Here is a 144179-nt window from a genome sequence, read left to right as displayed (position 1 = left end):
CAAAAAAGATCCAAGAAACGCAAACACTCCATTGCTCCCTCCCTTGTCTCTCCATTCACTTTTGACCCTGGACATTATTCATCCCCGGTCCTCTGATTGGACCCCCACGATGGCTGAATACATGCAGTTGAACCTGCGCAAAAGCTTTGACAAATAGGTCAGATCCAGACTACGCTCTGAATGCCCAGGCCCAGACCTTCCCCATAAGACTGTCCTTACACCTGATATTGTTTCCTCAATGCAGACTTTCCTCAAGAAATATCATAAGGACCCAAAAAAGGGTATTGGCAGAGCACTTCGTGCTTGCCAGGATAAACTCCTTGATGTCTCTGGCCCCTTAGTAAAAATCTTATAACTGGCCCTCCAAGCTCAAGAGATGGGACTTCTGTTCACCCTGAGGTCCTGGTGGGCTGGACTCAGAGAGCTATTTGTTGATTAGGCAATGCAAATTGTGCGTTAGCCTCAGAACGGTGCAAGTCCGTTCTCCTTCAGATTAACCCACAATTGGTCACCTTCCTGGATAAATTCCAAACCTCTCTCAAAAGAGTTTTCAACCCCCTAACTGGCAGGGCCGGTCGTGGCAGAAGATGCTTGACCACCCGCTTCAACCAGCAAGGTCCTCAACGTGGATTTAACCCCAGATTTAGAGGGTACACTCAAGACCCGGCCCAAGCAGGTTTCTACCCTTCAAGGTCCAGAGTCTTCAGATGTCGTTTGAATCGAGGAGCCAACAGAGGTTTCCGTAATGACAGCAACCAATCTGCAGGTAATGGCTCCTTTGCCCCTTCCTCATATTCCCCTAGTGGGCAGGCTGAAATATGTTCTCAACAATTGGCCACAGATTACTTCTGATTCATGGGTTGTGAATACTGTTCAAGTTCAAGGGTACCAAATAGAATTCTTCCTCACTTCCTTCAAGACTCATCCCCTCCGCTCCGTTTTTCCCAACTAGACGAGTCTTTTAGAGACTACGAGCTTCAGGAACTTTTATCAAAGCAGACAATTGCACAAACTACTCCCCATCCTGAAGGTTTTTGCAGGAATGTTTTCCTAGTGCAAACTAAAGATGGGGGTCAAAGGTTAGTTCTCGACCTTTGTGATATATCGTCACTTCAAGATAGAGGGCATCCATCTGTTAAGAGATCTTCCTCAGGAATGAGACTGGATGGTTTGCATCGATCTCAAGGATGCCTACCTGTCTGTTCCTGTTTGCCCCTCCCATAACCAATATCTGCAATTCCAATGGAAGAGTCAAGGGTATCATTATCAATCCTTCCTTTCGGCCTCTCCTCAGCCCCGTGGGTGTTCACCAAACTTTTGAAGCTGGTGGTGCTCCGCTTGAGACAGATGGGAGTTTGCATGATCATTTACCTCGAAGACATGCTCATCCTAGCTCAAGACAGCTCCCTGCTGTTGCTTCATCTGTCCTGGACAATGTCCCTCTTGCAAAATATGGGTTTCGTAATAAACTCCACGAAATCCCTGATGATTCCTTCCCATCAGGTGGATTTCCCAGGTTTTCATGTAGATTCCTTTAAAGCACAATTACTTCTTCCTCCCTTAAAAGTGAAATCCATGAAGAGAGAACTGATATCTAATCTGTCAAAACAGATGGTCTCTTTGAGGTCCCTGGCCAGGATTGTGGGATTGCTAGCGTCATCGATTCAAGCAATCTTCCTGGGCCCCCTTCACTACAGGGCTCTTCAGCACCTAAAAACTCTCCACTGGCAACAGGGATTTTGTTACGATCACCTGATTCTTCTGTCTTTCGAAGCTCAAGAAGAACTCCAATGGTGGCTGCTTCACATGGAAGCATGGAATGGAAGAGCCATTATCGGAGTCTCCCCAGACGTGGTCATTGAGTCCGATGCCAGTCACTGGGACTGGGGAGCCAGATGCGGACACTTCTCTACTGGCAGTCATTGGTCGGCAGAAGAATTACAACTTCACATCAATTGTCTAGAACTTATAGCAGGTTCCTTTGCCAAAAAGTCAATCCCTCCCATCAAGAGCAACTGTTGCATCCTTCTGCTGATGGACGTTTTAGCAGTTCATTATTTCAACAGCTTGGGGGTTACAAAGTCATACATACTGGCACACATCGCCCGATAATTTTGACACTTTTGTCTATCTCAGAAGATCATAGTGATGGCAGAATACCTCACGGGCAAGGACCACCTGATAGCTGAGTGTAACTCCAGATTCCTGAAGGATTACAGTGATTGGAAACTCCATCCCCAGATTTCTCAGGAGCTGAACGAGAGGTCCGTGCCATGTGGACCTGTTTGCGTCCCGGCTCAACACTCACTCAAGATCCTCAATTCTACAGTTGGAGACCGGACCCAATGGCAATGGGGATGGTGCCTTCCAGTTCTGGGGAGCTCAGACATAATATGCTTTTCCTCCTTTTGCCATGATCCCAAGGGTAGTGGCCCAGGGCCGACAGCAGATGGCAACGCTGGTTTTAGTTATTCCTCTGTGGAAGCCACTATTGTGGTTTCCGACTCTCTTGGAATTGTTTTTTAATGAAGCTGTAACTCCATCCTCAGCATTATGGTGGCCAACTGATTTAGGATCCCCCCCACCCCTAAGGAGTCAGTTAAGAATCTAGGAGTTAGGTGGGACAAAGACCTATCCCTTGCCACCCATGTCCAACAGGTAGCCGCGGCCTGCTTTGGCAAGATAAAACTCATTATAAAATGTATTGATTTCTTGCCTGAGTCAGCACGCAAAATCATGGTGCATGCCTTAAACACATCCCATCTTGATTATGCTAACGGTCTCTACATGGGTCTGCCAATTGGACTGATCCATAGGCTTCAGATAGTGCAGAATTCAGCTGCCAGATCGGTCTGCAAGGTCCCTCTTCGCAAACGTATTTCCCCTTAGACAGTTGCATTGCCTACCTGTGGCCAAGCGCCTCGAATTTAAGGCCCTAACACATGCTTTTCAGGCATTTCAAGGAACGGGGGCTAACTACCTGAGGAAGAGACTTTGTCCCTACCACCAGAATAGATCTCTTAGGTTTAATCACAAATGATACCTAACCACCCCCTGATTCGCGAAAGCCAGAATGGGGGGGAAGGACATTCGAGGTGGAGACCACTAAATGCTGGAAAAACCTTCCTCCTCAATTGCGCACATTGCAGCCCAAACAGGATTTTAGTAAGGTCCTGAAAACTTGGCTCTTTAGTCGTAATGACTAAGGTATATTGACCACTATCTCTAATGTTGTCCGCACTAGCGCCAGGATACCCTATTTGGGGTAGCTGCGCGCTATACAAGTATCTATATTATTATTATTATTATTGGAATTGACTACAGCTCTTCCCATTCTCCTCCCTGTGTTTCCTCAGCTACTCCTGGACCCAGTGAGCTTGCCTCACCCTCTAATTCTTCAATACCAGTTGACCCTTATGGTCTGGAAAGTTTCAGGAGACAAGACTAAATTGATGGAATTTTGGCCACAGCTGCTAAATTTATACACCAAGCTTGGGCTCCTTCCCCACGCAAACAATTTTCTTCTGCATGGAAACGCTGGGAGGGTTGGTGCCTTCAACGGGAGGTGGATCCCCTGGGATTCGAACTAAAGGATGCCCTGAATGCGCTGAATCGGGATTATGTTACAGGTCGGTAAATAATTTCAGATCAGAATTGTCAGCTGGACATAACCCTATAGATGGGAAGTCTGTGGGTGCTCACTCTGGTATGCAAATTACTGAAAGGCTTTAGAGTGGCTCGTCCTCTGAAGCCTAACTACACTCAATTATGGAATGTTACAAACGTTTTATACTTGTTAGAATCCTGGCCGGATAATAAAGATTTGACTTTGAAACAAATTTTTGCCAAATTGACTATGTTGTTATGTTTGATTTCATGCCGACGAGTGTCAGATGTTCATGCTTTGGACCTTGCAGGTAGGTTGTTTTCACTTGTATGTGTTTCTTTTATTATTTCTAAATGAACTAAAGCCATGTTACGATCAATTGATTATCCTGCTTTCCCTCACAATTCAAAATTATGTGTGGTAAAATGTCTAAAGGTCCACGAAGAACGCACTTTGGTTCATAGGACTGATCCTCTGGGTCCATTCTTGCTAGCTATTCAGAAGACTTTTCGTCTGGTTTCAGCGGCAACTTTTGGCCCGTTGGGTTTGTTGGGTCATGTCTGAAGCAAGGATTGATATTTCTGTGTATTGTGCTCATTCTACTAGAGGGGCCTTGGGTTCTAAAGCTTTTTCAATGGGTTCTAGACTAGAAGATATCCTTAATGCTGGTCTTCCGATTTCATGTTTTAGATATTTTATTATAAATCTATTGTGTATGTTTCCTCTGTTGTGGTTGGTGAGCTTTTAACCAACGTAATCGGAGCCTCCGGTCCTGCCAGAGAATAGACAATTTTCCAGCACTTGCAACAAGAATTTTAGATTCTATTAAGGATACGGAGGTGAGGATTATTAGAAATCTCACTGCTGTCATCATGTTGTATGGTTGAAGCATGATATATGTTATCCCTCCCCCTTGTTCTTTCTAGTTTTGAGGGGACTCAATCTATGTTCTCTGTTCAGGATCGGATTCAGAACAGATTTAACAACGGAGGCTGGGATTTTCCAGAAATCAATATTCTAATTTGTTGTTTCTCCTGAAGTAGTTTGCTGATTGGACTTCTTGGATATATTAACTCTCTGTTGAGAGTTTTTGGAATTGTGCTTTCGTCCCGTTGGGACTATGTTTTCATTCTAAGGACTGTTTACCTGCAAAGAAAGAAGCAAGAAGATGGTGCCTCACTATTTTGTAGACTATATACTCTGTTTATTGGTGGTTTTGATGGAGGCGTGGTTCAAAGTCTCATGGGGAATGTAGTGTTTGTGTATACTGTTTTTATGAGTAGTAAAGATCGAGAAGCATAATCCTTGCCTACGGGTCTTTAATAGAATCTAACATTTTTGTCGCAAGTGCTGGAAAATGTTCTATCCTGAGCTAACACTACTGCACATTATTAAAATTCCTTTGTTAGTTATCCTGCCTTTTTGCTTTGCGCCAAACTATTGTTTATAAAACGTAAATTGCCTACCGTCTACTTGGTCCACCACAGCTAGATAGTAGCCGCTTACTGTGGAGGGAAAGCAGTCCTTGTGCTGAGAGCACTTAATGTATGTTTTAAAAAAATTCCTCTGTTAGGCAGTTAGTTACTTTTGCTTTACGTTGCAATTTTGATTTAAACTTAAGCGCCTCCCTGGTCTGCCCCGGCTGGATAGTAGCCACTTGTGGCAGAGGAAGAGTTGGTGCAAGTGCTGCCACTTCCTGGTCATTTCTTTACGGACACCATTTGAAAGTCTGCGGACTAATCGTTGTTTCCAATTACAAAGGACTACTTATGTCACATGAGTGCGCGGACACGCAGCGGGCATGCCGCTGGCAAGTCTCTCTGCGCCTATCCATGCCTATACTGCGCCTTGCACCAGGACCCCAGACCCTTTAACATCAGAAAGGTCTTCTCACTTGGCTTACTCCAAAGAATGTCTCTGGAGCCTCTACCGTAGGGGTAAACTACCTCTATGTGAGCCATTTGATTTCAAGGACCTTGATCAAAATACAAACTATATTTGCCATTTGCGTGGTTTCAGGGACCCTCATCCTCCTTTCTGGGAGGGGATATCTAACAGTGCGAACAACTTCGGAGCAGATAAGTCAGTTAATAAGGGGGCAACCACATGCAAAGGGAGCCTGGAGGGTTCCCTAATTAAGGCCAGGTCTTTGAGAAAACATAATACTGAGTTTGTGGAATTTATGCTAACACAAGACCCTTACACAGTTTTTGTCACGGAGACATGGTCGAATGTGTCATCGGGTTCCGACTGGATTCATGCAATTCCTACAGGATATACTATTCTTAGACTGGATAGGGTGCGCAGACCTGGAGGTGGTCTAGCCATTGTGTATAAACTTAAATATCAATGTCACATGGAGCCTTTTAAGTGCACTAGTCTGTGTGAGGCTTTTCACTTCTCCATACAAATCTCACACACTGATTAATTTGCCAGCATTTTATTATACAGACCTCCAAGCCCTATGTCTTTGTTCCCTACTGCACTTGCAAACTTAATTGAACCATACACAGATACAAACAAAATCACTCTTATGGATGACTTTAACTTTCAACTAGTGGAGACCAGAAATAGTGATTCTAGAGCATTGATTGATACCATGGCCTATCTTGGACTCCTACAACTGGTTACAGTCCCCACACATACAGCTGGTCACAACCTAGGCAGGATTTTTTCTAATGATTCCTGGCTGTCTCTGCAAGAGGTTTCATCACTACATTGGTCTGATCACCAGGCAGTAGCCTTTAGTTTAGAGATTTCTTGCATTCAGACCAAAGACACTCCTGACACCACCATGACACTTATAAGGAACTGGAATGGTGTATCGGTGGAATCCTTCTCTAGTTCCCTTAGAAGCAAGCATTGCACTGATGAGTTTGAGGATGCGGACATGGGAGCTGCTGAATTTGAAGCTTGGCAGAGCATGGCCTCAGATATAGTCACTCCCATTAGGCAAATTAGAACTCGCAGGAAGATGCCTACATCACCATTGCTATAAGCATTGTTCATAAAGCACTGTACAGCACCAGCCAGGGTGGAATCAAAACCCTGTTCCAATGGTATTCCCCTAGTAGACATCTTTGCTCGCCAGCCTACAATTTAGTTGTTTTTCCCAGAGTTTGGAGAAAGCGATGGGGAGGTAGAGTCTTTTCGGTTGCAGTTGCCAGGCTCTGGAACACCCTTTCCCTCTATTTGACCTGCATAAAGCTGCATACTCCTTTCAGGAAGGCCTTAAAAACCTGTCTCTTCTCTGTAAGAAGATTAAATACTTTGTTATAGGGTCTCTCCTATGGCCCAGTCTACTCTCAGGATTAGCGATTAGCACCTTGATGCCTTTGGGCATTTGTTGTGCTATATAAATTTACATAATTTCATTTTATTTCGAAAGTTAAACATAGATTTATGGGACTCTCTAGCCTCCTTTTAATGGAAAAGTATAGAGCCAGGACGAATCAGGCCAACAGTATACACCCAGTGTGGCATAAAATCACGGCAAGCAGAAGCGATATTAAGGGGCAGATATTCAGCTTAAAATCAGAATTAAATAAAGCCCTCAAAGCCCAGAGACTGGACAAGGATAGAAACCTCTAGCTGTGGAGCAAGATATCTTGGATAAGATCAAGATATAAGAAAGCTGTATATGCCAGAAAAAAGTAGGAGGAAGCAAACAAGTGGGTCAAATCCCATGAGGTAATGAACTCAAAAGAATATTAGGAAATTGTGGATATAGATAAACAGTATCTCATTACTAAAGCGCCAGCAAGAAGCATCCAATATCTCCCCTGCAGAATGGAAGATTTATATCGGAAGTCTATATGTGGACCCGGTAAACAGTCATAATATCGATTCCAAAATATAGAATGGACATAATATCGAAGTAAAAATATAGAATGGACAAAATATCGAATGGACACATATAGTGGTTAAAAATATCGAATTTAAGGTAAGTAATATCGATTTTCAAAATATAGAAGTCAAAATATCGAAGTATACAATATAGGCATTAAATATATCGATTTTTTAATAATATAAATTTTTTTAAAGTGTTTTGTATGATAGAGCGCGCGAGGTTACCCAACCAATAATTTCGCCGCTTCCGGCTTCGGGCCCATATATTTCAATTCACCATATACATTGACCGGGTGACTCCACGGGCTGCTACCAATTTGTGTGAATTCCCTACTGTTAATATTCAGCGTACCCGACTTACCCTCCACCGACACGGGTACCTATGACCACAACGGATCAGGGAGCTAGCTGTAAAAGGAAAGGCAGCAAAATACAACTCAAAATAACATTCAATACCTTTGTAAAATGACCACGGACAACTGGAAGTTTTAAAGTCTTTATCTAAAGTTCGTTCTCGGTAAGCATTAGATTTACAAGAATAAGGCAATCAATAATCAAGATAACGAAAAGTACATAACTATAGAGAAATAAAGTCAGGGTAATCATGGAAATGCTAATATGGGAAGCAACAGGAAACGCTATGCACTTAGGGCAAAAGTTCTTTAGACAGTTTAAGTAAGGACGTTCTAGACCATATCAGAAAATGACAAACTGCAATGCAAAATATGATTTCTAATAGATAGGGCAACATGGGAACACGTTATGAAAAATGCAAATGACTTTATGATTCAATAGTTTGCGGCAAAGCATGGAAAAATCAACATGTGCAAAGGTGTGTCTTTATTGAAGCAAAAGACAGAAATTAGAAAGGTGCAAGTTCAAAGAATTTAGAGCAATATTTACCTAGACTGGTGTGAAAACCAAACCCTGGCCACGGGTCAGTTAAGGACAGGAAACCCTCAAGGAAGGATACCCCTCAATGAACAGCAGGTGCAGAATGGACACCCAAGACAGGACAGGGAACCCTCAGATTAGGAATCAGGACAGGACCTCAGGACAGGACAGGAAACCCTCAGGACAGGACCGGCACCCGCAGTTTGGAAGCAACGCCTGCGCTCCACCCTCTCTGCAGCTATCGATCAAGACCCCGATTGGGTCAGCGAACTCCCAGCAAAGTGCTTCACCAGCACTTTAAGGTTCAGCAGAACCTTAGTCTATGGTCAATTTCGGACAGAGTGCTCCGCAGCTCTCTGTATCTTCAGTCACCTATTGAGTGCGATGGGTCAGTGACAGGTCAGCTAAACCAGACAAGTCGGACAATTTCCCTAGGTGAACCCAGGGTAGATATACAGTTTGGGGACAGTGTACCACCCCCCAATGTTGCAAAGTGTCAAAATCCCTCAATTTGGATTGGTCCTAAGGTAGGTTTTGGGTAACACACCAATCAGAACACACTATTATGATGCCTACTTTGCATCTCTGGGTACCGCCTAGCGAGATTGGGGTTCCCATGAGAAAATTGCGCAGAATACAGGGAAAGAATACATTTTAGCAACATAATAGAACAATATCGTGATGCTGCGGGGCGAAGGTGCTGCTTCCCAGGGTGGCTTCTGGTATCAACCTTCTTTGGCAGCAATTCAATGCCAAGATGGCTTCTGGCGAGTCTGCGCACAAGTACCCTCCAAGATGGCTTTCGGCTCAGTCAGACCCCCATTCCCCGCGTTACATGAAAAGTAAGCGAGAACAAATTAATACATAGAAATAACATTATGAAAACACATCACAGGGTTTGTACTTCTAACTTATCACTAAGAAATATACTTATGCAGTCTAAATGTTAGCTACATATATACGAGCACAAGAGCAGTGGCACGAGCAGTACCACGTTACTGGCAAAGCTATGTATTACGCATGCGCAACTATTTCCCTCCAAACCTGCAAACACGTCAGGACACGTGAGTGTGACTGACGCATGCGCAGACACTATTTCAAAGCAGCGGCCATTTTTAGGACTCAAGTTAATTGTATTAGGAATACACATAGGCAAGCTTCATGGACTTCGTTTAAACATGAAATAAACGTTAGTAAGACGTACAAATTATTATTTGGTTATACATGGACGAGGTTCATGACAACAGCAAGTCGCGAATGCGAAGCTTTGCTTCATCAATCCCCTCTTTGATGATATTTACTATCATCACAAAATAAATGGAACCAGATGCCAACTTGTCACACTTTATACATCTCTATCTCTTCCAGCAAGCTATCCAGCTTTTCTCTCTCATTTTTGGTAGGGTGAGAATTCTTCACCCTTTTGTATATCTGATTATTCATTTCCTCTAATTCAAGTTCATCCACACTTCGTTTCACTCCTCTCGCATTCACTTGATGCTTTCCGGTGTGCTTGCGACATTTGCAACAGGCAAATATGAAAAATAGGATAAGACCTATAATTCCAATTGGCATCAGTATCTTAAACAATAAGCTTTTACCTAAGCTAGCAAACCAATGACCTACATTTGAGAGACCATCTACCAGTCTCTTCCAGGCACTGTCAACCTCGAGTGGTTTGAGTTCCCTTTCCAAATTAGTAATGTTTTTCACATATCTTTTGAGCTGCACACTTTTGTCCGGAATATAAGTGCAACAATGTTGCGCCTTCAACATCCGGCAGACTCCGCCCTCTTTTGCTAATAAGGTATCAAGAGCAAGTCTGTTCTGCAAAACCATTGATCTGATCGCAACCATTTCGGTATTGACCAGCAGAAATCCATGAGCTGTGTCAGTAGACAACACATCCACTATAGTGGACAATTTGCAAATTCTGTGAGTGTTCAGAACCACTCCCACTCCAGGTATCAGTGCACTGAAAATACTACCCATTATTTCACCTATGCTTTCTCTTTTACTACGCACTAAGCCATTAGTATTTTCACTGCTTCCAGCAACTTTGTTCACATGGTATATTTTCGGGAAGACAATGCCAAAATAGCAGCTTCCATACCAGTGATCCGGCAATTTGAAATAAGCCTTGTCCCCACATATATAATAAATTCCAGGAAACACAGGCTCTGACCCATTTTTGAAACCCCAACCTCCAATTACCTTGTAATTATGTTCGCATTCACTGGAACCAATGAAAATGTTATTATAATAGCTAGTCTTCTCGCGGTGAAGACATAGCTTGCCTTTCTTTTCAAAATCCAGCAACAGAGCAGGACCCGCTCCACTATTAGAGGTGCCTTCCATGTTCTCAGCCCATTTTGGCCTTTTCTGTGTTTCGTCATCTGCCTTTCTTTTTATTTTTATTCTCCTTTTCTCTGCCATGTTCAGGAACATCTTTTCCTGCTCACGCAAAGAACAGGTCAAGTTATCTCTGTGTGCGTCACCTAGGTCTATATTACCTATAGTCAGAAAGTATTCGCCCATATAGCGAGTAACGTCACTTTTGGTATGTACAGGATTCAAGTTCCCACGTATAGGGAGTTCAGAAAAGATCACGTCACTGTTTGAGTAATAGTACTGTAACGGTCCTCTTTTGTAAAATAAACTAGCTAAAATGCTACAGGAAATTCCATATGTCAAGGGCAGGTGATGGTATGTCACGCCTTCAGCCACAGAGGTAGGTAGCTTCATGCAGACATAGCAATCTTCAATTTCCATAGTCTCTACATAGTGTATTAACAAGTTTGCGAAAACATTTAAATGTGTCTTATTCTTAACTCCATGATAATGTAGTTCTCCCTCATCTGATGCTTCTAAGTCTCGATTTGTTTGTCTAAGTGCTCTCTCATGTCTTGCTACACTCTGTGTTGTCAGCTCCTCACTGTCAGTATTTACAATTTCAGTAGGGACAATATTAGTATTTTTGCTCACCGCAAAAGGAATGAAAACTGTTAGTCCTATCCAGAGTAATATCAGTATAACTATACTACATACACATACCTTGCAGCATGTTTTGCAACGACTGCAACTAGGTCTACCATTCACGTTTGAATCAGACATTTTGGCTCAGAAGAAGTTTCTCGACCCCTCTTTGTGTCTTTACACCAGTAGCTTACTTTGTGCAAATTCACAGTGGCTCGTCTTCTTCTTCAGCAGAGTACTCAGGGACGGGTTCTCCGTCGCTTTCGTCAGTTAGATCAAGATCTTCAAATTCTTCCAAAACAAGCGTCCATTCAGGAGACTTGTACTTTTTGTTTTGTCTCTTTATTCGATCACTCCTTCTTTTGGAGGTATCTTCTGGTTGTTCTGCTATGCGAGCACTTCTTCTTTCTTCTGCACGTTTTTCTTCTACTGTTTTTATTCTCAGTCTCAATTTCTTTATGTATCCAGGCTCAATATGCTTTCTTTTCTTAAGTCTTTTGGTTGGTACTGAAACCTCGTTCTCTTCTCTTGTCCTCTTGTTTTCATTAGTCTGTGGCAATTCTGTTTCAGTTTCTTCCTCCTCTATCTGACTATTTCCAGAGCTAGCATCTATTTCTTCTGCCTGGTTACTAATCTGGCCTTGTTCAGGAGAATTTTGTTTTTGCTTTTCAAATGTCTCTGTTTCTGTTTCCTGAACACGTTCTTCTAATCCTATCTGATCCTGTTCAAGCACTTCGATCTCTTGATTTTCTTCTGCTCGAACTATTACGCTATGTCTAGTCTGTCCCTTCCCGACATCAGGAGTCAGTGGAGGAGTATCAATCACCTGTTCTGTATCAACCACTTGTTCTGTATCAATCACTTGTTCTGTATCAATCACTTGTTCTGTATCAATCACTTGTTCTGTATCAATCACTTGTTCTGTCCCTGTCTTACCTTCTCCTTCCTCAGTTTTGATGTGAATCTCAAGATCCTGAGGTTCTTCGCCTGTGCCTTGCTTTTCCTCTCTACTCCACTCTCTACCTTCCCAAAGTCGCTCACTTGTTCGAATGGGGTCTTCAGTGAGATCAATCAATGGTATCCACTCCTCTGGCCATATGCTCGGCAGCTCGTCTTCAGCTACTTCTGGCTCAGCTTCTTGGACCCCTTCAGCAGGCTGGTCTCTTGGCAGTTTGTCATCAACTACTCCTGGGCCAACGTCTGCTGATTCTGCAGCTCGACTGGTACTGGGCTGTACGTCGTCAGCTACTTCTGGTCTGGCTCCTGCAGTGCCCTCTGCTGGACGCCCTTCTTCTTCAGGCTCTCCGTCTGGTAATACCTTCTGGGTGTGGCTGGCGTGTACCCAATGTGGAACCCCTGCACTCTTTACTGCTGTGGTTGTTACCAGGATCACCTGACGCTTCTCTCCCCACCTTGGCTCCAGACAGTTCTTCCGAGTATGCTTCTTTATTTTTACCCAGTCTCCGGGAACCAGTTTGTGGAGAGGAGTCGTTGGATTGAGGATGGCGTCTTCTCCGATCTGGCGAGAGATAGAACGCACTTGGTCACCTAATCTCTTGCAGTATTCAAGCACCAAATCATCAGTAATACTCAACAGTTTGCTTCCTGGTACCCATGCTTGTCTCATCACTCTTCCCATCAAGATTTCATGGGGACTTAGGCCTGTCTTGCGGTCAGGAACACTTCGGAGTCCCATCAGGACCAAGGGCAGGGCCTTCACCCAGGTCATACCAGATGCATCACACAGTTTTGCTAGTCTGTTTTTGATAGTTCCATTTACTTGTTCCACTATTCCAGAAGCCTCTGGACGGTAGGCACAGTGAAGCTTTTGTGAGATTCAAAAGGCCTTACAGAGTTCGTCGATCACCTCATTCTGAAAATGTCGGCCTCTATCTGATTCAATAGTGACTGGAACCCCGAACCTAGGTATCAGTTCTTTTAGTAAACACTTGGCTACTGTCATTGCGTCATTTTGGGGAGTAGGGAAAGCTTCCACCCACTTCGAAAATAAACAGACCATGACAAGGACATATCGTTTCCCTTCACAACGTGGCATGGTGATGAAATCAACCTGTATTCTCACAAAGGGACCCCCTGACCTCCCAATTTTCCCCAGTTCCACCGAAGTTCTTTTGCCAGCGTTCATCCTTTGACATGGCAGGCACCTCTGGCAGAGGGACTCTGCTACTTTCCTGAACCTTTTACTGTACCAAGTCTGTTGGAACACTAGAATCATGGCGTCCCTACCAATGTGTGATCCTTCATGTATCAATCTCGCCATTGTGCTAAGTAAGTGTCTAGGTAACACAGGCATACCAGTTGGGCCCAAGATGACACCATCCACACGTCTTGGTCTACACCCATCTTCCTTCCACTTCTCTCTCTTGCCAAGGTGCCGCCTGCTGCCACTCTTTCACTTCATCCCATGTAGGCACTTCTTCAAACACTTGAAGTTGGCAGCTGGTTCCTGGCCCCCCTCGTTTTGGATTTATGATATACCGATCTCTGGCACACCATTGGGCCACTCGATCAGCGAAATCATTTCCCAGTGATACAGTGTCCATGTCCTTTTTATGAGCGACACACTTTACCACTGCCAGTTCCTTTGGTAACTGGATTGCCTCTAAAAGGTCTTGAACAACCTTTCCATTTCGAATAGGGGTACCTGATGAAGTCAGGAACTCCCTCTGTAGCCATAACTGGCCAAAGTCATGCACAACCCCATAACAGTACTGACTGTCAGTATACACTGTTATGCGTAGGTTTTTCCCAATTTTGCAAGCTTTTATCATAGCTATCAATTCGGCTACTTGTGCAGACTTTACGTCAAATAGATAACCTGCTTCTTCAATTTTGGTTAAGGAGACTACCGCATAGGCAGCACTCAGACCTCCTTGTTCATGTCTTAGACATGAACCATCCACAAATAATTCCTTGTCATGCACAGGCAATGGTGTTTCTCTAATGTCTGGGTTGTGGCTTGGTGTTGAATTCTGTTAAATCAATGCAATCATGCTCATCATCCACCCCACCTTCCATATCCATTGGGTCTGGGAGCAAAGTAGCGGGGTTCAGAATACTGCACCTAACAATGTTTACATTTGCAGCACCCACAAGAATCCTCTCGTATTTAGTCAGCCGACTAGGGGTGAGATACTGAGTCTTCGTTCTGGTCAGTAAAATTACCACTCCATGTGGAACATACACAGTTACAGGATGTCCCATGACAATGGACTCACTCTGCTCTAAACTTGCACAGGTAGCAGCTACTGCTTTCAGACAACCTGGTAATCCAGCAGCCACTGGATCCAGGGTGGCAGAGAAATATGCCACAGGCCTTCTCGTTGTGCCATGATCTTGTGTCAGGACTGACAACGCGCAATTATCGCGAGTGTCACAGAATAGGGCAAATTCCTTGGAATAGTCTGGCATTCCCAACGCAGGGGCTGTACACAGACAATCTCGCAATTTTGTGAAGGCTGTTAAGCTTTCATCATCCCATTCTACAATTTCTGGTGTTCCTCTCTTGGTCATTTGTATCAAAGGCCTAGCCAGGACTGCAAATCCCAGAATCCACTGCCTGCAGGGTCCTATCACTCCCAGGAACATTCTGATCTCTTTCTGAGTACGGGGTAACTGCATCTTTTGAATTATTCTCACTCTTTCTGATGTCACTTTCCTGACACCTTTCTCTATCTGGTGCCCCAGATATTTTACTGATTTTGCACAGAACTGTAATTTGTCAGGGGCCACTTTATGTCCCTTCTCACTCAGGTGATTCAGTAGGGCAATGGTGTTGTCAATCACACACTCCCTATGACTTTTAGACGCCACCAAGAGGTCGTCTATGTATTGCACTAGGACAGAGTTCCCAGGTAAGACCAAAGTTTCCAAACATTTTTTCAAGATCTGATTAAAGATAGAGGGGCTCTCTGTGTACCCTTGAGGGACCCGGTTCCAGACATACACGTGACCATTGAAGGCAAATGAGAAAATAAATTTGCTATCTGGATGCAAGGGAATGGAAAAGAATGCATGACACAGGTCTATCACAGTGAACCACTCAGCATCTCAGGGAATCTGATACAGAATCACTGCTGGGTTCGGGACAATAGGGCAGCAGGGGACTACTATCTTGTTGACTTTTCGTAGGTCCTGCACTACTCTGTACTTGCCACTAGGCTTCTTGATACCCATAATCGGTGAGTTACATGGGCTACTCATTACTTCCTGTATGATGTTTCCTTCTAGCAATTTCTGTATTTCCAGAGTGACACCTGCTCTCACTTCTGCATTCATCCTGTAGGGTTTAGTATTGGGGTATACTGCATTGTCCTTGATGGCTATCTGTATGGGGTCCACGTTTTTCATTAACCCTACATCTTTCCCAGTAAAGTCCCATACCTCTGGCTTCACTGCTTCTTGGAGTTCTTTGGGCAAATCCTGCATAGTCATTCATTTAATTTCTGAGTCAGGTCTGATTAACATTAATTTATAAATGCCATCTTCATCTGGGGTCTGAATTTCAACACCTTTTGGTGTGCAAAAGATGGTACAGTTCATTTTGCACAGCAAATCACGTCCCAGTAAGTTCACTGGACTGGTGTCGCAAACGACAAATCTATGCATTTCCTTAAAGTTTCCAATTGAGATCTCCATGGGCTTGGTAACAGGAGTACTAATCAATTGATTAGATACACCTACTACTTGGATGGCTTCTCCCGAGAGGGGTAGGTTTGGAACGTCCACTGTTCTCACAGTAGAACGGGTAGCACCAGTGTCCAACAGAAAAGTGACATCATTTCCGTCAACCTTTCCTTCAATGTATGGTCCGGACTGGTCTACCGGCAAGGAGGCGCCAAGTACGCACTCCTCGTCCTCCCCTCTCAGGCCCCGTCAGTACTGGTCATCACAAAGGAAGGTATCGTTCAACAAATACTGCGAAGTTGCTGCATTTCTGTTCTCATTGCTTTCCCAGACTTCTATCTCATCACCCTCTGTGACTTTTCCCCTATGTGCTTGCTTTGGAGCTCGGGGCACCTGAATCGTTTTTACCTGTGGTTGAGTCTTTCTTGGTCTTTCTTTCTGCGTCTGTGGAGTTAAATCAGGTGTTTTGGGGTTATCGTCAGGCAAATAAGGACACTCGTTTCGCCAGTGTCCAATTTCTCCGCACTGGTGACAGGGAAATTTCTTCATAGCCTCTTCTCTGCTCATTTTGGGCCGGGGCTTACCTCCTCCCCCACCCCCAGGACCTTGGTTCTGAGTGTTTTTGGCCATATTACTCAACTGTTTTTCCTGCTGTTCTGCGAGCTTCACTTGAGCCCACATGACCTTTTCTTTGAGGGCCTTTTTCTTTTCTGCCATCTCGTCCTCGCAGTACTTCGCGTACCGCAGGACCTCGTCTACCTTTTTGGAGTGCCAACAAATTTTGTTATCTTTTATCCACTGACAAATTTCAGGCCTTAAACCGTTTACAAACCTGTAAATGAAATGCGTCATATCCTTCATCTCGATGTTATCTATACCACTGTATGTTTTGAACACCTGCAGCAGCCTTTCATAATAGGAGTGCACTGTCTCGTCTCTCTCCTGCGTGGTTCTATCTATCCTGGTCCAATCAGTTTCCTTTGCGGGCACCTTATTTTTCAAATGCAGAATTACCTGTTCATATTTTTTCATCACTTCAATCGACGGCTCCCCTGTGTTAGAGTCCCTCGGGTACTCCTCACTAGGCCAGGCTATGGCTATTTTACACTCGGTCCATAGATCTACCGGGACCACAATATCGAAAAATCCATCCAGGTCTTTCCACAGGCATTTTTGCACCTTGACGAACCTTTCCACCTGCCGGTACCAGTCAACTGGCTTTTCGCGCAATTTCGGGAAATCGTTAGTAAAGGACACAATATCCTGTCTGGACCATGGAACGTGCACATACCTCCCACCTGGCACTTCACGCATGGGGCATAACGTTTCGGGCTTGTCTACCTCTCTCAAAGGGAACTCAGGGGTCGCTTGTCGAGCCTCATCTTTCTTTCGTGCCCACCTGCTTTTCCATTTTTCCACGTCTCCCCATTTTTGCAAAATTGCTAGCAGCTCTTTAATCTGCAACTTTTTCCCGGACACATTCAAGTTCTCTATATCTTTGTCTGAGAATTCAGCTCTGTAAGGTTTTTGCAAGGGCTTGGATCTTGAAATATCTACCCCCATACTAGCTGCAGTGTCTGTCAACTTTTCGTGGAGCACCCTGGTACTTCTGGTAAGGCTTTTACACATAAACAGCAACTCTTCTTCGGAGTAGGTATTTAATCTGTCCAATCCCACATTTCCTGCCATTAATTCTTCTATTTCTACCCTCAGTTTGTAGAGGTCTAAAGGTTTCGTTTGCGGAGTCTGTTTTTCTAATTCACGACTCCAATTTTCAATTTCTTCCGGAGTTACCAGAGAGACACTCCTAGTACCTGACGTTGATTCTAATTTAATTTCTTTCGCATTAAAAGGATTATGCCTCTTCTGCACTCCCTTCCCTGTCTGTTTGTTTGGCAGGTCCAAAAACACAACTTCGGACTCGCACTCTCTGGACTGATCGTCTATCAGTAGGGGTTCCTGCCTTGGTGGGGCCATGATTGGGTTCATAACTGGAGGGTTTGAACTTCCCTGATTATTCCCATACAATGGAACCACTGGTCCAATTGTTACCGGAATAGTCAAAGCCTCAGGACTGGTATTTAACTGGGAGATTTTCTGAATTATTTCTGTTCTCTGTCTAGCTAGGGCCTCTTGCTCCCTTTCATCTAGTACTCTTCCTAATGTCCGGTCAGGTATCATCTGTGGGGTCAGGTGAGGGGTAAGACTCGGGGCAGTAGGATGCGTTTCACTTGGTCCTCCACCATAATTTGGTTTTGGGAACAAAGTTCCTGTGCCAAATGACCTGCGCTCTTCTCCATAGGGAGGCTGTAAAAAGGGCATTCCTGAACTTAATGGTTTCTCTTCGTTTTCATAAAGAGGTCCGGGGAAAAAGGCTCTTTCACGGGAATATTTTTCCTCCGGGCTCACGGGCACTCTAGGATATATATCTCGTACCTCCGCGGGTCCGGGATTCTCAAAATAGGGCAGTACCTGACCACCTCCCCCCCTACTTAGGGATCTGTCCTCTTCCTTAATAGATGGACGCTAGGGATTTCCTCCTGTACGGGAAAGTCGGGCTCCCTCATTATAAGGGGGCGGACTTCTCGTAAAGATGTCATCTAATAATTCATCGTCTGACTCCCCAAGAGCTCCCCAATGCTTGCACTTTTCTGTCTTTTTCTCTTCCCCTGAAGGGGTACATGCTGGCATCATGGGAAACAGACCCTCAACAATCATGCTCTGTCTCCACTGTTTCATCTTTTTATCCCTGGTCTCTTGTTTCAGCCTTGGGTACCACTTGGTCAGACCTTTGTCCATTCGGGGTTTCTCTCTTTCAAAAGCCTCAATCTCCCATTCCTCCAATGCCTCATACTGCGTGAGTCTCGGTCTGGGATGCAATTCATTCATTCGGGTTCTCAAATTAAATAAAATCCTGCCATTAAAAGTACCGTCTAACGGAAAAGCCAATATTCCGTCATCTTTTGTGTACTTTACCCAGTTTTCCAACCACACACAGGTATTGTACCCTCGGTCAAACATCATGAACGAGGCGGGAGTATTGGGTGGTGGAACAATCACGCCCTCTCTGGATTTAATCGGTTTGTCCGTTTTTAAGTAATTCTTTACCCTATTTACAAGGGACATTTTTCTCTTAGTTCCGTACATAATATCGTATCTATTGGCTTTCCACTGATCCCTTTTAAACCCTTGGCTTCTTGGATCGGGTCTAGTCTCTGGACAATACGAGTGCCACATACGATTTCTACGCTTAACTTTGTTTACACAGTTACCTCCAATCAGAACGCGTCTTGCAATTCCGCGCGACCAATGGGTGCACGCGTTCAAAATAGTTTCGACCAATGGGTGCGCGGCCCCTTCGTGAGACAGTTCTCACTCTTCGGCGCTTCACCCCTCCTTTACAATTCCAGCCCCGCTACCCGCCCGCTGTTTCTACCAATCCCAGCGCGGCACGGAGTGACGTCAGAGACGCTTCGCGGCTGACTCCCTCCCTTCACAAGGTAACAGAAACTTTCTTTCTTTCTAAAGTGCTAGTGCTTGGTTATTTTACAACGAATACACATTCGCCACAGTGCTCAAGTGTCTAGACAGAGAAAGAGTTATTTTACTGCAAGTAAACTACTTCCATTTACTTTTCACACGCTGCGGAAAAATCTCTTCCGCCTACCCTTCACTCTAGCATCGGTGAACCTGTTATTCCCCTAAACTCATCCACTTCTCCGGGATATATCTGAGTCTAAGGTTTCCCAGCGGACCCCTCTGCTTTCACCCAAGCTCCGATGAACCTGCTACTCTTCCGATGTGACCCTTACTAGGTTACGCCACTATGGGAATTTTGCCAATGAACCTCGTTACTGACATTTATTCACACACGTATTCAGAAAACCCTAGTTAGTGCTTCCCGGTTGTACCTAACCTGCACCTAACTTTCCTTAAGCCTGCGACCTCAAGGCAATGGATTCTATTCACCACTTGCCTTTTCAATTCCCCGGGGGGGGGGGGGTTTACAAATGCATGGATTAATACATATAACAATATAAGAACAAGAATAACAATGATAAAACAATTCATGAATTTCAAAGCAGCGTATTCACAAGAGAATGATCAGGTCCCTCGGAACGGCCGCTCTTATAGCAGCATTAATATACTAGCAGCTACCGACTTAACTAGTCTAACTAATCCTGCCTAACCTTTAACTAGTCCCTAACCATCCTCTGCTAGCCAGAAAAACTGATAGAGCGCGCGAGGTTACCCAACCAATAATTTCGCCGCTTCCGGCCCATATATTTCAATTCACCATATACATTGACCGGGTGACTCCACGGGCTGCTACCAATTTGTGTGAATTCCCTACTGTTATTATTCAGCGTACCCGACTTACCCTCCACCGACACGGGTACCTATGACCACAACGGATCAGGGAGCTAGCTGTAAAAGGAAAGGCAGCAAAATACAACTCAAAATAACATTCAATACCTTTGTAAAATGACCACGGACAACTGGAAGTTTTAAAGTCTTTATCTAAAGTTCGTTTTCGGTAAGCATTAGATTTACAAGAATAAGGCAATCAATAATCAAGATAACGAAAAGTACATAACTATAGAGAAATAAAGTCAGGGTAATCATGGAAATGCTAATATGGGATGCAACAGGAAACGCTATGCACTTAGGGCAAAAGTTCTTTAGACAGTTTAAGTAAGGACGTTCTAGAACATATCAGAAAATGACAAACTGCAATGCAAAATATGATTTCTAATAGATAGGGCAACATGGGAACACGTTATGAAAAATGCAAATGACTTTATGATTCAATAGTTTGCGGCAAAGCATGGAAAAATCAACATGTGCAAAGGTGTGTCTTTATTGAAGCAAAAGACAGAAATTAGAAAGGTGCAAGTTCAAAGAATTTAGAGCAATATTTACCTAGACTGGTGTGAAAACCAAACCCTGGCCACGGGTCAGTTAAGGACAGGAAACCCTCAAGGAAGGATACCCCTCAATGAACAGCAGGTGCAGAATGGACACCCAAGACAGGACAGGGAACCCTCAGATTAGGAATCAGGACAGGACCTCAGGACAGGACAGGAAACCCTCAGGACAGGACCGGCACCCGCAGTTTGGAAGCAACGCCTGCGCTCCACCCTCTCTGCAGCTATCGATCAAGACCCCGATTGGGTCAGCGAACTCCCAGCAAAGTGCTTCACCAGCACTTTAAGGTTCAGCAGAACCTTAGTCTATGGTCAATTTCGGACAGAGTGCTCCGCAGCTCTCTGTATCTTCAGTCACCTATTGAGTGCGATGGGTCAGTGACAGGTCAGCTAAACCAGACAAGTCGGACAATTTCCCTAGGTGAACCCAGGGTAGATATACAATTTGGGGACAGTGTACCACCCCCCAATGTTGCAAAGTGTCAAAATCCCTCAATTTGGATTGGTCCTAAGGTAGGTTTTGGGTAACACACCAATCAGAACACACTATTATGATGCCTACTTTGCATCTCTGGGTACCGCCTAGCGAGATTGGGGTTCCCATGAGAAAATTGCGCAGAATACAGGGAAAGAATACATTTTAGCAACATAATAGAACAATATCGTGATGCTGCGGGGCGAAGGTGCTGCTTCCCAGGGTGGCTTCTGGTATCAACCTTCTTTGGCAGCAATTCAATGCCAAGATGGCTTCTGGCGAGTCTGCGCACAAGTACCCTCCAAGATGGCTTTCGGCTCAGTCAGACCCCCATTCCCCGCGTTACATGAAAAGTAAGCGAGAACAAATTAATACATAGAAATAACATTATGAAAACACATCACAGGGTTTGTACTTCTAACTTATCACTAAGAAATATACTTATGCAGTCTAAATGTTAGCTACATATATACGAGCACAAGAGCAGTGGCACGAGCAGTACCACGTTACTGGCAAAGCTATGTATTACGCATGCGCAAGTATTTCCCTCCAAACCTGCAAACACGTCAGGACACGTGAGTGTGACTGACGCATGCGCAGACACTATTTCAAAGCAGCGGCCATTTTTAGGACTCAAGTTAATTGTATTAGGAATACACATAGGCAAGCTTCATGGACTTCGTTTAAACATGAAATAAACGTTAGTAAGACGTACAAATTGTTATTTGGTTATACATGGACGAGGTTCATGACAACAGCAAGTCGCGAATGAGAAGCTTTGCTTCATCAGTATGTTAGTATATGTGTGAAAAGTGTATATTAATTTTTGTAATGTTTGTTTAATGTATTTTAAGTAATGAATTTTATGTTATTTAATTTTTGCGTAATTTAATTCTGTAGCGGGTTGTGGGTTTATAGGGGAATAGGGTGGGAAGTAATTTAATTATATTAAATTAAATATAAATTTTTAGCAATTATTATTAATTTTTAATTACATTTTGCTTTTTAGTTCTGTAGCGGGTTGTGGGTTTATAGGGGAATAGGGTGGGAAGTAATTTAATTGTAATTAATTAAATATTTTTATTTATTTATTGGTATTCATTTTGAATTTATTGTTATTTTTTAATTGGTAATTAATTTTTATTAATTGCCAATTAATTTGTATTAATTGATTAATTGTTAATTATGTTAATTTTCTAAATTTATTTTCTGTAGCGGGTTGTGGGTTTATAGGGGAATAGGGTGGGAAGTAATTTAATTGTAATTAAGTAAATATTTTTTTTCATTTATTGGTATTGATTTTTAATTTATTGTAATTAATTTTTAATTGGTAATTAATTTCTATTAATTGGCAATACATTTTTATTAATTGGGAATTATTTTGTATTAATTAAATATTTGATAATTATGATAATTGTATTAATGTATTTTCTGTAGTGGGATGTGGGTTTATAGGGGAATAGGGTGGGAAGTAATGTAATTGTAATTAATTAAATATTAAAAATACTTTTTGTGTATTGATAATTAATTTACTGTTAATTTTTAATTGGTATTAATTTTTATTATTAATAGGTTTTTGTTATTGAAAATTAATTAGTTGGTAAATAAATATGAATAGGTTATTAATTTTTAATAACTAATATGTAGTTGTATTTCTAATTAATTATTGCATAATATTATATTGGTTATTAATTTCAATTAATGTTTTATTGGTATTGATATTTAATTTATGTTTAATAATATATTAAATCATTACTTTCCCTACTGTTAAACTCACTGGAGTGGGAATAGTAATTTTCACCCTCCCGCTATCCAACGCTTTCCCTACTGTTGCACTCTCTGGAGTGGGAATAGTAATTTTTACCCCTACGCTATCCAAAGCTTTCCCTACTGTTGCACTATCTGGAGTGGGAATAGTAATTTTCACACTCCCGCTATCCAACGCTTTCCCTACTTTTGCACTCTCTGGAGTGGGAATAGTATTTTTTACCCCTACGCTATCCAACGCTTTCCCTACTGTTGCACTCTCTGGAGTGGGAATAGTAATTTTTACCCCTACGCTATCCAATGCTTTCCCTACTGTTGTACTCTCTGGAGTGGAAATAGTAATTTTTACCCTTCCAATATCCAACGCTTTCCCTACTGTTGCACTCTCTGGAGTGGGAATAGTAATTTTTACCCCTACGCTATCCAACGCTTTCCCTACTGTTGCACGCTCTGGAGTTGGAATAGTAATTTTTACCCTCCCGCTATCCAACGCTTTCCCTACTGTTGCACTCACTGGAGTGGGAATAGTATTTTTTACCCCTACGCTATCCAACACTTTCCCTACTGTTGCACTCTCTGGAGTGGGAATAGTAATTTTTACCCCTACGCTATCCAACGCTTTCCCTACTGTTGCACTCTCTGGAGTGGGAATAGTATTTTTTATGTGCGTATCAAGAGAGAGAGAGAGGACTAGATAGCTAGTCCGAGTCCCCGTAGTTTATATGTGTTATCAAAAGAGACTAGCTTAAATATGACCAATATTGTTAGGACTCTGATTAGATTTGTCATGGGCACCTCGTTGGTGAGTTCATGAAGCCCTCACCCACCAACCTGGTTGGTGGCATGCTTCATCATCGGGCCCACCCAGTGACACCTAATGTGTCCCGGGTGTGCTGTGACGCCTGATTACAGCAGAGCTGGTATTTTACTGAGAGTGCAGTGTGAGGTGGAAAATGCAGTGTGAGTTAAAACGGCTTGGCGAGGGTCCCAGTACCCGAGGGTAAATTAAATTTTAATAACTGGGCCCCCGTCAGCGGTTAAAATAAGGCTTGGGGATGTTTAAGGGAGGCGAGTTACTACCTCCTACATCCATCAGTTGGTCGACATGTTTCAGTCAGTGCCTTAAACTAAATCTGGCTTTCCTCAGGACCTTTTTAAAATAGAGTGTAGTGCAGGTTAAAAATGAGTGTAATCCAGGCTATGTGTTACACTCACTAAGGTGTTTCTCTAAGTGTGAGAGGGGGGATTCCCTTCTCATATATGCGCTTAGGTTTTGCAGCCAATGCTTCCAGGAGTGAAGCGGTAAGGGGTTGACCAGCTTTTCTGGTCAGAGCCTGCCTTGTACCTGTTGCACCGTCCTCGTACTCTGGAGTGGGAATAGTAATTTTTACCCTTATGTTATCCAACACTTTCCCTACTGTTGCACTCACTGGAGTGGGAATAGTATTTTTTACCCCTACGCTATCCAACACTTTCCCTACTGTTGCACTCTCTGGAGTGGGAATAGTCATTTTTACCCCTACGCTATCCAACGCTTTCCCTACTGTTGCACTCTCTGGAGTGGGAATAGTATTTTTTACCCCTACGCTATCCAACGCTTTCCCTACTGTTGCACTCACTGGAGTGGGAATAGTATTTTTTACCCTCCCGCTATCCAACGCTTTCCCTACTGTTGCACTCACTGGAGTGGTAATATTAAATGTTACCCTCCTGCTATCCTACGGTAAAATATTGTACATTTTTTATTAATAACTTAAATTGATTATATCTTAATTTTAAGGTTATTTGAGTATTTTTAAGTATGTTTTAGTTAGGGGAGGAGCTTCGCGCGATTCCAAGATGGACGCGTGAGCTAAGGACTCCCGAGACCCCTTCCGCCTCCCGCGACTATCCTGTGAATGATCCTGATTATGACGACGGGTACTTTTTATTGATGCCCTGCTGATGCCAGCGTTCTTTTCAAAAATCGATTTGGCCGTCGGATACTGGACTTACTGCACCCTGGACTTTGAGGCCTACATCGTATGCCAGCCGGGGGCTTGCGTCCCCGAGGTACCCAGGTGGCAATCGAACAACAACGGCCGATAAGCCACGCCTTCTGCCCCCTGGTGTACTTTCGGTTTCGTTTCTGATCCTTGTTGTGAACGCCCAGTTCCAGATCGGAGTTCCGATTCTGCTATCGCTGCCAGCTTGTTGCTAGCGCTGTGTCCCTATCCACTCGCAATTCCGAGCCTGCCACGACGAAGATCGTTTTGACTGGATTCTACGATTCCCGTTGGGGCTCCTTATACGTCATGACGGGCAGAACAGTCGTTGAGAGACGCGGCACTAGAGGTTCGTCCCGAGGGGGGGTCGCCCAATCTCAGAACATTGATCGATTTACTCGACCAAGGGGCTCCCCGGGCGGATCGAGTGGTGCCCTGGAGGAAGCTGGGGACGGTACTCCTGATGACGAGGAGCCAACGTTGAAAGACGTTATGGGCGCTATTGCGAGTGTCCAATCCGTCATGGGCCAGCAATATGAAACTCTGGCGGCTAAGATAGATACGGTGGCGATTGATGTCACCCTCATCAGAGCGGACCTTGGGAAAACAAACGAGCGTGTCAAATCTCTCGACCTCAAGACTGCTAGTTTGACCACGGATGTCTCGGAACTCCAGACCACGGTCCGCCATCTTCGGTCTACTTGTGACCTGTTTGCCAATCGGTTGGAAGATTTTGAAGGCCGGGCCAGACGCAATAACGTCCGCATTGTGGGTGTCCCGGAGAATTCTGCCGACCTGCCTGTTGATGTCCTGGTGGAGGACCTCGTGCTGAAGCATCTGGTACCGAAAGGCTAAGGAAATTCTTCGCTGTGGAACGGGCCCACCGTGTCCCGGGTGGCAAGCCAAAGTTGGGAGCCGCTCCGCGGCCCATAATTGCTAGACTCTTCAATTTTCGTGATAGAGACGCTATCCTGCAAGCTTCGCGAACCAATGGGCCCACTAAATTTGAGAACGTTTCAATTAGTTTTTACCCGGACTTCACCCAGGCAGTACAGAAACAAAGGATGGGCTTTACGGGTGTGAAAAAACGACTCAGAGACCTGGGACTGAAATATGCTATGCTTTTCCCGGCCCGCCTGAGAATCGAGCATGCTGATCGTGCGTTCTTCTTTGACCGCCCTGAGGTGGTTAGTGACTGGTTGGACACTTTATCGTCGCGTCATGAGGGCCCAGAGGACTCGAGAGGCGCTGAGGGAGGCGTGGAGGGCCAGGAGCAGTGAGTCTATGTCGGCGAGCCAGAATCCGTTGCAGTGGCTTAGAGACTATGTTTCAAGCATGGTGTGAATGCCCGGGGGTGGGGGGGGTTCAGGGGATCTTCCTCCTCTGGGGACTTTTCTCTCTTTCTGTAGGTTAGTTCAATGGGGCGTCAGGCACACTGCAAGTTGGGGTGGCTCTTAGGTCTACCGCAGGGGTGCAGGGAGGGGGGTTTGAATTTGAGGGGTTCACTGGGGGTGGTGGGGGGGTTCTTTTCTTTTTGCTTGTTCCGAGGCTGTGCTTTGCTATACATTTGCCTTCATGTGACTGTTTCGAGATGGGGAGGGCGGTCAGTCTCCTTCCGGGATGGGGGGTGGGGGGCTTAGGGTGTTGAGCTGGAATGTTAACGGTCTTTGGGACAGAATAAAACGTGGGATTGTGTTACAATACTTGAAGAGATGTTCCCCGGATGTGGTCTTGCTCCAGGAGACCCATTTGGTGGGCAATACCTGTCATGCACTGAACAGAAGGGGCTATCGTTTGGTAGCGCATTCCGGCTTTACCTCGGGATCAAGAGGGGCTGGTATCCTGGTCAGGAATTCCCTTCCCCTGGAATTGGATAGTACAGTGTTGGATGACAGAGGCCGCTATGCCGGCATTACGGGGAGATGGGAGGGGAAATTGATTTCCATACTGTCTATTTATGTTCCGCCTGGGCTGCAATCTACCACATTCGCCGACTTGGGTGAGGTCATTCTGGGTTTACCCGATGGCTTGCTGGTGTTGGGTGGAGACTTTAACTCTGTGGCGAATGGAGAGAGTGATCGTAGCCCCCCCAGGCTCCTCCCTACATCGCAGTTATGGTTGGGGAAATTCTTGGATGCCTTTGGGTTGGCCGACTGTTGGAGACAACTGCACCCTGGCCGGCTTCAGTACACTTTCCACTCGGGAGCCCATGGAAGTCTCTCGAGACTTGACTATATCCTCGTGCCGATGGTGCAGTTGATCTCTGTGCGTGAAATTAAACACTTGGCTAGAGGGATCTCAGACCACTCCCCGATATGGCTCCACTTAGATATCTGTTTGGGGACTGGGGGCCGAATTGCCCCGATCAACCCATGGCACTTTCAGAATCCCAAAATCAGATCTGAGGTGGTCAAATGCATGAATTTTTATTTTGCCGAAAATGAGGGGTCGGTATCTTCCCCAGTCTCCCTATGGGAGGCCTATAAAACTGTGATCCGTGGTCAGACTTTGTCCCTGGTTGCTGATGAGAAGCGGCGTAAACAAGAAGAGGTGGTACGCTTGGAGTCTGAGATTACTGGGTTGGAAGAACGGTTGGAGGCTGGGGTTACGCCTGAGACGCTGCATGTTTTGGCTCTTAAGCAATCCGATTACAGAGCTTTGGTGACTGCCTCGGCTGAGGCAATGCATCGTATGCAGCAGGGGCGTCTCTATGATGTGGGTGATAAAGCGGGGAAGTTGCTTGCTTGGCTGGATAGGCGAGATAGATTGAATCGTGTGGTGCCTGTGGTTGAGAGTGTTGATGGAGTGCAAGTCGTGGACCCGGTTGAGATAGTCGAGGTGAATGCCCAGCACTTTCGGGTCGTGTACGCGCCGGTTTCGGGCTTGCCGGAGGAGGACTCGCGTTTGCTACTTCGTGATCTTGAGTTGCCCAGTCTCTCGGAATCGGATGGGGTGTTGATGGAGGCTGATTTCTCCATCGATGAGGTTGCGCTCGCTATTCGCTCTCTTCGTTCAGGGAAGGCTTCGGGCCCTAACGGTATACCGGTTGAGCTCTACAAGTTATGCCCAGACAAAATGGCGCCGTATCTGCTGCGTATGTTTGCGGCGTCGCGGGACCTTGGATTTCTCCCCAGGGACCAGAGGCTGGCCTCTATTGTAGTCATTCATAAAAGCGGCAAGCCCCGCGAGCGCTGCTCATCGTATCGCCCGATTTCCCTTTTAAACGCTGAACCCAAGATATTGGCGAAAATACTGGCGAATCGACTGGCCACGGTGATTAGCGGACTGGTTCACCCTGTTCAGTCCGGTTTTATCCCCCAGCGCAATACTGCGCTCAATCTTCGTCGTCTGCATGGCGTCATCGCGAGGGCGGGATCTCTTCGTGAACCGGCCATCTTGGTTTCTCTTGATGCTTCGATGGCCTTTGATACGGTCGAGTGGCCATATTTGTGGGCCACTCTCGCCAAGTTCGGCTTCGGTCCAAAATTTATTGCATGGGTTAAACTCCTGTATGAACAGCCGTTGGCGCAGGTGGTGGTAAATGGTAGAGCTTCGGAGCCCTTCGCTCTTGGGCGAGGCACGAGGCAGGGATGTCCTTTGTCGCCGCTGTTGTTCGCACTTGCGCTCGAGCCGCTAGCCGCCTGGCTTCGATGGGAACCCTCCCTAAAGGGTATTCGGTGGTCCCCTGATTTCGAAGACCGTGTATCGTTATATGCCGATGACATATTGTTGTATTTGACGTCCCCCCGTACGTCACTGGGAGTTCTCTTTGATGTTCTGCGCTCCTTTGGACGTAACTCCGGGTTGGTTATCAATTGGTCCAAATCCTGTATCTTCCCGCTCACCGGTGACCCTCTTTCTTTGCCCCGAGTATGCCCGATCCCGGTTCGTACTGAAGGTTTTAAGTATTTGGGGATTTATGTTTCACTTGACCCTGTGTTGCGATATGACCAGAACTTGTTGCCTCCGCTCGCCCGGCTTCGGTCGGACGTCGCGGCTTGGTGTAATCTGCCCTTATCCCCCCTGGGACGGGCAGCCTTGTTTAAGATGATGTCTCTTCCCCGGTTCTTGTATGCCGTGCAAAACACTCTTGATCTAGTGCCGGCTAGCTACTTTCGCGAAATCGAGTGCCTCCAGAGGAAGCTAGTGTGGGCTGGCCGACCCCGTATTGCATTGGCTAAGCTCACGTTACCCTGGTACGATGGGGGCATTGCGTTACCTGATATACCACGATATTATTGGGCATCTCAATTGAGTGCTGTAAACCATGCTATGTACGGTCCAGTTCCTAATCCTGCTTTCGAAATGGACCGGCTGCTCTTACCCGGGAGGGACTACTACAGGGCATTCTATTCTCGAGGTGCTAGGAAGAATTTGACGGGACCCACTGGAGTGGCGGTGCGGGTGTGGGGCAGCGCGACCGCGGCTACTGGATGGACAGATAGGCTGACCAGAGCGACCCCTCTGTTTGCCGCGGAGAGGCTGGGTGAACTATGGACTTCAAAAGGGTTTGATAGATGGGACCTCATCGGGATCAGTAAGTTGGGTGACTTCTGGGTCAAGGATAGAGTTAAGACCTTTGCTGAACTACAACAGGAATATGGATTGAATGATTCGGAATTTTTTCGATACCTTCAGGTTCGTCATGCCATTGGGTCGGTTTTTCCGGCCGGTTCTGACATCCCGGAGAGCTCCCCCCTGGAAGACAGGGTGCTGGACGGTCATGTTCCGGACAGCACTATCTCCCTTATTTATAAGAAGCTTATTAATACTCGATCAGACTTGCTTGTTCACCTACGTAGTACCTGGACTAACGATGGGCTGGAGCTGGATGATGAGGATTGGCAGGTCGCGATATCCTCTCCTAAAGAGGTTGCGATTCCGGCGCGTTTGCGACTCGTTCAGCTGAAAATTCTGCACCGGGTCTATGTCACGGGTCCCCGATTGATGCATATGGGTTTCTCTGAGGATGGACTGTGTCGGCGGGGCTGTGGTATGCTTGCTACCTTCCTCCACATAGTATGGGAGTGTCCGGAGGTTGTGTCCTTTTGGAATGGAATACATGCGGTGATGAGTGAAGTTACGAATGTTCAGCTGCTACCTGAAGCCAGGCGCTGTCTATTGAATGTATGGGAACCGAATGATTGCAATGTTGCGCAGACTCAATGGGTGACACTGGGGAACATGGTTGCGAAGAGGGACATTGCACAACTGTGGGGATCTCAGAGGGCTCCATCAATCTCCAGGTGGGAAGACAATATGGACTGGTGCATGTTCAGGGAGAAGATTGTTTATATTTCCCGTGGCAGGCCCAAAAAATGGGGTAGGGTATGGGACCAATGGAACTCATTCCGTGGGGATATATGCGACCCCCCTTTCGTTGATCCTCCTGACACTCCTTGTTCCCCTTGACTGTACGTTTCGACTCCTTCCTGTACTGTGTTATCGATAGTTCACTGGCTCTGGGTCCCCCTCCTCCCCCTCCCCTTTTTTATTCTCCTGAAGGTTCTCCTGTTTTTTCATATTGTCTTTGGACTGTCTCTCCCCGCATCATATGGAACAGACATAATAACTAGGGCATGGCCTTGTTTTTCTTTATTTCGTTTTTTCTTTGTTTGGTTGTTTAAAAATGAAGCCTTTCTATATCCTGTCGTTCTGGAACTGATCGATATCGTGCATCATGGCTGCCGGACCCCTGGTTGTCGGCTGATGAGCTGTGTAACATTACATTGTTTTGCGATACTGCACTAGCCGGCCCAGTGGGTTGTAGGCATATATCTGTATTTTATTTCTTGCAAAAAAAGGTTTCTAATAAAAAAAAAATTTAAAAAAAGTATGTTTTTGTTAATTATATTTATTATTTCATTAATTTTAAATTACTTTTAAGACATTTAAAAAAATTCGATATTTTGACTGACTATATTTTTTACAGACTATATTTTGGATTCAATATTTTTGTACTTACCTGTTTGTAGATAGGAATTCGATATTTTGGCATTCTATATTTTGGTAAGTCTATATTTTGTCATTCTATATTATGTCAGTGATCCTGTGGACCCATCTACAGTAAGCCCGCAGGCCGTAGTATCACAGTCTGAAAGATGCATGCGTACAACAGGAATAACACAGGCCCAGTGGAAAAGGTCATCAACAATATGCGCAAAAACTGCGGCTCAGGGCCAAGTGGCATTCCTGGCAGAATATTTGAATGTGCTTCCAAGAAATACGCTGCAGTTATGACCCCAATATTCCAATCATATATGCTAAGGGCTTCTATACCGGATACATGGAGAGGTTTGCTCCTGGTACCTATACACAAGAAAGGGGACTGCCCCTGCTTGGGGAATTACCAGTTGATTGAAAGCATCCTCAATATGGAACTGCCGAAATGGGCGATGTAGGAGAAATTGATTCCTCTTAGTCAAACAGTATTCTAAAAGGGTTGCCATATTGAGGATAATCTATTTTGCATTACCCACTTGACTGAAGAGACAACGGTGACCAAGAATAAGCCCCTATACATCAAGTACATTGACTTTAAAACAGCTTTTGATAGTGTACCAAAAGAGAACTAATTTAAACGATGGGGAATTCCACCTCACTTACTAAGGGCAAGAATAATAGCTCTGCCCTCCAGTACCTGGGTAAAGATAAAAGTGAGCTCTGGATGACCCACAACCACAAAAATCATAACCAACAAAGGCCTAAAGCAAAGCTGCACACTGGTCCCACTATTATTTAATTTACATCTGTCTGATTTAAAAGAACATCTTAAAAGGCAAGAGAGTTCCTGCCAAGGGCAGCCGGCCTCAGAATCTAGACGCTCCAATATGCAGACGATACAGTGCTCCTTGATCAGACGCAGATAGGTTTACAGAGGATCTTCAATTCGCTTGCTACTTACTGTGATGTCAATAAACTAAAGATCAAGCAAAGACAAAGTTCATGATCATTACCCACAGCCTTATAAAAAAAAGGGGAGCGTGGTTAATCCAGGGGTGCGCAATTGAGACAGTGGAGTCCTACAAGTATCAGGTGGTATTGTTGGACAGTAAGGGTCACAATACATCGCATATTCTTCCTCACAGGTTGCAGCAAATTCATTGATGGGGGCTGTTAGAAATTGGGTACGCTGTCCAAGCAGGAACCACAATCCTAGTCAGGGTAAGTGTAGTACACACTAAGGGGTCCATTAGGATATCGGCCGGATTGCCTCCGCCAGGGTGGCGGTGGCCACCGCCAACCAGGCGGAGGCAATCCGCCCGACAACCACTCTCGTTTTCCCCTCCGCCTGATTAGGATGGCGGAGGGGACAATGGCGGACGGAAAGACCGTCCGCCGCTTTACCGCCGCGGTCGCCCTGCGACCGCGGCAGTAATAGATTAATATGGTGGCGGTGTCGAATGGACACCGCCAGCCATATTACGATGGCTTACATTAGGGGCCTTTCCGCGGCGGCAATGCCGCCACGGAAAGGCAGGCGGTGATTGCTGCGGGGGCCCCCTGTGGGCCCCCAGAATGACGGCCAGATGGGGGTGGCACACGGGGGGGGTACCTGTGGTACCCCCCTGCATTTGCATAATCGCAGCGGCAGGCACCGCGTGGTGCCTGCCGCTTCGATTATGCAAATGCGTGCATTTGTTTTTCACATTGTGGCGGGCGGTGCAGTGAGCACCGCCCGCCACAATGTAAACTTGAGGAATGCGCCCGCCACTGTGGCGGGCGCATCCTAATGCCAATGTCGGGACCCCCGCCCTTTAGGCGGGCGGTCCCGATCTCCGTTAGGGTGGCGGGCGGCCTAAGTGCACCCGCCATCCTAATGGACCCCCTAAAAGTTTACCTATGCTCACCCTCTGGTAGCTTGGCACAGATCAGTCAGGCTAAACTAAAGAGGCAATGTGTAAAGTATTTGTGCACGGACACACAGTATCACAGTGAAAACACCACAAACGTACTCCACACCAGTTTAGAAAAATAGTCGATATTTATTTGAGTAAAAAAATACCAAAATGACAAAAATCCAACAGACATATGTCAAGATATGAATTTTCCAAGATTAAAAAAAAAAAATGCTGTGCTTAGAAGTCAGTAGCTCCAACTGGGGCCATCTGATCGTGCTAGACCGGGACAAATCCAAAAGTACAGTCCGACCGCGATGGAGCACGGGCCAGATACAGGAGTCACGCAGACACCTCCGACCGTACCTTGGATGCGTCAGGGACCTAAGACGATGCGTGGAGCAGAGGAGGCTAGGCATCATGGATGCTGGTCATGCGTCTGTTCCTTAAGGTGATGCTGTGTTGTTGAGACTTTAACCCTCTGAGACGATGTAGTGCGCAGAGAAGGTGATGCATCTGCTGCTGGTGCGAGACCTCGGTTCTTGAAGGTGACGAGGTGTCAGTGATGTGTCAATGTCGAGAGTGTGATGCATCGATTATTTGGTGTCAATGTCATACCACTGGGCTCCAGGCACTCCTTTGGTTGTAAACCACGCAATGCAGTGAGTGCGTCGGAGTCTGTATGGTGCATCACAGACTTCAGTGAGGCAGTGTTCAAAACTCACGCAGTGGCAGTTCTTTGGAGGTGCCGCGGCATAGTTGGGCTGCGTTGTAAGTTGTGGGTGATACTCCACTCACTTGGCAAGCAGGGACCACAGCTTTGGTGCAGGCAGCGTTGACGCGTCGATTTCACAGGGATGCGCTGATTCCGAAAGGACGATTGGAGCTGATGCGTTGGTTTCTTGGTTTCAGCACAAAAACTCACTTCCAAGAACCTAGAACTGGATTTGCCATCACTTGGTAGAGCAGGACTCAGCAGAGGAACCCAGGTGCTGGTAGCAAGATTCAGATGAAGTCTTTGTTGTCCCTGAGATTTCAGCAACAGGCGGCAAGCTTAGTGAATGCCTTGGAGAAACGTTAGATGCAGACTGCAGAGAGTAAAGTTCAGTCCTCTCACTTCCAGGCAAGAAGCAGCAGACCAAGAAGCAAAGCAAGCAGCAAAGTGGAAGGCCGTCCTGGTAGCACAACAGCTCTTCCTCCTGGCAGAAAGTCCTCATTGCAGAAGTGTCCTGCTTATATGGTGTCAGAGGTCCAGTACTTATACCCATTTTAGCCTTTGAAGTAGGGAGACTTCAAAGAAAGTTCTTTGTAGTGCAATAGACCTTGCCCTTCCTGGCCCTGACTCCAGAGACACTACAGGGGCGTGTGGAGCTCTTTGTGTGGGGACAGGCACAGCCCTATTCAGGGGCAAGTGTCAGCTTCTTCCACCACTGTAGCTCAGGAAGGCTTATCAGCCGGGTGATGGGCCATCAGGATATGCTGGGCACACCTCAGCTCCCTTTGTGTGTGATTTTCTAGAGTGAATTCACAAAGCGCAACTGTCATCCATGTGTATTGTAGGGATAGGCATAGGCACAGAATGGTTAAGTAAGAACATACCAACTTTCTAAAAGTGCCATTTTCAGTCCTGCAATGTAAAACCCACCTTAACTAAAATATGAGTTTTTATATTCTGAGTCCAGAGACACCAAACTCTAATTTTCTATCAGCTCCTAATTAGAAGATACACTTGTAAGATGTTACAAGACTGCTCCAAAGCTAACCTGTAGGAGAGATAAGCCTTGCTGTAGTGAAAAACAAATTTAATAGTTTTTCACCACCATGAAATGTAAAACACCAAAGTACTTGTCCTGCCTTTTAAATACACTGGGCCCTACCCATGGGGCTACCTAGCGCCTTCCTTAGAGGTGACTTATATGTAACAAAAGGGAAGGCTTTGGCCTGGCAAGTAGGTGAACTTGCAAGGTCGAAACAGCAGTTTAAAACTGCACATACAGGCCCTGCAGTGGCAGGCCTGTGACAGGTTTAAAGGGCTACTCATGTGGGTGGTACAATCAGTGCTGCAGGCCCACTAGTAGCACTTGATTTACATGGTCTTGGCATACACAGTGCACTTTACTAGGGACTTATCAGTAAATCAAATATGCCAATTATGTAGAAACCAATCTTACCATGTTTAGAGGAGAGAGCATATGTCCTTTAGCACTGATTAGCAGTGGTAAAGTACCCAGAGTCCTAAAGCCAACAAAAAGAAGGTCAGAAAAATAGACAGAGGAAGGCAAACAGTTTTGGCATAACCCTGCAAAAAGTGCCAGGTCTAACAAAGGCATTCTACAAACTTCAAAAATCATTGGTGAATCCCGATCTCCGGCCCCTCTTAAAGGAGATGGCAAGTAAGCTACTACCAATAATCTCGTACGGGACACCGGTATTTAGAGGCAAGATGGCAAACTGGCTGGATAGAGCACAAGCCTTCTGTTATAGAAGAATATTATACCTACCGGATTGTACAACACATGTCCAAATATGTCTACAATTTTACTTGACCGTGCAACATCTGATACTAAAATGCTAAACTCTTAGTCTATTGCTTAAAAGCCAAGCAAGCAAAGAATGACACATTAACATATACAACATGAAGAGAATACGTTCTCCACATTCAGGGTGGTATAGGTATTTCAATATCCTATCAACTGATCTGTGGGCACAAGATATCTGTGCAAGTTACCTCCCAGCAGCCTTAACGTCGAAGCTGCTCCCAAAACAAGCAAAATTCAATCTATGGAGTGGGTTGCGCTGGTACTGAAGGAAACAGCTCATGGCAACTGGGCAGCGATGCTTTTTGAACCAGGTTCTCTTCCAACCTACCGTTCCCAACCACTTGGCAAGGAAATGAAAAAGCAGCTGATGAAATTAAGACCTGAATTAATCCCCTTAAAAGCCTGTTGATATCGCCGGAGGGAACTCAACCATAACAGGCAATGCAGACTTTGTGAAAGGGTAGATGAATCCTTGTCTCACATTCTCTGCATCTGTGAAATCCTAATTCTGCAAAACAAATTCTGGTTGTGTCCAATATTTTGTTAAAAATCCAGATTTGCCATCATGCCATACAATCATGCTTAAAAGGCGAATCCACACAGTTATCTGCTTGCTTTCTGAAATACCTTAACCTTTTAAGTGCAGCCAATGGCCGACAGCCGCACCACCTCCCTCTGGTGCTCTGCACCAGAGGGGACATCAAGTCCCCTCTGGTGCAGATCATCAGAGGGATTCCTTTATTATTTTTTAAATTCGGGCAGCTCAGGAAGAGCGTCTCGAGCAGTCCGAGTCTAATTTTTGTTTCTTTTAGTATAATGGGCATTTGTATGTCCACAGAGATAGGGGTAATTACAATAGCCCACTAAACTCCAGCGAAATGTTGGGGTGCGGGCTGTCTACAATTGTTATGGCTATGTCCCCACACCAACTAAATCAGACAACAGTCTTAGCGGGGCAGATTGGGGCAGTAGCCCCCAATCTGGCCCCTAGGGAGGTAGAAAGCCCACTAGATGCTAGGGAATGTTTTTTATTTTTAAAATATGGGGGTGGGTGTTACCCGACAGGGGCATGGCCATTATCCCCCCCCACCCCCAAGTAAATGGAGCAACAGTCTTTTCGCCCCCCTCTGGGGGAAAATGGGGGTAATTACCAGATCTGCCCCTTGGGGAACAGAATGAATACCCACTGTATGGCATAAATATATATTCAATACAATATTAGGTGGGGTCTTTGCAATCCTAATATCAGGCCCCACCCTCACCCCTAGAACCTCAACAGTCTTTCAGTTCCCCGAATGACTAAAGCGTCCCATCCTAATGTCAAGCGAGAGGACATTTGATTCCTTTGTGTGTTGTTTGTACATATGAACCAGGAGAGTGTGGCTAACTCAGAATATCGTCCCACTTGCAATGGTGAAGGGCTGTATTTTTTGGGCTTGGGCAGGTTGCCACCTGGAAAACCCTGCTAGATCCAGACAGTCCTGAAAAATAACTTCTGGGGGAGTCCATGGTGCTGTACGTCGCATGCATCCCACATCATCTTCTTACCCACAATGTCCTGCAAATCTCAAACATTGACTAAAAACACAAGTTTTACTCACATTTCTGTCAGGAAAACTTTTGGAATTAGCGGGGAGCCACACATTTCCTACCACTCAGCATTCCTCCAAGTGTCCCTATAAAAATGGTACTACACTAGTGTGAGTGGGCCAAAAGACCTTGACACAAAAGGCCCTAAAGTGCTACGTGAAGAGATCAGCAAAAGGGGTAGCTGTGGCATTTGGGGCCGTACTCAGCTGTTGCCCAAGGAAACCTACAAACCACAGACATTTTTGAAAAGTAGACAGACGGGATTCCAGGGTGGTGTGCCTTGTGTGAATCCCACAAGGTTTTCCTACCCACAATGCCCTGTAAACCTCAAACTTAGCCTGAAATTATGTATTTTCCCTACATTTCTATGATGGAAACTACTGGAATCCACAACACAAAATTGCTAACACCCAGCATTGCCCCACTTGTGCCAATAAAAACATAGCACCACTTGTGTGGTTGTGCCTAGTGCCCCCGACAGGAACAGATCAAACAAGGGTCAATAGGAGTCCCCCGTTCCTGTCGCGGGCACTAGGACCAGCCACAAAAGCGGGGCAGCATTTTTATCTGCACAAGTGGGGTAATGCTGGGTGGTAGGAATTTTGTGGATTCCAATTGCATTTTGTTTTTAAAATGCACAGCAGGTATTAAATATTTTGTCATTCTTTCTGATGCTAAATTGCCTGAAGTCCCTTTCGTCTCGCTTAGAGACGAGTGCAGGTGTGAATATCACGATGGTCACTATGGTCTGACACCCCTTCCTCTGCAGATACCTCTGTTGTTGCCTCGTCCCTGTTCTTACTTTTCTGAGGGATGACGGCCCCTACAGACAAGTGCTCACTTGTAGAATTCTTAAAACCTCCTTGTGCAGCATGGACTCTTTTCTCACACGTGGCCCGGCTTGCCCAATTTCCATGCCATAAAGAGTGATCTCTCTCTCCAAATACACCCTTTTTTCTGTCAGTTCTTGGCTCTTGGCCTTCTAGGATCTATTTAGAACTTTAGCAGACATTGAGTAGCAGTGTCGTTCTCTGTGTGGCAGCAGCCGGGGTATCATAACCTGGCGTAAGATCTGCGCTGAGGTGCTAAGTGAGCAGTATGTGGGGTTCATACAAAAGTAGAAATTAATATGAACAGAAGTAGTTCTCTGCTACATATGTCTCTGGGAAGCACGTGGTTATGGCGGTTTTAAAAAGTTTTCTTTCATGTTTCAACGGATCACTGACATAATATCGAGGGACATAATATCGAGTAGCAAAAATATCGTTGACAAAATATCGACAGACAGAATATCGAGTTTGTATCTACAAACAGGTAAGTACAAAAATATCGACTACAAAATATCGTTTACAAAAATATAGTTTACTAAAATATCGACTTTATTAAAAACAGTGTTACATTAAATTAATATTAAAAATTAATTACTTAAATATACTTAAAAATACTTAAATTACCTTATAATAATTAAATAATTAATGAAAGTTATAAAAATATTTTTACAATCATATTTGTTAAAACATATATATATAGTAACATAATATAATTAAATAATAATCAATATTATTACCATAGGATAGCGGAAGTGTAAAAATTACTATTCCCACTCCAGAGAGTGCAACAGTAGGGAAAGCGTTGGATAGCGTAGGGGTAAAAATTACTATTCCCACTCCAGTAAGTGCAACAGTAGGGAAAGCGTTGGATAGCGTAGGGGTAAAAATTACTATTCCCACTCCAAAGAGTGCAACAGTAGGGAAAGCGTTGGATAGCGTAGGGGTAAAAATTACTATTCCCACTCCAGTGAGTGCAACAGTAGGGAAAGCATTGGATAGCGTAGGGGTAAAAATTACTATTCCCACTCCAGTGGGTGCAACAGTAGGGAAAGCGTTGGATAGCGTAGAGGTAAAAATTACTATTCCCACTCCAGTGGGTGCAACAGTAGGGAAAGCGTTGGATAGCGTAGAGGTAAAAATTACTATTCCCACTCCAGTGGGTGCAACAGTAGGGAAAGCATTGGATAGCTTAGGGGTAAAAATTACTATTCCCACTCCAGTGAGTGCAACAGTAGGGAAAGCGTTGGATAGCGTAGGGGTAAAAATTACTATTCCTACTCCAGTGAGTGCAACAGTAGGTAAAGCGTTGGATAGCGTAGAGGTAAAAATTACTATTCCCACTCCAGTGGGTGCAACAGTAGGGAAAGCGTTGGATAGCGTAGGGGTAAACATTACTATTCCCACTCCTGTGAGTGCAACAGTAGGGAAAGCGTTGGATAGCGTAGAGGTAAAAATTACTATTCCCACTCCAGTGGGTGCAACAGTAGGGAAAGTGTTGGATAGCGTAAGGGTTAAAATTACTATTCCCACTCCAGTGGGTGCAACAGTAGGGAAAGCGTTGGATAGCGTAGGGGTTAAAATTACTATTCCCACTCCAGTGAGTGCAACAGTAGGGAAAGTGTTGGATAGCGTAGGGGTAAAAATGACTATTCGCACTCCAGTGAGTGCAACAGTAGGGAAAGGGTTGGATAGCGTAGGGGTAAAAATTACTATTCCCACTCCAGTGAGTGCAACAGTAGGGAAAGCGTTGGATAGCGTAGGGGTAAAAATTACTATTCCCACTCCAAAGAGTGCAACAGTAGGGAAAGCGTTGGATAGCGTAGGGGTTAAAATTACTATTCCCACTCCAAAGAGTGCAACAGTAGGGAAAGCATTGGATAGCGTAGGGGTTAAAATTACTATTCCCACTCCAAAGAGTGCAACAATAGGGAAAGCGTTGGATAGCGTAGGGGTAAAAATTACTATTCCCACTCCAGAGAGTGCAACAGTAGGGAAAGTAAATACTTCATATATTATTAAAAAAAATATCAATTAATATCTATAAAAAAATTAATTTAAAGTAATTACCAATTTAATATAATATAACAATTAATCAATTAAAATTACAAATTAAAATTAATTATTACTATTAGTTACCTATTAATCCAAATTAATTAAAAATTAAAAATTAATTAATTAACAATTAGAACTTATTTAACAATTATTTCAAATTAAATACAATTAAATAAATTGAAATATTTAATTAATTATAAATAAATTACTTCCCACCCTTTTCCCCTATAAACCCACAACCCGCTACAGAAAATAAATTTGTAAAATTAACATAATTAGCAATTAATCAATTAAATAGAATTAATTGCCAATTAGAATTTAATTATTAACCCATAAAAAATTAATTAACAATTAATTCTAAAAAAAAACAATAAATATTTTACATATTTAAATAATTATAATTAAATTACTTCCCACCCAATTCCCCTATAAACCCACAACCCGCTACAGAAAATAAATTAGTAAAATTAACATAATTAGCAATTAATCAATTAATTAAAATTAATTGCCAATTAAAATTTAATTAATTACCAAATATAAATTAATTAACAATTAATTAAAAATGAATACCAATAAATAAATGTACATATTTAATTAATTATAATTAAATTACTTCCCACCCTATTCCCCTATAAACCCGCAACCCGCTACAGAATTTAATTACGCAAATATTAAAAAAACAAATTTCATTATTTAAAATTAATTATAACATAAAAAACACTATAAAAAATTCGATACTATTAAAAATTCGATAATTTTAATAACCTATATTATATACTTCTATAATTTAACTTTCTATATTTTTAACATTCGATATTACATTACTTACCTTAAAAACGATATTTTTGATGTCTATATTCTGTCCATTCAATATTTTGTCCAGTCTATATTTTGAACTCGATATTATGTCCATTCGATATTTTGTAGTCGATATTATGTCTGTTTACCATTTCAACGAGGCAGAATGTAGATGTATCCAGCTGCTTCCTGCAGAGTAGTCCATTTCTTTAAAAATATAGTCAGTACTTGGGCCCCAGTGGTGCTAGCAGGACCAGCTTTAGCGCTGGTGGCATCTGGTGCGACAACCTTTTTCAGTGCCCCCCTCCTCATGACATCTTCCACAGATATCCTCACTACCACCCAGCAAAAGTGCCCCATATCTCTTCCCTATCCACTCTCTAAAATGCATTAAATTTGTTTTAAAGCACTGGTAAACAATGGCTTTACTAATCCACCCAGCTATCCACATAAAATACAGATCTGTTCTTTTGCTCTGCACTACTTTATGGTGAGCCAAACCCGCCCCTAGACAAAACCCCAATCTCACTCTGTAGCAGGAACATTAATCACAAGAGTTATCTTGACATTTTTATAGCTGCCTGAAAACTGGAGCACAAGGAACTCTGCAGCAAGTGATTTTAAACCGTACGTTATTGCTAAGCACAGCGACCCCTTCAGGTCAGTGGCTCCCCTCAAGGTCAGCACCCAGTGTGGCTGCACCAGTAGCACCGCCCTAAAGCCAGCCCTGGGTGCTAGAATGCAATTGTGCGAAAACCGAATGGCCATGTTCCTGTCAAGCTACTTGAGGTTCACTGGGGTACCTTTTCCTAAAGTTGGGACTACTGACAAGGTGCTGGTCACGCGCTTACAGCGTATATTTATCTATCTCAGGGTTAGAATGTTTCCCCATCTCTCTTTAAGGGAAGAAGGATGTTGAAGAAGTATTCATATCAACCTCATATGATATTCTGTAAATATGGTTGTACATTCTGACATTGGAGAATCTCTTGAAAGCGGCAAACATAGCAGCTATGTCTAAGTCTTAAGTCACCAAACCCTTAACCATCCATCTTCAGATGCAGTTCCTTGTGAAGACATAACCGAATCTCATTTACTGGTATGAATTTATTCCACTTTGTTTATACTTTAACACAGAGATCCACTGCAGAGCTCTTGATAACCATGTTTAGCTGATATAATTTACCTTGCTGGAACATTCCATTCCCCCTCCTGTCCAGACCCAATTTGAATGTTCCCCTAGAACTGTCACCTGAAGGTTCTACAGCTGACTCCAGGTGACTGGAACCTGTGGTGGTGTATTGATGTGAATAAAGACTCTGACAACTTCTCTTCTGTGTCTTCTCTTTATAACATTAGCCTTCACAATGGTTGTTGCCACTTTGTGGTATGCTCTGTCCTTATCTCTTAGGCCAACTGAAAATCACTTTGGGTTTACGACACGATTGAACATTTGAGCGTTTCTGTGTGTTCATATGCGCTTGTAGGAACGCCTTACTTACAGGTATGTGAGAGAGTGCACATTGGGGCGTGAACACTGCAGCAGATACCTTGCTGGCCATCGAGCTGAGGACCAGGTCATCAATTTGTTTCAAATCATGGGGGGAAGCTAAAAATCTATTTCATACAAGAAGCAAGGCACAAGGGGTAATTAGTCCTTGAAGGACTGTGGGTTGTGGTGATGTCTGATTGGATGACTGCATGTGCATGGGCGTGCACACTTAAGGCCAGATTTAGATCTTGGCGGAGAGCTTACTTCGTCACAACGATGACGGATATCCTATCCGCCGAAATATAAATCCCATTATATCCCATGGGAATAATATTTAGGCGCAAGGGATATCAGTCACCGTTGTGACTGAGTAACCCGTCCCTGGATATCATTCACCTTTGTGACGGAGTAACCGTCCGCCGAGATCCAAATCAGACCCTTAATCATTCTAGGTGTTGGAGTTGCTCAGCCTACAGCTGCTGTCCAAGACCCCTTTTGTATCGCTTTGTTCGCCCTAACTGTGGCAGGGTATGCTCAGACGTGAGTTCCTTGCTCACTTGGCCACTGGATTCAAGATAGCCTGGCTGATGAGGATTATGAATCCGAAACCGGTCCCAGGATGCTTGTTTCCGGTCCATGGAAGACATGGCTTGGCAGTTCAGGCTGGACTGTTCCCATGAGGCACAGGGTCAGACTGATTTGCAAATAGCCATGTCTGAAATGGGGTGGCTGAGTGGGCTAAAGAATGGTGATGGATTAAACCCAGATCAGTTGACTGGGAGTGAGTGTTTGATTTGCTCAAGCACTCCGTCCATCATCCCCTTTTGCATCGCTTTGTTCGCCCTAACTGTGGCAGGGTATGCTCAGACGTGAGTCCCTTGCTCACTTGGCCACTGGATTCAAGATAGCCTGGTTGATGAGGATTATAAATCCGAAACCGGTCCCAGGATGCTTGTTTCCGGTCCATGGAAGACATGGCTTGGCAGTTCGGGCTGGACTGTTCCCATGAGGCACAGGGTCAGACTGATTTGCAAATAGCCATGTCTGAAATGGGGTGGCTGAGTGGGCTAAAGAATGGTGATGGATTAAACCCAGATCAGTTGACTGGGAGTGAGTGTTTGATTTGCTCAAGCACTCCGTCCATCATCCCCTTTTGTATCGCTTTGTTCGCCCTAAGTATGGCAGGGTATGCTCAGACGTGAGTCCCTTGCTCACTTGGCCACTGGATTCAAGATAGCCTGGCTGATGAGGATTATGAATCCAAAACCGGTCCCAGGATGCTTGTTTCCGGTCCATGGAAGACATGGCTTGGCAGTTCGGGCTGGACTGTTCCCATGAGGCACAGGGTCAGACTGATTTGCAAATAGCCATGTCTGAAATGGGGTGGCTGAGTGGGCTAAAGAATGGTGATGGATTAAACCCAGATCAGTTGACTGGGAGTGAGTGTTTGATTTGCTCAAGCACTCCGTCCATCATCCCCTTTTGTATCGCGCTGTCCAAGACAAGCGGAAGCCTGGTTATGGACGATGCCCATGGGGCAGACCTGCAAGCTGTCTGCTCTGCCGAGCTCGTCTGGGTGGCAGGGACCTATCATCACACCCAAGGCTGAATATGCTGCCACTATGTCACGCCAAGCAATGGCAGCCACATCTCCTTATGATGTCCACACCATGCAGTCAATCTTTACATGGCACCAAGAAAAGAGAAGTTGCTGGGCCCGTAGTTGATAGAGAGGCAGTAAGTGGGTGGCATGCAAAGAATTGCCATCAAGTACTTCCAATCCTGTGGGTGATTTGCTGGATATCCGGTGGGAGTTTAGATACATAATGGGCTCCTTATCACTGATTTTGACTCATGTTCATTGCCACAAGCCTCACACATCTAAGTTGAGGGAACAATAACATAGGGTGGCCATTACCTTGATTGGACCCAGGATCAACATTAGAGTCAACCATCCCCATACTTACTTTAAAAATTAGCCGTTTACCTCACCGTTTTGTTTTCCAATACAAAGAGGTGGTGTAATGCACTTATGGGGAACTTTACCAATGCTCAAGGAGGTTTTAGGTGTCTTTACAAGGCAGGAAGCGGAAAGCGAGATGGTACCTCAGTATCGTGTGAATGTCAGTAGGACTGAGTTTGCGAGGGGCAGAAAATACATATTGCCCTGATTGAATGTTTTTGCCTGGCTTTCCAGAGAGTTGCATGTAACTTTTCTTGGATGTTGCCCTGCTGCATTATGGGCTGTAAATAAACTTTTGGAGTATACTACCAGTCAGCTGGTGTGTCTTTGGGAGATGTATAAAGGAGCATTTTTGAGACCTAAAACCCAGAATGGTTGCTAGAGGTTTTGCTAAGATAAGTCGCATTCATATACTATATATAGGGCCACCAGGTTTTTGGGGTAAGGCGTCTTTGGTATTTTCTGCATAATTCTGGATTTGTCACACTTGCAACATAATCCCCCAACTGCTGCATCATTTGCAGATTTTAAGAAAAAAAATCTGTGTTTAGGTCAAATGGATCAAAAGTTACAATAAACGCTGCCATGCATGTTCCAGCTCAGTAGAAGACAGACCCTTTGCAAAGGTTAACTGGTCACCTTCCAGATGGTGATTGCTCTAGGTAGGTGTTAACCGGATACAAATAAGGTCTTTATTATGCCCAGGCAGTGTTAAAATGCATTTAGGGGACAAAAGTGAATACACGCTGCCATAATTGTGCTGCACTATGCTGCATAATTTGTCTTTTCTTTATATATTATTTAGTCAACCCTGCCTCATAATTTGGTCCTCACTTGTTGCATAATTCCAGTATCACTGACTATACCTGACACATAGACCACAATGTGCACAGGGATGTTCATAGTGTCCAAGTAGGGAAAAAAAGGGTTACAAATGGACTGGAGTGCTGTATTTTTTTTTAGCAATCAATCTGGAGTAACAATAATTAGTCATAGGAGAGCTCTTCAAGTGAGCTACCCAGAGATAGGGCACCAGGTGGTTGTACTACTGGTGGATGACGTGTTTCTTGAAAAGAGGAGTTTTCGGCTCCTTTCTGAAGTGAAGGAGTGAACAGGCATGAGTCAATTCAGTCTTGGAATGTTATCCGTCGCCTTAAATGCCTAGCAGCAAAAGCCTTGGTTTCTTTTATTGCCATTCATTCTTTTCCCCTCATATTGGAGTAATGCAGGCACCTCACATTGACCATCCTGTCACCCAGATCAACCTCATGAGGCCAGTAACACTTAGTAAAAAATTAAAAAAATAAAAAATAACATAACTTGACAGAACTAACTCATTGGCATTAAACACTGGCATTTAGTTGAGAAGCATTAGGAGCATCAGCCTTTACCTGAAATTTACTATGAAGAGTGAACCTGGGTGGCCATTTTGCACAGCTGCCATTTTTAATAAAAAAAGTAATAGTCATACAATGCGAATAAAGGCATTAGGGGAAGAGAGAATGAGTGGCTGATGAGGCACGGGGTCTCTTCAAACATCTCTGACTTCCGGTCCAATATCGGTCACGCGCTCACAGCGTGTCTGAAAGCTCGCCTTGATTCTGCTGCATCTGCTGCTGCATCTTCTGCAGCATTTCCTGCATGCGTCGGAGCTGCAGGAGGTAAGTGGGAGTACTGTTAGGCGATCCACCCTCACACATCAGAAGTCCTCTAGACTTATGCACAACTTCTCTCTCACACACATACTATCAGTGGCGGCTCCTCCACTAAGGCGGAGAAACGTCGCCCACTGCTTTGCAGCAGTGTAAATAAAGGAAACATAAAATGATAATAACTGGATGTTATTATCATTTTATTTTTTTCTGCTGTGACAGCTTTGTGGGGCAGGGCTGCCCTGCTCGCAGAGCAGGGGGAGGAGTGGTGGGCACTCTGTACATGCACATGAATGTTTGGCTGGTCGTCTTGGGCTGGCCAAATAGTCATGCGCACTTTGCATGTTCACCACTCAGGCTGTATTACAGCCTGTGTGGAGAAAATGCCCAGGCTCCCATTCCCCGTCAGAGCACCGGACCATGGCGCACAGACCAATCACAAAGCTGCATTGCAACGTTATGACCGGCTTAGGGGAGCCTGTGCGTTTCCTGTTCTTGCCCAATGAGGAGGAGAGATGGAGCCGAGACGCGGCAATCAGGTATGTTTATTTTTTGTTTTTTACACCCCTTACACCCGCCCCCTGCACTGCCACCCCAGATTCACACCGGACGGCACTGCATACTATCCTTGGTAATTTTTGCATACAGACTTTTCTATTTCTCTCTTGAAATACTTTCCCTGCCCAACATCTGCTCTCAAACTTGATGTCTGTGATAATGACTTCTTAACATCCAAGCCATTCATGCCATGTTGCACAGTCAAGACAAACACGTTTGCTATATAAACAAGAAAATACTTCTATGTTTCCCTGGGGTTTTGAGTGGAATTAGGGGGAAATGATCAGTTCTGGAGCATGTAGGGCTATTCTCTCACGGCCCCTATTCTGTCTGCAGGGAGGGAACTGACAGTGTAAGGCTGGATCCTGCTCTCACTCCAGGGGCAGATTTATGAAGCCTTTGGGCCGGTGCAGTGTAACAAAAAGTGACGATAACCGGCACAAATGCTTGTATTGGAATTTCCTGCAAAGAAACCCTAAAATAATGCGAATTAACACTCTGCGTTAATCGGGCGTCCCATACTGGTAAATAAGCTTTCCCATGCAGCCACCCATGGTTGTTGATGGAAGGACTTGTCAACTAAAAACGGTAGACAAGACTTTGCACCAAAAAACTACACCTCCTTGAGGCAGGCGCAACATTTGAGAAAACATCTCTTTTCTCAAACGTTCTAAGTTTGTGTGCTGTAATGTACAGTAACCTACAAAGTTAGACATTTTTTAAACTATGTCTAAGTGTAGTATTTTGTACCGAAAGGGGAGCCTTTCAATATAAAACCTATGCTAGACATCACTTACACACCATTGCACTATTGTGAAAGGCAACCGAAAGTGCACTTGTGTGGGGAGAGAGAGAGAGAGCAATAATGCCATATCTTTGTAGATATATCACTGTCCTGCTCTCTTCCTGTCACACAACACAGGGCAGGAATGATGCTTGCTGTACTGCGTTTTGTGAGATCTTAGCAAATTTGCTCCTAAGTGTTTTCAGTTCCACTCCAACTCACCTCCTCGTCCTTCTCACGGATTAGCTTCTCGGTGTCGGCAAGAGGTAACAGGGGCAGAGAGAACTCCGTGGCACTTTGGCGGGAGAGTTTACTGGCACAAGAGAAGAAAAGAAAAGATTAGAAGTAAACTTCAAGAATCTGTAAGCATTGATTTGACAAGAAACAGTTTAGGTTCCAAGAAAGATTTTCTCTTGTTTGGACAGGCCCAGACGAAAAATGATCTAGGTGGGCTTTAATTGAGTTGGAGGGAAGAAGTAAACAATCTGGAGGCTCTTAGCCTTTGGAGATGGCAGTTCCCTACCAAACTGCCCAGGTTTCTAAATGTCTGTCCCTAGACTTAGGACCCACTGAAACTTTCTAAAGAAGTGACTGAAACCCACAGAAGCTGACTTTCATTGGTATGGAGACCTACAGAAGCTTTCTGTAGCTGGGTCTGGTGACCTCAGACAAGGCCTATGGCTTAGTAGAGAGCGTGTGGAAGCTGTTAATGGTTAAATGCAGTGGCTGCCTCAACTACCCATGTAAATGCACCTCAAATTGGATAAAGTAGTGCCGATGGGTCTGGAGCGCTCCAGTGCTCTCCTTAGCAAGGCCTGCATCCTGTAGAAGCTGCTTGTATTTCAGGGTTAAGCTCCCATAAGCCCACATAGCTAGGCCTTGCTGCATTGAAGCTGTTCACAATTGAGCCTCAAGTCCATCTGTACAGCCCGTGGTGGGCGGCACTCACTTTCTGCTGCTGCGCTCCTTGGCCCCAATGCGAGTCATGCTCTGGATGCACTTCGCCCGGTAGTTCTCGTAGTGCACCTCTTGGGTCACATCCTTCAGGTCCTGCATATGCGTCTGGATCAACATGTTCCGCAGCTTCTGGAAGTCACAGTGTTCTTCGTTCTCCACTGTGGGTTAGAAAGCAGGAGCGACAATTGGAGGGGGCGGTGGCATGGTCTTTAGAAACAGCCCATTCCCTGGCATTAGTAAAATGGCATTACAACTGGTTCTTTTGAAGAAACGTCCAAATCCTATTTATTATGAGTAGTTCTATCAAGGTACAATATGGTTCTGTTCTTGTAAGCCACTGAGGCCCAAATTATGAAAATATCATCAGTATAGCATTCCAAACTTTGATAAAATTATGATAAGGATTCGTATGAAGATAAATGTGCAAACATCCAGCATGGTACATGTAGAGATTAGCCATGCTTGTGGCAAAGTGCTTACCATAGAAGTGCCCATAATCTGTAGCAATAGTTGGTCTTTGAACTGGAAGGAATTCTCTGTTATAGCTAAGGTAGCACAATACATTATGAAATTTACTGGAGAGATAAGAATCCTGTGGGGCCTTTTGTAAAAGAAATTCTAGTGCATTAAGGGTCTCCTTCTGTGCAATGCTAGTATAGAGGGCCTCCACGTGTAAACCAATCAGGATATTGTTACTGGAGTCAAAAGTACATCTTCCAACAGATTTAGGACATATTTTGTGTCCTGTAAAAAGGATGGCATGGATTTTACACCTGGTCTCAAAAAGAAGTCTATAAACTGGGAAAGTGGTTCTAGGACAGCCCTAATGCCTAGTACTATAGGTCTGCCTGGTGGAGTTATTCTCTGTTAATGAATTGTATGTATAGTATAAAAGTACGGGTAGTGGGATTGTTCCTCAGGAGGAATTCTGCTTCATGTTTAGTTATCATGTTTTTTGAAGGCCTTTCTCTACCAGATGCTTAATTCTGGATTTTATTGTGTTAATAGTCACATACAGTTTGGGGCCCCCTCTAACTGAAGACAACCGCCATTTCATACACTACAGAATATTGATGTTTAAAACTCGTTTACATTCGTCAGAAGCCAAAGTTATATAAAGCATAACAACGTGAACGTTTTGAACCCAAGCCCTTTGTACTGCTCCACATCTACATTTCTTCTCACATAGATTACCTTGCCAAACCTCAATTGAGTCATATTCAGTCCACCCACCCCCTACGCTACCCGGTAACCCCCATTAGCAACAATGACACAAGTTTTCCCTTCCCTTAATTCTGGATTTTGATCGTGTAGTAGGGTCTGGCAATTCTGTCCATCATTATGTAATCTCAAACATTCTGTCCAGTAGTCTGTTGAGCACAGACACACAATAGCTTCCCTTTGTTAGCTGGTTTTATCACTCTGTCTGAATCTGTCGCTAGTGATTTTATAACCGCCATGTCTTTATAAGGTAAGTTATGGAATGGGTGTTTCTAATCCTGTATGGAGGCTGTCAGGTCCTTAATCACTGCCTGTTCAAATGTGCTTACTGCTGGTGGAATCATGCGAAGAGGAGAATTAAAAGTCAACATTGAAAGCAATACGTTTGATATACGAACTTTCTTCCAAAAGCTAAGGCTGAAATTGTTTCTAATACAAAAATTGAGAACGCAAATTTGGAATATAAAACAGGCCTCAAGAAAAGTTTGACTTTTCTTCCTCCTCCTCAAATAATTTCACCAGACGTGAGCACAATTGAACAGGCAGTGATTACGGACTTGCCAGCCTTCTTATTTATTTTTTATTGTGTCTTTTGTTAGGCCCAATCTGTTGAGCTGGGATCACCTGGCCAAACATCTTCTTCCCCCGATGGAGAAGGATCTGAAAAGGGTTGATTGAATAAGCACTTGGTCACCCAGTGAAGAGGTATTACATGATACTTTTGGAGGTCTGAGATGTATTTGAGAGCCTTCTTGGATAGTGATATGTGAGTCAGCATTAGGATTGTAAATTAGCATCCCTCCTAAACAGATAACCAGTGAGTGTTGTGAGGGATGCTGACTTGTCACCTTGATGACCTGCTTTAGAAAATTAGATGAACCTCCACATTGACTTAAGACTGGATGTTTTTGTGTTGGGAGAAGTTTGTGGATTGAAAAGGAGGACCACAGTAATCTAGCTTTGACATGATTAGGGAATGTTTTGTATTGCGGTATACTATCAGGAGTTCATTGTCAAAATATAGCCTGTGATAAATTTTGTGGTTTAAATACTGACTATAAATATTTCCCCCGGTATTCACTCAAAATATCGAGTCATTAATATCGATTTGCCTAAATATCGAATTAAAAATATAGAATGAACACAATATCGAATGGACAAAATATAGACTACAAAAATATCAAATAGAATAGCAGTAATATCGAATCCAAAATATAGAATGGACAAAATATCGAATGGACAGAATATAGACAACAAAAATATAGAATGGACAGAATATCGACAACAAAAATATTGAATTTGAGGTAAGTAAGTTAATATTTATTTTTTTATACTATGTAAGTGTTTTTTATGTTAGTATATGTGTTAAAAGTGTATTTTTATTTTATAATTTATTTTAAATAATTAATGTTATGGTATTTAATTTTTGCGTAATATATTTTCGGAGCAGATTGTGGGTTTATAGGGGAATAGGGTGGGAAGTAATTTAAATATAATTAATTAAATATTTCAATTTATTTATTGGTATTTATTTTGAATTAATTGTTAATTAATTTTTAATTGGTAATTAATTAAAATATAATTGGTTATTAAATGTAATTAATTTATTAATTGATAATTATGTTAATATTATTAATTTATTTTCCGGAGAGGGTTGTGAGTTTATAGGGGAATAGGGTGGGAAGTAATTTAAATATAATTAATTAAATATTTTAATTTATTGATTGGTATTTTTTTTAATTAATTGTTAATTAATTTTTAACTGGTAATTCATTAAAATTGAATTGGTAATTAATTGTATTTCATTTATTAATTGATAATTATGTTAATTTTATTAATTTATTTTCAGTAGCGGGTTGTGGTTCATAGGGGAATAGGGTGGGAAGTAATTTAATTATAATAATTAAATATTTTAATTTATTGATTGGTATTTATTTTGAATTAATTGTTAATTAATTTTTAATTGGCAATTAATTAAAATATAATTGGTAATTCATTTTAATTAATTGATTAATTGATAATTATGTTAATTTTATAAATGTATTTTCTGTTGCGGGTTGTGGGTTTATAGGGGAATAGGGTGGGAAGTAATTTAATTATAATTAATTACATATTTTAATTTGTTTATTGGTTTTTTGTTGTCGTAATTTTTAATTATTTTTTAATTGTTAATTAATTAATTGTTAATTGGTAAATAATTTGTTTTAATAGGTATTACTTTTTAACAATTAATTTTATTTGTATGTTTATTTGATTATTATTAAATTATATAAAATTGTTAATTACTTTTAATTAATTTGTAATTTTTATTCATATATGAAGTATTTACTTTCCCTACTGTTGCACTCACTGGATTGTGAATAGTAATTTTTACCCTCCGCTATCCAACGCTTTCCCTACTGTTGCACTCATTGGAGTGGGAATAGTAATTTTTACCCCTATGCTATCCAACGCTTTCCCTACTGTTGCACTCTCTGGAGTGGGAATGGTAATTTTTACCCCTACGCTATCCAATGTTTTTCCTACTGTTGCACTCACTGGAGTGGGAATAGTAATTTCTACCCTCTTGCTATCCAACGCCTTCCCTACTGTTGCACTCTCTGGAGTGGGGATAGTAATTTTTACCCCTAGGCTATCCAACGCTTTCCCTACTGTTGCACTCATTGGAGTGGGAATAGCAATTTTTACCCCTACGCTATCCAACGCTTTCTCTACTGTTGCACTCTCTGGAGTGGGAATAGTAATTTTTACCCCTACGCTATCCAACGCTTTCCCTACTGTTGCACTCTCTGGAGTGGGAATAGTAATTTTTACCCCTACGCTATCCAACGCTTTCCCTACTGTTGCACTCTCTGGAGTGGGAATAGTAATTTTTACCCTTTTGCTATCCAACGCCTTCCCTACTGTTGCAATCACTGGAGTGGGAATAGTAATTTTTACCCCTAAGCTATCCAACGCTTTCCCTACTGTTGCACTCTCTGGAGTGGGAATAGTAATTTTTACCCCTACGCTATCCAACGCTTTCCCTACTGTTGCACTCTCTGGAGTGGGGATAGTAATTTTTACCCCTAGGCTATCCAACGCTTTCTCTACTGTTGCACTCTCTGGAGTGGGAATAGTAATTTTTACTTATCCGCTATCCAACGCGTTCCCTACTGTTGCACTCACTGGAGTGAGAATAGTAATTTTCATCCCTACGCTCTCCAACGCTTTCCCTACTGTTGCAATCCTTGGAGTGGGAATAGTAATTTTTACCTTCCCGCTATCCAACGCTTTCCCTACTGTTGCACTCACTGGAGTGGGAATAGTAATTTTTACACCTACGCTATCTAACGCTTTCTCTACAGTTGCACTCAGTGGAGTGGTAATAGTAAATTTTATTGTCCTGCTAACCTACGGTAAAAATATTGTATATTTTTTATTAATATTATGTTTATATATATGTATGTATTTAAAAATGAAATTGTATGTTTATTTATTTTTAACTTAAATTAATTATTTATTAATTTTAAGGTTATTAGTATTTTAAGTATGTTTAAGTTAATTATATTTCATATTTTATTATTTTTTAAATTAATTATAATACATTTAAAAAATTCGATATTTTGACTATCTATATTTGTTACAAGGATTTTTTTGATTCGATATTTTTGCACTTACCTGTTTGGAGATAGGAGTTCGATATTTTTGTATTCTATATTTTTTCCTCGATATTTTGCTAATTCTCTATTATTGAATACGATATTTTGTCAGTGACCCATTTCCCCTCATTGAACTAAATACCAGAATTTGTATATAAACAGGACACAATAATGTCCGAGGATATATGTAAATACAATTTTCTGACCCACAACGAGTGCAGGAATAGTAATTTTTACCCCTAAGCTATCCAACGCTTTCTCTACTGTTGCACTCTCTGGAGTGGGAATAGTAATTTTTATCCCTACGCTATCCAACGCTTTCCCTACTGTTGCACTCTCTGGAGTGGAAATAGTAATTTTTACCCCTATGCTATCCAACGCTTTCCCTACTCTTGCACTCTCTGGAGTGGGAATAGTAATTTTTACCCTTTTGCTATCCAACGCCTTCCCTACTGTTGCACTCTCTGGAGTGGGAATAGTAATTTTTACCCCTACGCTATCCAACGCTTTCCCTACTGTTGCACTCTCTGGAGTGGGAATAGTAATTTTTAGCCCTATGCTATCCAACGCTTTCCTTACTGTTGCACTCTCTGGAGTGGGAATAGTAATTTTGACCTCTACGCTATCCAACGCTTTCCCTACTGTTGCACTCTCTGGAGTGGGAATAGTAATTTTTACCCCTACGCTATCCAATGCTTTCCCTACTGTTGTACTTACTGGAGTGAGAATAGTAATTTTTACCCTTCTGCTATCCAACGCCTTCCCTACTGTTGCACTCTCTGGAGTGGGAATAGTAATTTCTACCCCTACGCTATCCAACGCTTTCCCTACTGTTGCACTCTCTGGAGTGGGAATAGTAATTTTTCCCCTACGCTATCCAACGCTTTCTCTATTATTGCACTCTCTGGAGTGGGAATAGTACTTTTTACCCCTAGGCTATCCAATGCTTTCCCTACTGTTGCACTCACTGGAGTGGGAATAGTAATTTTCACCCCTATGCTATCCAATGCTTTCCCTACTGTTGCACTCTCTGGAGTGGGAATAGTAATTTTTACCTTCCCGCTATCCAACGCTTTCCCTACTGTTGCAATCACTGGAGTGGGAATAGTAATTTTTACCCCTAAGCTATCCAACGCTTTCCCTACTGTTGCACTCTCTGGAGTGGGAATAGTAATTTTTACCCCTACTCTATCCAACGCTTTCCCTACTGTTGCACTCTCTGGAGTGGGGATAGTAATTTTTACCCCTAGGCTATCCAACGCTTTCTCTACTGTTGCACTCACTGGAGTGGGAATAGTAATTTTTACCCTCCCGCTATCCAACGCTTTCCCTACTGTTGCACTCACTGGAGTGGGAATAGTAGTTTTTACCCTTTTGCTATCCAACGCCTTCCCTACTGTTGCACTCTCTGGAGTGGGAATAGTAATTTTTACCCCTACGCTATCCAACGCTTTCCCTACTGTTGCACTCTCTGGAGTGGGAATAGTAATTTTTACCCCTATGCTATCCAACGCTTTCCTTACTGTTGCACTCTCTGGAGTGGGAATAGTAATTTTGACCTCTACGCTATCCAACGCTTTCCCTACTGTTGCACTCTCTGGAGTGGGAATAGTAATTTTTACCCCTACGCTATCCAATGCTTTCCCTACTGTTGTACTTACTGGAGTGAGAATAGTAATTTTTACCCTTCTGCTATCCAACGCCTTCCCTACTGTTGCACTCTCTGGAGTGGGAATAGTAATTTCTACCCCTACGCTATCCAACGCTTTCCCTACTGTTGCACTCTCTGGAGTGGGAATAGTAATTTTTACCCTTTTGCTATCCAACGCCTTCCCTACTGTTGCACTCTCTGGAGTGGGAATAGTAATTTTTACCCCTACGCTATCCAACGCTTTCCCTACTGTTGCACTCTCTGGAGTGGGAATAGTAATTTTTACACCTACGCTATCTAACGCTTTCTCTACAGTTGCACTCAGTGGAGTGGTAATAGTAAATTTTATTGTCCTGCTAACCTACGGTAAAAATATTGTATATTTTTTATTAATATTATGTTTATATATATGTATGTATTTAAAAATGAAATTGTATGTTTATTTATTTTTAACTTAAATTAATTATTTATTAATTTTAAGGTTATTAGTATTTTAAGTATGTTTAAGTTAATTATATTTCATATTTTATTATTTTTTAAATTAATTATAATACATTTAAAAAATTCGATATTTTGACTATCTATATTTTTTACAAGGATTTTTTTGATTCGATATTTTTGCACTTACCTGTTTGGAGATAGGAGTTCGATATTTTTGAATTCTATATTTTTTCCTCGATATTTTGGTAATTCTCTATTATTGAATACGATATTTTGTCAGTGACCCATTTCCCCTCATTGAACTAAATACCAGAATTTGTATATAAACAGGACACAATATTTATGTCCGAGGATATATGTAAATACAATTTTCTGACCCACGAGTGCAGATGCAAGTAACTTAACATAGCATGTGTTTTTGCAAAGCTCATGTTCACCCAGAAGGCTATCTTAGCGTGGAATAACAGATGTTTATTGTTACCCATCTCAATGGTACTCAAGTAAAAGTGTAAATCAAGCTCAGTTTTGATTCAGTGGCCTCATATGTGGTCTCCACGAGAAATCCCTTAGTTCTCTGCTGTCTCCTTCCAGAAGAGTGGTTCAGTGGGCGGGTACTTGTGTAGGGACAGCTGGCCTCGGATGTTTCAGCTTGTAACACAGGAGAGGTCTATTGGGATTTGTGATGTCCTTTAATGCTTACAGAGCTGCCTTTGTTATCTGCACCAGGCTGAGTGTGGGCTAATCACACAAAGAGCCTAAGTGCCTGTTGATCCCCAAATCAGCTCTCCTTTTTCGGCTCTAAGATACTCATTCAGAGCCATTGCGTACTTTGCAGCTCAGTAATGACATTATCGCGCTTAGGATGGCTCGTGCCCCACTCCACAATAGCTTTTTTTTCTACAACCACAACTTAGTTATCTTTTGCTACATATTTTATGTAAAAGAAAAATAATGCATTAAAAGAATTGATAGCTATAATAAAAATACGAGTATAGAAAGAAAGCGGGAAACAGCAAAATCAATGATAAGATTAGAAAAAAAAAGAAATATTTAACAGTTAGATCCAGGAGTATACAGTACATGAATGAAAAAACAAAACAAAAAAAAGAATGGGATTCTTGGTTTGGGGAATGTATGAACGGAAATTGAAAGAAAAGATCTGTTTCAAAGTCTATATCTGTAATTCACCCATATAAGTAGTACCTGTAACATCTTTAGCTCGAACTACCCGTACAAGTAACCTGAAAGGAGCAGAGGAAAGCCCAACATACGACCACAAGAAACAGGGGCATGTGTATAAGAAAGTGGCAGAGCGTGGTGTAGCTCTAAAATTGCTAACGCCGCACTCCGTCACTTTAGAAACACAGGGGTGCACCGTATTCACAATAATATGGTGCAGCCCTGCGTATCTCTCTCTGCTGGTGCTAAATTCAGCTGCCTAGCGCCAATGCAGGCACCCTTGCACCTTCCTGCACATAAACAATCCTTCATGGCAATTTGTGCAGCACACATAGAAAGAGCCAAAAGTAGGAGAAATAAAGCATTTCTCCTCGTTTCACCACGTTAAGACCAGGTTTTTCCTGGTCTTAATTTTGGCACTGCCTCCTATTTACGCCACTCTTGTAAATAGGGGGCAGAGTCAAAATCATTGGGTGTTGCGGCAGAATGCCCACCACAGCACCCATTGCCTGCCCCTTTCATGCTAAAGGTAGCGTGAAAGGGAACCTTATTTACGGGCGGTGTTAAGCCACGTTAAGTGGCTTAACGCCACCTTGTAAATAAGGCGAAGTGTTTATCGCCACAGAAAGGCCACTAAAAGTGACATTCCTGTGGCGATAGGGGCTTGTAAGTATGCCCCACAGTCTTTTCCCCAAAAAACCTTCCTACTTTTTTAGGTATTTGTATTTTTGATGCAGCTAACACAATTGATATTTTAAGCCTCAAGGAAAGCATTGAAAGCTTTGCACAAGTTCAAATGAAGAGTGCCAGGGTTGTACTTTTCTTGTAACTAATCAACTGTTAGAGGATGTGTTCAGCAAAATCTCACAGGAATCATCCATGCCTTTATCCTAATTTAAGCCTCCCCTATGAAGAATAGAGCCCCCTGCACACCTATCCTACTTTCATTAACACCATCTAGCTGGCATCCAATCCTACCTTCTATTATACCCCATGGGTAGAGGCGCCCTTTCAAAGCTGTTCCTTTCACCTCCTTGACAACGGTGTTACTGCCGATGACAGCGAAGGGGATGCTGTTCTGGAAAGAGAAGGAAAGCAGTCAATAAGTGGGAGATTAATCACGATTCCGTACTTCAGTTAGCAATATGAATTGATGATCAGATAGCCGATTGCACCTTTAGGTCAGTAGCTGTTTGGGAGTGTAACTTCCCTCTAGTACTTAATTTGAGCCGGTGGTTTCCGATGCTCGACACTGGCACTTAATTGGCAACACCGGCACCTATGGCAGTCTGCCACATGGTGGCGCCATTTATCTTATTTACAAATGAGCACAACAACAGCTGTTTATAAATTCAATATACATTGACAACTACTAATACTCGCCACCCAAGCCATTCTAATAGCTTTGGGGGCCTGGAGTAGTCTGAATTCTCACACTTGTGGAATGTGATGGTTAGTAGGTGTGTTTGTAATGTCAGTGGCAGCGCTGGCAGGGGCAATGGCTGGTGTGAGCTGAGGTGGCCCTTTACGAGAGCCCTGGCACTGCTCGGGAATACAATTGTAGCTTGCAACACAGAAGCTTCTAGTTTGGATCCCGAGCTGGTTGGTGAAGGGGTCAGTAATGTGCAGGGGGTAGTGAAGCAGGAGTTGGGGCACAGCCTGATCATGCTGCAGTGCCAGTGACAGTGGAGTATTGTACTGTAGTATTTATTATTTGATTCATACCCCTCTGTGGGACCATAGAGTGCATGTTCAGATGGGTACAAAAAATACGACAGGGGGACCCTGTAAACCTAAACTGTTTTAGGTAAGGGGAGCAACCCACCAGGGAAGATAAATACTAGAACAACATGAGAGGGAGCTTGCCCAAAGGATGAAAGACCAAGCAATAAAAATGAAAATACACCAAAACCACCCACAGAACAGCTGGAATGTTGTAAAAAAAGTTTTTTTATTTTAAACAATCATTTTTGAAAAAATTCCCAAGACCATATTTGATTTAGGTCAGTTTCTTGAACACACAAGTCCATTACATTATACAGTGATAGGTAAACATCAGCCCAAACACAAATAAGACAATAAAAACATGACACCCAGTTCAGTCATTCTATCAATCATCCACAGACTCTCTATCACACAACCCATATATTCGCATTCAATACAGACATCAAAACATCATACAGTAAAGGAAAAGCGCCGACGCGCGTTTCTGAGAAAGAAAGTTATTAGAAAATCCTTCATCAGGGCGCATAATATTCAATCCTTAGGTCTGCGCGGTCTTGTTAGATCCAATTTCATAGAACAAAGTCGATATGAGTAGATTCACAACCCGGGCTGTGGACGTATGCGGAGGCTGCTCGCGATTGGACTGGTGATACCTATGCGTCATTTCATCTAAAAGGATAAAGCACCCCTGTGAACGGGAACCTCTTGGCTAGTCGTGTTCATTTTTTAAAAAAAACAACTACACCTATCCTTACACGTCTCCAGGAGGAAACTCTTTGAACCATTGCAGCTCGAGAATCTGATTCTAATTATTGGGAGAATAGCGTGTCCAAGCCGCAAACCAAACTGAAATCTTCGAAACTGTAGCTACATTTACTACAGATAGACGGAACACTGTTGTCTACTTATTATCACTTCCAGAATCCTATATTTTGTGGAAACATCTCCCGGAATAATGTTCTAACTTTACATCTCAATATGGTCAGTTACATCAGACGTAGAGATATGCTTTGCCAGCCCTTTATGAGATTGTGAATCTACTCATATCGACTTTGTTCTATGAAATTGGATCTACCAAGACCGCGCAGACCTAAGGATTGAATATTACGCGCCCTGATGAAGGATTTTCTAATAACTTTCTTTCTCCGGAACGCGCGTCGGCGCTTTTCCTTTACTGTATGATGTTTTGATGTCTGTATTGAATGCGAATATATGGGTTGTGTGATAGAGAGTCTGTGGATGATTGACAGAATGACTGAACTGAGTGTCATGTTTTTATTGTCTTATTAGTGTTTGGGCTGATGTTTACCCATCACTGTATAATGTAATGGACTTGTGTGTTCAAGAAACTGACCTAAATCAAATATGGTCTTGGGAATTTTTTCAAAAATGATTATTTAAAATAAAAAAACTTTTTTTATAACAATCCAGCTGTTCTGTGGGTGGTTTTGGTGTATTTTCATTTTTATTGCTTGGTCTTTCATCCTTTGGGGAAGCTCCCTCTCATGTTGTTCTAGCATGTTCAGATGGGTAGCATGAAGATTCATCAATAATCTAAGCAACCTGCTCCTCATCCTATATTTAGCTTGTACTGTGCAATACTTGGTCATCTTAGATGATATAGCTGATTTGTCTAATGTGATAACATTTGCAAATTGTTAAGGAAACAAAAAAAGTTCCCTCTGTATAATCTTTTAGTTTAAATCCAGTACAGTCTTGGGGGACATTAATACTTACCTATCAATATCTGAAGGATCAGTAAATGTTGATGGTACTTTGAGGTATGGATACATGGTTGCTTAGATGAATGAAAGTAGTAAGCGTGAATTCTTTTTGTTTAGGTTTTTAATAAAATTGCGAATATTATATAGTAAACAACAGTGGGAGGGAAAGAGAGTTTCGGACCCTTGGTGTCATGCTTCATCATTGGGGTCTTCGCACCCCTCTACGGGATGCGGCGTGCTACGACCTACGACTACGCAGGAGCACCTATAATGATAGACTATTTATGGTGCATGTGAGGGTATTTATACAGTGCAGTGAGTGAGTGGTGGGATGGGTGAGATTAAAAAGTGCCTGGCTCGTGGGACTCTAGAAAAAACTTTAATTCGGTCCCCGGGCTGGTACTAATAAAAGAAGTGAAGTGCGAGGTGTATTGTCTTAATTATGGACAAAACCTCATGTGTGCGTCGAAATGTTTTGGAGACAGAGCTCCTTCTTCAGGACAGGGTGCACAACTTCCCCACCCACCTTACTCACGTATTCCAAATGTAAAAACAGTGATATGTATTTACAAAAGTGAAAATAGAATCTATATATATATGTGCCTGCAGTATAGGTTACAATGTACCTACAGCGGTATGTCTCAGAAAGAATGCCATTTGCATTATCTGGAAAAATGGAGGAAAAAGCAGTAGTCAACCTCAAAGAAACACTTTTAGCAGTTGCAATCACCTAGGAAAAATGTATAAGGGGTTAAAATATTCATTGAAGATTTTACCCTGTAAAAAAGAGGACGAAAACCAGGCATACAGAACATATAACAGAAAACACACACTGTAAATGGCCGTGGTGTGATTAATGAGGGAGATAAGGGGGTTGTGTTCTATGGCAAACGATCATACTTGTCTTAATTAGGTTCCTAGCTTCATGAGCCTTTTGAACGACTGGGGTATTTATTGCCAATCCGCAATCTGAAAAGAGATGGTGACCGTAAACATCTTGCTCACTTACTTCAGGTTGAAAAAGCTCTATTCAGTTGAATACTCACAAACTCAATGGGAGTTCTCCTACTCCATGTCTACTTATTCCTCGAGTTACTTGGCCTTAATACATTACCATTTTTGATATAACTAATTCGGTTGCCTGTAGAGTTTTGTACACAACAGGTGGGTAGCGTGCTGCCCAATGAGGGAGTGCTTGGGTGGCAGAGTGTTGTAGTTATCATGATCCTGTGTGAGAAGCATTTGGTGTTGTGAGTGAGTGACAACGGAGTTCCTCTTATTTTGTCTTTGAGGAGGACGTGTGATATATAGGCACCTAAAATATATCTGGGATAAGTTGTCAGTTATAATTTACACTGCAGATTATGTGATAGGAAGGAAACAAAATTCTTTCGATGTCTCCTGGGGGAGCAGATGTGAGGCTTATTTACCTGTTCTTATCCACAGGACAACTCATTCTTGTATGGCAATATCATAAGCACACTTGGGGTCTAGATGGCCCTCGCTCGCTTCAGCTTCCCAGTAGCGGATAGGAACGTGTTCAGAGAAGCATTACCACTGTACAAATCTCTTAGTAGATATTGACAGGCCAGCCGCCAATCAGAATGTACTATTCTTATATTGACTAATTCACTGACTTACTATGTCTTTATTTCCTTCTCTGTGGATCTCTGTTCCCTTCCGTCCATGTTTTTTAGTGCCTCCTCTAGAAGTCCCTCATCCAAACTGTCTTGATTTGCCTTCCTACCCTCTCACTTCAATGGTGGACTGCAGTTTTCAGTTTTTTCAAATACAACCTGCTAAAATACACATACACAGCCTTAAAGAAACCCTGTTTCCCTGATTCCTGGCTTCTGTACTCAGACAAGTTGGTGTACAAAACATATATGTGTCTTATATGTGTCTTTCAAAAGCCTGTAACACATAGATCTCGATCACAAGCACCTCCTTCTATTGTGCCTCCCTCGACAAACACATCTTTGTACAAATGTTGCCATTAAAAGTGATTTGCACGCTCCAGATTTTTCTCCCTTAAAATGTTGGCAGGTCAACCCTGCTTGAATAAATAGGGAAAAATGACTGGATAAACACAAAGAAAAGCAGTTTTTGTAAAATGGAAAGCACTAAAATATCAATGCTCTACCTCATTTTTCGGGGCAAACACGCAACTGATGGTATTTATCACACCTGGTGAATTCTAAGCCCTTGTATATCAAATTTTACTGGGTGTGCTAGATAGTACCAATTCCACCATGAACTCATTATCAATGCTGTAGGAAACCCACTTTTCTGCAGGGTCACTCCTTATTTTTAGCCTTTTGCTGGACCCTATAATTTTGCTGGCTTTAGAACTCTGTGCACTTTAACCCAGCTAACCAGTGGTAAAGTACCTCTGCTCTTCCTTTAAAAATAGTCGAAATTGGCATATTCCCATTTGGGAAATTTAACTTACCTATTAGTCCCTAGTATATGGTATGAAATGTACTCAGGGCCTGTAAGTTAAATGTTACTAAATAACTGTAGCACCTATTGTGGCATTCCCTACAGAGACAGTCTAAAACATAACTTCAGCCCTACCATTGTAGCCTGACTATGACAGTTTAACCAGGAAAAATTCAACCTGTCAAAATAGACCTTTTTGACAGGTCAAAACCTCCCTTTTAAATATTAATAACTCAACCTGTGTAAGCCATGTAGTTCACAAGGCAGGGTGCATTAGATTTAAAAGGAAGATATGTAGAAATGTAATATTAACATGTCCTTACAGTGACTTACAGACAATAGCTATTTTACACTGTGTTACACCTTGTTGTCCTATGTAGACACCCAGAGTACAGATTAGAATCCTAATAATGTATCTTGGAAGTGGGACTAGCTAGAAAACAATGAAAGAACTATTTTTAATAGTTATTAAAAAGCCAATGAAATGGTGAGGTTGGATTTGTAATCAATTTTAAGGAAAAATTACTTTTCAAGATTTACCTTTCCCCTGCTTGAAGTTCATGGAGGGTAATTTACATTTGCTCTCCCACTTCTGCCAGCCAGTAATTTGCAATTGAATAGGTGTGAAAAAGGAGTGAAGTGCCTCCTAGGAGCAAGCAATCGGCTGACATGAATGGGCAGAGTTGACTCATCTGAACCTCCCAGAATATGGTGGATATGAGCATCCTCTTTTGCATTACAGTGCTCGAATGTCAAGTACTATTTGACAAGTCTGTTAAATTTTTATTTATATTACTGGGGCTGCACGTGAAAGGAAAGAAAACGGGATGCCAAAACAATTCTTCTCTATCTATTATCTGGTTGCTGGAAACCCCTGTTTTGTTCTACCAGGCTTCTGTCTCTGGGTTTATTGGGGGTACCCTGGCTGCTCCAAACTGAATTTTGGTCTTGGTTATAGGAGTACACTAGGATTACAATAGTACACTTCCTACACACACTCCCGGCCCTCAGAGCCCCAGTTTAGTGTGGCCAAAGATTTTTGCCATTTTGGAGATGGACAGAGTTGGTAGGGTTGGCCCTGGGAACTTGCACCTCATTGGTTAGGGCATGCCTAGGAGTCATTTCACCCACCTTAGAACACTGCTGGACTTGAGAAAAAACAGAAAAGAACAGGACCTGCTATCTGCGATGTGAGAAGAGGTCCGAAGGACTGGAGCGGCTCTCTCTTGTACCCAAGACAAAGAAGTGCACTACAGTGTCATACAGTAGACCTCCTGTTCAAACTACTGGGATACAATAATCTAGAAGAGGCCTTTCCTGCAACTGGTCAGCTGATCAGTGGCAGCTGGACCTGTTCTGGACCCTACTGTTGTCTGCTACCTGACACCCAATGTGTCTCTAGATGTCTCCCCTAATGTTCTGGTGGCTTAAGACATATACTCCTGTGGCGGATTGGGACTCAAAGGTCTAAAGTTCAAAGGTAACATTTTGGAGCAGGACCAACCTCGTTGGTGTATGTGACACATGCTCCATTGAGGCAGAGTCTTAAATTGTGCCTAGGTCCTGGTTGACCGCAATCATTGACCATCATCTGTAGTTTTTGCTTCTTGCTGCTATTCCTGCTTAAAAGTTTTTTTTTATTTACATCTCTGGTTCCCCTTTTTGAATGTTTGTTATGTTGTTTGTTACATTTTGCTTTATTTTGCTTATTCGGTTTGGGATGTTTGTTGTTTTGCCTTTAGACTTTATTACTGTTTTGGTACTGCATAAACACTTTAAACTTTGCCCTGTCTACTCCGTGCCATAGCTGCGATGGGGTTAAGCTTGAGTTAATTTTATGACTTTAAGGGTTCACCCTGACAAGGGTTGTGATTATTCCTTGAGGGTAGGTAGTCACCCTCCCCAAATCATAATCCAGTTTCTTACAGAGGCCATAGATGTTAGAGACCGTGATCAGTTACACGTGGAAAGTGCTCTTTAAAGAAGTTTAATTGATCTTAATCGGTAAACGTGTATTTTTTTTAAAGATGTTTTTACAGTGTAGCAACTACTCCAGGTTTACGGGGTTGGTGTGGTACTGAAACCGAGTTGGGAGCTAAAAGGAGTCAGACCCAGCAGGCAATTGACTTTCCCATGCAGGCTGGGAAGTAATTTAAATCTGATCTGATGTGGCTTCTTTTGCCCACAGTCAGATGCTGTATAGCTGCTACTGGCCCTACAAAGTGAAGCAACCAAGTCACTGTGGATCTCAGTATGCACGGGCATAGACTAAAGAAGACACCTCTCTCTCAAATAGAACAGGGATCACCTTACCCATGTGGTGGAGTGGCCCGGGGACTCTGTGTTGTCAGCAAGCCATGTTTATAGTCCATGGTATTCCTTTACCAAGAAGTATCTGGGAATTGTACTCTTTGTGTGCTTTAATTGAACAAATGAGACTAATACACTGATAAGAATGATAATGAATATTACAAGGTAATGCCTAGAATGAAATGTGGTGTTCTTCTGACAAGTAGCTATCTTATAGTCTTACCTCATTCCAAGATAGGGAGTTAGCACACTAGTAGCTGTGTTTAGGCAAAAACACCCACTCAAATAGAAAAATCTGGACTCAATTCATCAGAAGATTATTTGAGTGCATCGTACATTGAATGGCCAGGGGGGGACTCACCCAGCCAAGACAGCATAGAAAAGGGCGCTGATCTAACTAACACCCCGGAAAACTAAACTATATGGTTTGCAAGGGTGCACTCATTTTCTTCCTTGGTTGAAGCAAAGCAACAAGAAACAACTTCTCCTAAGCAGCCTCTGGACTGCTGCATGAAAGGTTCTTCAATACTGCGATTCCAATCGAGCTGTTATCCTTAAAGTAAAATGGTAAAGTTAGGACTGTGATTCTCTCCATCCCTGGATCTTGGCTTTGTCATTTTGGTACTTGCCCTGCAAAGGCTCTCCCTTACCTTGAGCTGCATGTCTTGCTTCTTGAACTCTTCATCCTCATCAGAGTCGCATTCCGGGAACTGGTAGATGCTGATCTCGAATTCCTCAATCTCGTCACGGATCTAGGATGGGGAGGGAATAAATGTTACAGTTAGAATTCCTGCTAGAACCTTCACCGTATAGCTCCACAAACCACCTATCATGCTTTGGAAAGCCCCATTTGGTTCTTCCAGCCCTCCGTCTCCATCACCATATCCTACAGGAATACTTGGGATTGTCAGGCTGATGATCCTGCAAATCTTATAGGGCTGGGTTAGTGCCAGCTTTGTGTCCTGCCTTGGAGAACTGTGGAAATAAACAGAGTTTAGGGAAGCTAAGGAGGTGACCTTGATGTTACCTCCAGGGGCGGCTCTAGGCTCATGGTGGCCCTGGGCAGGGAGCGTAGGTAGGGGGCCCCGAAGAGGGGGCCTGGGCGGGGCGGAGCGCGGAGGCCAGTGAAGAGGGGGTATTAGGGTGTTTGGAAGTGGAACAGAGCCGGGGGCCGCCAAATCCCTGCCAGGGGCCGCCACGCAAATATGTATCCATCCTCAGAGGATTATTATATTAAGGATATATTGGCGTGGTGGCCCCTGGGGTTTGGTGGCCCTGTGCAGGTGCACAGCTTGGACATGCCTAAGGCCGCCCTTGTGACCTCTTCCCAAACCTGAATGCTTTGGAGCAGTCACTAAAAGCCAACACATCAGAAAGACAGGTTTGTTTCAGTGTTTGCTTTATTGGTTCAATTTAATTGCAGTCAGTTTCATGCACCTCAGATGCTCCCTTCCACCTCACCTTCTGTTTCTTTTCCTGCACTTCAGCTGGGGTCAAGGTGTCTGCTTTTCCAATAACGGGGACAATGTTCACCTTGTTGTGGAGGGCTTTCATGAACTCAATGTCCAGAGGGCGCAGTCTGTGGAAAAGAGACAAAGGGGTGGTGTGGATGAGCCCTTGTATAATCCCTGATGCACCCAAACCTTTCCAAAGGGCCTCGAAACAAAACGAATAACCAAGGCACTGTTTTACCTAGATCCCAAACCCATCCCGAACCTAAAACTAATTTCTTGCTCTTCCTTTGATGCTGATAACTTCCCAGGATCTTTTTTTCTTTTAGGGAACCCACTCAGTCCTTGAGGATGCAATGATGGACTCACTCCTTTCCCTTCTTGTTGCTGAGGCAGGTGGATAGAGAGGCGCGCACCAATTCCTTCACCCCATGTAAGCCTTACAGGGAGCATCTCACCCCACCATACATGGCCTTGGTCAGATCACAGCCACACATACCCAAGACTTGGTGGGTAGATCCGATGATGGATCTGTAAATAGGATCTCATTTAATGTGGGGTTCTGTGAATCAGTGTATTATCGATTGATACGTATTACTAAAAAAAAAAAATTCCCAAAGATTGTATTTTAGTTGTAGATCATTTCATTTAGAGTTCTAATATCTCCAGTACTTTCATCCTCCCAGTTGCTTTTCTAAATATTCAGATAAGAAATAATTACGTTGAGTGTTTTCTCCCTCTTATGTCAAATAATATCATCACGTGCATGAGACCTCTTCCTATCGGATGGAACTGGAATCAGGGCTCTACCTCCTTCAGGGCTTGTACGTTGAAACATGCCCCGTACATATGTATATCCATTAATCAGGGCACCTTCCATCCTCCCACCTTACCTATTTTCTGCAGTGTTGCTTCTCTAAAAAGAATGAGCCAGCCACAAAACGTTTAAGCACCTTACATAAAAAGTGAGCTTGCCATCATCTCTACAAATCACATTCCTTCATTTCTTGAATGAACCAGAATTATTGTAGATTACTACTGAATGACTCATTGAGGCTGCACTATAATGATGCATCACCCCAGTCAACACTGTAGTCTGCCATCTTAGAACAACTTACTAGATAGGCTGGCACTACCACTAAGGAAAGCACTCTAACTCTCTCTACCCCCTTCAAAATGGCCGCCACCACTGCTCTTGCAAACTACCTGTCAAGGTTTGGAATTGCAAATGTTTAAATCAACCATTACCTCTGCCTCGTAGAAAAATGTAAAACATGTTTTAAAACAGACACAATCACATACTACCCAGAAAATTAGGCATGTAGCTAGCACATCTTAGATCATGCTGAGAGACAACATTCCCCCATCCTTGTGCTCAGGTATTATCATGGCTACTCGGATTATCCAGTAGGGAGGGCCAAATTATGTGGTATGGTTGACTAAATTATGCAGCAAGGAAAGACAAACTATTTTGTCTTTTTTTACGAATTTTAACACTCAGGAAAGATTTCATCTCACTGGCATTAGTTAAACACCTAAATACAGCAATCATCAGCTAAAAGGTGATCTGCCACTGTGCTGAACAGGTGTGATAGCATTTTGTGTAACTTTTAATCCGTATGAGCTAAAAACTCATTTTTTTGTTAAAATCTGCAAGTTATGCAGAAAATGATAGATTATTTGGCAAGTGTAGTTAGTCCATCATTATGCAGAACACGCCATAGCAGAATATTCACATAATTGCAGTGGGTCTAGGTATTAGCCTGGCATTTGAATCAGTACCTTATATGTTGAGAAATCCTGATCTCGTGTGGAATAGTTACTCTTTTAAATTTCAATTTCCTGGTGCAGATACTTAGCTCTTCCTAAAAGTGTATTTACAAGTCACTCCAATGTGATGCTTCAGCGTCGACTCTTTGTACAGTACAACTCATCCATTCCACTTTATTTTATTTTCATTCCAGCTTTCTCATTCCCATCCGCGAATCCGCAAGACCACGGCTGGAGGAAGATCCTTCTCCTACCTCGCTGCGAAAACCTGGCCTCTACATCTCAGGCAATCACTGTCGCTGCCTCAATTCAGGAAGAACCTCAAGACCTGGATCTTTGACTGAAACGTAGATCCAACCCCCGCCCCCAGTGTCTTGAGACCCTAACGAGGTTATAGTTGCGCTGTACAAGAAACCTAATTGATTGGTTTTATTTATTCTTCTTTGCTGTTCACTCTGACGAAAGCATGGAATATTGTGATTTGAAGTAATTTCTGTAAGTGACCATTTGATCATTCCCTGAGCTATGCTTGCTCTGAGTGCATGAATGAACGTTAACTCCTGTTACGTGCATTTCTGTGTCTTTGTTAAACACTGTAAATGAACAAATGAAGGGTTATCTCCAAACGTTACTAGATTTGTCACTTTCCGTTCCCTATCAGCAAATGACCAAGTCAACACACCTCTCAAGTGCACTTTCACTGTTCATCATAGAATAGTTTGTCACAATATCTTAGTAAGAAATATCTTCTAATATGAATATTGTGTCCTAAATTTGTTTACAAAAATATTGTTCCATTGAGTGTAGGTTTTATAATATCTCGATTGTGGTGATATTTTTGTAGACAATATTTAGGGCACAGTCAGACCATATTCTGCCTGCGATATTCTGATATCACACCACAGAATAACAGTACGAATGCCTTTCAATTATAGCATGAAACGCTGTGCATCCTTTCCATTTTTTAGCAAAACACTACCCATTCTTAGTCATTTTAAGGTATATTGAATTGATAACCAGCTGTTGTGCTTGTTGCTATATTAGACAAACAGCGCCACCATATGGCAGACTGTCATAAGCGCTGGTGCTGACAATTAAGTGCTATTTAACAACAAGGGGGGGTGGTGATGGACAGAGTTTCTGAATTAAGCAGAATACTCTCACCCAGTCAAGAGATCAGGGCTAGATCCAACACCGTTTTTTAGCTCACTGCACCATCCCAGTTCAGAACCTGGCTATATGCAAATTAGTCTGTTCCTGTCCCAGTGCATGATGGGAACAGGGCAAACCAAACTACCAAGCCAATTCTTACACTGGGAAGGAAACAAGCTTCCGCGGACCGGTTTCTGGCATTTCAGCCGTCGTCGGCCCGGCTTGCTTGAATCCTGATGGTGCAATGAGCAAGGGACTCACATCTGAGTATACCCTTCCACGCTTAGGGTGGACAAAATATTTAACAACAAGGGGGGGTGGTGATGGACAGAGTTTCTGAATTAAGCAGAATACTCTCACCCAGTCAAGAGATCAGGGCTAGATCCAACACCGTTTTTTAGCTCACTGCACCATCCCAGTTCAGAACCTGGCTATATGCAAATTAGTCTGTTCCTGTCCCAGTGCATGATGGGAACAGGGCAAACCAAACTACCAAGCCAATTCTTACACTGGGAAGGAAACAAGCTTCCGGGGACCGGTTTCTGGCATTTCAGCCGTCGTCGGCCCGGCTTGCTTGAATCCTGATGGTGCTGTAATGCCAGAAACCGGTCCCCGGAAGCTTGTTTCCTTTCCAGTGAAGAATTGGCTTGGTAGTTTGGTCTGCCCTGTTCCCATGATGCACTGGGCCAGGGACAGACTAATTTGCATATAGCCAGGTTCTGAACTGGGATGGTGCAGTGAGCTAAAAAACGGTGATGGATCAAGCCCTGATCTGTTGACTGGGTAGGAGTGTTCTGATTAACTCAGATACTCTGTCCATCACCACCCCCTTTTTGTAATTATTTTGGCCACCATGAGTGTGGAAGGGTATGCTCAGACATGAGTCCCTTGCTCATTGCACCATCAGGATTCAAGCAAGCCGGGCCGAAGACGGCTGTAATGCCAGAAACCGGTCCCCGGAAGCTTGTTTCCTTTCCAGTGAAGAATTGGCTTGGTAGTTTGGTCTGCCCTGTTCCCATGATGCACTGGGCCAGGGACAGACTAATTTGCATATAGCCAGGTTCTGAACTGGGATGGTGCAGTGAGCTAAAAAACGGTGATGGATCAAGCCCTGATCTGTTGACTGGGTAGGAGTGTTCTGATTAACTCAGATACTCTGTCCATCACCACCCCCCTTTTTGTAATTATTTTGGCCACCATGAGTGTGGAAGGGTATGCTCAGACATGAGTCCCTTGCTCATTGCACCATCAGGATTCAAGCAAGCCGGGCCGAAGACGGCTGTAATGCCAGAAACCGGTCCCCGGAAGCTTGTTTCCTTTCCAGTGAAGAATTGGCTTGGTAGTTTGGTCTGCCCTGTTCCCATGATGCACTGGGCCAGGGACAGACTAATTTGTATATAGCCAGGTTCTGAACTGGGATGGTGCAGTGAGCTAAAAAACGGTGATGGATCAAGCCCTGATCTGTTGACTGGGTAGGAGTGTTCTGATTTACTCAGTTACTCTGTCCATCACCACCCCCTTTTTGTAATTATTTTGGCCACCATGAGTGTGGAAGGGTATGCTCAGACATGAGTCCCTTGCTCATTGCACCATCAGGATTCAAGCAAGCCGGGCCGAAGACGGCTGTAATGCCAGAAACCGGTCCCCGGAAGCTTGTTTCCTTTCCAGTGAAGAATTGGCTTGGTAGTTTGGTCTGCCCTGTTCCCATGATGCACTGGGCCAGGGACAGACTAATTTGCATATAGCCAGGTTCTGAACTGGGATGGTGCAGTGAGCTAAAAAACGGTGATGGATCAAGCCCTGATCTGTTGACTGGGTAGGAGTGTTCTGATTAACTCAGATACTTTGTCCATCACCACCCCCTTTTTGTGACAATTAAGTGCTGGCGCCGAGTACCTGAAATCACTGGCTTAAATTAAGCACTGTTCTTCAGCAAATTGCAGGTTTCCTAGAGCAGCACATGCTCTCTTCTATACACACCTTTCTAGAACTGAATATGTGTGATTATTTGCAACTAGAATATCCACTATAGCTACACCACAGCTCTTACCCATGGCTGAAGGGCGAGATGACGTACAGGCAGCAGTGTACACGGTTGTCCTGGATGTTCTTACGGTTCAGTCCACTTTCGTCGTGGAAGTACTGCTCAAATTGCTGGTCGATGTAATTCAGTACAGGTTGCCAGCTGCAGGGGATATAAGAAACAGGATGAGCCCAGCAGTACACCGGCCATAAGACAAAAACATGGCTATGCAAAACATGCAACAGAGCTAAGCTTCCAAAATGTATAGGTCTTCAATGCAAGTAAGACCTCACAATTTCTATACTGCTCTTCCCTTCTGATCTATCATGCTTTATTACCCGTAGACCACTTTTACCACAACTCATCCTATGTCGCACCATTCTGAATTATCCAGTGCATCCCCGAAGCCTGGGGTGTCCACGACGGTCAGCTTCATCTTCACGCCTTGCTCCTCAATCTCCACGGCATGCTTCTGGATCTCAAGGGTCTGCTGGATGCGGTCTGCGGGGCGAAGACAGAGGGAGCAGGGCAATTAGAGGTAAGACTGACTGTGTGTTGGCATCCCTACCTGGGGTATCCACCCATGTAAACTCTCAGAGTATACATGTGTGGAATGTCATTAGAAAGGGATTTTTTGTAAAAACTCATACTATCTGATGATATCACATGTGACAAAAGGGTTACCTGCCTCCACTAAAATGGTGCTCAGCGCCTACCTGCACTAAGATGGCGTCATGGGACAGTAAAAGGGGGGTTGGGGTGAGTTCAGAGCTGCTATGGCTATTCTGGATGGCATCCCAGAAGCCAATCAGAATGGTCTAACTGATCGTAAGTAACTGGTGATGTTTTCGCATCTCCAGATCAGTATGATATGAACAAAACACTGCATTTTAAATACCTGCAGTTGAAACATGTTTGGCGGACACAACATATTGACATGGAGGGTCTCCCTGAGTATGACCCATTAGAAATACGGTTACTGATGGATGAAATTGGGGAAAAGGCAGTGTCCTGGACATATAGGACAATTATGAACAACACACCAGACCCTTTACGAAAGCTCAGGTCAAGATGGGAGGCGGATCTGGGGAACATAGACTATTTAGATTGAGAAATGGCTTTGATGCATCCCAGGGACGTAGCTATTAGATCACGACTTTCGACTGATCCAATTCAAGTAGTTACACAGAATATATTGTGATAGAGACTGACTACATAGGATAGGTAGAGCAGAGTCACCCAACTGCCTGAAATGTAAGACCATGGAAGGGACCTTTTTTACACGATCTGGGGGTGTACACAGGTACAGATATTTTTTTTGTTGTTTAAATTTGTTTATTGGGTTTTAGGTTGCATTATATAAACAACATGACAGTAATCATAAAGTAAGACGAACATTGCAATGTAGGACCATAGAAACACAGTTCTAGAAATAGTCACTTTGCGGCTCCTCTCAGTTCGGGGTCTTTTGTCTGTCGACCGCCATTATCCATGCAACCAGTAGCGTGTACCACGTGGCCTCCCACCAGATCGCGTGTACCTCCCTGGGGGGAGCCGTGCCGTCCACGTGAAACTGTCAACCGGTGCCAGTGAGGGGGTGAACTCGTGGTATGTCAGTTACTATGAGGGTGTCGCAGGAGGCGCTGACTGTGTGGGTATGGTTCGCAGCGGCATGTGACATCGTGACGTCGTTATCTATGGGTCTTTCCAGTGAACCATATGCGAGGGGAGTACCCTGTCAAATTTGAGCTTCCTAACTTTCCCAAGAACTGAGGGGTGAACTGAATAACATGGGGGGGGGGGGAATTAGGGGATAGCGGGAGATTGGGTGTTGGGTCTCCTTACCAGAGCATAGTATCGGTGCTCCCGGGTCGCCTGGCGCAAGTATGTGGTGGGAGTAGTTGGTGTGCGTCCGGATGCTAAAGGGTCGCTGGGTGCGGCCACTTATGATGCTCATGCAGTACTTATGGCAATGTCATGGAGGTGTGGGGGCTGGTGTGGCCGGTCGTGTTTGGGATTGGGAGGCGGTGGGCGACTCTTGGGGACGTGTCACCTGTGTGAATTTATACAGTAGCTGAGCCCACTCCAGGGATATGGGCTGCTTGCGATGGCCACGTACTTCCTCCTCCCTGAGTATCTCCTCCTCCGCCTTGCCCCATTTATGTACCGCGCCGATCCACGCCGCCTCCGGTGGTCCCGTGGGGGCCCTCCAGTGCATGGCGATTCCGCGCTTTGCCAGGAGGATGGCCAGTGATAGAAAGCGGTATTGTGTTTTCTCGGCTTTCCGTCTACGGAAAATTCCGAGCACGCATGCCTCCCATGTGTTCATGGTTGTGATGGCCGTGACCTCCTCAAGGGTTCGATGGACCGTGTCCCAGAAACGTCGGAGGGTGGGACAATCCCAGAACATATGCCTGAAATCCGCTCCCAGAGATCGACAGCAGGGACACTCGAAGTGGGTGTCTGGAAAGAACCTCTGTAGGCGGCCCGGTGTGAGATAGGCTCTATAGAGGACGTTGAATTGTATATTTTGGAATCTGGCGTTTCTGGAGACTTTTTTAGGAAATTCCATGGCTGTGCTCCATTCCATATCATGGACCACTCTGCCGAAGTCTGTCTCCCACTTCTGGCGTAGAGATTGGAGAGATGGAAGGAGTAACGAGCGCACCGCTTTGTAGAGCCACGTTACCAAGTGTCTCCCCACACCCATGTGCATAATCGTGTGGATCACTGGGTGCGTCGTGGGTTCACCGGCATCTGGGTTCCAGTGTTTGCGGCTGCGGTTTATTAATTGCCTATGGAGCAAGAACTGCCCGGGGGGGAGGTCATATTGGTCCATCATCTGCGCGAACGTTTTTAACTGTCCGTCTTCAAAAAAGGATTCGATCTCCGTGACTGGCAATTCTGTCCAGACCTGAAGTGCACCTGGGGAGTAATATGAGTCTCTGCGTGGGAAGCCCACCAGTGGCAGCAGGGGCGAATATGGCTGCTGCGCATTGGACATGCGGTGGATGCGCATCATGCAAGTGCGGGCTATGGACACTTGCAAGGGCCGAGTTCGTATGGGTTTAGTACCCGGCAGTAGTAGTCGGACGATCGCGGCCTGCGACAGAGGTCCATTGGCCGTGATAGTTTCCCTTGTGTGACGTCCCGCCGTCCAGTAGGACAGCCACTGGAGTTGGGCCGCTAGAAAGTATGCTTCAAAGGCCGGTGCACCCAGTCCCCCCTCCGTGGTAGGTAGGTAGAGTGTGGACAGCGCCACCCGTCGCCGGCCTCCTCCCCACACCAGCTCCGTCAGGAGAGTGTTTAGTTCTATAAAGAACGATCGTGGCGGGATCACTGGGAGGTTCACGAAGTGGTACAGTGGTCGGGGGACCATAATCATTTTTGCCAGAGCCACTCGGCCTATAGGCGCCAGTGGGAGTGTCTTCCAGAAGCTAACCGCTGATCGTAGTCCAGCTAAGGTTCTGCGATGATTTCCTTCATATATGTCCTCCGGGGTGTGGTACAAACGTACTCCCAGGTATTGAGGGGCCTCAGCACTCCATTCAAGTGATTGGGCACCCACCTGGGCTTCAAAGGGGGTCATACGGGTGCTCAGTGGGTATAGGGAGGATTTCCCCCAGTTAACCTTGAGGCCCGACACGTCCGCAAACTCCTCCAGCGTTTTCCAGATACATGTCAGGTCGCTCATGGCGTCTCTAGCATAGATTAGAAGGTCATCTGCGTATAGGGATACACAGTGCCATGTGTACGCTAGAGGAATTCCCCAGTCTACGCCCTCTCGCCGTAGGCGTATCGCTAAAGGTTCAACCGCCAGGGCGAACAAGAGGGGCGACAATGGGCATCCTTGTCTGGTCCCTCTCTCCACTTTGAATTCTGGAGAAATGTAAGTACCCATCCGGACTCTGGACATGAGTTGCGAGTAGAGGAGCCTGGTGTAAGCGGTTAGGCGTGGGCCAAAATTGTTTTTCGCGAGGACCTCGAACAGGTATGGCCATAGGAGAGTATCGAACGCCTTTTCGAGGTCTAAGATTAAGCAAGCTGCATTCGGGAACCGTTCACGCATCACGTCCTGGATGTGGAATAGTCTACGGAGGTTGTGAGACGTGTTGCGGTTTGGCACTAACCCATTTTGGTCGGGATGGACCAGTTGGGGTATGACCTGGGCATATCTCATTGCTAATATTTTACCTAAGATTTTACAGTCTGAGTTGAGTAGTGCGATCGGTCTGTAAGACGACGGGAGCCGGGGGTCCCTGTGTGGTTTCAAGAATGAGACGATTAGCGATTCCCTGAGGGAACTTGGGAGGACCCCCATCTTGAGCACGTCTTCGAACATGGTTGCCAATTGTGGGGCGAGGTGAACTGAGAATGCATGGTAATATTCGAGGGGGAAGCCGTCCATGCCTGGGGCCTTATTCCTGGCTAGTGTTCCTATCGCTGCCTTAATCTCGGTTCGTGTTATTTTCTGGTCTAGGTCCTTCTGGACCGCTGGCGAAACTTGGGGGATGGGTAACGTGAGGAAGAAGCTGGTCATCGCGTGGGGGTCACCCTGACATGGAGCTTGGTATATGTGCGAGTAATATGTGTGAAAAACTTGCATGATTGCGAGTTGGAAGGTCTGGAGTCGACCGGACTGGTCTGTAATTTCCGTGATGGGTTTCAAGTCGGGATCCTGTCTAGCCAACCAGGCTAAGAGTGTGCCTCCCCTGTTGCCCTCCCGGTGTACCCTGGTGGCGTATTTCCTGAAGTTATATTTACGCAAGTCCCTCAATGTTTCAGCGTATTTTGTCTTGGCCTCTGCTACGCGCAGCTGAGTCACTTCTCCGCGGTCGTCCGCCTGTAGCAGGGTTGCCAGCGCGCGTTCTGCATCATGTAATGCGCATTCTAGGACCATACGTACCCCCACCACCTGTTGTATGCAGTGGCCTCTCGCTGTCACTTTGTGCGCATCCCACTCTATGAGGCTGGAGGATGCTGACCCCGCGTTTAGCATAAAGTGTTCCTGCAAGTGTTCCCCATGTTCGTGTGTGAATACCTGGTCGGTTAGGCATTCCCGAGGGAGTTTCCATGTCGGCACTGGAGGGTGGGGCGGTTTCCATCTAAGGGTCAGGGTATGAGCGTCGTGATCTGAAAGTACTCTACCAAGGTAGTCTGTGTGTCGAGCTTTGGTATGTATGGCAGGCGAGCATAGGAATCTATCTAGGCGCACTCGAAGGTCGTGCGGGATGGAGTGGAATGAGTACAGTTTCGTTGTGGGGTTTAGTGCCCTCCATGTGTCAGTCAATGTCCAGTGTTGGACCCATGCATTGAAAAATTCCGTCTGTTTGTGAAGTGGTGAGCGCGGCGGTGGGGGGCGGGAACGGTCGAGGGTTGTGTCTAAGACATAGTTGTAATCCCCTCCCAGCAGCCAAGGGGTATGGGTGTGGTGTGCCAACGTGTTCGTGAGGCGAGCCCAAAAAACGTTCTGTTCTACGTTGGGGGCGTATATGCTGCCTATCAGGATAGACTGTCCATCCAGTTGCCCTTCCAATAGTACATAGCGTTCCTCCCTATCCACCACTCTGGTCTGCTCTCTAAAGGGGACTCCCGGTCTGACCCAAATCAATGTACCCCTGGCGAATGCAGAGTACCTCGTGGCACATACTATGCCCCTCCACTTTTTCTGTAATCTGCCAGCTTCCGTCGTCATCAAGTGAGTCTCTTGCAAGAGAGCTATGTGGGCCTGCTGTCTTTTAAGATAAGCATAGACCGCAAAGCGTTTACTCACCGTGTGCAGTCCTCTGACATTAAGTGTGATAAAGGTAACATCCGTATTAGGGGTTTTTGTCATGTGAGATTGTCAGTTGTGTCGGTCGGTCTTCCCACCACCGGTTGTCCGTAACCAGAGCCACACCCGCCTGTATAACCTCCCTCCATACATGCCCCCATAGAGACCAAATGTCCTCTCCCGCAAGGGCATCAGGGAAAAATGGGAAGGGGGGTAACTTAAAAACAACATCCGGGAAACAGTCCCAACTGAAGGGGCCTATTGCTTGGCACAATAAGTCCAAACTGTACATCTCGTACTTACTGTCTCTAGTTCGTTTGGTGTGAGGGGGTGTTGCCGTGGGCCCAGGGCTAGGCCGCCCGCCGCACCGCAGCTCTGCAAGTGCATTTGCTTCCACCATTACCTTATGTGTGGCTTCCCGGTGTCCCCCGTCGGTGAACATGTTCGGGTATCTCGGTCTTACCGCGGTCTATGTCAGCAGCCCTCAGATGAGCGTGTCCGCCGTCTGCGGAGTCACCGTTGGCAGAGAAGCTGAGCCGTCCCTGGAGGTGCGGGCGTCGCTCTTACCTTTGTCCTCGGATGTGAAGCTGTGGGAGCCACGATCCTCCTCCCGTTCGACGTCTGTCTGCCGGACCTCCGCCGCCGCTTGTATGGCCCTCCGCCGATTCGCTATGATTTGTTCCAAATCCGGGGCGCGCTTGGTGTTGGGAGTCGACGGGCGACTCATCTGCTTGAGAGTGACCTTCTTGGATCGTAGCCGCCGCCGCTTGTTGGATGAGGAGCTCGACGGTGTATCCTCATGTTCTGACAGGGTCTGATTGCGATGATCTAACCAGCGCCTCGCCTCCGTTGGATCTGTGAAGAAGTGTGTTGAGCCTTCATGTATGATTTTGAGGCGGGCCGGGAAAAGGAGGGCGTACTGTATCCTGTGTTGGCGTAGGGTTTGCTTCACCGCCTGGAATGTGGCGCGTTGGCACTGCACAGCTTGGGAATAGTCCGGGAACGCCATCACGTTTTTGTCTTCCACCCCAAGGACTTTTGCTTGCCTGGCCGCCCGCAGGATCGTGTCCCTGTCTTGATAAAGTAGAAGCTTTAGCAGGAATGGTCTGGGTGGGGAGCCAGCCGGAGGGCGTCCGGCCGGGACCCTGTGCGCTCTCTCCACGGAGAACAATGGCGTGAGGTCTTAGGTCCGGGTGAACGTTTTTATCCATGTCTTAATGTATTGAACTGGGTCTGCCCCCTCCACTCCTTCCGGCAGGTTGATCAAGCGTATATTACTCCGGCGGGAGCGCCCCTCCAAATCGTCCGCCTTGCGTTCCAGGAAATTGACTTGTCCTGCAGTTCTTTGATGGCTTTTTGGTTGAGCTGGACCTGCGGTTTCAGTTCATGTAGCGTTTGACCTTCCTGTTTCACCTTGTCCGCCAATTTCCTATGGTCATCGCGTAACAGGGTAATGTCCGAGGCCAATTCCCCGAATTTGGTCTCCATGGACATCCGGGAGTGCTCGATGGCCGCTAGTACCTTGTCAAGCTTCGTTGACATGTCCGTCTCCTGCGGCGCCCCTCCGGTCTTTGAGTTGCACGAGGGACCCGGGGAGGGTGAGTGTCTCTGGGCCGGCGCCGGCACCGTGGTCATCGTTCTCTGTGGTCTTCCCATTGGTGGCTTGGGTGACCCGCTGGCCCGATGTGGTCTACCAGAGACGTCGCGACTTGTCTCCTTCACACGTGCTGGTCGCGTCTCTTGTGGCGATATCGTCAGGTTGAAGCTCCCGAGTCCCTCTCTGTCCAGCCCCCCCCCCATTGGGTGGGCTGGACGCCGCCGAGCCGGGGAAGCCTGGGTGCTCTTTGTCGCGCACTCACGCTGGTCCTTGTCAAGGGGGCGCAGGGTTCGGGTAAGTGCCCCCCGCGTTGCTGGGCTGGCCGGGGGCTAGGGAGGCTTTCTGCGTGTTCTCTCGCTGCCACGCACCCCCTACCGTTCCACCGCGTTGCCGGGCTGGCCGGGGGCCAGGGAGGCTTTCGGCGTGTTCTCTCGCTGCCACGCACCTCCTACCGTTCCACCGCTTCTCAGGGGGGCGGTTGCGTTGGTTCACCGGCACCTAACGGGTCCCGAACGGGCCGCCGGGGGGCCCGGCCCTGGCAATGGAATGTAGGGCCGTCCGGGAGGCTCGCCAGCCGCGGAGCGCGTGGGCCTTTGTACCAATGTACCTGCTGCAGCCGTGGGTCCCTCCGAGGGCGTTGCGCTGTTGATGATCCGAGTTGCAGGTCTCAGGGGCCTCGTCAGGTCTCAGGGGCCTCGTTGTCCGGCTCCCCCGCGGGACTACTCGGGCGGCGCCATTTCACGGAGAATCCGCGCGGTCATCACCTCACCACCGCTCGGGTTCCCAGCAACGGATCTTGGGGGCAGCGGGGGCACATGTAGGGACTCACTCTGCGGCGCTCTCAGGGGCCGCTCACGCGGGGGCCAGGCTGCCTGATCTCGCTGGATTTGCGTGCCCCTCGGGTCCGGCGGGTCTCTCAGACGGGTCGGGGAGCAGCGGGTCACGCCACCACCGAGAGACTTCCCCTCGTGGCACTGCAGTCCCTTTTTTTTTTTTTTTAAATATATTTTTATTTTATACTTCAAAATCAGAGCACACAAATTTCTTCTTTCTTACATTTGATCATCTCACAATATGAAAGGAAAGAAATACAAACAATAGAAAGTAGACTAACAAGGAGGAAGCCATTGCAACAATGTAAAATATAGTAACAATTCCATGGAATCAGAAGGACAGCGCAGATTCATGTCAACCTATTCCTGCTCTCCACTTCTCCAGGGGCCCCCAAATTTTAATACCTCGCGCTCTCCCCATCCTACCTTTTCTTGCATATATGTGCTTTTCTAGATTATATATAGAAATAAGATTTGATAACCATGTTTGCATGGATGGGGGACTCTTATCTAGCCATGCTCTAGCTAACATTAATCTAAAAACAGCTGACACCATAAACAAAAACATTGCATCATTTGGATCCATTAGAGCATTTTCTGCATCCACTCCTAACATTATTAAGCTAGCTGTAAGGGTTATTTTTATCCTTAGTGAGTTATCCAAAAAGTACTCAATGTCCCAATTAATTTATATAGCTGAGGACATGTAGAAAACATATGGACAATGTCTGCCTCGGTGGAGTTACATCTGGGGCAAGTAATACCCTCCGTACCTCCCCATTTCGCGATCCTGGCTGGTGTATAGTACAATGAGAACAAGGTCTTATAATGTTGGGATTGCAAGGGAGCCGAGCAGAGCATAGACCGACCTAACTCCAGAGATTCATTAAAAGATTCGGGGGTAATCTCTATTCTCTCCCCCCATTTATCCCTATGCTTATCCAGGTCGTCAGGCCTTCTTTTTGACAAGGAAGCATATATCGACCTAATGGAGTGTTCCTCCCCCGTGGTTATCCCTTCCATCAGGTCATTGGGTTCGAAGCCCACCGGTCCCCCTTGTTTGTTTCTTAGAAAACTCCTAACCTGAAGGTATTTAAAGAAGTCCCTTCTATTTACTTTATATATATTTACCAAATCCTCAAATTGAACAATCGTCACTGAATTTCTTATATCCCCAATTTGATGGATCCCTTTATCTTCACAGCCCGCCATTACTGAATCAGCGAAGATCTCTTCGGGGAAGGATTTATTTTTATATACTTTGGTGTATCTATTGAATCTTCCCATACCTGTCTTTTTTAAAAAGGAGCTCCAGATTTTAAGCGCCGCCCTGAGAGTCTTATATGGCTGTCTTCTAAGATATCCCAGATCCGTATGGTACAGGAAGCAGTTTTCTGCATCTTGACCTAATACAGCTGCGTAGACTTCAATTGACATGGTGATAGATTTTGATAACCCACCGCCTCCTCCTATTAGCCCCTGCATATACTGGAGAGCCGCAGCAAGGTGATATAATCTAAAATCTGGTGCACCCCATCCCCCTCTACCTCTTGGTAGAGTGATACATTTATAGGCCCTACGGGTTTTTCCATGGGCCCATATAAACCTATTAGCTAGACCCTCCAACATATTGAACCATTTATTCTCAAAAATTAAAGGAATTGATCTAAATAAATAGAGAACTTTAGGCAAGACCATCATTTTCAACACATTAGTACATCCAACCAGTGATAAGTGCAAGTTGTTTATTCTATCCAGATCACTTTTAACCTTCGCCAACAGGGGAGACATATTGAGCTCAATTACCTCCTCCAAATTTGTAGAAATCTCAATCCCTAGATAGGTTGCAGTGTTAACCACCCTGTTATCCATGCTGGTTGCGAACCTATTCAAAATTATCTGGGTTTTTGCTTTGTTTAGGCTATATCCTGAAACCAGCCCAAAGACATGTGACTCTGCTTCTACTTCCACCATAGCTATATCCGGATTCGGGGTCAGTATAGCCACGTCATCAGCATAAGCAAGAGTTTTTACGATACAGCCGTTTAGTGACATAGGCTGTATTTCCGGATTTCCCTCCAATTTGCGAAGTAGTGGCTCGATATATAAAGCGAAAAGCAGTGGGGAAGACGGACAACCCTGCCGAGTCCCTCTTTGTATATAGACTAGATCTGAATGCCCTCCATTGACTCTGATTTTTGCAGCCGGATCTTTATATAGGGCTTGAATGGCCAGTATATACCCTGGCCCTATACCACACCATTTCATAACCTCCCATAAATATTCCCAGGCGACCCTATCAAAAGCCTTCTCGGCATCTAAGAAGAGTGCTGAAGTAGGGTCACCTGTAGCCTCTGCTGCATCGATCATGGTTATCGCTGTCCTAATATGCTGGGTAGTACCCTTCCCAGGTATAAAACCATGTTGTGATGGACTCACCAAATTTTCTATGCAACCTGCTAACCTCTTTGCCAACATCTTTGAATATATTTTAATATCTGAATTCATCAGTGTGATTGGCCTATAGGAGCCAGGGAGAGATGGAGGCTTCCCTTTTTTAGCAATGACAATTATATCGGCCCCTCCCCATGATTCCGGTGGTTCCCCCCCCTGTTGTACATATAGCATAACCTCATACATATATATCAACAAACATTCCCGAAATACTTTGTAGAACTCAACCGGAATTTGATCAGGACCAGAAGCCTTCCCTGATGGTAAACTACCCAGTGCATCAATAAGTTCCTCCAAGCGTAAAGTAGATTCTAATATTTCTCCTTCTTCCTTTGAAAGAGATGGGGGGACTATATCCTTAAGATAGTTACTAATTTCTAGAGTTCCCCCTGCATCTTCCCGTGCATACAGTTTTTCATAAAATACTCTAAAAACCTCTCTTATCCTGTCAGGATCTGTGACAGTATTCCCCTGTGGATCCAATATCTCTTTTATCTCTGCAGCCGCTTTCTGCTGTCTAATTTTAACCGCGAGGATATGACCCACTTTCTCGCTACACTCGTAGGCCTCCTCCTTTTTTGCCAGATATTTCTTTGCCACCTTTCTAGAAAAGCTTTCTACAGCTTCTGCCTTTAATGCTACCAGCTTTAGTAGTAAATGCTCCAGGCTAGATTTAGATTCTACTGCAGCAGCTAGTTTATCTTCCTCTATAATCAATTTTTGCCGAATAATTTCAACCTTCATCCTCTCCTTCTTGCGCCTTGTCAATACATAACTCAGCGTTTCACCTCTAAACCCTGCCTTGAAACAATCCCAGGTTTGACCTATAGAAGCAGTGCCATGGTTGATTTCCCAAAAAGACCTAATCCAACTTTCCATATATCTCTGATATTCGAAATCTTGAAGGAGGCTCCGCTCAAAGGTCCATGTTGATCTCTTACTCTGTGATTGCGGTATCTTCACTGTCAGTATTAACGGGCTGTGATCAGAAATAGTCCTTGGTTGTTTTTCAATCAGTGTCTCAGAAGCCAGAGTCCTTGTAATTAGAAAATAGTCCAGCCTTACCAAAACCTGGTGTGGTGCCGAAAAAAAGGTGCTACTATCTAGCAGAGGGTGTTGCATTACCCAGGGATCTACCAATGAATTATGATTGACCATACTAACAATAGCCCTATATACCTTTCTCTTTCTTCCACTATACACCCCTCCTATGTTCAAAAATGAACTTATAGGGTCGTGTAAATTAAAATCACCACAACATATTACTGGTTCAGGCCACTGAGCTAGTTCTGAATCCATAAATTGCCATATCTCAGGATCGTCCTCAGTGGATCCATACATGGTTACTAATGTTAACCTGAGATTTTTAAAGCATAATTCCACCATAACCCATCTCCCCCATTGGTCTTCTTTCTTCCTTTTAACTACCACATCTCTTCTTCTCCCCAAGATTGCAACCCCTCTTGTCCTGGATCCTTGTCTACTAGCTGCTAGCACATCAAATCCCAAATGATTCATTAAATATATCTGTTTTTCTTCTATATGCATTTCCTGTAAGCATACTAAGTCCACTTGTAAAGTTCTAATATAAGCTGCTACATTTGCCCTTTTCCTTGGATCATTTAGGCCACATACATTTATGGAGACTATCTTACAAGACATTGGAAGTTATCAAGAAGATTTTCTTCGTGTCCTAACTATTTCTTTAGCTGTGCTTTCCCTCTTTCCAAGCTTTCTCCTCTCTTTTCTATTCAAAGAGATAGACAACGAAATATACATATACAGAATGTGTGCTAAGAAACTTAACCGATCCATAAGCTGACACTGATTTTGTACCCCCACCCCCTCCCCCTCCCCTCCCTTCCCCTTCCCCTTCCCTCCCTGCCCCCCCCTCCCTTTACAGGCAAATAGGTCAAGAATGACCTATGTGTGGCCGCTTCTTGGTTGTGCTAGTCGCACCCTCTCCCACCCTTTCCAGTGTCCCCCTCTTTTTTACCACACAAAAAACTTTCTTCAATAATTCATAGTATTAAATTAAATTTAAATTTAACACCTACATCAGTCTTAAAGAATTACACCCTGCTATTTCTTCCCCCGCTCCAGCTCCTGGATGAACTCCTGAGCTTTCACTTCCGACAAAAACATCCTAACTCTGCCCTTTGTAATAACTTTCAGCCTAGCCGGGAACAATAGGAATGCCTCTGACCCTAAGGCCTGAAACTGTGAAATCATTTTCCTGAGCCTCCATCTCCTCTCAACTGTCACATGGCAAAAATCCGGCCTAGTGAAGAAAGTAACACCCTCCACAGTTCTTTTGCTGTCCGGTCTAGCTTTCTGAATAATTTCTTCTCGGAGCAGAAAGTTTCCGACATACACTAATATTGCTCTAGGGAATGTTGCTTTAGAATCTCCTTCAGCTCCAAATGTCTTACGCTGAACAAAGGGGAACCTATGTGCCCTCTGGATCTCTGTCTCCCACTGCCACTGGGTCTCAGGAAATGCACCCTTTAATAGGGTAATCACAAAACCCCTAGGATCCTGCCCTTCAAGCCCTTCTGCCACTCCCAAAATGCGAACATTGTTACGTCTTTGACGATTTTCAAACTCCTCCATCTTCCAGAGAAAATCGTCTGCCTTCTTTTCGTGTTGTTTTTTAAACTCCCGAAAGCTACCGAAGTCATCCTCCATCTTGCCAGTTCTTTCCTCCACCTCAGCCACTCTTCCAGCCAGGCCTTCATAGAGTTTGTTTGTTTTCTGTAGTGTCATTTGCATCTTCTTAAAGTCTTGCCTGGTTTTTCGACTTGTTGATCTTGCTTCAGTTTGTATTTGCTTTAGCATGTTAAACACCACTCCAAATGCATCCTCTTGTCTTGGGCCTGCTTCTTGCTCTTCCAGGTACGTCTGCGAAGTTGCTGAATAATCCCAGTCCAATCGCCTCTCTGCTCCTCTTGTGGATAACCCTCCATGTTTACACAGCCTTATCTGCTTCCTCTTTTGTGTAGTATCTTTGCCTATGTCAGTTCCCGAGGAGGTAGAGGCTGACCATAGATCCTCATCGTCCTCGTCTTCCTCCTTTTCCACCTCCTCCTCCTCATCTGTTATTTCTTCCTCCTGCTGTATGGAGTCAGAATCCTCATTTAATGAAAAGAAATGTTCCCCTTCCAGTGAACACAAATCCTCCTTTTCCCTGGGAAGTCCGCCTTCTGCGCTTGCTGCCACCAAGCTCACAGAGCTTCCCCATGTGGATTTAGCTAATAATTCTGCTTCTACCTGCATAATTGCCAGTAGCATATCAGCGTTTTCCTGCCCCCTTGGCTCCCCCTTACCGACATCGTCGACTTCCGTAATCTCTGCTGTGAGCACCGTGGGCACCGTGGGGGTCATCTGCTGTGAAGTCTTCTTTTCCCCTTTCTCTTCAGCGCCCTTCGTAGCCCTCTGCCCTGCAGATTCCTCAGCATTTCTGACTGTAATGCGCTCGGCGCTCACCGACAGTGGTTGCCTAGCAACAGCCGGCTCAGCGTCTGACACGTCTCCAGCTCCCAATCCTGCTGTTACCGCTGCCGCTGCGTCCTCGAGGACGCTCTGCTGATCGTTTCTGGAATCGGTTTCTGCATCGGTTTCTACGTCCCCGGGGGCTCCCGCTGTCAATCCTACCGACTCCAATGTGGCTGGACGTGTAAATGACTCCGGTAAGGTGGGCTGCCTAAGGTGGGTTCCTCTGTTTCGCGTTTTCGCGTTTACTGGTTTTTCTGGCGCTTTGGGGCGTCCTCTCATAGCAGCACTCTCGTCGCTGCATGCTGGTTTTCCCTTCAATTCCATTTTCTTTCTTGCTGCGGGTGCAATCACCTTCTTGATTGCACCCGGATTCTTCATCGGGTTCGGGTTTGGTAACTTCTGTGTTACGGGCGTCTCTGGCTCCATAGGGATCGGTTTAATAATTTCGTCCTTAGACTTGGTTTTATCGGCCTTTGCAGACCTGTGAGACATTTTGGTAAACAACGAGTAGACCAGGACTTTTAACCCTCGTGGTAGCAGGCTGCTTGCGATGGTTCTTAGGTTTCTTATAAGCCTGTTAAACTCTGCAGCCCCGATGTCTCTGAGCCGGCCAGTACTTGATGTATTAAGAAGAACGCACTCCCCGCCTCCGAATCCAGCTTCTATGAGGGCAAGGTCTGCAGCCATCAGAGGGGTCTCATATTATTGTTATAGCATGGAGCTACTGCATACTATCGCGTAGAGGTGGGAGAGAGGTTTGATGCGACCGCTCACCACAACCCACCCGCGGCCATCTTGCCTCACGTGGCACTGCAGTTCCTATTGTCTGGGCGGCAGCGTCCTCCGGGCGCACAGGGTGTCCTCTGGGGTGCAGGAAGGGCTCCGGAACCCGTTATTGAGAGGCCCGTTCCGATCACTCGGGACCTCCGGCGTCAGTCCCTGGGCGCCGCCATCTTAGGTGGGACCCGGCGGCGAGTTACTCGGGTCATTCCAGGCGCATCTCAGCCACACCGCCGCTCTCAAAGGCTCCCGGGGTGGTCGCGGGAGTCCCTCATGCAAGCGGGGGGTGTCGCATACGTGTGGTGGCGGTAATTGACATCGGTGTGACGGGCAGCCGACCGGAGCTCTAGGAAAGCTTGTCCGCCATCTTGGCTGGCTCAGCCACGCCCCGAACACAGGTACAGATATATTAGGGAAAACTGCTGCAGGAGTTGGAACTCATTTTGCAGGAATCAATACCCCCAAATCCCATGTTTATTTTGCTGGGCATACCTACAGAGATTGACCTCCCCAGAGTGAAACTGACGTTGCTCCAGCTGAGCCTGGTAGTAGCCAAAAGAGACCTGGTAAGGTCACGGGGTGACGGTCTAATCCAACACTAGAAGAATGGCGAAGGAGTATGGATATGTATATGCTAGGGGAGAAAACGACCTACAAAGCGCGAGGGTGCCCGAAAAAATTCTGGAAAATATGGAAGCTATGGTTGACATATTATGGTCTTACGCTCATGGACTCGCAGTAAATTGGAAGTGGGAGGGATTGGTGGGGGGAGAGGGAGAAAAAAGGGGTCCTGTGGATAGGAATTATTTTTGTATTACTGATTATTTATGTGACAATATGGTCGAACTCTGCTTTGGATGTAATGAAGGAAGAAACGAGACGCTTTGAATATCTGATTTGTTTCTGTAATGTAACTAAGAAAATGCAAATAAACACATCCCCCCCAAAAGATGGACAGCAGAATGGTCTAACTGCATAGACCCATTCTGATTGAGGGTTGCGAGTCAGAATTGCTGAAGCAGCAGGTTATACATCAGTTCTGATTGCCTGCCTCTGAACTAATCAGAACTGGGCTCTGTGGTTTGACCATTCAGATGCCTGTCAGGAAGCCAATCTGAATAACCAAGTTCAGGCCGATGCATTCCGTCACACATGGTTACTGATGGTACCGTCTTCCAGCAGTATCTCATTGGCTAATGGACCTCTGAGAGATATCACTAGTTCATTTTATGAGAATGGGAGTGAAATTGAAACCTGGAAATGAAGATTCGTACGCGGATAAACTTCTGCATCCTGCGGACTGAAGATATAATTCACCCATCTCTAAATATTATTTCATTAATGAACTCTGATTGGGTGCCTCCCTCTAGTTTGTTTTTGACTTACACTCTCTAACATAGGGGTCGATTATGATGGCGGTGAATACGCATCCTCCGGGCCGGTGGAAGCCACCGCCGGCCCGGAGGATACGGATTCACCGCCGCGGTCACAGGAAACACCTACCGCCAGATTAGGATGGCGGTGGGATGGAGGTGGGAACAGCGGCGGACAGCAGGTCCGTCCGCCGCTGATCCGCGGGGTGTGGAGCGCTATTTGGTGGCGGTGTCTGCAAGACACCGTCAGCCAAATTAGGATGTGTGTTTGAACATGCTTTTCTGCGGCGGCTTTTCCGCCCTGGAAAAGCATGTGGAAATTTGCTTCTGGGGGCCCCTTGCGGGCCCCCAGGGTGAAGGGGGAGTGGGGGTGCACATGGGGGGTACCTATGGTACCCCCCTGCATTTACATGCACAAAGCGGCAGGCAGTTGTGAATGTAAATGCAAATCATGCATTTTTAACCTTGCGGCGGGTGCTGCTTCAAGCTGCACCCGCCGCAGGGTTAAAGATACGGTATGTGACCGCCAGGGTGACGGTCACATCCTAATTGCAACAGAGGGACCGCCGCTGCCCCTGCGGACAGTCCCTCCACCTCGGGGGTGGCAGACGGACGCAAGTCCGTCCGCCATCCTAATAGGCCTCATATTTTGGACATTTCTGGGAAGGACCAATAAATGGTTATGAATTTTACATACAATAAAATGTAATTCACAGAACAAAAATATTTTCTGAATATATTAAATTGCTACACAATTAGATAAAGTACTAAACTTATGTGAAATGTTCAGCATTGTACCACGTTTAAGCATTTTACTCTTTTACTGTCTTGTCAAAGTTAAGTTTGAAAACGATATTCACAAAGTGAAAACACACATTCATTAGATTACAAAAGTACTAACATAAAAGTTAAAAGAACTTTTTTCAAAGCTGGAATAATGAGGCACAAACCCTGAGTTATTTATGAGTTTGCGTTGTTAGTTCTATTTAAACTGTCATCTTCTGCTAAAGTGGAGGTGGTAGTTTAAAAGTTTGAAAATAGATTTAGGAATATTGAAGAAGGTTGTGTTATGAATTAAAAGGTTGCAGTTGTTTTAGGGTTTTGTTATGGTTTTAATCTTTTTATTGAAAGGTTCTCAATTAGTAGCCACAGCAGTACACACAGTAAGTGTGGGAAAAAAGGCATCCGCACAGTATAGCTGGCAACCCAAATCATCCATGCAAAAGCACATGCTAAACTGATATTGTATATATATTCTCAGGTGATGCAGCCTTCAAGACGCGACACCACTGTGGAAATGTTGATAAAAAGTGAAAAGGGAAAGGAAAAAAGGATTGGGGAAAGAGAGAAGGAAACGAGCCCCAACAAAAATGTCAAATCAATGCAATAGCATAACATCAACCTCTGTCATACCATCAAGCAAAATATCTCTCTTCAAGATGTAATCCTCTTCGACCAATCCGTGGAATCCAAAATCAAGCGAGGTCTCATCTCAATCATCATATTGCACACCAACAAGTCACTTTGCTCGTCTGTCAAGATCCCCCACCCTCGTATTGATGCCTGTTCTACTGTCCTGCTTTTAGGTGATCCACTGCCACCTCTGGATTAGAGAACACACATGGTCTACCCCTTTCTTTGATCTCTAATGTGGCCAGAAACCATAGAGGAGCCTCCACCTCTTGGGAGACTACCTCTTTTTAGGTCGAACCTAACAGACAGAGCAAGCAGTCTGGTTGCAACAGACGTATTGTGAGCTTTCAGCCCACCCATTGCTACAATTGCTTGGTTTTAGTGTCACTTTCTTTTGCTTGATTTTTATTCTCTGACTCACCTTCCTCTTCTGGTGCATTTCTCTCCCCTGGAGCATAGCCTCTATACACAATCCTTTCGAATGGCTGGCGTGTATCTCTACACTGCTCACATTTAAGGAACTGCTATTTTCGGTTTCAATCAGTACCCCAAGAGAGTGGATGTGTTTTCTAGTTCTTTCACTTGTATGCTGCTTCATCCCTCAAACCACTCCCCACGTGCTGTGTTTATCCCCATCCCTCCCAGCTTGTCTTTAAAGGCACAGCTACAGGGATATTGTTTTGGGGAGTCTGATTGAAGAGCAGACATCAAGGGTTGTTTTTGATTTATCTCCTGCATTCCAGTCTTTGACGCACAAAGGCTCTTATTGTGCTGGGGGAAGGGCCATCTGCTGCACTCACGCAGCTGACACCTGAGGCAGAAAGTATACTTAGCATGACGCTTCTTCTAGAGGCCGTTAAATCTGCACCCAAGGCTACCTCAGAAGAGCAAATGGCTGAATTCTTTGGAAAGTAAATTAGCATTGGAAAGCATTTTCCTTTACATTCTGTTACTTGCTTAATCTTTTTATATTTTATTCAGTTTCCTGATTGAAAAGTATTTGAAAAATAAACCATTTAATTTATGAAGATTGAAAACATTGACTTCAATGTACAGTTCTGATATACCCTAGGATATGTGTTTACTTTTTCTCAAGTATTTTGAAATGTTTTCTGAACAATACTTTACAGACAAACATTTGCAAATCTGACAGCTTGACACTCACTTTATAAAGGCGAGACCTATTGCCTTTGCCAATGCTTCTTTTAACAGTTTGCTGTTCCTGTCCGCACATCATTCACATGGCTGATATCTGGGATTATGGGAATCCTGGCACCACTCAAAACAAAGTTATTTTCTTTGCTGTTGCCTTCATCCCTGCTTCTCAGAAACAATGCAACGACATGTGAGTTGAAGAACTGCTCCATCGCCTCCAGACATTGAGAGGGGTAACTTTTTGACCCTCGACCATGATCTTATCCACACCCATAGAATGGCCAAACCTACTTCTTCGGCCACCCTATGAGGTTTGAAGAAATGTGGAATTTGAAACCCTGGTCTGAGGACCCATATCATCAGTAGAAGGAAGTCATTCTGATTCTGTAATGGTTGGAATGAGCTTCATAGCGGCTCCAGTTTCAGAGATATTGCCAGTTATACTGCAGTCAATTACCCTTGTGTTAACAAGCAGCTCATAGGCTAATCCCCTCCCACCCCCAACTCCTGCAACCAAAACCTTTGTCAAAGAGCTCAGGATACAAGTGTGCCATCCCTACCACCAACGTAAAAGCCACCTCGTGGGTACTAGCCCACTTGCAGCCTGACCCCTCCTCCCCAGTGCTTAATTTAAGCCACTGGTGCCATCATTGGCAGGGCTAGCAAGGGGGATGAGTGGTGGTCTCCTGACAAGGGCCTTGACACTTATTTTTTTACATACTAAGTACTGACCCCCCCCCCCCAACCTTCAATTTAGAGTCAAGTGGTACAAGATCCTGGTCTCCATTAATTTGACTTGTGACCCTCCACTGGGCACTGGTGATCAAACGCGGTCATCCCGCACAAGGAAAATAATGCCCTTGAAGCCCCCACAGAAAGCCTCTTTTCAAGTGTGGGAACCTGATATTTTGGGGTGAGCTTTGGGGTAGAGAGAACTATTTGCATTCTTCCGCCTCCTCAGAAGAAACCATTATCTGTAATCTCATCTGTAGACTCATAGGGCCAATGTATACTTTGCAAATCTGATGCATTGTATCTTTATGTCAGCGCCTCCGCTACATTGACTAACAAATGTAGTACCATCGCTTCTGAACTTTAGAAAATTCCTATAAGATTTACCCAATTGGTTATGCCTAGCCCTAGGGCTCAATGTTATCCGGATTCCCCTATGCAACGTCTAGGAGCTATTAACAATTGACGGGTACATGGCCCTTCTGTTTTCGTCAGCTATTGAAGAAATTTCCTTTCCACTGAGCTAACGATACACTTACTAATTTATGTTTGTGTCACACTGCATTCTGAGTTTTTAAACCACTCCCACCCCCCAGAGTAAACTGAGACTGCTCATCCGTACTAACTTGGGAAAGTCTAGAGTGAAAGGGAGTTTCTTGGTCATTTCCATTTAGAGTTCAATCACGTGCCCCTGGGGTACCACTTGTAAATGAGCATAATCTCCCCCAGTGAGGCTCTCAGACTGCCCCAAATCTCACAAAAAAGACCTTGTGTGTTTCTTGATTAAAAGGTTTACTTTGTATAGTAGATTTTAAAAAGCTAACTCCCAGATTAATCAAGAACACATTTTGCTAATCCTTAATAGCGAAAAATACCGAATCGCTATTAAAGAATAGCAAAATGCTATGCATCAAGAAATCACTAAAAAAATAGCGATTTCTAATAATTCCTTAATTGCGACTCGCAAATTGCGAGTCACAATTAAGGAATATGTCTCCATTCATTCCTAAGGGCCTAGAGGCCCATAGGAATGAATGGGAAGACAATCTCAATTTGCTAATCGCAATTAGCGATTCGCAAATTGAGATTGCGATTTCAAGGGTGCAGGGGTGTCCAAAGGACACCCTGTTGCACCCCTGAAATGATGTGTGCACATATGTTGCGCACACACATGCCCTTAGGGCATGTGTGTGCGCAACATGAAACTTTGAAAAATGCACTTTAGTGCATTTTTCAAAGTTTTTGCAAATTACCATGTAGTTGTACTTCATGGTAATTTGCGTGCCCTAATAGCGAATTCGCTATTTTTTTCACTTTCATGCATTGCATGTAAGGAATCTCAATTTGAGATTCCTTAAATGCAAAGAATCGCAATTTAGCAAATTCTTAATTAGCGATTTTTGCATTTGGGATGATGCATCCCAAATACAAAGATACCGCTCGCAAAGGGCCAGATTCTCAGAATCTGGCCCTTTGTGAGCGGATTTTTGTTTGATGAATCTGGCTGTAAGTTCTCAGAATAAACTGAAAACCCTTATTTCAAGTCTTTACACATTTTGGAAATGCTAGTTTTAGGACATTTTAGTAAGAAGAAATTCTTAGATGAAATTTAGAAAAATAATTTTAGTGTTTAAAAAGCTGGGATTCTGCTTCAAGAAGTCATTAGAAAAATGCATGATTTAGCAAAATCGAAGCTTGTGCAAGTCCGTTTGTAACTTAACTAAGTATTGTACAGATGTATTGAGTTTTCAAGGTTTTTCCACATTTAGAGGCAGTGGTCGAGGTGATGATCCCTAATTTTGACTTTCTTTACCTCAGATCGTAGAGCAGTTGAGATATTTCCCAGACTGACTGCTGCTTCTTTCTATAAGAACACACATAGGTGTTTCGCTTCATTTGAGGAACTGTTCGGATACGAGCCAACTGTCGGCCATGCGACTGCATGTCCAAGCACAGCCAGAGGTGCCAGCATGTTGACTAGTCTGGTAACCTACAATTTGTCATCTGGGTACACTGATGGCCTGTCCGCCCTCTTCTACAAACAGCCAGACTTACCTTGTGCATCACGTATGGTCCGGTCCTTGTACAGGTCTGTGTGGAAGAGGCTGTCCACCAGAGTGGACTTTCCCAGGCCAGATTCACCTGTAACAGGTAGAAGGAAAGACATAATTTGCATCCTCATTATTATCATCACTTTTAGCATCTTTTGGAATGGTTTTCTCAGCCTGTCAGAAAGTCATCTGCAATCCTAATCATAGGAGAAGAACTACAACTGAATAACACTGTTCCTGGTTTGAACTTGAAGGATCTTTGAGGATTTCAAGAACCTGGATTGGAATTCTATGACCATAGAAGGGGTTCTGTTTGGAGAAGAGTTGTCCTGCATTGGTTTTCCTGACATTTTGAATTGAACTCTGAAGGTTTTGTGGAAAGAGGAAGAATGCAGATAGAAAAAATGGATTTCCATGTTTTCTTTCAGATTAACTGCTTGGACCTATTAAAAAGATAGAAAAACATGGACCACATTTTGTGTCCTTATGGAATTTACAATAGAAGGTCTGTGGAAAAGTAAGAAGCAGAGCTAGGTTTATTTGCTCTTGGACTGATGTTGGAGACCTTAGGAAGGATCAAAACCTGTAGTTTTCTCTTACCACAGAGTGAACTTCGGTGGCTCTAGAAAGTGGGTAGAACCTGAGCTGAATTTCTCTGCTCCCCAAAATAGACACTTGAAGCCTTGGCTCTAAGGGCATATCTGGGCCGAATGTTCTATTTGACTTCCCGTCCGCCGTATTATGAGTTCCATTATATTCCATTGGATTTTCTGGAACTCGTAATACGCCAGACGGGGTATCCGTCACGTTTGCGATGGAGTAACCCATCCGCCAAACTGGTAATCCGGCCCCTATTGGTTGAGCTCTGCACAGAGGGAATAGCTCTGCTCTGTCGGGAAGGGCTTATTGCCCCAATGGAGAGGTTATCGAGTCCAGGAGACAAGGTATAATGGCTCTGCATGGAGGGTTTGTTTTAAAACTCAACAGGTGGCTTTATTTATCAGCTTTGAAGAGAAAAGGTTGTCTACTCTTGAGATATAGACATATAGGCTCACAGACAGTGCACATACTCGCCAAATAAGAAGTGCTTTATCCTCGCGAGGTCGTCAGACCCAGACTCCACTCCCCTTGTCCCCATCTCACCTGCGACCAGGAGGGTGAAGTCGAAGCCTTTCTTGACAGATTTGCGGTGGACCTGGTTGGGAAGAGTTGAGAATCCGACATAGGTGTCCTGGAAAGAGAAAGAGACTGTAAGGGAAGAGGTTATCTGGTCCCTGGGGAAAACTGACTGGCCTGTGATATGGCTTTACCACCTGGTGCTTCTGAACTGTAGCAGGGCAGAGATGTGGAGTGTGAACTATTGATCTAAAGCAGTATACAAAATAAGAATGTGCGAAGTTGCAGAGGTTGTGCCCATGGAACTCGAGGATTTTTTTAAAACTTCATAAAGTTGGCAAACTCCATGTCCCACTGCCACTGCCCAAAGGCAACGTCTCTTTACTCAGCCCAAATGGCCCCAAACCATCCACCCGACACAATCGGGTTGATGGTTCCGCCCCACCTCCGGATGTCCCAACACATGACATCCTGGAGTAGGACATCATCATATGATATTATGTGCCTCCCTGCAGGACCCTGTCATGAATAAGTGGAAAGGTGAGAGCTGTGTTGGAATTTTTAGGGAGCGGAGAGCAGAACTTCGAACTTCACGTCTGCAAACCACATGAAGTCTGGAAACTCCATATGTTTTCATGGGGTTCAAAGGTTCGGCCACCCGTAATATAAGGGTGATCACAACTAACCTTTGACCTCATATTGGCCTAGATGGTGACAATAAACTATACATTAAAAATCAAAACCTACCTACAGTTATCCCATTGGTAATACTTATGGTCCCACCACGAGATTCAGCTAGAGGAGTCTAGCGACACAAAAGCCATATGGCCATCAACTCTGCCCCAGAGGTAGGAAAGTTAAAAGCCTAAGGGGCATATTTATAAGCCCCTTCTGCCGCCTGTGCGTCACTTTTTTGATTCACCGGCAGCACAATTTAGTGCTCTTTATTTAGAAGGACACAAAAAGCCACCATGCATGGTTTTCAGTGTCCTTGTAAATACGTGCCTTTGTCACGCAGCACTTTGCATGAAAGGGGCAGTCCATGGGTGTTGCTGTAGGTGTTCCCACACAACACCCATGGATTCTGCTGCATTCCCAGATTTACAAAGTTTCGTAAATCTGGAATTGCGTCACAATCCTATGCATAAGGAGGCGCAATAGGTAGAAATACTTTGATTTCTCCTCGTTTTTCCCCCTTTCTATGAGTGCTGCATTCTGCAGCATGCATAGAAAGTGGGAAAACCTCTTGTGAAGTGACATTATTCTTAAGTCACTGCACGCCAGGATATTGTTCTGCACAATAGGGAGCTGAACATTTAGGCCCTTATTTACGAGAAAGTACGGCGGTGCGTTGCCGCAAGCCATTTGGCTGAGCCGTGCTGCGTTACTTTCAGAGCACAGGGATATGTCATATTTACAACAATATGATGCTTCCCTGTACTCTCCCCTGCTCTGGCGCACACTTGGCTGCCGTGCGCCAACCCCATGTCTTGCGGGTATGATTGTTTTTGTGCAGGAAGGTGTCTCTTCCTGCACAAAAAAATCATCCTGCAATGCAGGTACCCTTGCACAATGGTGCAATGGTGCCTGCATCGGTGCTCTGAAAGTAACGCAGTACTGCTCAGCCAAATGGCTTACGGCACCGCACTGCCTTACTTTATGTTAAATAAGGACCTAAATGTCCAGCTCCCTATTGTGCAGAACAATATCCTGGCGAGCAGTGATTTAAGAATGACGGCCATTCCAGCCACATCATGTATGCTAAGTAAAATCCAACTTGGGCACACTAACCCCAAGATGGGGAGAGGAGTTGGCCTAACGGCTAGGGCGTTCGACCTCGGACCTGGAGGAGTCTAGGTTCGAGTCTCGGTAACGACGCCAAAACTTCCTGTGATTCTGGGCAAATCACTTAGGGGCATATTATCAAGGGGGTTTATCTCCGCTTTTTTGGCTTTAAAAGCCAAGAAAGCGGAGATAAAATTATCTCCCTATTACCAAGCTGTCGCTAACACCAGTTAGCGACAGCTAATAGGAGATAGCGACCATCATGGGCCCCACTTTGCATGTCAGTGATATTTATCACTAATGATATGCAAAGTGGGCGTGCCAAGATGTTAGCGACTGGAAACAGTCGCTAACATCGCTATCTCCTATGACCAACTTTTGAAGATATTCGCGCTAAGCGCGAATATCTCCAAAAGCTAACACCTGCCCTGAGCAGTTCTTAGCCATGTTATCCAATGGGAGGTGGATAACATGGCTAAGAGCATTTGCTCGATAATGCATGAATATCGCGGACTTTTCAGCGATATTCATGCATTGCGGCCGTTTTTTATCGCATTTGCGATAAACCTTGCTAATAGCAAGGTTTATCTGCGATAAAAATCGCCGATTTGCGGTGATAATATTTGTCTCTAAACAAGTTAGAGACAAAAATTATCTCTATTGGTTGGTAATATGCCCCTTAATCTCCCCGTGCCTAAAATGAAAGTAACTGGAAAAACGTAAAAATGTAACGTAACTGGAAAAATATGTAAAGCGCTCTGATACCTGATTCGGTTCGGGTCTATTTCGCGCTATATAAAACTCTGCAAATAAATAAAATCGAAACAGCAACACAATGCTGGAAGCACTGGGATCTCACTCTATGGAATGCACCCTGTGATTCAAGATAGGGAACCAAACCGAGTCTGTCTGACTACCTAACTAATGGGTTATTACAAGACAGAAACTGATGATTGTGCAATGGGAGGCAAGCACTGGAACCAGGTGAAGGCCACAAAGGGGACACACATGCAGGAGTTTACTATCTTATCTCAGACTCAGAGGGGAGTGTTAAGGATCTTTTATGTGTAGTCTGAGAGCACACAAGTGATGGAGGGATGACACAATCTGTTTGTCAGGAATGACCCTGCTCAGTGGAACGAAGGCCGTCACATTTTATCTCTGTGCCTTCCGAGTTACATACCGATTTGAAAATAAGCACTGGTAAAGCCAAATGGGCCTGGCTTTTGGGTGACAGCCTCTTGGCCTGGGCAATATTTGTTTTGCTTTGTTGTTTCTTTTGAAACAAAATATTCTTGGAAAACTGCAAGGCCTTCGCCAATGTAACAAATGACTAAAAGCAAATATATTTAAAAAAAAAATCACATTGCTAAATTCGGCCCTGGCACTGAAGTGGATTTAGGGGTATATTATCAGGGGGTTTTATCTCCGCTTTTTTGGCTTTAAAAGCCAAGAAAGCGGAGATAAAATTATCTCCCTATTACCAAGCTGTCGCTAACACCAGTTAGCGACAGCTAATAGGAGATAGCGACCATCATGGGCCCCACTTTGCATGTCAGTGATATTTATCACTAATGATATGCAAAGTGGGCGTGCCAAGATGTTAGCGACTGGAAACAGTCGCTAACATCGCTATCTCCTATTACCAACTTTTGGAGATATTTGCGCTAAGGGCGAATATCTCCAAAAGCTAACACCTGCCCTGAGCAGTTCTTAGCCATGTTATCCAATGAGAGGTGGATAACATGGCTAAGAGCATTTGCTCGATAATGCATGAATATCGCGGACTTTTCAGCGATATTCATGCATTGCGGGCGTTTTTTATCGCATTTGCGATAAACCTTGCTAATAGCAAGGTTTATCTGCGATAAAAATCGCCGATGTGCGGCGATAATTTTTGTCTCTAAACAAGTTAGAGACAAAAATTATCGCTAGTTGTTGATAATATACCCCTCAGTTACTGAGAGGGGAGTTGGCTAGAGGCACGCCCGAGAGCGAATAACTTTTAATCGACTTGCACGTGGCCTTTACCTGTACACCCTTCTGTCTTCACTTTGGCTCCTGTTCTTTCCTTGCTTTCTTCCCTGCACGCTCTGCTACAATTGCTGTTTCCAAGTTGTCTTCATAAGAAATTTCTCAGCTCCTTCTCTCTGCTACCTTTCTCTATATTTTCTCTCTTATACTTACCCCATGCGCTCTTCCCCCTATCTTTCCACTTCCTCTCTTCCTATTTTGTCCACGCTCTCTTTGTAATTTCTTTACTTAGTCTTTCCCCAACGGTCCCTTTCTGTGTCTTCACACTTGTCTATTTCATGCATAGGTCGAAGTGGGCGGGATTGGAGGTGCATGACGTACCCATACTTTTTTGATTCATGAAAAAACGTTCCCCTACTTTTTGTACAAAGGCAACCGTCCCGGGACGGTTGATTCCTATATGTTAAATGATTCAGCTGAAATGTCATTCGGTGATTCTCCTGTGCTGTGAAACCAAAGGCAGTCAGACAGCTAAACAAGCCTTCCTGACAGGGTGCCTGCTTGCTTGAAAGAAATGCAAATGTACAAAACTGGTCAATCTGCAAATGTAATGGGTAATCTTCAAATATAAAGGAAGCTTAGGAGCGGTACTGGCTTTAACCCCTTCAGTGCGGCGCATGTTCAGCGGACGTCGCGTGCACTACCTCGGTAGTGCTGCGCACGTCCGCTGAACGTTCCGGCCCCGCCCGCGCAATAGAACGTTCCGCACCAGCGTGGAACGTTCGGCGCAGCGGAGGGGTTAATTGATCGAATCACTGGAAACTTTGTGATGACAAAGATATATTCTTTTTGAGTGTAGTGCAAATAGTTACCAACTGAGCTCTGAAGTGCATGCTTTTAATTGTAATTGTATTTATATAGCGCTTACTACCCCTGACAGGTGTGTAAGCTGGGGGCTGAGGGGGACACACAGTGACAACAGGGCTTACTAATAATGAAGGGATAACAAAATGGGACACTAGTACTATTACTATGTTCCGAGGAGTGACCCAGAGCGGTAGCTCTGTCATTTATTAATACCCTCGGGCCGCACCCGGCCCTCGGGATGTGTAGATAGCAACAATATATTGGAGAGGCCGGACAGGTGGCACTCTACAAGGGGTTCAAGGGTCACTTATATAAAAGAAAATTGCATTACGTCCAGTCTGGCTATTACTAGAATCTATATTTTGGAGGCACCATTTTATCATAAACCTTTTTGTGCATTTTGTATCAACTTATCTTATACTGTGTGTAATGGAAGTTTAAAACAATGCCTTAAATATTAGAGGGAGAGGTGTGGCGCCGCGGCCAGGGCGACTGACGCTGGAATCTGGGGATCAGGGTTCGATCCCTGGCTCCGGCGGCAAGTTAGCCCAGCACCATGTAACTCTGGGCAATAGCTTGCTTAATCTTCCCGACGGCCCCCAGCGCTTAGAGACCCTTACGGGTGGTTGTGCGCTTTACAAATGTGGATTATTATTATTATTATTACAGTGCTTTCTGTCGCAGGCTGTCACCTCATAGCACTCAAAAATACACAAGTCACTTTTCCCCAATGCTCCAACCAAGATTTTTATTCTGTGCTCTCTGGTAACACACAGACCTCTGCAGTGCTAATAGAGCTTTCATAATGTACTATAGTGCTTCTTATTTCTCATTTAAGCTGTGCATTTTTGTACAGGTAGCTACCGTTTGGTGAAAGACCAAAAAAAAGTACAATGTATATCATCGGAGGAATTCAATTTCCTACATGTAGAGCATCCAGTACTACCGAGGTTATACCTAATCCCAAAAGTCCACAAGAACATTTCCCCGGGCCCAGGCAGACCAATTATCTCTGCCATAGGAAGTGTAGGGGAACGTAACGCAATACGTGGACTTCTTTTTGCAGGACTTGGTACTGACATTTATAAAAGACACTGGGGATTTACTGAATAAGTTGATGGCTGTACAATGGGCAGATGATCTGATGTTTATGGCGTTAGACATGGAATCGCTGTATACCAGCATTGAGCATAAAACAGGCTTGAACGCCCTTAAACATTTTCTTGATACAAAGACCGCTGGATTATTACATCCACAACAAAATGCTTTTAGATCTAGCAACATGGTGTTATTTTAATAATTACTTTCTGTTTGGTAATGAAGTGCAGGTACAAAAGAGGGGTGTGGCGATGGGGGCCTGTTTCTCCCCCAGCTATGCATGCTTGCATGTAGGCTGGTGGGAGGAACAGGTTCTGAGGCGCGCATTCCACTCTGATTGCTGTAGCCACATAGTACAATGGTGGCGTTACATTGATGATGTTTTTATAATTTGGAGAGGTGATGAGAAGAGTGCTATGGATTTTGTTGAAAGAATTAACATCAATACTGCCAATTTAAGATTTACTTCTCAGATCAGTAAACATCATGTGGAATTCTTAGATGTAAGCATATATATAAAAAATGGAAGCATTGCAACAACATTACATAGGAAGGCCACAGCAGGCAATACTACCTTACACGCCAACAGTGCGCATCCAAAGCATACCATCAAAAGCATCCCGCTAGGAGAACTGATACGCCTGAAGCGGATCTGTAGTCCAGAAGAGGATTTTAATACATGTAAATAGATACTTGTATAGCGCACTACTTACCCGAAGGGTCTCAAGGCACTTGTACGAATACCGCTGTGGAACCCATCCTGGCTTTCCCTGTGAGGTGTCCACTCCTGGGCACCCCCAAGGTGTAGGCCAGGCATCCTTAGCGTTGTGGGGGCCGTTGTGGAGATTAAGCAAGCTATTGCCCAGAGTTGCAGAGTGGGACTCTATGATTGGAATAGGCTCCGAGGCGAGAATTATCAGGTCCGTGGAATTTTTGAGCTCAAGACCCACTGAGGCGGGGAATTGAACGCTGGTCCCGGGCTAGACCACTGCATCAGGGTCTGCCGCTCTAACCATTGAGCCACACTTCTCCACATACCAGGCCCTAGAAAGGTTTAGGGCCAGGGGTTATAGTGAATCCTTACTTACCGAGGCAGTTAAAAAAGTTGATTTGAAGCCAAGGCACACCCTCTTATCCAAGGAGAATCACTCCAAAAGTCTTGACACCGCTATAAGTACAGCTAGATTAATTACAGCCTTTAGCAAACAAGAGAGGAGTATTAGATCCATCATTAGGCGTAACTGGCCTATCATTATGACAGATGGAGTTTTAGCTCCACTTTTACCATCTCAACCCACGATCACACACAGGAAGGGCCCTTCCATGACTACCCAGATTGTGAAAAGCTTCCCCGAACTAGCTACAGCCAAGAAATGGTTACAGCCAAAGCAGGGGTGTAACAAGTGCTCCTCCTGCAGAGCATGTAGGTTCGGGGTTAACACTACCTCCTATTTGACACCTTTCAGCTCGGAGAAGGTTATTATTAGAGGTAGTTTTAACTGCAAAACAGAGTTTGCAGTTTATGTCCTGACGTGCACCTGTGGCCTCAGATATGTGGGCAGTACAAAACTGCAGGTGCGCGTCAGGATTGTGCAGCATTTAAGGGCGATCGTGAATAACGACTCTACTTACCCGGTGGCCCGGCATTTTAAATTAAATCACAACAATGATCTTATTTTTTTGCAATTTTTTGTCGTGGCAGCCATTCACAAACCACGGAGGGGAGGAAACAGGGAAAAGATGTTAAGAAAGTTAGAATCGAGGATGATTTTAGAACTGGACAGTAAAATACCTAATGGGTTGAAGAATACGGAGGATTTATACCACTTTCTGTAAATTTCTATTTTGGACTCTGAAAATGAAAATTAGTACTAATACTATTGCTGGAAGAAATAATTTGTGAATTCCGAATGAAGAGTAGGCCGTGGGTTCTTAAGGTTTTATGCCCCCTTTTTAACATTGTTGAATAGGATTATTACTTAATTACCTAGTGGTTTTATTTATTGCATATTTATTTATGTATATTTAGCACTAGCACTTTATGAAGGTCTATTCAGATCTTTTATGCACCTTAGGAATATCTGGCACTGTTCTTTGAGAGTTTGCACATTATATCTGGCACTGTTTTTAGCGATTTTTGCACATTTCAGCCTGAATTTTGAATTGGGTAATCAGCAGCATTTAAGCAGGGAGTTGACAACCTATTGGTACTGTTAGGAATTCAGATAGAATTCTTAAATGCCTATTCGTTACAAACAATCTTTTTGCACAGCTACAGTTCTTAAATGAATTATTATTTTTTATGTGGTTTTAAATACAAATTTATCACATGTTTCATGAATTTAATAGGTAGAGCTTACATGCATAGATAGTGAGCACGTTAAGTGTTCAAAGACCATAGGATTTTTTATGCATTCTTATTGATGAATTACAACATAGAATATTTACCTTGTACATAGGCAAATTGTGATATTATCATTTGCGCATTCATGCAGTAATATTTTGATGGTTGTACGGCTTTACAACGCGTGCCTTTACACCGCGTGCCGTTACAACACGGTTTTTTCAACGCAAGTCGTTACCACGACTTGCGTTGGAGGGGTGCGGACTTCGGAATTTTTTAATTTACTATTCTAACACCAGCCTACGTACAGTAGGGAAGGTGTTGGATAGTAAATAAAAAATTCCTTGTCCTGCAGCGCCCTCCAGCGCAAGCGTGGTAACGACTTGCGTTGGAAAAACCGCGTTGTAACGGCACGCGGTGTAACAGCCGCGTCGTAAAGGCTGTTCCCCTCCCCATAGGACTGCCAGTATTTTTTCCATGTTGATTAACCACGTGGTGTTTGCACTTACTCACAGCATTGTATTTAAAATGGCGAATTATGTTTTTCTCTTGACTTGTGAGCAAGGGTACTTGGTACCCGAAACGCGTCAGGTTCGAGGTTCTTGCGAAGTGTGGCTCAATGGTTAGAGCGGCAGACCCTGATGCAGAGGTCTAGCCCGGGACCAGGGTTCAATTTCCCGCCTCAGCGGGTCTTGGGCTCAAAATTCCACGGACCTGATAATTCTCGCCTCGGTGCCTATTCCAATCATGGAGTCCCACTCTGCAACTCTGGGCAATATCTTGCTTAATCTCCACAACGGCCCCCACAACGCTAAGGATGCCTGGCCTCCACCTTGGGGGTGCCCAGGAGTGGACACCTCACAGGGAAAGCCAGGATGGGTTCCACAGCGGTATTCGTACAAGAGCCTTGAGACCCTTGCGGGTGAGTAGTGCGCTATACAAGTATCAATTTACATTTACAATTTTTGCCAATAAATATCTTTTGGCCTTATATCGCTGGGTTCGTTGTCTCGGTTCGCCAAGGACGGAAGTGCAGAGCTTTGGATTTATGTTATATATATATATATGTGACCCCTGGTTCTGCATGCTTCCTGTGCCCTTATGCCCTTTCTTTGAGCCGGTCTGCTTTGTAAACTGTGGTACGTGCCTTTAATACGCTGTCTCTCTATGCTTCCTTTCTGATGATTTTCTCTGCGGTGTCTCTGTCCTTCCTACGCCGTCCCTCTCATTGTTCCTCGGCTGCCCCTCTTTCTCCTTTCTTAGATTTTCCAAGTTCATTCTCTGCTCTCTCCCATTTCTCTGTTCAGTCCCTTTCTTTCTGTGCCCTCTGTCTCTCCATTTGTACCTTTTTACCTGCACCTTTATGTTTGCGCTTTTTTGCTGTCTGTTGCTAGTTTTTTTCTTTGTGGTCTTTCTTTTCCGTTCTAAATTGATGTCAATTTCTCGCTTACGTTTCCTCTTCTCTCATTCTGTGTACATTTCCTGTCGGTGTTGCTTATGAGAAGAGACAGCCTGGCAGCCGTGTGGTCTGTTGTCTCGTTCTCAGATGTATTTTTATCAGATGTCTGTCGATGTACTTTGTTGGAGCTCCCGGCCCTTTATCTGCATGTCTCGCCACATACTTTCTCAGCTGCCTGTTTAGCTGAAACAGTACGTGGTGCCATCATCAAGGGCCGTCCTGCTCCTCATTTCATCATTTTGCTCAATCCAGTGAACAGGGCTCATATGACGAGTCCCCTGTTAGTTGCTCTCCTTGGGGCAGATTTACAAGAACTGGTGCATCCTTGCATTTTAGCTGAGATACGCCAGTTAAAATGAAACACATAAAAGAACCCTTGCGCCACCATGGATGCGCAGCATTTACAATGCGGTGCACGTGGAGCAAGTATAGACAGATGTGTGATGCATCTGTTGGCGTAAAGGTGACGCAGTGCTGGAGTCGTGTCGCAAGCGCGACGCAACTCCAGCACTGCTCAGGGGTGGCCTATACTTGCTGTGCTATGTCACACTTACGCCTGCAGGTGTAAGGTTTTGACACAGCGGGGTCGTAAAAGTGACAGTGAAATCTTGTAGATTTCACTGCATCACTTGTACGAGGCTTCCTTGCAACGGAACGCCCACCCTGCATACATTATACCTGATGCAGGTATAATGTAGCGCAGGGCTTTACAACATGACGCACCTCCTTAGATGCGTCATGTTGTAAATACTTTGCATAGTGGCGCATTGTTTACGACACCGCTGCATCACAGAAGTGACGCAACGGTGTCGTAAAGATGTCACAAGCGGCATGTAAATCTGCCCCCTTATTTTTAGAATCTGATTTGCCCAAAATGGTACTGCTGACGACCACTTCATATCGAGGCCACATTAGTCCTGTCATGGCCTGGATCGGGGGTGGCAGTCAGCAGTACCACTTTGGGGTCAGTCATGACAGAGTATGTGGATTGTAAAACCGGTAGGTAATCTCGCCACTCCAAGGTGCAAATAAAGAAGGCATTTATCTCACAGCTGTAATTTGGCAAACTCTCCCACAAGCCAGTCATCACACATGACCAGGAGTCTCAGATACTATTTGAGTGGCCAGGGTCAAAAACCTTAGTGGGGCCCCTATGGGTACTTCCTCTAAGTATTAGATAAAATTAAGGTACATACTTGGGGTGTATATACCTGGAGAAGGAAGAAACATGGCAGCTGCAGCAGCATTAATAAACAGTGCAGGACTGCTTAACAAATCTACAAATAGTTGCAGTAGTGACACAGGGCCTGGAAAATCATGAGGCCTGGTGCATAATGTCTTGTCGGCCAACCCTAGCGATGCCCATGAGCCATACACTAACGCCGTCACTGCAGGCCTCTGGGTTATGCACGTAAAGGGGTCAGGGAGCCTTTGTGCTGCATTGTTTAAGTATCATTTAACAGATCACCCACCTTTTCGCGATTTTGCATTTTGCAAAAGAACCACAAAATAAGCTGTGAAGCTGAACTCCTGCGATTTTCCAAAGCACAGAAACATTGCATTCTGTTGACACAGTGGCAAAGGCCAGGGACGTGTGCCATACAACTGACAGCACATTCTCTATGTTGTCTGACCTCATGGTTCCTGTTAAAAAAGATTACAATAGAAATGGCAAAATCCCTCTTGTTATTTAAATGAATAGGTTCACAATGGCTGGTATTTTTTGCCAATTACTTGTATCTTCCTGTATGTAAACATTTTAATGTGAATGCTCTATCCTATGTATATAACAAACATAAAAGTTTGCAAAGAAGTACATATCTTTTTTAAACTCCACTTTATTGGCAAGTTGCTGTATAACAGTGCCTTGTTACACATTTTAAGTTGTAATTCAACGAAAAATGTTTAGCATATCATTATAATTGTTTAACATATTATTATAATTGTGTAGCCATATTCGTTTCTACAGCTTTCTCATATGTGCTGTGTAATTTCTATACTCTCTGGGTCAAATTTACAAAGAATTCCCACAGCATAGTGCAGCTAGAAAAATTGCTGTCCTGCATTGTGTGAAAGGGAGACAGCAGAACAGGACCATATCTAATATGATATCGCATTTTTTCTCTCTCCATGCGCTGTATCAGAATGCGGGGGGGTGTGTGATGCCAAGCATAGATTTGTATTGGAATGGGACTCACTCCAGTACAAAATACTATGCTTTGGCATATTGTAACACTTTTATAACTTTGTTAGTCTGCTGTACAGCACAGCATATACATGCCAAATTTAGAAATGTTTTGAGAAAATGAAACCTTTTCTCTAACGCTACGTCTGCCACGAGGTGGCATATATTTATGACGCTGATCCCTGTCTGCTGATGTGAATAGATAGGAATTTGCATCCAAATCCATGGGTGGTTGCATGGGAATATCCATGGGAAGGAGCAAGGACTCGTAGAAAAGAGCATTGCTTGGAAGCAATCCTCTCGTTTAACTCCCGAACATGTGTATTAATTACGTATTGTGTAAAACTAATACGCACCACATAAAAACGAGGGTTAGAGAAGCTTGCGTATGTGTTTGCTAATATGAATAACTCGAGTGGCTTTCTAAAATGGCTGCAAACGGGAAATCTTTATTGCGCATTTGTCAATTGCATCCACGCAGTATGACGAGCTGTCGCTTGGAGGGAAATTCTTGCGCATGGCAGAAGATACTAACATGGAGTCTTGAAGACTCGTGTGCTTTGCATCTGCTTGCTTGAAACAAAATTGAGTGAATTTACTAATGCCAACGCAGGGAAAGTATTAAAAAGCAAAAGGGATTAGAGTAGAGAAGAGTGGTACAGTAAAACCATTTATTCTTGAAAGTATATTTGTCTTTCTGACTTTATTACTAGTGCACATTTGGGCCTCTTGGGTATGTCTGGAGTGAGCCGTGTCACATGATTCTGGTGCATGGCAAGTGAAAGTCAGCCCGGAAGGATGACATGTGGTTCAAGAAGAGTGCAAAGCGACAGCCTGCCTGAAGCCTGAGAAACTGGCAGTACAAGACCCTGATGAATAAAACCACATATTAAAGTTAAACATTTGTATCAGATGTAATGTGAATGCGGGTGGGAAAATAAAAATGAATAACAATTAAGGAGATGGGGTTATTAACATAGGGCTAACTGAAAAGAATGATATGTAAGCATGGTGTAATGATTTCCCCCCCTGGCCTGACCATTCAGAGTTAGTATTTTACGATATTAAAACATTAATGGGTGGTACATGATGAACGAAAAGGTATAATTGAGGTAGCTTTAGCTCGTTAATTAGCAGAGACCGGGATGCTGTCTGAGAGAAGTCAGAAACTTCGATGCTGAGATGCTGCGAGCAGAAGGTGCTGTCGGAGTAGCGAGAGATGCTGATGAAGAATCGAATGCAGAGCTTAATATCCTAATTTATTAGGCTTAGAAAGAAGATCGTGGAAGAATCTCGAGGAGGAAGAGAGCGTCTGAGAAGGGTGCGATGTGATCGTCAGTGTTAGAGAGGTCATCTATCCTGTCCTGAATCCTGTCCTGAAGTCTTTGCCTCCTGATCTATCCAGGGGGACCCCTACCAGCCCTTTGGCCCGGGGTTTGGTCTTCACACCATCCTAGGTAAATATCCATTTTGTGAATGTGGAGGTGCTCGTTTCTTTCTGTCCTCTCCTTTCCGAGCATGTCATTGCAAGTTTGAAGTATGTGCTGGTGATATGATTAATTGAATCTTCTCTCCTATTAGTATTGGTGAATGTGCTGTATTTTGAAGTAGTTCACATGCAAATAATTTTGCTAAAGACTTAAATCTTTCCCGAGTCTGTGGTTATTTACTTTAAGGGTAAAGGTTAGAATTAAGTTATAATTTTCACCATCAACTAGTTCAACTAATGGTCCATCGACCAGAGGAAAGAACTTTTTGATCAGGGAAAGGTTGGTTAGGAATAAGGATTACTCAATCTTGAGGTATGAAAAATAATAAACTTTGACTCCAGCGGTTTACTCAAATTGTGTGTGTTTATGGTCCCAGGTGAGTATTTGGTATTGGAGTATCTGTTGCTGGTAGGCCGCTGGATCACATGTATCACCCATTGTGTGCCCCATTGCCTCAAAATGGCACTAAACAGTGCAAAGGGCTACTTTGTGTTACTTTTGACTACTTTCCAGTGCAAAGCATGCTTTGTGCTGGAAAGTAAATTCCAAATTCAACACTTTGTGCCTGGTTTCCATCACAAAAGTGATGCAAACCGGTGCAAAGGTGGACTTCTGCATTTACAGTTACCATCGCACCTTTGTCTTTTAAAAAAAAATGTTATTGAGAAAACGAGTGCCACTTTTCTCTGGAGGAATGATGTTTGGGATCACAGCCCTTTAACTGTTGCACTTATCAACTTACAGAACTATTAGGTAATTGTGCATTGGTGTTGTGTGCGTCTTGTTTAGCATATGTGGTGATTACCATGTACGCTTTATTAATTCAAATTTATTGTCTGTAATACATTGTGCATAGTCACGTTAGCAGAGCACTTCAATAGGAGCATGGTTCATGCACCATTTATGGGGTCCACAGTGTATGCAATCGAGGGACCGAAGCTTCAACCTTTTACCTTCATTATTCATGCCTTTGGGTTAGACTGTCTGCATTATGGAGGGTAATCGAGAGTGTTGCTTTTATTGTCCCACACCTCATATTGTGCACTTAGAAGCAGACATATCTTAGTCAACATCAGCTTGTACTGATAAGCTATCCTGCTGTGAGTGGAAGGCTAATAGTACTTCATCCTACTGATGTGTAATGTTTTTTTCCTGTAAGGTTGGAACTTCTTTACTTCGCAGTGTCTTGCTTTCAACTTTGCCCAATTTTTTTACCCATCACCTCCAGTGGTTCAGAGGGAGTGCTGTGGAAGATTTCCAGGCCATAGTCAACAATCTTTTTGTCAAACAGAAGTTCCAGATTTATAAATCTGGTCCCTGTTTTTTTTAGCCGTGGGTCACAGTAGGCAGCGACCGTGTGTGTCCAGGTTCACTCTCCCTGTTTAGGGCTGAAGCTGTTCCGTTAAGCCCTCTGAATATTGTTTACGATCGGGGCAGGTGCATACCATATGATAAACCCAGTATCGGAAAGCATCTAGAGCATGTCAAGGGAATTGTTTCACTTGTCCTATATTGTGGATGTAAGTATGAAGTAGGAAATTAAATTATTTATATTTAAAGCAAGCATTTCTTGATACTTTGCGTGTATATCGTAATATGCGTCCCCATTCTCTGTCATCAAGGTCCCTGGCCAAGTCCATTTCACATTTTGCTTTCTGGTCATTTAGATTAGTTTTGGTCACATTTGTTAGTAATTTGCAGAACCAAGTCACAGGTTTTTTCCTGTGCCCCATTGTGTATATGAATTGTAACAACCCATGTGTTTGTGGCTCATCGTTTATCCCTCCTACTCTCTATAGCCCGCTATAATTGTAGGATGCATGGACAGAGCAGGCCCATCTACTTGTTGAAGGCAGGTAACATTTCAGCTCAGCAACCATATATTAAAGTTATTTCTTATCTTCTCCTGGCCAGCTGGGCCACTGGGTGACCTTAGTCCACTGCAACGTCTTTCACATGCATGCTATAGTCAGCTGGAAATTGTGCAGGTATTCCAAAGATCAAGTTGGCTCCCTCTAGCAGTCACGGTCTCTCTCTTAATGCAGACAGATAAGCTCTCTTTTTCTCCTCAAGTCACAGCAGTAATTTCATATGGGATTTGTGAGAAGTTGGCCTGATATCTGATGCTCACTAGTCAGTCAGTCAAAAATTCTTTATTCGATAAAATTAATATCATAAAAAGAGAAACACTTTAACAGAAATAACCAATAAAGTTAAAACAATTCATTGTCATTATTAAAAAATACAGTACATTTTAGAAAATTTTATAACACCATAAGATTGCTACCTTTAAAATCCTTTAAGACTGCCAACCTTAGTACGCAAGTATATTACATAATTTTGCAAAGTACATTACTCAAAGCAACTTTGAATCTGCGGTAAGCTAGTATTGTTTTTCCTTACACGAATGGCTGCCGTCAAAAAACTAGCTACAGAGAACATAATGTAAGGGCTACCCAGTTGCATTAAGTATACTAAAGCTGGTCTAACCTGGACAAAGCCCGCCTTCTTCAAGAGTGGTAACAAGTATTTCCTTCTGCACTGTTCGTAATATGTACAGAACATTACAAAATGTAGTGTGTTTTGTGATGAAAAATAATCACAGGAACAAGGGTCTGCTTTATCCGGAGTACACCAAGTACGGTAAGAGCCCAGGGTGTAATGAATCAAATTTAGGCGAAATCTTGTCAGGAGGTATCGATGGTACCGGTTATTTACCACAGATAAGTATGGTTCAGGGCCTGAGCAGCTAACCAGCCCATAATTAGCTCTTACAATAGGTTTTCTCAGCTCGATCTCCTCCCGTTCTAGTGTTAAGAGATCCATTAGAGCGTTTTTTGTTAGGGCAATGTCTTTTTTGGTTATTGTGTCGGGGGAGCAAAACAGAGCTGGACGGCCTATCTTCTGGAAACCCTTTTTGATATAGGTCAACCAGGCAATATTAGCAACCATCTCCAGATGTAAACAATCTTTGATAATAGTATGGTTTAAGGTAATTTCCTCGTTAAGCCAGATTTTTAACCAGTATAATAGGGGTGCTATTTTAATTTGGTCTGAGACGTATCCGATCCCCACTTCAGTGTGTGTGGTAAAAGTGGGGGTTGACTGGGGGACTGAGAGGAGCCCTCTTAAGAATTTATTTTCCACCAGTTGGATTTTATTAGTCGAGGTATGGCCCCATATTTGGGATCCATATGAGGCCACAGCCAAACACTTTGCTTTATAAACCTTAATAATGGCTTCAACTGGTCTGCCTCCCAGTTTTTTGGCAAACCCCATGAGGCCCGAAACACTCCTACTAAAAGCCACACTACGGCTTGTGTTTTGAGGGCGCCATGTGCCCTTTTCGTCGAATACTACCCCAAGATAGGGAAACGAGGTGACCCTACATACTACTTCATTATTACAATAAAACCTTTTTGATTTCCCCTTATTTTTACCCCTCCCTGCAATTAAGACCTGGGACTTTATTGCGTTTACCTTGAGGTCAAGGTTGCCCATGAAGGTACCAAAGGCATTCAACAGTTTTTGGAGGCCCACCCCGGTACGAGCCATGAGAACAGCGTCATCCGCGTATAGGAGAACTGGTATAACCTGTTCCCCTATACGCGGAATATCCAGGGAAACCTCCCCCAGCTCTGTCTCAAGGGCGTTTATGTAGAGGGTAAACAACAGGGGTGCCAAAATGCACCCCTGTCTTACCCCTCTTTCAGATCTAAATGGCCTAGTGCAACGCCCCTCAGTATTCACTCTAATTTTTGCGGAGAGATTTGTTTGTAGGTTTGCCAAGAAATGTACTAAAGGAGGATCAAGACCTAACTCAAGGAGCCTTATCCAAAGCTTTGACCTATTAACTAGGTCAAACGCCGAGGATAAGTCCATGAAACCCATATATAGGTTGCCTTCCTTGGCCACCGTAGACTTGCTAACTAAAAGATGCAAATTTAAACATTGGTCAATGGTACCTCTATTTGACCTAAAACCATATTGCACATTAGACAGGACCCCTTTCTCCCTCAACCATTCACTGAGTCTGTGCAGGACCACCCGACCTAAGACCTTTACAGAAGAGTCAATCAAGGAGATTGGTCTATAGCAGGAGGGATCCTGCCTAGAACCTTTTTTATAGACTGGGATGATAGTTGAGGTTAACCATGATGAAGTAATACTGTCTTGGCTAATGGAGTTAAAAAGGAAAATTTTTGACCACATACCAGGGGCAACTTTAAACAAATCGGCGGGGACCCCGTCCGGTCCTGGCGCCTTGTTTTTGGACATTTCCTCAATGGCTTTTGCAACCTCTGAGGTTTCAAATTTCAATAGTGGCAAGGTGTTTTCGGGTAGATGGGCCTCAGCGTTTGGGCATTTGGAAGGCAAGCTATAGATCTCTTCAAAATGTGCAATCCAGACCTCATCTGTAATATTGCAATCCAGAGACGCATTGTCTGTATTTGCAAAGAGAGGTTGATTTACTGTAGCCCAGAATTTGCAGCTGTCTCTCAAAACTTCGGGTGACAATAGTTTGTGCCAAGCTTCGTCCCTTAATTCCCGCTTCCTATCAGTTATCGCTAGCTTGTATGCCAATCTATGCTTGGTTACTAATCCCTTGTCCCTGGGGGTAACTTTAAGGGCTTTGAGAAGTGCAGCGTGCGCGTTTGAGCATCTTTTGTCAAACCACCTCTCTCCATACCCAGTTTTTGGCTTTCCTTTGATGGTTAGATTATCATTTACAAATGAGCAGATAACATTATAAGCATTTACAATGTCGGGACCAATTGCCTCATTATCTAAACATATAGTTATCTCTGCCCTTGTCGATACCAACAAGTCCGCTATGAAAGTGTCAGGTACCACTTTCGTCCACTTCAATCTTCTGCCTTGATCTTTTAAGGCAATATCACTTTGTACCCTAAGTTGTGGATTTCTAAAAGACAAAGATCCCCCCGTTACCAAATCCATTAACACAGGGTTGTGGTCACTAAAGGTCGAGATCTCCACACAATAATTTAAGACAGAACATAACAAATAAGATGTAACAAAAACATAATCAATGATTGTACCCCTGTCCTTTCCCTTAAACGTGGGGTTCCTGAATTCTCCCATCCCACAACATGATTCATAGAGGTTCCAGTTAGCTAGGAATAATTCCAGGTTCTCCCCCTCTTTTGTGTGTTCAAACTGGGATGGCGCAGAGAACTGTGGCCCCTCGTAATCCTTGCTCCCACATTGGTTCACACAAGGGTGGATGTTTAGGTCCCCCATAAACAGAATCTCAAAAGAATATGACTTCCTGCTATAGCTATAGACAAATTGGTCTAATAGATCAAGGTTGTTTTCTGTTTCCACAGCGTTATAAAAGTTTAAAAATAATAACTTGTTTGTGTCAGACACAGAGAGTTCTACCGCTAGGCAGTTCTGACTACCTGTGTCTAACTGCTTAAGAGAGCCTTTAAGCTCCAAAGAGAACAATGACAATAGTCCACCCTTAGCTCTACCTGCAATACTTTGCCTAGCGGGAATATAAAAATGACAGAAACCATCCAATGAGAAGGAATTTTGGAGGTCCCAGGTTTCTTGTAGGGATATAATGTCAAATTCCGAGATATATTCCCTCCATATCTGATCCCCCATTTTGGCCCTTAAACCAGCTATATTCCAGCTTATCATTTTGCATACGGGATGCAGTGTCACGGGATCAGTTATCGGTAGGCACTGCTTGTTTAGTCAGTCGTTCTCAGAGAGGTTCGAGAGTGGTGCAAAACGATTGGTTAGGGTGCAACCCAGGGGGTTAGATGTCCCCATACTAGAGGTGCCCTCCCCCAGCAGTGTCCTCTCTCTTGGATCAGGCTGAGTATCCATTGGGGTGTGTGTTTTAGGTGCTTTTACCCCACTCACAGGGCGGGCCACAAATAGTTGGGGCCTCCTTAATCTGTAGTGAGGGGGTGGGTAGAAATAGCCAAGGGGGAGAGGTCTGATGCCCGGGTGTAATAAGTCAGACCCATCCCAAAAAATCCGATCCACCACAAAACGTGTTTTGAAATTAATCACTACACAATCCCCTTTTACGGTTTTCTCCCTGGGTCCAACCCAGCCCACTCTTCTTGCAGTGATTATGTCTAGTGCGATGTCCTCATCCCCGCTGCAATACTGTTGGCACCATTTTTTAGTTCTTTCTAAGAGATCCCTTGGGCACTCACTCACGTTAATTTGCAAAGGCGGGACACCCACTAACACAGCTACCAAGGGAACGGCTTGGGGCGGGAGGTGTAGCTTGATACTACACGGTGTTGTCCCTATAGCTGTATTGGGTGCTAAAGCATCTATCTTACTAGCTACACTGGGTATAGATCCGTCTTTAATGGCATTTTTATCTGATGGGCATACCCTTGTAGACTTATCACGTGCTGTCCCTTTTTCCTCCCTTGTGCCTGATGATAAACAGCGATTTTCCCTTGGAGCATCACTGGCGATGGCTACAGTAGAACCCCCCTCGGGCTGAAGTGTCACTGCTAATTTACTTTTTAAAAGGTCCCGCTGCTCCTGCATAAAAGATTCAATATGGTTACATTTCTTTAACAGCCCTGACACACATGTATTAAGGACATCAACGATTTCCTTGGCTATATTAGTGAGTATTGGTTCCAGGTGAAGATTTATGAGCCCTTCAATTCTATTGCTGAGTCTGGCTACCAAGTCCTCTTCCATCGACTCAGTTATATTGGCTAAGTGTTTAGTCTTTTTGGTACACTTTTTTGGTTGTTTGGCCCCATTAACCTGTTTGGTAGGTGGAGCGTGTGTTGCTACCTGTACCGATGGAATACCCAGCCCACTTCCAGTCACCCCTGTATTAGAAGTTTCTCCTGGGTCTCCTTCAGGCAAAGTTACAGAGAGTTTGTCATGCTGTATATCAGGTGGTGTTAAACCATTGTCTTGTGTATCCTCTATTAATACAGGGTCAGATAGCTGTAGAGCGGTTGTAGTAATTCCCAGTTCTTTTTCCGCATGGGCAATCTCTTTAGTGATGACCCCTACGGCTGATGTCAGATATGAAATGATTGTGTCAGCCTTACGTGGGATCTTTGCCTTCTGAGAGTGCAGGGACCCATTACACAAGTTCTTGCGCTTACCCATATCGACGTCTTAAGGGGGAAGCCCGTCCCGTCCCCTGTCGTCCCCGGACGGCCACAGACGGCCCGCCCTCTGCCCAGGCTCTGCCCGGCGACACCCGCGCGCGTCCCGCGACGCGGGAGGAAGTACTCAGCTTTTAGCTCCGTGAGGCAGGAAGTGGGTCCTGGCCGGCGTCGCCCCTGGCGCTCGGGGTGCTGGGAGATGTAGTCCCAACAGCACCTAACCCCACTCAGCGGTCGCGATGGAGTTGCGGCGGCGGGGGTTAGCAGCGCTCAGAGGTTGCAGGCAGCTGTCGGCAGGTCAGTGGTGGCGAAAAGGCCCACGCCGTGGATTCCTCCCCCGCTCCACCGAAGGAAGTACTCAGCTTTTAGCCCCGTGAGGCAGGAAGTGGGTCCTGGCCGGCGTCGCCCCTGGCGCTCGGGGTGCTGGGAGATGTAGTCCCAACAGCACCTAACCCCACTCAGCGGCCGCGATGGAGTTTTGGCGGCGGGGGTTAGCAGCGCTCAGAGGTTGCAGGCAGCTGTCGGCAGGTCAGTGGTGGCAAAAAGGCCCACGCCGTGGATTCCACCCCCGCTCCACTGGAGGAAGTACTCAGCTTTTAGCCCCGTGAGGCAGGAAGTGGGTCCTGGCCGGCGTCGCCCCTGGCGCTCGGGGTGCTGGGAGATGTAGTCCCAACAGCACCTAACCCCACTCAGCGGCCGCGATGGAGTTGCGGCGGCGGGGGTTAGCAGCGCTCAGAGGTTGCAGGCAGCTGTCGGCAGGTCAGTGGTGGCGAAAAGGCCCACGCCGTGGATTCCTCCCCCCTCACTAGTTCTAGTGATCACCTTGTATCAGTCCAAACAACCCTTATGGTGATTGGTTGTAAGTCAACGTTATAGACCAGCTATCCTAATGGTAGCATGGACAAAGCAGTCAGGCTAAACTCTTATGGCATGTGAAGCCAGCTGTTTTACCACAATATAACCCCTTTAATACCAGATGAAAGGACACCACACAGGTTGTTATGAAAATAAACAATATATTTATTAATAACAAACACCTCTGAACTCTTTATGAGATCAGAGGGCTAAGCACATGACAATCTCTTAGGAAAAATACGATTAGTTGCACAAAATTACAATGGTGCCCTAGGGGCACGGCAAACCATATACTACGTAAATTCTATAAGGAAATCGATAGAAGGAATGGAGCTGTCCAGAGGCTGTAGGATCGCTGGGACCATGCTACCCTAACTTTAGGTAAGTAATAGGAGGCCCACGGGACGCGTGTGCAGAGTGTGAACTCTGGGACCATGCTACCCTAACTTTAGGTAAGTAATAGGAGGCCCACGGGACGCGTGTGCAGAGTGTGAACTCACACGCGAGATGTGTAACAACGTCTATGGACAGTACAGTTCAAGAAAAAGGTGAGTACGGACAATCCTGACTAGGTAGGACTAAAACGACTGTGAATCTGGACACTAGGAGAGTCAATCTACCCTTGACCACCGAAATGCTCTTGTTACCTCACCCATGGGCTGCGGGTGCATAGGTGCGAAGTCGTGTCGGGTTTCTGCGTTGAAGTCTATGGAGCCTGGAAGAAAAGATGCTGCAGGCGACCAGGAGGAAGATGTCCGGTGTGATCCAAGGGTGGATCAGAGATGCTGAAGACCTGACAGCAGAGGGGACAATGTTCAAGGTCACTAGCCAGTGACTGGAGTGGAACCAGGAAGGAACCAGATGTCGTTGTCGCGATCAGGTGAAGAGTGGACGCTTGACTCTGCAGCCACGTGGACCAGGAGGTGTCTTCGATGACCAGGATGGAGGCACGAGCTGTCCCACGTAGGCTCTCGCTGTCGGCGGTGTCTGTTCCAGATTCGGCGTCAACAGGCCTTGGCAAAGGCAACCAACGCGGTGAGTGGAAAAGGCGTCTGGTGCAGACTAGGAGAGTCCGGAGTGCTCCTCTTATGGAATGGAGCAAGGGCCAGTCTGGAGCAACCAGACCAGCAGTGAAGATTTCAAGGTTCATCGTCTAAGAGGCCACTAACCAGTCGGCAAGTGACCAGACAACGTGTCAAGCAGCAAACAGGCAGAAGGGCCCTACGCAGATCTCGTGGAAGCTGGAGGGCTGATCTTCGGTGCAGGAGCTGCTCGGGGCTGGGGCTTCTCAATCCCCAAAGCACTTGGTCGAGTTTTCCTCGGGAGTCGTGCTGGAAGCGAAGTGCAGTTTCTTTCAAGATGGCCGGTCCCACGTGTCTCGTCGCACCCACAGGTCTCAGCTGTGCTGCAGATGTGAGTTGAGGTCGGAGAGGTCTGGGAATCCGGGTCTCGTCAGGCTCTGAAATCTGGATCCTCAAGGGAAGACGACAAAGTGAAGCCGCTGGACGCTTGATGGTGCCTGCAGTTGCAGGGTGGACACTCCTTGCCCACAAGGGAGATTTCTTAAGTCTTCTGTGGAGCAGAACGTCGAAGTCCAGAGTTTCTTCTTGTAGAGTAGTTCAGGATTAATCTAATTTGAAATGGGACCAGCTCCTACCTTTATCCTGCTAAAGGGGGCTGTACTGGTGACTAGGTCCCTCCCCTGTGTGGGACCAGGAAGGGGGGTGGTTACACCCCCTGTCCTTTGTCCGTTTTCGCGCCAGAGCTGGGGCAGGGATGCCCCAGCAACTGGTTTGAACCGGTATATGCACAGGACACCTTGTGTGCCCCAAGCATGTCTCATTCCTTTCAGGCCTATCCTACCCAATACACAAAATCCTGTCTGGGGTGGTGCTAGCACCTCCCAAGGCAGGAAACCCTTTGTCTAAGCCTCCCTCGCTGGAAGGACTCCCAGCAGCAGGAGGTCAGACTTGTGTCTGTGGTGGCAGCATCCATTTTGTGATGCCAAGGCTCGAGTTAACTTTAACCGGGGTTCACAGTTACATACATGTCGTGTCCCTCTAGAAGGGTGGAATGCTACCCCGTCGCCAGAATTGGCGTGGGGGTAGTATTCCAATTCGTATGACACCTTACTCGACATGTTTTGATAATGCTATACCAAAGTTAGCATTCAACCGCAAGGATTATAATGCACTTAAGAGTATATGGTATAGCGTTATCATGGAACAGCTATTAGGACTTGGTTCCGCAAGCTGCAGATGGGCTCAGCTCATGCCAGAGCACCATCTCACATAATTCCAAGCACTCTGCCTTCAGGATTGATAAGGCCTGCCATAGGAGTGACTGATAGGAGTATATGTGTCCATTTTAAGGTTAGATATAGACATACTATATCTACAGCAAAGGGTGATTACACCACCTTGCCCCAGCTGTCTTACCAGCCAGTTGAGTCTGTTTAGATGGCCAGCCAGGGGTGGCATAATGCATGCTTCAGCCCCTGGTAGGCTCTGGGTACACCTATGCCCTGGGTACCTAAGGTACACTGTACAGGGACTGATAAGGTGGCCCAGTACCAATTGGTAAATGCACCTAAGGTACATGCTTGTCAATTTAGAGAGAGAACAGCTAGGCTGTGGGTCTGATTAGCAGGCCCACAGCCAGGGAAAGTCGTAAACCAGTGAAGCAAAAAGCAAAAATCTGGGGTGACCCTAGGATTGCAGACCCCACTCTCCTACAGGATTCATAAACTTCGGCCACTCCGGAGGGAAAGTAGTAACTCAGCGGGGCTACGTTCTATGCAAAATAACCTTTACTGTACTGATGTACAGGCCTCCTTGTGGTACCGATAATGCACCAAATAATAGCTCAAGTTTTTGTCCTCCTTTATTGGCCAATGTGCATCTCACAGTCATTGTTCAGTTTTCCTACATAGCTATGTGTCGAAGGTCAAAGCAGTATTGACTGGGTCTGGTGGTTTCTGGATTTTAAATCTTACAATATTCTCCATTTGCTGCCATTTCCTGGAAGACTAGCAATAGCACTGGAAGCTTAGAATGGATGCGTTTCACTCAGTCAGTAAGGTACCAGGATATCATAACCAAAATATTATCAGATTTAAATATTGTATCCTAAGTATAGTTTACTAAAATATAATCCCAATGGATTTAATAATAGAAAATCTATACCTAGTAGCAGAATATTTTTATATCCAGTACGTAAGGAAATGCCCCTATTTTGTATAGTCACTCCCAAGTTTTTCGACTGATGCTGCTGGTTTTTTACTCTGAGAATGCACCGAGGCTTGCTAACCAGTCCTCAACGCCAGTGCTGTGATTCTAAAGTGTGTATGTTGAATTGGCTGTACCCAATTGCAAATGGCTTACTTACGTATAAGTCCCTGGTAAATGGTATCCTGGTACCTAGGGCAAGTAAGTTAGAAGGGTGCCCCAGGGCTCACATCACTGATTGTGCCACCCTGGAGGTCCCCAATTTCAACAAGCCCCAGTCTGCCACTGCAGACTTGTAGAGCAGTTGTGCACTGCTAGCCCGACTTTACCACCACTTCCCCTGGACATGTGTAAGTCACTGCTCTAGCTTACCTACAGAGTCCTAAAGGCAGGGTGGAGCATATGAAGCAGGCAGGACATGCACTTTGCACGTACTGACAGTAAAGCATGCAAAACTGTTCTTTTACTGTGGGAAGGCTTGTTTGCCCAATTGGTGAGTACAGGGTTACACGCTGAACCCTCAGCTGTGCTAACCCCTGATGATCAAAGCAGGCACTCCAAGGTATCAAATAACTCGTTGGTTTAAGCTCGACTTGTATTTCACGTTGAAATTAATGTAACTCATCGCAGTGTGCTGCTATAGCAAAGCTGCAACATTGTTGCCTTTAAAAAGTCCTGTGCCTTCCCGGGCACACATGGAGCTGCTCCACGAGACAGCTTTCTTCCATCCTGAAGAGACATGCCAGCGACTCTCAGGAAGGAGAACAATGAGGGATTTCAGGCCACCTCCCTCCTGCAGGAAGCCACCTGAGTGTAGGCCCAAAAGGCAGGCTTCAAAGGTGAAGCCACCTTTGAAGGGCAGATGTGTAACACTTGGAGAGAGGGCTGTCCCATTGTTGAGGTAGACAGGCTGGCATGTGAAGCAGAGAGGGGAAACCTGTGGCCAAACCGGTTTCCCTAAAGGCGTGTGGACCTGATTTAGCCACACCCCGGGGTGAGCTAGTGAGGTCTGAACACCAAGAGAGGGGTCTTCCCATATTGGGATTGGGCGGGGATGCATCCTGGGATAGCCAGATGCCACACTCTACAGGAAGTGGTGACAAGGGGGAGGGGACCTGGTAGCCCATGGGCTACCAGCTGCATTGTGTCCGGAGGCACTTTCCAAGCATCAAGAGGGCACCCTAGCACCTAGACCTCAGATCTCCTTCAATTTGGAAGAAGGGCCGAAGGAGAACTGTCCTCCTGCACAGAGGAACCAGCAAAGAGAGGCTTTACTGATGAAGACTGCACCTGCGACACTTGGTGGATGGCCAAGAATGGAACTGTGCCTGCTATTTCTGCTCAAGGAAAAGCTGTCTCCAGAATCCAGTCAAGCCAAGAGAACTCCAAGGGCTAGCTGGCTGGCCTCCTGTTCGTAGCACAGGGACACAACAGCTGAAGAAGCCTTCTGGGCAAGTTGGTAGCCCAAGGTCTTCAAACCACAATCACCACCACCGTAAAGCACCGAGGACCAGGACCTAAGGCACAAAGTTGCACCATAGTTCGGTGAGCCCAGGAGTGCTTTCAGAGAGGTGCTGGGACCCTCAGAAGGGAAGCTATTGACCCAAGAAATATTGGCCTGTGAATGCGAAAATGGGTTACTGGCAATTGAGTGGCGACTGGACTTCGGCCAGACCGGAGTGGGTTTAGTGGGAAATTGATCTTGAAACCAGGACCCCCTCACCATCTTCCTGGACTGAGGAATCCCTAAAGGAAGACCCCCATCAACCTCATCGCATTCACAGCATCCTTAGAGCATTTTTAGCATTGTTCATCCCTTGCATCAGGACCACTCCACTGCAATCCATTGCAACGCAGAAAAAGTACCTGGAACCACTGAAGACCTTCTTCTGTGAAGGTAACTGTTCTTGAGGACCTTGCTAGTCCCCCTGACAAGCTCCCTTCCCGAGTTGGTCGCCCCAAGTACTTTTAACCAACTGCATTGATACTTATCAATGTTTCCTTAGAAAACTTTTCCAAGTGTCCAATTCATTGGCTTTGTAAAGGCTTGTTCGCCTGTGAGTGAAATTGCTTTAATTCATTATTACTGCAAAATCAATATATCCAGAACCCTCTGGTAGATGTATTTCATTCTAGTGTCTAAATTCTCATTAAAAAAGACTATTTTTCATGAATTGGTGTCGGATTTCTTGAGTGTTGTGTCAATTTCTCCTTCAATTGTTTTGGTGCTGTTTAAATGCTTTACACTTTTTCCTCTGTGTAAGCCTTGCTGCTTAGGTCCACAGCTACTCAGGGTTGAGGGTTTTACATACGAAACCTACTGGACCTAAAAGGGTTGATAAGTGTATTACATGGTGAGGCCGCACAACTACAGCATATAATACACACCAATTCCTTACAACACAATATTTCTGTCTGATAATATATTTACTAACAATATTCTGACATGCTACTTACAGCAACGTAATGGGCTAGTGACCTACGACAATTCTTCAGGAAGAACAGGTTTTGGGGAGGTTGGCCTGGATAGGAAAATTCTTAGGCTGAGAAAAGCCAGCCTACCCAAAAGAGTCAACATCTTGTGCACTGGGTCGACTGGAACTACAACGAACGCTTTCTTGGGTAAAAAGACATACACACCAATACACAATTTCCACATATGCCAACACTAGATGAAGGCAAGTTAACCAGTTAATAGGGACTTGATGGATATTGAACTAGGGCTTGCCAGTGGGCATCCTCCACCCACAGGTAGAGAAACAAAGGCCTTTGCTCCTTGACTAAGACGCCAATGCCACCAGCTCCAGTCACAACATAGTCCAGGTTGAAGAGGCAGTGGCAACTGTATTAGGTAGTACACTTAGGGTGACTCTGGCTACCCAAGCACCAAATGGATGGCAAAGAGCAACAAAACAGATGCCCTCTTCCAGTGGATTTGCATGATTGTTGAGTTCTCTATAGGAAAACAAAGGGCAACAGTCTTTTGTCCTAGCACCTTTATTTCTAAAATGTGGCATCGTTTTTTGTGGGCATGGGGGAAGAGAGGCAGGATGCCACATATATGGGTCTTGGCTTGTGGGTAGAAGGGTGCAGTGAATGTTTTTTTCGTAGATACTTGCTCACTGAGCTATACAAAAAACGAAAAAGATGAAAAACAGTTACATTTTTATCACTTTATTTGTAGTTAAAATGCCACAATAAATGTAATTTTGTGATGCAAAATGTCGATGTTTATGCCTAAAATTTTTACAATGCCACAATATCCATGGGGTCTGTCTTAGAAGCTGTATTCATTACACAACCTTTTTACTCCATCATTTAACTTAATAAGAATAAAAGTCGCATGTTTTTCAAAAAGAAATGGAAGTGATTGGACAGATGTATTGTGTGTTACCTTGCTGGTATCTACATCTGAAGCTCTACCCCCCCCTTTTAATAGTAAGTAAGCCTTGAGTTTTTAATCTTGCTACTATGTTAGAGCCAGAGCCTAACTAGCATTGGCAAAGTCAATAGGTCTGGCTTTGATTTCCAGTTTTTTGGACTTTGTTTTATCATTGTTTATAGCTGGAGTATCTACTGGATCCTTGGACAAAACCAAAAAAAGAAAACATTGCCTAGACTATAAGCAAAAATACGTTTTGGGCTGAGAATGTACACAGTGCTATATTGCAGGGCTCGAGTCGAGGGTAAACGTGGGTACAAGCCGTCTACCCACTATTTTCAGAGGGTAGAATCCGTCTACCCTGCCAAGAGGTTGGGCCTCACAGAAATATGCTGAACTCCTACTAATTTTCTGATACTGGACGCGTTCAGCAGCACCTACATGTTGTCTGCTATGTTTTCAAGCATCAACGAGCAGGCGGGGAGTGGGCGTATCAGATTTCAGCTTTACCCATAACAAAAACCGACGTTAAGATGCTATCAGGGCCTCTTTTAGTTGGAGTAGCTTGGCTGGGTGCTATCGGGAACCTCACACCTATATGCAATGGCGGAGAAACAAAGGCTCACATCTTATCACTTCACAGGTACTCAACAGAGAAATGCTTTTGGCTTTGTTCAGTCCCTAATGTGTTGTTCATCGGCAGTATTTACACAAATAACAATTTAAATACCACTTTTTTGTTTTATTTCTTTAATCGCACCTTAGCAGTACAGTACAGTACACTATAAAAGAAATACAACTAAACAGTCGTATTTAAATGATTTGTGTACATGTGATGTAAAGTGCTCTGACACCCTGCATTGGGATGATAGTGCCACTACTCATCCCAGTGTGAAGTGTCAGAATGCTTCACATCACCCGTAAAGATTATACATTGACAATAAATTGTGTGTACATTAATATAAAGAATGTGTTACATAAGATTGTAAGCGTTACACAGTGTAGGAGCCACATGTCCTTCTTAGCTCACTGTGCTATATTAGAAGGATTACAATTTATGAATTGCAACTAACAAAAGATCTATTGCTTAAAAGCAGTAACCCACTTACCCATTTACATACAATACAAATCGGTCATCTGTGTGTTACATAATGTGCTTTGCAGGAAACATATTAACCCTCTATTCTACTTTGATTCAAAACTAGGACTAGACAAAACACAGATGTCTCCAGTAAATACGTTAACCTCCAGAGTTATTTTACCATTATTATTCCCTGAGATTTAGCTGGCACACAAAGATCTCTGTAGCAGGTGCCTTAACCCAATAAGATATTTTAAAATACAGACATTGCAACCAATTAAGCAGGACAAATTTACTGCCACATTTCTCTGTGTTGCCAATTTCTTTGAGGCAGGGATAAAAAAAAAGTATAGATTGAGGCCAAAATTTTGCGTTATGGTTGCGTCAATATTTTGCACACCCCCAGTGCAAAATATAATTTGAAAAATATTGTAATGCGCTCAAATCTACTCATGATAGACCTGCTAAGCATATGTGAGATCTTAAGATCTGATGTCACTTCCTGTGACTTCATGGGTTGTGATGCCACTTCCTGTGAAGCCACACGCAATGTCATGTGCTGTGATGTCACTTCCTATGATGTGACACGAGGTGATGTCACTTCCTGTGATGTCACACGCAGTGATATCACCGCCATTCTGCCTAATTTTGAGTGTTCCCCCACTTCTTTTTTTTAGGACTTGAGCCCTGCAATATTGGTCTTTATTTCAGAAGGAAACTACTTTGTAAGCTGCTGTGCGCCTTGTGAATGAGCAAAATACCACCATTCGCAGTGACCTTAACCAATGGCTGAAGTGGGTTTACCCACTGCCCCATGCTGTATGCTGCAGTGGGCTGGAGACAAATATGAATGACACAACAAGAGTCCAATGGATGAAGAAAGCGCACTCAAAGCCCTTACGAGTATTATATGTATAATAATTTTAGTGAAATCAGAAGGTCTTAGCTAATGCAAGACCTAAAAAGGGAGTCAGAGAGGCTGCAGTAGTAGCTGGCTCCTGTGGGCCTGGGGAAACTAGCAATACTTGTTAAAGCCCATTTGCTTTTGAGACCCCTAGGCCTCGGACTACTGACCTCACACTCTCTCTCGCCTGTCCGTCTGTCTCCCTCTGCCATGTTCACTCTACTGTCTTTGGTATTTTCTTATGCGGTCACCATACCCTTTTCGTCTAAGAACTGTATGAGGCTGCAAGACACTACCAGGACTACACAGAGTGGCATGCAGCAGCAAGGGACAGGGCTGACACTAATAAACCAGACGACTGCTGCTGGAGCATCAGACGTGCTTAGCAGGAATGAGAACAGAGATGACTGACAGCATTGAGAGAGCCAGGAGGCTGACGGCAGTGAGCGTGCAAGGATGTCCGACAGCACTGAGGGCGCATGGTGTCTGGCAGGAGCGACAGCTAAGAGGTGGCCTACAGACGGGAAACATCCATTACAACGCAGTCATTACATCGCACTGCTTTTACAACGCAACTGTTACAACGCAACTGCCTTTACATCGCATGCCATTATAACGCATGCCATTACAACGCATATCACTACAACGCATGCCATTACAACGCATACCATTGAAATGTATGCCAATACAACGCATTATAAGGTAAGTAATGGAGATTTTTTTTGTTTAAGGGTGGGTATCGGTTTTGGGATAGATGGGAATAGTAATTTTTACCCCTACGCTATCCAACACTTTCCCTACTGTTGCACTCACTGGAGTGGGAATGGTAATTTTTACCCCTACACTATCCAACACTTAACCTACTGTTGCACTGACTTGAGTGGAAATAGTAATTGTTACCCCTACTTTTTAACCCTACACTATCCAACACATACCCTACTGTTGCCTAAAAGTATTATGCATTATAATGGTATGGGTTGTAATGGAATGCGTTGTAATGGTAGGTTTTAAAAATGCGTTGTAATCGCATACGTTGTAAAATCATGCGATCTAATGGTAGTTGTGATGTAAAACTGTGTTGTAAAAGCATGCGTTGTAATTGTTTGAGTTGTAAAATCATATATTCCCTACGGACATGCGTCTCATCAGAGACAGCCCATGGTCTCTGACAGGTGTGAAAGTAAAGGGATGCCCCAAACTAATGAAAGCGCAGAAAGAAAGTCTGATACCAGAGACAGCGCAGGGATATTGGACCACAGCGAGAACACAGAAGCGCCTGGAGCAGTGATTTCAGTCAGGAGCGTCGCGGCAGATAGAATGGCGGGATGTCCCACAGGGAGGGGTGTTTGTTTCCCAGTAATGGAAGCATGAATATGTCTGACGACCCTCAGAGAGCTGGACACAGGCGTAACACGGGCCTCCATGACGCAAAAGGGCCCCCAACCCCTCACCCAGGAGAGGGCCCCCATTCTATCCAAGGCAAAGAATATCTGTGAGATACGGGAGCGTCAGGGGCCCCTCTTCACATTCAGCGTGGGGCCCCCCATCATTTTACGTTACGCCACAGGTGCTGGAGTGTCTCGCATTGCAACACATCCATTTCTCTCAGTCATCAGATACACAAGGATGTCTCACGCGAACGCCTCGCAGCAGTGAGCACAGAGATGCTGGGATGCCCTGAGAGTGCGCGGATGTCTCACAGCAGCGAGGGGGTGGCCTGGCCCAGGAGTGACAGTCTGAAACACTCACCATGTCTCTTAGAAGAGAGTGTCCCTCGGCGCGGCTGCCTCTCCGCCGCCTCTGAGTCCTCTCAGCTTCCTCTGAAGCGATGGGACAGGAAACCAGGAACTCAGACCGAGAGCGCTCTCGGCCGCTCCCATTGGTCCGCCGAGGGGATGTGAGAGGTGTGCGGTGTGTAGGGCGGGGGACCACTGGGGCATCTATGTGCGCTCAAGGAGAGGACCAATCCCAGCACGAGAAGCAAGGGCAGCTCGGCACCCACCTGTCTGTGCTGGCCTACATGGCCTGTCACTCAGCAGCACTCATTCACTCTGACACTTTTTTAAGTGTGCTGAGTTGTGTGTGTGCAATAATGCTTTAATAATAACTTGATAGCTTTTATGTACATAAACTTCATTTACATCAACACATAATCTACTGATGGTTGACAACGATAATGAAGCTTATTTAACCGCTATATTACTATTGCAATTCAAATATTTCAATATTTTAAGTGCATTTGTAGACTGCATTGCCACATTGCCACCATGTGTCCAGCTTCAAAGCGCCCTTACATCTATCTACTGTTTTTCCAGTTCTTCGAATCTAGGGGCTGATGGACTATCCCCCTTCACAGAGCAGGGGTGTTTAGACAGCACACTGCTGGGCTAGGAATTGGAAAGCGATTTGCAATGTGACCCAACAGTTCGTGCTGAAAAGTGTCCTTCCGCAGGGGATCACAACACGACCTGCCTCATCAATACTAAATAGGTAGGATTCAATTTGCAACCCTAGTGTTTATCTGATGCCTGCAAGGGACATCTAACTTCTTATGACTGCATCAGGCTGTGGTCCAGAGTTTCGGCTGCCTGCTCCCCCGAGGGAGCTGGATCAATTCTCCGAGGGGAAGCTTCCCCTTTGCGAATATGTTACCACCCCAAGTCAGGGGTTAGTAACTGACCAATTGAGGTCACAGACCACTGACCCACCTCTTTCTAAATTGCAATTAGGAAGGAGACACCCCTTTTCAGGCTCCTTCCTGTTTCCTATTTGTAAAGTGACTCAAAATTAGGCCTAGGTTGAGTTTGCGGAGTTCTACTCAGCGGAACTCTGCAGAAAAACTCTGCTGCTCTTCGCTGAGTTCCATCAGTGGCAGTCTGTTAAGTTGCGCTGCTTGCGCTTATTTTAAGTGCCAAGATTTTGTCTTGTGCAGTAAAATCAATGCAAACGGTACTCTGCATCGTTTCGGAGGGCGCTGCTGCTTTCTGCCGCTCAAGTAGTCATTCAATTCAAACGGCAGCTTCCTCAACGCAAGCAACAGATTTGTCAACATAAGTGGTCATGACCTTCGGCGACCGCCCGCATTGAGAAATCTTGCTAGAAGGAGGTCTAGCATGTGATTTTTCTCTCACAAGAGCTCCCCAACTTACCGTTGGCGAGCTGCGTGTGAGAAAAAACTCCACTCCGCGAATTCCGCTTTCAGAGTGGAATTCTTTGCCCCACCTCTACTCAAAATTAGTTTTATGAGACGGGAAACCTGTAGCTGCAAACCCTGTGATTTTGAGAACTGTATGGTTTGTGATCTCAATAGCACTTTGTGCCACTGGTCCCTAGTCACATTCATGAAAGGTACATGATCCCCTTTGAAAATCTTCATCCAGTGGCATACCTCAGGAAGTTTACGGGGTGGGCAGTATGGGATTTCCAGACAGTGACTACAGTGTAACTAGCTAAAAAAGTAAAATAATTCGACACAGGGGTAAGAGGAGGGTAGTGATAAGGGTTATTAAGAGGATGGAAGGGTTGGGTATCAATGGAAAGGAGGATTATAATTTGTAAAGGAAGTAAAACATTTTGAAGCCCATCAAATCTATCCAAGCATTGAGGTCTTTGTTCATTGTACAAAAATAATTTAAGGACAGCAGGTAATAAGAAGAGCGGTGAGTTGAGCACTTGCCACAGAAGCTGCGAGGACTGCAGGTGATAAGCTTTAATCAGGGTGAGATACCTCAAGATGCTCAGTGCCTGTTGCAGTGATCTGTTGGTAACCTAACTGATAATAATTGGGGTTGTCTGTTTCTGTTTTTTAACTGAGACAAGCTTTATGACCCCTTTAATCCATATATAGCAGTCACTGTCAAAGCAATGTTTATTTAGACCTTAGTCTTTAAACAGATATAAAACCAATTTGAACAAATTAAAACATCACAGTTTGTACATTCTCGGTGTTAAAAGAGTTGGTACGTTTTCAATGAGTGGTACATAATTCGAAGTTCTTGCTCGGGGAGACTCAGCACATTATAAAATTATATACAGTATAAAATGTTCTTTAAAATATAAGTGCTCTTTTAAAAAAAAATGTTTTACATTTTGATAACCTAGTACAAAAGTTAAGATAGTTTAAAATCACTAAACGTATCGGCTAATTCTCTCTAAGGAAACTTGATTTCTTTCATATAGTTCCCCACTGCAATCGCTATGTCAAGATTTGGCATTTCTGTAAGTAGTTCTGCTGCCTTAATCCGTTGCCTTGTATCATATTTTAAAAATATTGGGTGGAGATAACGTTTACGCTGCTTTAATAGTGTTACACAGTCTAGCAAAATGTGCAATATATCACCTTTAGTGCCCAAACTACACTTACAGTAACCATCACAGTGTAACCTTTTTCTTTTTAATTCTTCATTTACTAGTCAGTGGTTTATACCTATTCTCAGTCTGAAGATATCCTGTCTATACCAGTAATTTGGTAAGATATTCTGATAAGGGAACCAATTTTCTTTTTGCCATGAATCCCTCATTTGTTGCACCGATTTTTTCTTCTCCATATATACCATATCTGCTCTTCTTGAGACTTCTTGTCCGTATTTCGTGAGCTCACTCTTAGAGAACTCTACTTGCAGGGAGTCATGGGAGATTTTCACCTTTATGTTTTCACAGGCCTGTGATATTTCCTTCCTTATCTCTTTAACCCATTTTAGGCTACTTGATAGGATCTCTTTCCTACACCACTGTGACACCTTCTGGCCTGTCTCTATATCCAGACGTTTCCAAAATCTAATTAGAATCATTTGTGCCTGTATGCTCCAAGCGGTTGTACATATCTCGGTTCTTATTGCTTGTATAATCGATGAGAGTGGTAATGTCAACAGTGTTTTCAGACACTTTCCTTCTTCTGAATCCCAAACTTGTTTGCCACTAAGGTAAAGGACCTCTGCTCCATATAGTATTTGTGGGGGAATCATTGTGCTAAAGGCCTTTAACAGCGGTCTGTGTGACATATCTCCATTTTTTGTTTGAATATGTTTATTTGCATTTTGTTATAGTACATCAGTACCAATATACATACAGAAGTAATAAATGTCACTGTAACATGAGGCATTGTGCACCGGCCGTTGCGGGCATCCACTCTCGTGCGAAAGCTTGGCAACAAGGAATAAGAGCGAAGAAGAAGTGCACAATTAAACAGCGTGACAAATTCTTATTACACCGTTCAGTAATGTTAGTGCTCCGCTACAGAAAAAAAAGAGAAAACAACAGCTGCAGCGGGACTGCATATCCAAGAATTGTTCAGTTCGGTGCAAAGACTATGCTATGGCTGCAAAACCAAAGGAGTTAGACTCAATGACAGTATATTACATATCCAAAGCAGTTTCTTGAAAACAATCAAAGTTAAAGAACAACCCAAAGTATACAGTAAACAAGGGATTCGGTGATAGCTGACAACAATCGTGTGTGTGTGTGCGAAGACATCGATGCGGACAGAGAGCGGGTCCATAGTGCTCTGTGACAATGGTATGGTGTATGCCGTGGGGTCCATCTCACGTGCGGCAGAGCGTGAGGGGGGGGGGTAAGGGGGTCCCATAAAGAAAAAAGAAAAAAAAGAAGGGGGGAGGGGCACATAGAGAGGGAGGAAAAAGAGGGAGTGGGGGAGAGAGCGGCAGCAGAGGCGGGGGTAGACAGAGAAGCGAGAATATTTACACGATGTTATGCTGCAAGAGTCAGAGTGGTATCCCAATCCAGCGCTATGGGGTACTTCCTGAGCCCCACCATCTCCTACCTATGCAGCGCCACACTCTCCGCTCTTGCCCAATTATCCAGTGAGGTGCGCCACTGTTTCGCCCGGGGGGGTATACTATGTTTCCAGCGCTTCGTAATGAGCCGTTTCGCTGTGATAAGTCCCAGGTCCCAGAATCAAGCCTGGACCTTCGTCTGCTTAGTTCTTTTAAATAAACCTAACAGGCAGGCTTCCCAAGTGTTCGGTAAGGTGCCCCCTGTCGTGGTCGCCAATACAGTTGATACTGCAGTCCAGTAGGGCTGCAGCGAAGAGCACGTCCAAAGGGCATGTAGGAACTGCGCGTCTACCAGTCCGCAACTGGGACACGCTGTGGTAGTGAGCCCAAAGCACTGGTTGATTTTGTCCGGAGACAGATACGCGCAATGCACAATATAGTACTGTATAATCTTAAAGCGTGCATTGCGCGGTACATTCAGAGCCCCAGCCAGTATCAGTGTCCACTCTCTGTCCGTCCAGTCCCGACCTCTGTCAGCCATCCATTTGTCTCGCAGGCGCTGAGGGGAGAACTGTGTATGTACGTGTAGCGCTTGAGCAAGCCAATGTATTAGGTGACTACTATTCCACATCACATGCAGGTATTGAATGAGTAGGTGTGTAGGCGGTTCTTCTGCCAACGGACCCCAGGCCCTCGTTAGTGTATGCAAAAGCTGTGCATGAGTCAGGAACTGTCCGGCTGGTAGTCTGGAAGTATCCGCTAGTGTCGCAAAAGGAAGCAATGTACCCTCCGCAAACAAGTAGCCCAGACTGTCCAAGTCGGCTGCCCCCCAATAGTCTAGTACAGGTGTTGTGAGCGTTCCGGTACCCCAGGGCGTACCCAGTAGTGGGAGGTTGGGTGCATACGGTTTAGTCGCTACGGTGAGTTTCAGACTCCTCAGGTAGCACTTCTTTGCTACCGCGAGATGTAACTGGCTCGGGATACGGGTCTTAGCTAAAGGGTGAAACAATGATGTGGAACCGACATGATCATCTCCGCTGTGGCGGTATCTCCCAAATGTCTCCCACTCAGCCAGTAGGCGACCCATTGCAACTGGGCAGCCAGGTAATAAAGCTCGTGATTGGGGACCGCCTGCCCACCACTCTCCGTTGCAGCATGAAGGGTCCTCAAGGCCACTCTGGGACGCCCCTTGTTCCAAATCAGTCGCCTGGTGAGGGAGTCAGTTCGCGAAAGATACGGGCCGGGACATATAGCGGCAGATTTGCGTAGTAGTACAGCAACCTGGGTAGAACAATCGCTTTTGCCAGCACAATGCGGCTGGGTACATTCAGCGGAAGAGTGTTCCAAAAGGATACTTGGGCCGATAGCGATGATATCGCTTTCGTGAGATTGCCATCTAATATGTCGGCAGGGTCTCGGTATACATGGATTCCCAGGTATTGAAAGGTTGCTGGATACCAAAGAAGGCGCTCGCCCATCACCGTGATCTCGCACGCAGGGGTATCTGCAGCAAAAGAGTATACCCCGGACTTCGCCCAGTTAACATGTAACCCTGACATTTTGCCAAAATCACGGAATATGTCTGTGAGCACGTGTGGGAAGCGGGTTAAATCCTTGATATAGATCAGTAGATCATCGGCATACAGGGATGCCGAGTGTACCCCGTCAATCAATGGAATACCTCAATCCTCACCAGAAGCGCGCAGCTGCGCCGCTAGAGGCTCCATTATGAGAGCAAATAGTAGGGGAGAAAGGGGACACCCTTGTCTCGTGCCTCTGCGAACACGGATCGGGTCCGAGAAGAGCCTGTTCGTTCGCACACGGACCACGGGGACGGAGTAAAGGAGATCCACCATTCAGAGGTAGGGTGCACCTAGACCAAATTTTTCTAACACGAGCGCCAAGTAGGGCCACTCCACCGAGTCGAACGCTTTCTCTAGGTCGAGGACAACACACCCCGAACGGGGCCACTGGGATACCGTCAAACTCTGCACACAAAACAGTCGCCTTAAATTATGCGAGGTGCTGCGGGTGGGGACAAATCCATTCTGGTCCGCATGTACCAGGGCAGGAACCAAAGGTGCCAGCCTCTGGGCCAGTGCAGATGCTATGATCTTATAGTCTGTGTTGAGAAGGGCAAGAGGCCTGTATGAACCCATGCTCAGCGCATCCCTACCTGGCTTCAAAAGTGAAACCACATTGGCCTCATTCAAAGACGAGGGGAGAGCAGTATTGTGTATCGCTGCCGCGTACACCCGAAGCAGCTCAGGGATGAGAATGGTAGAGTAATCCTTGTAAAACTCTGCCGGCAGGCCATCTGGGCCTGGGGCCGTGCCATTTGAGAGAGAAAATATAACGTCTCGGAGTTCTTCCGCCGTGAATGGGGCACCCAGTTCCTCACTCTGCGCAGTAGTGATTGTTGGTAGCGGGAGGTCTAATAAATACTCAGTGATATCCTCTGCAGTGACCCTCAATCCGGAGCAGTACAGGGTCTCGTATTGATTCGTGAATGCCTCATGTATAGCCCTCTGGGTGTAAACCACGGTCCCGTGTGTGGTGCGGATCGACATCACCGGTAATGTTTGGGCGCCCCTTCGCGTCAGCCAGGTTAACAATTTGCCTGATTTGTCCCCAGCGTGGTGTGTACGTGCCGAGTGTGCTGCATAATTTAAGTTCTTTAACCTATCAAGAAGCTGGGCATGTCTCCCACGAGCGTCAAGCAACCGCGTACCGTCCCCCTACACCGCTTCCCGCTCGCCCGCCAACAGTTCCGTCTCCGTCTGTGTCAGCTCCCTGTCCACTTGGCACCTCAGACCCACCTGTGCCCCCAAACAATGGCCTCCCGCGATCACTTTAAAAGCGTCCCACTCAATCTGCGGGGTGGATGCAGAATCAGTGTTCTCCTCAAAATACTGTAAAATACGGGCTGATAGCAACTCCCGGAACGGGGCGTCCAGTAAAACGTCCGGTTGGAGCCGCCATGTGGGAATCGGTGGGTGTGGGCGTTCCCAGGCGAAGTCAAGTGTGTGTGGATTGTGATCTTAGTGGGTACGTCCCAGGTAACAGGAGTCAGTGACTAAGGGCAGAAGGTCACTATTTAGCATAAATCTATTGAGTCTAACATGTAACGTGTGAGCTCCCGAGTAGTACGAATAAACCCTTGTGTTTGGGTTACGGCTACGCCAGGCATCTACCAGATCCCACTGCATCGCCCAGTCAGCGAAGGCTCTCGATGCACCGTGTATCGACGCATTCGCCAAAGGGGGGAGGGATCTATCTAGTGCGACATCAAGGACACAATTATAATCACCACCCAGCAAAAGCGGCACGCCCGGCCATGCCGCCATCGCCGTCGACAATTGTGTGAGGAAACGCCCTTGGTCGATGTTAGGAGCATAAACAGAGGCTATGATTATGTGTTGGCCATCTAGTCGGCCATGGAGTAGCGTGTACCTGCCATCGCCATCAATGTTACTGTGTGTAACACTGAAGGGGACCCCCGGGCAAATCCAAATCAGAGTCCCACGCGCGTATGCTGAGTAGCCCGTAGCATATACCTGTCCCCTCCAACGTCGGCGCAGAGTAAGGACCTCTGCATCTGTCAGGTGTGTCTCTTGTAAGAGTGCGATCTGTACCTGGTGACGCTTGAGATAGGAGTATACCTGATAACGGGGGGAAGGGGTGTGCATACCACGTACATTCCAGGTGCAAAATTTAATCACAGACATTTTGACACTGTCTCCCCATCATCCATGTCCCCGGCCCACCCACCCCACCACAGCCAGCAACCCCACACACCAGTTCGTTACAAAGTGCATCTAGCGTGGACCGCATTATCTCACCATCTTGCCAACACACAACTAAGGGGAGGGAAATAAGCACCAAACCCACAACTAAGGAACTCGGAACCATAATACCAAAAGGTCGACTGCAGAACATGCTGTCGTCCAAACACTCTAAAGAGCACTAACTGTTTGTAAAGTCTAGGGGGGTTCACTGAGCCCGTGAACTAGATGAACAACCAAGTCATGCACGCAGGACGGGGGAGTGCCACCCTCACCACAGGCAGCCGTTGTCTCGCAGCCCTGTTGCAATGGGAATACGTGGTATCAAGTACAGACAGAGCGGCTGATGATCCATCACCACATCGGTCAGTTCGTGGGAAGAACTTACCACCAGGGGGTACCGCCCCCGTGTCTCCCGTGGAGACTCATCAGCAACACGGCCATCCGCTGCATGGCGCCAGCACCTGTCCCAGCATCCAGTGTCAGGTCCCTCAGGTCCGGGCCATTCCGCATTACCCGCAGAACCTTAGATGCACCTCCACAGGTCAGCAATGGCACTGGTGCGTGGGGGTCACAGGCGGGCGCTGCATGTTGTCTATCAACGGTCAGTGATGCCATGTCAAAGTCAATGAAGCAAATCAGCCGTCTGTGGTGTGACATCCGGAAGTTCAGTTGACGCCTGAGAGTCAGGTAAGCCATATATATACTCATCGTCTCTCACCAGGTTTTCAGGGCTAGTCCCCGGGGCTGGGATTTCCATCTGTGAGCCACTAATCTCAGCCACTCTACGGATAGCTTCCTGTTGCTCTTCATGACGATGTTCAGGGGTTGGGCCCACAGTTGCCTCAGGATGTACCGAGCTCGCCGCCAAATGTCTCCTGCGTCGACGATGCCTGGCTCCTCCGCCGCAGCGCGGTCTTGGGGGCAGACCACCTGGTTCTGGGACAACGCCCGAGTCAAGCCAGGACTCAGCAGCCTCCGGGGTGTTGAAAAAATGAGTCTTGTCCTGGGCCACGACTCGCAGGCGAGCAGGGAATAGCAAAGAATACTTGAGCGCCAGGCGGCTAAGCCGTTGTTTGACTCCCATGAAGGAGGGTCTTTGCCGCTGCACCTGTATTGTGTAGTCCGGGAAGAACATGATTGTGGCATTATCGATCCTGACCTCCGACAGCTTTCTGACCTCACGCAGGATAGTGTCTCGGTCACGATAGTTCAGTATGCGAATAAGCATGGGTCTGGGATTGGAGCCCTCAGGGGGAGGTTTAGCTGGAACGCGATGGGCGAGCTCTACCACTAAATGCTGCGAAAGGGTGTCATCCAGAAGAATGTCTCTGAGCCACTGTTCCACATGCTCCGGCGCCTCTCTCGGTTCCCAGCGTTCCGGCAGGCCCACGATGCGGATGTTGTTAAGTCTCGCCCGTCCTTCCGCATCCTCCGCGCGATCCTCCAGGAACTCCACACTGTTAAGGAGGTCCCGGACATATTTATCCATCTGTGAGATTTTGGGAGATAGCTCCGTCACCGCGGACTCCAGGGTCGATGTCCTCTCAGAAAGTTTTTTGTGGTCGGCTCGGAGGTGTGTCATATAAATGGCCACGCTATCAATTTTAGTCTCTAAGGAGGCGTGGGTTAGCTGCATCGACTCCTCAAGTCTTTCCATGGCCGCTAACATTGTGTCGAGCTTGAAGGCGGTTTGGTCCATTTCTGCCTGCTTTGCCATTTTCCCCTTCACCGACGTGTTGCTTGTGACGGCTCTCGTTTTAGGTCCCCCCGACATGGGCGACGACAGCTTAATCAGCCAAAGGTGTAGGGCTAATGCAATCACTATGGCACCCCGAATAGGAGAACCGATATCAGGGCAGTACGGAGCAGCCCAGTGCAGCGTAGTTAGGATTGTCCGCAGATCTCTGTAGTTCCCACTCACGGCGCGGGTCCGCCACCAGCCGCCTCAGATGGTCCGCAGCCAAATCCGCGTGCCGGTATCTCTCCAGCAGAAGCACCGAATGGGCCGCCGCTCAGGCGTGCAAGCGATCCTGGCGAGGCAGTGGAACCTCGCAGCCACCAATACAGTCACAGGGTGGAGTAAGGGGGAAGGAAGCGAGGGGCCACCAGGTAGGCCCGAGGTAGGCGTCCAAGCCTGGAGTAGGTAGCCATGTTCAAGGGCGCCCACGCAGCAATCGGAAGAACAGACCGTCGAGGAAGTCCCAGTGGGGGCCCTCCGACGACAATCCACACCTCGGCGTCCGTACTCACAGGGACTCAGCTCCAAGTCTCGCCTCCCGAAGGGCAGTGGAGGGAGGGGGGGGGAGTCGTCTCACAGGCGCCGTTCTCAGCTCCTCACGTTGTGCACAGGCCGGTCCCCTGGCGGCCCCGGAGTGCCTCCACACCACTGCAGTCACCAGCTCGCCATCGGCTGGTGTGGCCCCACGCAAGAAATGGAGCACGATGTCACTGCTGCAGATGGCCCACAGCGCTCCTCCGCGCCGCGAGGTCAGGTAGGAGGTCCACCACCCCGCTATCAGTTAGGCCCGAGGGGCCGTCAAGAGGGGCCCCGGACAGGGGTGTTGTAATCGGGGCTCAGGGGCGCAGGGGTAGGCAGGAAGCCGGGCCGGTTCCCAGCCTCCAAAGGAGGCACTGCACAGGGCCCCCCGGGGTGATCCCCAGGTCAGCTATTACGCCCGGTCCCACGTCAGTCGTCCAGGGAGGGTCCTGGCAGCATCCGGAGTGAAGCCAGCCCCCGGTCGGCTAAGAAGGGTCGTCACAGGGCACCTCGGGGAAATCCTCCAGTGGACCTCCTCACCGGGTCCCGCAGGCGCTGTCCCGGGAAGGTCTCTGTAGCTCACAGGGGTCACCAGAAGTTGCGGGGCGGCCAACTGCGCAGTCAGGCCTAGCAGGCCGGCCGGATCCCCGACCTCGATTAGCCCTGCGCGCTGGCCCGCGTAAGCAGGAGGCCGGGCAGACAGCGGCGGTCTCCACCCCAGCGGCCTGGAGTGAAGTGGCCGCTTCAAACTTCGCCAGCAGATGAAAGGGCATTCCGCACGCACTCGCCGAGAGTTACAGGTGGCGGCGGGCAAAAATGACGAAGAAATGGCCTGCGGTAGAGGAGCCTCTCACGGAGCTCTACCCAGGCACGACCGTCTCCATCGCGTGCTCAACCACGCCCCCCGCAAACCCATGTGTGACATATCTCCATAGTCTCGATTAAATTTCTTCAGTCCACAGATCGATGTGAAGGCCTTAGCTTTCTGAGCTTCTAGGTGAGTATGCCACTTTAACGTCCTGTCAAACAACACCCCCAGATAACGGTATTCATTCACAATTTCCAATTTCAAATCTCCTAACAATCAGTTAAAACTAGTCTCTTTTTTCCCGAAACATAAAATTTTGTTTTTTTCCATATTTACAGTTAAAAATTTGGCATTACAGTATTCTCTAAAAACATTTAATTTCCTTTGAAGGCCAATTTTGGTCTGGTCTAAAATCCCCAAATTGTCTGCATATAGCAGGCTGGATATTTTCTTTCCATCCATTCTCGGGCTTGCGCTTCTTTCAACCTCTAGGGTTGCCGGTAAATCAGCCAAAAATATAGCAAAGAGCTGGGGGGCTAACACACAGCCCTGTCTGAGGCCGTTCTCGATTTCTATTTTTGGAGTCAATTACCCCTCTGTGTCTCTAATTACTTGGGTCCAGTTGTCACTGTGTAACTCTTTTATTAACCTGAGCAAGCCCGCAGGGATTTTTTTTTTCCTAGCGTTTCCCAGAGGCAGTTCCGATCAACTGAGTCAAATGCGGCTCGAAAGTCAACAAAACAGCAGCACAGCTTACCATTTTGTTCCATTGACTTACGTGCCGCTGCCCATAGGGCAAAGCAGTGGTCGACCATGGAGTGGCATTCCTTAAAGCCCCCTTGTTCAGCTGGTACAATTGTGAACTCCTCTACCCGATTCTTTTACCTATTCAAGATTATTTTTGAAAAAACCTTTTCCCCCTATATCTAGCAGGTTAATTAACCTATAATTTTGTGTTGCATTCACGTCCCCTTTTTTGTGTACTGGACTTATTACTGTCCCCTTCCAATTCTTAGGTATTTTCCCTCCATCTAGGATTACCAGGAAAATCTGAGATAATAAATTCGTCCACCACTTCATCTCCGATTTTATTATTATTGCTGGGAGATTGTCTGGGCCAGCGGCCCGTGTTAGCTTTAAGTTAGCTATTGTATTTTTTACAATCAATTCTGTAAAGTCTGATTTTAGATCTTCTATTGACCCTTGCCATGGCTCTGGCTCTTCTTATACTAAATCTCTCCGTGGGCCGTACATTTCCTTCAAATACTTCTCCCATACTACCTCGTCTACCACACAATTGATTGCCCCAACAGGGTGGTCTGCTGCTGCTTTTACCAGTTTCCAGAACTGTCTTAAATTCTTCGATAGATTCCAATAAATTTTCCCAGCATTTATCTTTGTAAGTTCTTTTTGCATTTGCAAGTAACTTTTTATATTCTCTTTTCAATTTTTCAGGGTGCCTTTGTCTCTTCTGATCATATTTCTTTCTAATACTTCTGGTTTCTTTCCTAATCTCTCTTTTTTTCTTCTGACATTCTTCAGAGAATCCTTTTGGTCGTCTTGCTGGGATTATATGATGCTTTAATTTATCTCTTTTTATTTCGATTCAAAGACATTGCACTACTTGTTCTATTTTTTCCTCAAACCATTCCAATTTTCGGACCCCTATGTCCCCCAAAGGTATCTTCTGTTGGAGTTTTCCTAGTTTTTCTATATACTCTTCCGTTAATCTAGCAGTCACTATTTTAGGATATTCAACTTGTTGTGCGATTACATTATCACAGGGTTTGGGGCTTCCCCCTTGAATCGTCAACTGCAGGGGGTTTATGGTCACTCCCTTCTATCTGGAGTATCTTAAATTTACTTATAAGAAGGAAATTCCAAGCAAATATAAAAAGATAACCTATTCTGCAATTTTGTGTGACTATTTTGAATGTTTTCTTTGCTGGGCAATCTGATTCTAACCTGCCATTCAGGCAGAACAAACCCTTCGTCCCTAGATAGTTTCCCAGCATTTCATCCCATCTTAGGGGTTCACAGACTGGGAAGATTGCCTCCTTTATCTCCTATGCATCCAGTATATCCCTGTACCAGAGATCTACCTTCTTTGGGCTGAGTTTGTGAATAAAATCCCCCATTATGAAAAACATATCTGATTCATACTTTTCGCATAGAGAGTCTGTTGAACCTGCAATGGGCAAGCCCAGCACAAAGGGGGTAGCTTGGCTCAAGTGTCAAGGCAGGTGAAGGCTGTAGTGTTAAGCCGGCTTTGACCCAATAATAACCCTCTGTGCAGCCACACCAAAAAGAAGGACACCACACCACTGCTGTAGAAAAATATGATTCCTTTATGTAAAAGTTCTCTGTTGTGAATAGGGATGATTGGAAAAGCACATACACATTTCTTTTGGTCACACAATTCTGGGTTTCAATTCTGTAATGAGTAATACTATAAATAATATCAGGAATAAATAGCATCAATAAATAGAATAAATATCAGGGATGAATATCACGAATAAATAGAATAAATATCACTTTTGCCTAGCAGAATAAATACTGGTTCATTTAACTAAACAAACACATGTTCATTCTGGTATCGCTGCCACCAATTAAATACTTCAGGAACATTACACTTGCAATACGTTTCAGTGTGGAAAGATAACTCTTACAGTTTGTGTTGGTTTGAATGAAAATGCATATGGGCTACTCTGGGCACAGAATGAGTTTTGGGACTCTTTAAGGTTCGTTCAGGGAGTATGCGCGTGTATCTAAAAGACAAGGAAACACAGTGAATACTTCATTTGCACGCGGCAGCCACCGGGATGAGATCTCTGCTTGCCGGTGGAGTGCCTGCGCGCCTACGGGCTTTGTCTCCGCTAGCACTCAGGCGGCACCAGTTCAAAGTCTTTAGACTGACGAACGGGCTGCCGAAGAGGTCACACAACCTTCGCGCTCAGTCAAAACAATGCCGGTTCACAGTTCCTTCACAAAGCTGCACACCACCAGAAGAAACGGGCCCACCTCACATCGGCTGTAATCGGGAAATGATTCAGTCAGGGCACAGCACTTCTCACGCCAACGACGGGGTTCTCAGGGGCTCCACGGACCTCCCTCCGACTTCCGCATACAGGGTGGTTCCCGCCCACCGCTACAGCTCCCGGGTCACTGGGGAGTGGCAGAGACGCTAGTCCCGCCCAACGAAGGCTGGCCTTCCCCGCCACGGCGCGCCACCTCACCTTCTGTCCGCGCAGGAAGCGCTCTACGCTGGTGGGGCTCGGAGACGTCCGAGTTCCCCTCTAGAGGCGCCTGTCGCGAAGGGGGCACTGTCGACGATTGCGGTCGTGGCGAACTTGCTCTCGCCTCGTGACTCGTGAAATCTGTCGCAATTCACCACCGGGGGGGGGGGCGGGGAGGCACACGAATTTGGCCACAGTCTTTGGGGGTAATGAGGCACTCGCTGGGCAGGCGCTGTAGGCGCAAGGTCACCACACAGGTAGTTGACTGGAACGCCAGTCAGAATCAATACCAACGACCTTTGCTACTCTACTGCCTGTGCTACCAGCCACCTCAGGGGTCAACAGGGCAGGTGTCAATCTGGTGTCAAGTCTGGAATCTCTTCCCCACACAAAATGGCCGCCATGGACTGAGCCTTTTATAGCCAGTGCCCTGGGGTGCCAGCACGAGCCAGAAGGTTCTAGAACCTTCTCTGGCTGTGACAATGACATGGTACTTTTGAGGTGTATTTAGGACACTAACAGCCACCGTACTGTGGTTCTAGAGCAGCCATTTTGTGTACCTGAGGAAAATAAAAGAATTCCTATCAGGAAAGCGCGCCAAACAAAGGGCGCCAAACCCTCAAAAGGCCAGAGTTTATGAAGGCTCCAATGGGAGTCACTCACATGAGGGAAAAGGGTGTCCACCATTTTTAGGGCCATTTATTCAGGTTGACAACCCCAGTTTATAATGCCACAGGTTTCGTCATGGGTCTTGTAAATAGGCGCCATAAACCCTGCGAGCAACTGGGCGTCAAGGAACATCCAACCCCATGAGACAACACTCAAAAAGTCCTGGCAGACAAAGAAAAGCAACAAATTTTGGGAGGTACAAGTGGAACAAAATAAATCATATTGGTGAGGGGACTCTCTGAAGCAGACAGGTCTAACACGCGTCCCCCCAGCTGAAAGTGGGGAGAACTACCCAACCCCTTGGGAGTCCTCAACACTAAGGCGGAAATACCTGGAGAGACCGTCTGCATTGGTGTGGTCATCTCCGGGCCGGTGTTCCACCCGAAAGTCCATTCCCTGTAGGGAGATAGACCACCTCAACAGTTTGGGGTTTTCCCCCTTCATTTGCATGAGCCAACGAAGGGGTCGGTGGTCTGTCTGAACAAGGAAGTGTGAACCAAACAAATATGGTCGCAGCTTCTTCAGTGCCCAGACCACCGCAAAGGCTTCCCGCTCAATGGTACTCCACCTCTGTTCCCGGGGAAGCAGTCTCCGTGACAGAAAGACCACGGGTTGATCGAGACCCTCTTCATTGAGTTGCGATAGCACCGCCCCAATGCCAATGTCGGATGCATCTGTCTGGACAATGAATTCCTTCGTGAAATCCGGACCCTTCAGGACTGGAGCTTTACACAATGCTTGTTTCAGAGTGTCGAAGGCTCGCTGACAAGCCTCCGTCCAGATGACTCTCCTGGGTTGCTTCTTGGCTGTGAGTTCTGTAAGGGGTGCCACGATAGTGCCATACCCCTTCACGAATCGCCTGTAGTAACCTGTGAGGCCCAGGAAGGCTCGGACCTCAGTCTGGGTCTTGGGGGGTTTCCAGGCCATGATTGCCTCAATCTTCGCCTGAAGGGGCCGCACCGTTCCCCTGCCCACCAAGTGACCTAAGTACACTACCGACCCCTGTCCAATCTGACATTTGCTGGCCTTGATCATCAAGCCAGCCCGTTCCAGGGCCTGGAGAACGGTTTGCAAATGCTGCAAGTGATCCTCCCAACTGTTACTGAAGACAGCTATGTCATCCAAGTAAGCAGCAGAGAATGACTCCATCCCGGTGAGGATCGCGTTCACCAGCCGCTGAAAAGTGGCAGGAGCGTTCTTGAGCCCAAAGGGCATGACGCAGAACTGGTAGTGTCCATCAGGTGTGGAGAAGGCTGACCTTTCCTTGGCTCCATCAGTCATGGGAATCTGCTAGTACCCTGCAGTAAGGTCAATGGTACTGAGATATTGGTCAGCTCCCAACCGGTCAATCAGTTCATCCACCCGAGGGATCGGATGAGCATCTGTCTTGGTTACCGAATTTAGTCCTCGGTAGTCCACACAGAATCGCAATTCTGGGGTGGCGCCAGGTTGGGCAGCTTTGGGGACCAAAACCACTGGGCTAGACCAAGGGCTACTTGAAGGTTCGATGACTCCTAGCTCCAGCATCTTAGCTACTTCGCTTTGGATACTGGCCTTCACCTTGTCAGACAGCCGGTAAGACTTTGACTTCACAGGTGGGCTGTCCCCTGTGTCCACGTCATGGGTACACAGGTGGGTCTTACCCGGGACAAGGGAGAACAGAGGAGCGAATTACCCCAAGACCTGGTGACATTCCTCCTGCTGCTCAGGAGTCAGGGATGGCGAGAGTTTCACTCCCTCCACTGACCAATCCTTTTCTTGAGACGCAAAAAGGTCGGGGAGAGGCTCAGTGTCCTCGTCCTCCGAACCGTCAGTCACCATAACCAACATGACTTCGGGCCTCTCATAGTGGGGTTTGAGGCGATTGGCATGGAACACCCGATGCGGATGCCGAGGGGTCTTTACATCCACCAGATAGGTAGTCTTGCCCATCTTCTCCAACACCTCATATGGGCCTGTCCAACGGTCCTGGAGGGCACTCAGCTCTCCAGGCTCCATCACCCACACCTTCTGGCCAGGCTCCAACTCCACTGGGTGAGCATTGTGGTCATACCACGCTTTCATGACTGCCTTACTGGCTTCCAAGTTGTCAGAAGCTTGCTTCCACAACTTAGCCATTTGGCTCCGGAAGGCCAGCATGTAGCTCACCACATCCGGGGGAACTTTCCGGGGAGGCTTTTCCCAGGAGTCCCTCACCAGACTAAGAGGTCCACGTACAGGGTGCCCGTACAAAAGCTCGAAGGGGCTGAAGCCCACTCCCTTCTGCGGCACTTCTCTGTAGGAAAAAAGCAAACAGGGTAGGAGGACGTCCCATTTCCTCCGCAGGCTTTCGGGTAGACTTCTGATCATACCCTTCAAGGTTTGATTGAAACTTTCCACGAGACCATTAATCACCCCAGTTGGTGGCAGTAGCCCGTCTGCCCTCTGCTCGTGCACCCGAATGGGGTCTGACAATTACTTTAGCTTGCTCTTACTTGCAAGGAATTTGGTCTTCAGAATTGTTCCAGAAGTGTGCGTGGAGCTTTGGGTGGCGTGGAGCTCCAGCTGACTTCAGGTGGGTTCCTTGTGTGCAGTTGCACTCCGCACCTTCGTCAGCTCATACAATTCTTCCTTCTGGAGAATAAGCTAACATTTCATACATAGAATTGTTTTGCTGTGCTAATTACAATGTGGATGCCCAATCGAGAGGTTAGCTAAATTTTGTTTTTGGCCCTGTGAATGCGGATTAAAAATGTCAGATTTTGAAACTGCTACATCTGCTATGCTAGAGGAACTATAATTATATTTAACTGAGTATCGGCCATGACAATTTTCACAACTGTTCTGTAAGTCTTTTGGTGAATAGCAGATTTCATAGATCATATTACTGGTTTCAATTAGGCACGGTGAGCTATCAGAACGCTAGCTACTACAGTTACAGGATACATTAGCACTGCAATGCAAATCAAATTTGTAAAAGAGGTTAAGGGAGGGGAAAGATATTCTGACTACATACACCGGTCACCAAAGCTACTCAACAAACTACTAAGTCAAACAAAGATAGCTGTTGCACAGAAGTGTGAAAGTGCCCCTGCTCAGCTGTTCCAATTGTATATGTGCTTCTTCCACCTGGCAGCTTTACAAACCCACTTGGGAGGACAGCGCTTGAACTATGACCTTGTGACTGTGGCGCCAGTGCAGCTCTGTTAACCTGGTTCTCTGGCTCCACAGCGACTCTGCTGACCTGGTTCTCTGGCTCCACAGCGGATGGATGGATGATGAGGGGGTGGGTGAAAGGATGGATGGATGATGAGGGAATGGATGGATGATGAGGGGGTGGGTGAAAGGATGGATGGATGATGAGGGAATGGATGGATGATGAGGGGGTGGGTGAAAGTATGGATGGATGATGAGGGGAAGGATGGATGGATGAAGAGTGGGTGGGTAGAAGGATGGATGGATGATGAGGGAACAGGATGGATGGATGATGAGGGAAAAGGATGGATGGGTGATGAGGGGAAGGATGGATGATGAGGGGAAGGACAGATGGATGGATGGATGATGGGTGGGTGAAAGGATGGATGGAAGGAAGGATGGCTAAGTGAAAGGGTCGATGGAGAGAGAAAGGGAGGATGGATGGATGACTAAAATAGTGGATGGGTGGAAGGATTAGTAAGTGAAAGGATGGCTGGATTGGTGAAAGGGTAAATGGCTGAATGGATGAGTGAATGGATGGATGGGATGAAGAGTGGATGGATAAGTGTACAGATGGATAGGGTAAAAGGGTGGATGGATAATGGAGATGAGTGAAAGGATGGATGAGGGGATGGATGAAGGGACGGATGAGTGAAATGATAGATGGAAGGATACATGATGGATAGGTTTGCAAATGGTTGAATATGTTTGGAAATGGCTGGGCTTACTTATATACTATTGCGCGACCTCTGATGTGTCTGTAAAACGTACCTATTGTCTTGAGGTTTTGTCCTGAATTTTGACCTCCTGTTCTGATTTTGTGTCCAGCCGAGAGAGCTGAGGCGCACACGGGACGGGGTATCTGCAGAGGCGCGCTGGACAAGGGATGAAGTCAGAGGGTTGAGCTCACCTATTGCAGACCATTTCCCCCTGGGAGTGAGCCATGGGAAAAATCCTAGAGGCGAGAAATTTAACACGGGCGTCAAGTAGCCCCATGTCATGGGTGTCAACTTCAACCAGTCCCCGCTTTTAAATCGGAGACGATTTGCA

The 144179-nt window shown here is 45.3% G+C and overlaps 1 protein-coding gene across 1 annotated transcript; it reads right to left on the bottom strand.

Annotated features, from left to right (window-relative positions):
• Positions 1 to 45652: 45652 nt before the first annotated feature.
• LOC144768856 (septin-4-like) lies at positions 45653 to 125349 on the bottom strand. The gene is made up of 11 exons (XM_078652857.1): positions 125215 to 125349; positions 93712 to 93799; positions 92573 to 92659; positions 71290 to 71413; positions 70940 to 71074; positions 65978 to 66095; positions 65167 to 65268; positions 57294 to 57393; positions 48175 to 48340; positions 47448 to 47538; positions 45653 to 45883 (listed from the first exon to the last, which is right to left on the bottom strand). Exons 1-11 carry the CDS (start codon positions 125215 to 125217, stop codon positions 45803 to 45805), a joined length of 1095 nt encoding a protein of 364 aa, XP_078508983.1. The 5' UTR covers positions 125218 to 125349; the 3' UTR covers positions 45653 to 45802.
• Positions 125350 to 144179: the final 18830 nt, after the last annotated feature.

Source organism: Lissotriton helveticus, chromosome 7 (assembly GCF_964261635.1).
Source record: "Lissotriton helveticus chromosome 7, aLisHel1.1, whole genome shotgun sequence".
Lineage (NCBI taxonomy): Eukaryota > Metazoa > Chordata > Amphibia > Caudata > Salamandridae > Lissotriton > Lissotriton helveticus.
This window is presented reverse-complemented; position numbering and strand designations above follow the sequence as displayed.

Coding starts and splice junctions, on each gene's coding strand:
- LOC144768856 (XM_078652857.1), bottom strand. Junction 48,341..57,293: donor CCCATGGGGTATAATAGAAG/GTAGGATTGGAT, acceptor TCTAACCCACAG/TGGAGAACGAAGAACACTGT. Junction 47,539..48,174: donor AAGGAGCGCAGCAGCAGAAA/GTGAGTGCCGCC, acceptor CTCTTGTGCCAG/TAAACTCTCCCGCCAAAGTG.